At 48.0% G+C, this 133,354-nt stretch overlaps 2 protein-coding genes across 3 annotated transcripts; both read left to right on the top strand.

Annotated features, from left to right (window-relative positions):
- The first annotated feature begins 24,037 nt into the window (after positions 1-24,037).
- On the top strand, positions 24,038-81,488 carry LOC144178810 (glutathione S-transferase 1-like). 2 transcript variants are annotated; one of them, XM_077706933.1, is made up of 6 exons: positions 24,038-24,298; positions 38,565-38,721; positions 47,505-47,597; positions 47,858-47,976; positions 62,762-62,866; positions 77,138-81,488. In XM_077706933.1, exons 2-6 carry the CDS (start codon positions 38,589-38,591, stop codon positions 77,297-77,299), a joined length of 612 nt encoding a protein of 203 aa, XP_077563059.1. In that variant the 5' UTR covers positions 24,038-24,298; positions 38,565-38,588; the 3' UTR covers positions 77,300-81,488. The 2 variants fall into 2 exon arrangements, with proteins under 2 accessions (XP_077563059.1, XP_077563058.1); XM_077706932.1 differs by having other exon boundaries at positions 24,040-24,298; positions 47,858-47,985.
- A 15,675-nt stretch (positions 81,489-97,163) lies between these two features.
- Positions 97,164-110,770, top strand: LOC144180374 (acetylcholinesterase-1-like). The gene is made up of 3 exons (XM_077708737.1): positions 97,164-97,413; positions 98,147-99,682; positions 110,583-110,770. Coding segments are annotated over exons 1-3 (1,704 nt in total). The 5' UTR covers positions 97,164-97,411; the 3' UTR covers positions 110,749-110,770.
- Positions 110,771-133,354: the final 22,584 nt, after the last annotated feature.

The raw sequence follows: 133,354 nt of genomic DNA, 5'->3' as shown, positions 1-133,354 counted from the left end.
ATGTCGCCTTTCTTTCTTATGGATTAGGATGATGTTCGCGTTCTTTCAAGATTCCGGTACGCTTGCGGTAATTAGGCACTGCGTATACAGGTTTGCCAGTTTTTCAAGTACAATTTCTCCTCCATCCTTCAAGAGGTCTGCTGTTGTCTGATCCTCACCAGGCGCTTTGCCCCCTTTCATTTCTTTCAAAGCCTTCCTTACTTCTTCGGTCGTTACTGGTGGGATGTCTATCTCCTCTGAACTACTTTCTCGTTCGTCATTATCCTGTATGTCCTGGCTACTGTACAGATCCCTCTAGAACTCCTCGACCACTGTGACTATGTTATCCCTATTTGTGATGACATTGCCTTGCTTGTCTTTAAGTGCATACATCTGATTTTTCCCCATGCCAAGACTCCTCTTTACTGCTTTCAGGCTACCTCCGTTCTTTACAGCGTATTCGATCCTCTCCATATTATACTTCCGTATGTCAGCTGTCTTACACTTATTGATTAACTTAGAAAGCTCCGTTAGTTCTATTCTGTCAGCTGGGGTGGAGATTGGAGATTGTCATGGTTTGTTGTTTCCTAATTAGATCTTCCGTCTCCTGTGAAAGTTTACCAGTATCCTGTCTAGCCATAGTGCCCCCGACTTCTACTGCACACTCCGTGATAATGCGTGTAAGGTTGTCGCTGGCTTCCTGTGTCGTAAGCTCGGCTTCATCGTTAAGAGCGGAATATCGGTTCTGCAGCGCGATCCTGAATTCTTCTACTTGACGCCTTACTGTTAGCTCATTAATCGGCTTCTTTCGTACTAGCTTGTTACGGTTCCTCCTCAAATCTAGCTTAATTGGAGATCTTACCATACGATGGTCACTACACCTTACCCTTCCGAGCACTTCCACATCCTTCAAAACGCCAGGGTTATCGCATGATATGAAGTCTATTTCATTTTTATGGTCCCCATTCGGGCTCCTCCACGTCCACCTCGGGCTCTCCCGTTTGCGGAAGAAGGTATTCACGATGCGCAGATTATTCCGTTCTGGGAACTCTACTAATAAGTACCGCTGCGGCGCTACAGCGCGTGCGCAGAGGAAAAACTGGTTGTCCGGATGCGCGGGTGTACCGGGTACCGTACCGGGACCGGTTTTCCGCTCTGCTATATCTCTCTAATGTCGTGAAGAAGACGATTCAAACATACAGACGTACTTGGCGAAAATAAGTCCTGAAAAGAAAGCAATTGATCGTACTAGCGAACATTAACACAGGGACAAAGCTTCGACGGTCTCTTTTTCTCTGTGTTAGTATTCACTAGCACTATAATTGCCTAGTTAGCAACCAACTTGCCCGCTTTAGTTGTCCTGGAAACATTTAGTATGATCAGAAGGAATCCCTTCTCTGTGGCGATGATCAATTTTGCGAAGCATCCACAAGTATGCATGTGGAGTTGAACCTCGTTATAACGAACACTGATATAGCAATTACCGGCTATAGCAAACGAAATACGAATTTTGTTTTGTGAATTTTCATTTCAATTACACTTACTCTTTTATAACTAAATTGAAACCATGACAGCGGCGCGCGATATCGGATATAACGAAGAAATATTACCCAGTAGGCTGAGAGGCTACTTCGAAAAACTCCCGGTGTCCCAAATTGCAGAAGTAGAAATGGCCCAAAAGGGTCATGGTTTGGGCCTGTTGGTGATGCATAATGGAAACTGAAAGCGCAAAATAGACACGGACAAAGAAAGGGGACAACAGGACGAGCGCTCGTCCTGTTGTCCCCTTTCTTTGTCCGTGTCTATTTTGCGCTTTCAGTTTCCACTAGAAATGGCCCTTGTGTTCGTGGACACTACGAAAATTTTCATCCTGCTCAGTGCTGGGAATAGTCACCAGACCGAAAGCACGTATCCTCCTCTCAAAAATGAGAAGGCAGGCCTGTTTTGTCAAATGGACTTTTTTTGTTGTAATTTCACGTTTCATGTTCTGGTTCATTGAGCTTGAAATGAGGACTACCTTGTTTGTAGTGGGTTCGGAGCTTAAAATATTTTGTGTCTGTGTCAGCGATTTTTGCGGGAGCCAGATTGCCGATTGGTTTGAGCCGATTTTTAACTCTAGTGTTACAACGAATATCGGATATAACGAACTAAATTACTGTCGCGATACTACTTCGTTATAACGAGGTTATAACCTAACTTTATATAACGTGATAACCTAACCTAACCTAACCTAACCTATACCAGCAGATGACAACCCGGAGGGGGCGAGGCGGCTCTTTATTTCACAAGCTGCTTGCAAACAGCGGGTGCTACATGGTTCTCAACTATTCACCCCCATCAGTGCGTCTACAGCCCATCGCGACATTCTGTATTGCGTGGCCGGCCGAAGAAAAACCACTATAGGCGTTGGCGCCTTTTGGTTCTACCTGCCAAGCGGAGAGACGGAGAAGGCACCCTGTCACTAATACATGCATTCGAAAACGTTCTATGCTGTGTTCCTGCTATCTTTTTTTTTTTTTTTTTGAAAGAGGAATTACCATATTACCACTGCTTTTAGTGCATAGTGCGTGCACACGTGATTCGCGGCTCCAGCGAAAAGCCTGCACATACACAGTTAAACTTCGTTATAACAAAGCAGTATCGGGACAGTAAATTAGTTTATAATGGCCGATGTTTGTTCCAACAGTAGGGCTAAAAATCGGCTATAACAAATCTGCAATATGGCTAGCGCAAAATTATTAGATACACAAATGCATTATTCTAGGCTTCGAACCCATTGTAAACGAGGTGGTCTCACTTGTCTGCTTGTGGCATTTCAAACCAAGCGGAACGGGAGAGGGTGAAATTACAACAGAACAAAGTTCGTTTGATAAAACAGGCCGGCGGTCTTATTTATTCAAAAAAGGAGGGATTTTGATCAGGTGGCTTTTTACACCACTAAGAAGGCTATGCTAGCTTTTGAGTTTGGAACCTAAGGAGTCGTCGTCGTCATCATCCTCGTCGTCGTCATCATCATCATCAACAACAACACCAACAGCAACACCACCACCACCCACAGCAGGGCAAAGGCCTCTCCCATAAATGTCAAATTATCCCGGTCCTGTGCTAACTGCGACCAATTTATCCCCGCAAACTTTTTGATCTGATCTGCCCACCTAACTTTCTGCCGCCCCGTGCCACGTTTGCCTTCTCTAGGGATCCACTCTTGCCTTCGCATTACATGCCCGGCCCACGCACATTTATTGTTCTCAATTTCTACTAATATGTCCTTAACACGTGTTTGTTCCCTGATCCACTCCGCTCTAGTCTTGTCCCTTAATGTTACACCTATCATCTTCCGTTCCATTGCTCGTCCTCAATTTAAGTTGAACCCTTTTAGTGAACCTCCAAGTTTCTGCCTCGTAGGTGAATACCGGTAAGATGCAGCTGTTATACACTTTCCTCTTCAGGGACAATGGTAGACTGCCATTCATTATTTGAGAATGCTTGCCGGAGGAGGAGGAGTCAACTTTTACTGAGCCCAAAAAGAAATCGGTGGTGCACGCTGGCACCAGACGGGATGGTTCCCTAGTTACGGGACCCATATGTTCCCAGCAGCTCCTGGCCCCTGTCTGTCAGTGCGAGCTGAGTCGGCAGGGCGGGGCTGGTCAACAAGGTCTCCCATCGCTCAAGGGGTTGGGGATTGGGGGTGTTGTGGGGAAGGGAAGGAGGGGGGGTCTTGAGGTCTGTACACTCTGCCAAAATGTGCGGCAGGGTGCCCCTCTCTCTTTTGCAAAACGGACAGAGCGTATCGTGTTCTGCAGGGTACATGCGGTTCATCAGTACGGGATGCGCAAGCGATCCCGCCTGCGCTCGACGCAGGATCGTCTGTTGTTGCCGAGTCAGTTTGGGGGTGCGGTTCCGGCAGTCTGCACCTCTCCTCTCGGTACATCCGGGTAATTTCCCGAAAGCTGGTAACCGGGTGCGGTAGCTCTTCCGGCTCGTGCTCGGCCCGGAGTGACATTTCTCGGGCATGGTAGTCGGCGATGGTCACGGTTGCCTGCCACCCGCGAGTGAGCCGGGACCCACATGAGCTCTATGGCTCTTCCCGGTGGCTTGCACTTCAATAGAATGGCTCGGGCCGCGGAGGAGATTACCCCCCTGCGGAAGCTTCCGTACGCTGTCATTGAGTCGGTGACCACGCTGTCCACGTACGGCTGTGCGAGCGCCAGGGCCGCGGCCACTTCCTCGGCAACTGCGGGGTCTGTTGTCTTCAGGGACGCGCTGACGATCAGCCGGTCTCTGGACGTAACTACCGCCGCTGCACGGTCGCTGTGTTTTCGGAGCGAGGCGTCCGCGTAGAGGACCCTGGGGTTCTCTTCCTGCTTCGGGGCCATTGCTTTTGCCCGCGCGGTGCGCCTCTCGTCGTCCTTGCCCGGCGTCATGTTCCGGGGAAGGGGTTTGGTCAGAATGCTCATCTTCCAGTCTTCCGGAAGGGCTGCCTTGATGGGTTCTGGCTCGATCTGCCAACCTATCTTGCGTAGGACGGCTCGTCCGTGCTCCGTGTGACTGAGCCGGATTCTCTGATTCGAAAGGTGAGCTTCGATGAGCTCCTCCACCGTGTTGTGGGCGCCCATGTCTAGCAGTCAGCGTGGGCGAGTATATGGGAATGCCGAGTGCTTGCTTCGTTGCCTTGCGAAGCATCGTGTTTAGGGTGTCCCTATTCGCCTTCGTCAGCTGGAGATACGGGGCGGAGTAGGTAACCCGCGACACGACGAACGCGCGTACCAGGTGCATGGCATCGTCCTCTTTCAGGCCTCGGTTTCTGTTAGATACCCTCCGAATCATACTGAGTATCTGTTCGGATGTAGTCTTGATCTTTTTGACGGCGGCGTGTGCCTTCCCGTCGCTCTGAAGTAGTAGGCCGAAAATTCGAATCTGCTGAGTTGGCTTGATGGCCGTTCCGTCGATGGTGATGGTCACGTTCGGCAGCGGCTCCTTCTTAGGCTTCCCCGGTTGGATCATGAGCAGCTCAGATTTCTGAGGAGCGCAGCTCAGTCCGCACGACTTGGCGTACTCGTGCACGGTCGTTGCCGCCCGCTGCAAGGCTTCCTCCACCCAGGCATCGGACCCGGCTCGGGCCGTCCACACCGTAATGTCGTCGGCGTAGAACGCGTGGTCCACGCCTTCGCTGTGCTTGAGTAGATCGGGCAGGGGCAGGAGGGCCAGATTGGAGAGCAGGGGCGACAAGACCGACCCCTGAGGGGTGCCCCTGTCGCCGAGCTCGACAGGGTCCGACTTCTTGTCCCCTGTCCTGATGGTCGCCGTTCGGTTTGACAGAAAATCTTTTATGTAGCCGAATGTCTTGCGGCCGCACCTGGTCTTGTTCAGATTCTGCAACACGCTTGCGTGGGACACGTCAAACGCTCCTTTCAGGTCGAGGGCGAGCATCCCGCGCGGCGCGTGCCTCCTTGCCTGCTTGACGACCAGCTCGTGGAGTTGGACCATCACGTCTTGGGTGCTGAGATGATGTCTGAAGCCGTACATCGTCTCCGGCATCCGATCTGTTTCTTCGAGGTGCTTCTGCAGACGGCGAAGAACCATGCGCTCCATCACGTTCCCCGCGCAGGACGTGAGGGAGATGGGCCGCATGTTGTCTATCGTGAGGGCTTTGCCGGGCTTTGGAATGAAGTGGACCTCGGCTTCCTTCCATTCCTCCGGCAACCGCGAGCTGTCCCAGGTTTCGTTGATGTGTTCTAGGAGGCCGCGGGCCGCTAGACCGCTCATGTTACCGAGCAGTTTGTAAGTTATGGCGTCCCTGCCGGGGGCACTTCTCTTATTGCTTTCGTCTATCGCTGTCCGAAATTTCGTCATGGTAAACGGCCTGTCCAGCTTGTCGTTGTCGGGTCCTTCGTACGTCTCGGGCACCGAGTACTGGCCCTTCTCTTCGTTTAGGTACATCGCCTTCAGGTCTTCCAGGAGCCTGCAGCCGTCTCCCTTGTACGTGTTAAATACTTTGGTGAGGCTGCGATTGGTCGCAGTTTTGGTACTCAGCGGCTCGATTAAATGCCTCAAGAGACACCATGTCTTCCGCGCCGAGCGCTTACCCTGCAGGCCGTCGCAAGTCTTCAGCCAATTTTCCCTGCATAGCTTGGCCGCGTGCTCGGCGATCTGTTTGTTCAAGAACGCAATGCGTTTGGCCAGCTTTCTGTTATGTCTCTGACACTTCCACCGCCGCGTTAACGAGTGCCGAGCCGCTCACATGTGGGTCAGTATGGCGTCCACGTACGGTACCTGTGCCGTCGTTGCGATTTCCTGGGTGAATTTCTGGAGGACCTTCTTCTGGTCCCTCGCCCATTAGGTTTGTTTTCTTTCGGCTTGTGCCGGCTCTTCCTCGGCCGCCGCGTCTTGTTCTTGGGTATACTTCCTCATCTTGTCCCAATTCGTGATCCGCGCCGTCCCCAGCACAGCCCGATATCGGGAGCCTCGGATCGTGATGCGGATCACGCTGTGGTCAGACCCCAGGTCCGCTTCTTGGCTCCTCCAGGTGACGTCTAGCGTGCCCGATAACCACGACAGTTCGGGCGTAGTGTCCCTCGCGGCACTCTTGCCTCTTCTGGTGGGTACGTCCGGCTCGTTCAGGAGGGCCATCTCGTGATCCTCCATTGCCTTGGCCAACGATTTTCCTCTCTTGGACTGGAACTTATAGCCTCACGTTGTGTGAGGGGCGTTAAAGTCGCCGAGGATCAGGAGTGGCCTCGTCCCCGCCAACCCTTTCGCCTGGCTCACGATGCGGTCAAACTCGTACTGCCGTTGTGACGGTCGGCAGTACGCGCTCATGACGAATAGATTGCCCGAGTTGCCAATTTCTCTTGCATGAATTTCGACCAGCGTGTGCTCGCACCCGCCCTGCGCCGTGACGTGTTGTGTTGACGCCACGTTGCTGCGGACGAGCACCGCCGTTCCGTTCTCCGTGGGGTCTGTGTAAGTGACGTACCCCGGGAGTCGTGGTTTCCCGTTTGTTTCCTGTAGAGCTATTACATCTGGCTTGTTTTCTTGCCCGTCAATGTGTAAACGTAGATCCGCTTCTTTGTTGCGAATTCCGCGGCAGTTCCATTGGTAAAACCCCCGGTCTTCTTCCTGTGCTTCTTACTTGGCCTCTGCGTCATTCTCCTCGGACGTCTCGGGTCGACCACGCCTTTTCGCGATCGCATCTTTGATTCTCTCGGCCCGCTCCTTTTTCAGGGACGCAAAACGGTTTGTGGTTTTTCATGCTTGCCGAATGCACTTCACCTCATTTATATCCTTCTAATTATCTCTGCCTCATGGTTGGAATCCGGGGTCACTACTTGGCCCAAGTAGATATACTCGCTTACCACTTACACTGCTCCGCCACCTATCTCAAATTGCTGTGCTCTCCCGAGGCTGTTGAACATTACTTTAGTTTTCTGCATATTATTTTTCAAGGACACGATTCTACTCTGCTTGTCCATAGCGGTAATCATGCTTTGCAGTTCGTTCCCCGAGTTACTTAGCAAGGCAACGTCATCAGCAAATCTGAGGTTACTGAGATATTCTCCATTAACCCTTCCGCCCGCCTGTTCCCAGTTCAATGTTCTGAATACTTCCCGTAAACATGCTGTGAATGACATTGGGGAGATTGTGTCTTCTTGTCTTACGCCCTTCCTTATATGTATTTTACTGCTCTCCTTATGGAGGACGATGGTAGCTGTAGACCCATTGTAGATATCCTCTAGTATTCTTACATAATGCTCATGTCCCCCCTGGTTCCGTAATGTCTGAATGACTGCAGAGGTTTCGACGGAGTCAAATGCTTTCTCATAATCTATGAAGACTACATATAGGGATTCAGTATACTCAGCGCACTTCTCTATCACCTGGTTGGTCGTGTGAATACGGTCCATTGTTGAATAGCCTTTACAGAAACCTGCTTTTTCTTTAGGTTGACTGAAATCTAAGGTTGCAGAAATTCTGTTAGCGATTACCTTGGTAAGTACCTTGTAGACGACTGACAGTAAGCTGATCGGCCTGTAATTGTTCCGAGTCCTTGATGCCACCTTTCTTATGGATTAGGATGACGTTCGCGTTCTTCCAAGATTCGGGGTACACTCGCGGTCATTTGGCATTGCGTATACAGGTTTGCCAGCTTTTCTAGTACAGTTTGCCCGCCATCCTTCAAGAGGTCTGCTGTTATCTGATCCTCACCAGGTGCTTCGCCCACTTGTATTCCTTTCAAAGCCTTCTTTACCTCTTGTGCTGTTACTGGTGGGATGTCTACCTCCTCTGAACTACCTCCCCGTTCGGTATTATCCTGAATGTTGCGGCTACTGTACAGATCTCTACAGAACTCCTCGGCTACTATAACTATTTTATCCCTATTTGTGCATATGACATTGCCTCGCTTGTCTTGCGTGCATGCATCTGCATGATTTTTCCCCATGCCTAGACGCCTCTACACTGCTTTCAGGCTGCCTCCGTTCTTTACAGCATGCTCAATACTCTCCATATTTTACTTCCGTATGTCAGCTGCCTTACGCTTATTAACTTCGAAAGCTCCGCTATTTCTATTCTGTCAGCTGGGGTGGAGACTGTCATGCTTTGCCGTTTCCTAATTAAATCTTTCGCCTCCTGGGAAAGTTTACCAGTATCCTGTCCAGCGATCTTATACCCGCTTCTATTGCACACTGCGTGATAATGCGCGTAAGATTGTGGCTCGCTTCCTCCTGCTTCCTCGGTTAGAGTTCTATATCGGTTCTGCAGCGCGATCCTGAATTAACTTTAAGTCTTACTGTTAGCTCATTGATCGGCTTCTTTCGTACTAGCATACGGTCCCTCTTAAAAGCTAGCCTAATTCGAGATCTTACCATCCTGGGGTCACTACACCTCACCCTTCCGAGAACTTCCACATCCTTAATCGAACAGATTTAGGGGAAATCCCCAAGGTGGAATAAGTTTCTGTGAAGGAAAGTTTGACATCCACCTAAATGCAGCCATACGGCTACCAAGGAAATCTATACACCTTCATCAGAAACTTCGCAGTTGAAGTAAAATTCGTCCTGGTCCAGTATTCGAGCCCGGGACCACCGCTTAACCGGAGCAGTCGCTCTACCAATTGAGATAACCCGGAGGCTAGTCGTCTGTAGCGCGAGAGCGAATTGATCAACAACTCGAAGTGAAGGACAGGTGTTAATCGAACAGATTTAGGGGAAATCCCCAAGGTGGAGTAAGTTTCTGTGAAGGAAAGTTTGACATCCACCTAAATGCAGTGAATGTCAAACTTTCCTTCACACTTCCACATCCTGCACGACGCCGGGGTCATCGCATAGTATGAAGTCTATTTCATTTTTATGCCTCCCATTTGGGCTCCTCCAGGTCCACTTCCGACTCTCCCGTTTACAGAAGAAAGCATTCATTATGCGTAGGTTATTCCGTTCTGCAAACTCAACTAGTAGGTCCCCCCTGCTATTTCTGCAGCCCAGACCATAGTTCCCAACTGGCTTGACTCCAGCCTGCTTTTCGCCTACTTTAGCATTGAAAACTCCCATAACTACCGTATACTGTGTCTTTACTTTAGCCATTGCCGATTCCACATCTTCATAGAAGCATTCAACTAGCTGGTCGTCGTGGCTGGATGTAGGCGCGTAGCCCTGTACCACCTTGAGTTCGTACCTCTTATTAAGCCTAATTACAAGACCGGATGCCCTTTCGTTAAGGCTATAGTATTCGTCTATGTAGTCAGCTATGCTTTTATTGACTAGAAATCCGACTCCAAGTTCTCTTCTGTCCACTGGACCACGGTAACATATGACATTCCATTTTGCAGCGCTGTAATAGCTTCACCTGTCCTCCTAACCTCACTAAATCCTATTACTTGCCATTTAATACCATCCAACTCCTTGAACAACACCTCTAGATTTGCCTCGCTAGATAAAGTTGTCGTGTTAAACGTTGCCATGTTCAGATTTCAATGGCGGCCTGTCCGGATCCAGGGATTCGTAGCACCCTTTGCTGCGTCACAGGTTTGACCGCCGCCGTGGTCAGTTGCTTCGCAGCCGCTGGGGACTGAGGGCCGAGGGTTAATTGGCGCAGTCATGGGAGGTAGTGGCCATTACTCGCCAGGGTGGCCAAAACCTGCTCTGGTGAGGCGTGCGCATACGCAAATGCCTTTTGTGCTCACACTCGAGTAGGTGGGAAAGCCGGCTTTACTGTTATAATGCCCTATCTGGTGGGGTGCACCCTTTAGAGCGGCGCAGTTTTTTTTCTCTTTGAATTTTTTGCTAACGTCACCGGACCAAGCTCAAGATTAAACAGCTCCGCTGTTAAACGAAAGTGTCACTGAAATGGAGCGTGACCAACCAAAGTTCGTATTTAGCTCTCTATGGCCGATAATTCGCTATATCAGTGTTCGTTATAACGAGGTTCAGCTGTGTATGCACTAGTGTCGATGATAGTATCGATAGTTCTGCATCACTATGCCTTAACATATGATAAGCATGCATCACGTGATCCAAACGAAGTTTTTGTCCGTTTGCTCCTGATCTCAAGGGTATGTACTGTTCCCGTATACGTGGATATGATGCGGTGTTTACGCTTTTAACTATGAATAATGGCAGCAGGGATTTTACAAAGCGCCCATCTTTGGGGTGCTTGCCCGTTTCCTCCGAGGCTTCTGGCCAGTCTGCCTGCTCCTCTCGCATGCGCGTACTAAAACTCTCTCTCTCTCTCTTTCTCTCTATAAATATATATATATATATATATATATATATATATATATATATAATTTACATGTGGGGGCGTGTACGGACGGGCGTGTTGATAACTAACGGAAATGTGGCGTAAAGACAAGCAGAACGAAGAGCTGTTAGTCCATGGGACAAGGGCGTATGCACGAGTTTGGTGCCCTTGTGTGCACGACTGCGCGTTGGTCCTTGCCTGTTTTTGCGAAGCGCGATTAGTTAACCCAGCCACTTCTTTGTTGCTGGCTTTCTCAAAGGTAACGTCCTGATGAAATCCTTTTCAAGGCACCGAATCGGAATTTATTATTGACCTTGGCAAAGTAAGTCCTCGCGACGGTTCAGCTTACTTATAAAATGAGAAATAGAGACGGGGAAGAGTGGAGAGAGAAAGAGAGAACAGGCTTTAATGAAAATTGCGATGTTGCCCTGGCAAAGACGCACCGCGTTCTACGCCAGGTGGCTAAGAACGCAATGGTAATGAAAATATATGATGGCGGTGGTGACATATATGACCCCCATGCTTGCGTAGAGTTTTATATAGATACTGGCCCAGTCCTTTACTTTTCAGGAATGGCGACAGAGCTTTGGTTCCACGGTAGGCTGGCTTAAGAGACGAATATACTGCTCTCTGTGTCCCCGGTGTCTTGCGTTGCTGCTGGCGCGTCGTCGTGAGCATAAACAACTGGTAGTGTAGTAGACGAAAACCACCCCGCGGGGTAAACGCTTTCTTTGAGCACGCCTTAGTCCTCTCTCGTATATATACTCGCAGCCAAAGCCGTCCATAAATCGTCTCTCCACGATATCGCTATTTCTACACCCAGTGGCGCCACCTTTGGACGTGGTGCAGTTTCAGGGGTACATAAAAAAAACGAATAAGAGGGTCGACAGCGCACATTCCAGAGTGCATTCCTTGGGAACTGCTTATCATAGATATTGGACTTCTTGCGTACTTGCGTACGCCTTATAATATCACCACGACTGACATGAACGCTTTCAATGCAGTCAACTTCAGCGGTCCCCCATCCCCTCGCGCACACGCACGCACGCACGCACGCACGCACACACGCACACACACACACACAAATACAGAGAGAGAGAGAGAGAGAGAGAGAGAGAGAGAGAGAGAGAGAGAGAGAGAGAGAGAGAGAGAGAGAGAGAGAGAGAGAGAGAGAGAGAGAGAGAAACTTTATTAGTCATCTCTGCTGAGCGTAATCACCCCCAGAGGGAGGTTCGGGTGGGCGCTTCGTCAGTCGACGGCCAGGAGCCCGTGGTCCTTGGCAGCGTCTTCCGCCAGCTGGACGACTGCAACTTCTACTTCGGGGACAGAGCTGAGCAGCGCGGCCTCCACTGCTCGTAATTACTGATGTGAAATCCGGGGTTGGCGAGCTGGGGTTTGAGATGACCGGCCCGAACCACGTGTGTGAGCGAAGCGACTGATAGTCGGCACCGTTTGCATGTGTCCTGGTATTTTTCTGGGTACGGTCGATGGCATAGGTCGGGGTGGGGGAAAGTGCATGGCTGCAGCCTACGCCACGCTACTGATTGTCCTCTTGTAAGGGATCTGTGAGCTGCCGGAAGCTTCAGACGACTCAGCATAAGCCTATAGTGTTGGGTAACTTCTTCATATGTCCAGGGCCTTTCGAGAAGCTTGTATTCATGAAGGAATTTTCAAATTTCCGTCAGGAAACCTGTCATGTAGGTTCTAATTCTTTCGCAGTCCTCTTTCATTAAATTATAGAGCACTTTTGTGCCAAATAAACCTCGCAGCACCAATAGGTTTACAGTTATAAATGTTTTTTTTTTTCGGTGCGGGGGCGGCCCTGCACGCCGAGTCACACGCAAACAAAATCGTACGTTCGAGTCACAGTTCAAGTCACCGTAAGTTCGAGAAGCTTCCATTCATGGCGAACGCGTTTGTTCGGAGCTGCGCGAATTTTCACATTTTCATCAGGAAATCTGCCGTGTAAGTTCTAATCCTTTGCAATCCTGTTCCATAAAGTTCTAGAGCAACTTTTTGAACATCGTAGCACCAATACGTTTACAGTTATAAACGTTTCAGGGGTGGCCGCGCGCCCTGAGTCACACGCAAGCAACGCAAACATAGCTAACTTCCCTGACAAGGTGACCCCTAAAGGCCACCGCGTTATCGTGTTGCTGTTACAGTAGCTTGAGAAGTTAAACCAACCCGCTAGGCGCATTTTTGTAAAGTTACAGCCAAAAGCCGAAATGTAAACAAACAGTCAACGTACGTTCGAGAAGCTTCCATTTATGGCGGACACGCTTAGACGGAGCTGCGCGAGCTGAGCTTCGCCAGCTGAGCGTCAGATGAGAAGCTCAGCTTCTATTGGCCAGCTTCTCTTTGGCCAGCTGAGCTTCAAACTAGCCATTTTTTCGTAGTTATACACTTGACCATGACAGTGGCTTACCTTTGCAAGGCCAGACGTCAGTGAATCTCACCAGTAAGCCGGCGTGTAGGCTTACTCCTTTAGAACCGCGCGTATAAAAAGCAAAACCGACAAATGCTGGCTCAGTATCATTGCAAGTGTGCGCGACACCGTCGTCGACGGGAAACCTCTCGCTCTCTGGCTATTTTAGATGCAAAGCATCTCTTGCTCTCGGCTCCGTCGTGCATCGTCCGTCGTCCGTCCATCCACCAGCCCAGGAAGGCACCGGCAACACTGCCGCTCCAGGCGCCCTTTAAGGGGAAGCGTGCTCGTCTCGTGCCGGCCCAGGAAGACACCGGCAACACTGTCGCTCCAGCATCTCATGGTCGGGGCTATGTCCCTCCCTTGTTGTGGCGCCGTCCACACCCCCACTGCGCATGCTCGGCTCATCTCGTGCCGGCCCAGGAAGACACCGTTAACACTGTCGCTCCAGGAGCCATTAAAGGGTAAGACACCACCGGGCGTTCAGCCAGTCGAGCATGCGCAGTGGGGGTGTGGACGGCGCAACAACGACAAGGGAGGGACATATCCCCGTCGCATCTAATAAAATTACACCACCTTCCCGTAGGGGAACCCTGAGTAGTATGCGAAACAGCCATGGGCTCAACGCAATTTCCCATTTCGTAGTTCCGGTAAGTGAAAAGTGTGGTAGTTACCATGGAAACCAAACTGTAAATATAACGCTAGCTACGTACCTCAACCTAACGGAAACGACGAACTGAAAACTAATGGGCACTTGAATCGACCCCATGGCTGCTTTGCATACTACTCAGGGTTCCCCTACGGGGAGATGGTGTCATTTTTTTTCGTCTGGCTCTCTATGCCTAACCCATACAGGTATGGAGTGCTGCCTGCTTTGGAAGTAACCATCGTCCCGGATACCTATAAGGGGCTACACTATAGAAGGGTTCAACCGTGCTAGGAATTCTCCGTGGGACATAAACAGCGCTCCCTCACCATAGAAGGATCTGGCCACCCTGGGGTAGTAGTTGGACGCCACCTCCCATTACTAACCAACTCATTCTCGGCCCTCAGCCCCCAGCAGCTAAAAGCACCTGTCCACGGCGGCAGTCAGAACAGCGATACAGAAGAGGGTGCTAAGAATCTCTGGGTCCGGACAGGCCTCCATTGGGACCTGACCCTGGTAACGTTCAATGCATGCACTCTGTTTAGCGAGGGAAGCTAGCTGTACAACTAGAGGAGCTCGCTGACATTAAGTGAGGTATTATAGGGTTAAGCGAAGTTAGGACTGGAGATGGGTTTATGGAGCTCACTAGCGGACACATTCTATGCTATAGTGGACCCCAAGAGAAGAAAGAACACGAATGGGGGGAGGGGAGGGGGAGGATTTTCAATCCATAGAGAAATAGCATGAAACGTGGAGGAATTTTTCAGCATTAGCGAGAGAGTTGCGGCTGTTGTGATCAAGATAAACAAGCGGCAAAGGCTAAAGGTAGAACAGACCTATGCGCCAAAAACCAGCTATGATGATGAAGCCGTAGACAGCTTCTACGAGGACATTGAATCAGCAATACAGTGGTGTGATTTGCAGAGAGAAATAACCTGAGGTTAATGAACATATTCTTCTACAAACGAAAGAATAGGAAATGGACATAGAAATGTACTGATGTTACAACCAAAAACGAAAATTACTTCATTCTAAGTGACAACCCGGGCTTCGTGCAACACGTAGAGGTGCTAAGTAAGATTAGGAGCAGCGATCACAGGATGGTTAGATGCAAGCTAAGGCTGAATGTCAGAAGTGAAAGAACGAAACTCGTGAAAACTAAGAAACCCCGCAAGGAATCAGTCAGAGCCAGATCGCAGGAGTTCAAAATAACTCTTCAAAACAAATTCTCGCTTTTGAACGAGAAGAACGAGGTCAGTGTAGGCAGGCTGAACGACAACGTAATATCGGCACTCAGTGAATAAGCAGCAGCTGTGGGAGAAGCAACATGTAGGGAACAAACTGGAAAACTAATGAATAAAACGAAGGAACTAATGGCCAAACGTAAGAACATAAAGGTTTCAAGTACGGTAACAGAAATAACGGAGATAAACGGTAACAGAAATAAAACAAAAGACATTGGTGCATATAACATGGCAGTGATCGACGAAACGCTGCAAATAGGGGAAAGCTTGAAAGCAACTAAGAGAAAGCTAGGCATTGGCTAAGACAGGATGTATGCACTCAGAGATGAGCGGAAACATTACGCACAACTTGGACGAAATAATTTAGGCAGCAGAACGATTCTACATCAGGCTGTATGTCAGCGACGTTAGACCAGGGGAAACTACTGAGAATACAAGCTCAACTTGCGACGCCTTACTAGTAACTAAAGAGGAGGTAGGAAGGGCTCTCAAAGGCATGAAAAGAAGAAAAGCTGCAGGTGGCGACGGCATAACGATGGACCTTTTGAAGAAGAGGGGGGTTATTGTTCTGCAAAAGCTTGTTGTACTATTTTCGGATTGTTTGAATACTCATAACGTGCCCATAGCCTGGAAAAACGCCAACATTATTCTGATCCATAAGAAGAGAGATCCCAAGGATTTCAAGAATTACCGACCGATCAGCCTACTCTCGGTTGTTTACAAGCTGTTCACCAAAGTTGTAGTTTGCGGCATAGGGGAAAGCCTGGATTTTCATCAACCCAGAGAGCATGCTGGGCTTAGGAAAGGGTACTCAACCATGGATCACATCCATGCCGTCAACCAAGTGATAGAAAAATCCGTAGAGTACACTAAACCCCGTTACATGTAATTTATAGATTACGAGAAAGCGTTTGATTCTGTACTCACCGCAGTCGTTTTAGAAGCACTAAAAGACCAGCGAATAGAGGAAACCCTCATAAGACTTCTAGAAAATATATATAAGAAATGCACGGGCAAGATGACCTTTCACATGCAAAGCGATAAATTTCCGATCCGAAAGGGATTAAGACAGGGACACACCACCTCTCCAAAATTTTTCCCAGCATGCCTGGAGGGGGTATTTAGAAAGACTGACTGGGAAAACATAGGATTAAGGATAAACGGGGAATACTTAAACCATTTGAGGTTTGCGGATGACATAGTGTTGCTGAATGAGACTGCCGAACACGTGCAAATAATGCTTGAGGAACTACAATTAGAAAGCACGGCCGTGTGGCTAGAAATAAATATGAATACATCTAAAGTAATGAGGAATAAGCTTGTCAAGAACGTCTTCTTCAGCTAAGGGAACGAAACGCCAGAAGAAGTAAAATAATACAACTACTTTGGACAGGCGGTTAGTGCTGACCCCAACCACGAGAGAAAAATCCGGAGCGGAACAGTCGTAGGTTGGGAAGCACACGGCAAGCACTCCCAAATAATCAAAAGTAAGCTACCTCTGTCAATCAAAAGAAAAAATCTACGACCAGTGTATACTGCCGGTGATGACATAAAGAGCTGAAACCTGGCGCCTGAGTAAAAAAATAGAAAGCAAACTTAGATCGCCTCAAGGGACCATGGAACGAATGATGTTAGGAATAACACTCAGGGATAAGAAACGAGCTACCTGGATCAGCGAACAAACTAGAGTTGACAATATGGTAGTTCGAATAAAGAAAAAGAAATGGACCTAGGCTGGCCATGTAGTGAGAAGAACCGACAACCGGTGGACAATTAGGGTAGCAGAGTGGATACCAAGAGATGGGTATACAAGAAGGGGAAGACCAATAACACGATGTAGGGATGAAATACGGAACTTCGGGGGTAAACTATAGACTCGAGTAGCGCAGGACAGGAGTGGTTGGAGGTTAATGGGAGAGGCCTTCGTCCTGCAGTGGACCCGAGCAGGCTGGTGATGATGATGATGATGCCCAGAGCCCGTTCCCCCCCTCTCCCCGCCAGGCGGCACCTCTTCGGACTGGAGGTCAGAATCCTCGGGCTGCCTCGTGTGCCGTCTCATTCCCCGGGAGGGACGACTGCGCTGGCGTCAAAATCAGACAGACTTGTCTTGCTGTTGTCTCAGAGCGGTTCCGCAGTATATGCGCCGCTGCCGTAGAAAGTCGCCCTCTTGCGTAGTGGCGCTAGATCATGCTGGCCCGTGTACCCATGATGGCGAGTGCGATGGCCACTTCTCCCGTATCTCGGCGGGATGTGGTGACTGAACACGGGGATATCACATCATATTGATGGTCAACCACCACTGCCGTTACCGCGCTTCGGCCAGGGTAGCTCGCCGTGTCAACGTAGCAGACCCCTGGGTGTTTGAGTGGTATCGCTTGTGTAGCACCATGGCCCTTGCTTGTCTGCGCTCTTGGTGATGTGATGGATGCATGTTGCGGGGATTCGGTGCCACACTGATGTGTTTCCGGATTACCCGATGTAAGGCGACCTTCGGTCCATGTTGATGGACGTAAGGAATGCGGAGGGATTATGGGATGGTTCTCCCGGTGATGGTACCTGCTAACCGATTGTGTTGGGCGTTACGTTGCGCTTCAATGAGCTCGTCCTTATGGATGCCTCGTCCTTATGGATACTCGAGCTTATGGATGCCCATAACAACCGGTCTGTGGCGGTGCTTATAAGAATGTCGGCTGCTGCCTTGGTGGGTTTTCAAATAATTATATTATTTTTTTGTTTGTTTGTTTCTGCTCTCCTGAGCTTGAGACACGGGACGACGTACGTAATTCTGCTGATAAAAAGGTCTGCACAAGACGGAGGACGTTGTGCTCCTTGAGGCCATGCTGTTTGTTTGCGATCCTGGTGATTAATCATCTAATCTGGGCAATCTGGGCAGCCGAATTGTGTAATGCTTGAATTGTTGCTGTTTTGGTGCCTTTCTCGTGGATCCGTAGGCGCAGGATGCGAATGCAGTCACTTTTGGGAATGGGGTTTCCTTGCAGGAACACCTCAATGTCTATTATATATTTGTTTTAAATGACACTGTCGGTTCTGGTGGCTGGTGAGAGTGATTTCAAGTCTTCAAGCATACGTGCTACGTCATAGTGGAGCTATTTGCATCACGGATATGGAAACCTGTATTTCTCTCTGAGCGGAGCTCTATGAGGTAAAAGTTGGATATTTTGATGGTCTTCGTACCGTAGATTCGGGTATTGCATGCCCCTTCGGTCGGTGCAAGCGTGCGTCATGCCCGTTGCAACCTGCAAGAATTTTATTTATTAGATCGGTATTAACGAATTACTGAATCGAATATAAAAAGCGCACACTTTTTTTTTTTCATTTATCTTCTACTCCGTTTGTTCCGCTGTGAAAAATTGCAGCGTGCTAGCGGCGGTCGATGACTGGCCAGATTGTGCGCACGTCAGCGAACAAGTTGCTGTTTCAGCGTTGGCGAGCGGCCTTTATTGATGAACGGGTGAGGTCCGTTGTACGCGCAACGAGTACCTCCCGTAATTACTCGAGCCAGGTGACCGCAGCCTGGCTTCGGCGTCGCTCGAGCAGCGTATCATGATTTGGACATAACTTTTTAACGTGAACAGAAACAGGGGGCGATATGCTGAGCACTTGGTTAAGCTCCAACGTTCCTGTGCTTCGAACCAGGTCCGTCAGAACTGCTGGCAGAAATCTAGACATCGATCAGCTGAGTCCACCAGCTAAGGCGCCCATCAACGTTTCAGGTTTATTAAACGCGTTGCTTGCATACAGAAGGGAAACAAAATTCGGCTAACAGTGGTAGTTAGTGTTATTGCCAATCGGTTTGTGTAAATGAGCCGTTTTGTATATTTCGGGGGGGGGGGGGGCACAATTAGAAACAGGTGTTAATTCTGCTTCACAAGGTTTCAGTTACAAACAATAGTCGATGAAATGTTCGTACCGTTGCAACACAGGAGAAACGGACCCCAGCAGCCGACGCAATATATTCCCACAAGTGTGTGCATGTCTTGCCACAATAAAAGACAGAACGTTTCTCGGGGTACTTAGTTCTGCTTACGTGCATTGGAGGTGAAAGCCTGGCGGTACTTCATTGTCGACGAGCAGGTACGATCTTACTATTGTGACGGGTACGTTTTATATACACGTCTACCCGCCCATAGAGTTTCATACTAATATACGCCAGAGGGGACACTGGCACTGCAATCGTTCAACCACCATGGGGCCGATTTAGTGACGTAAACTCGTGATTTTGGAAATTCGCTTAACGTGAGGCTTGGCGGCTGTTATGTGCACTTGGCTTCTGATTTTCAGCTCCATGAGTTTTCGTTTCGGCGTCGAAAGCGTCGCGGGCTTGCTCCGGGGCAGAATTGCTGTTAGAGCCCGATTCCAGTGGCTGCAATTATCCAATACCGCTAGGCTGGAATGAAGTGGATGCGGAAAGCAGTAGCATCACCGTGTAGCCCCCTACACTAAAACTAGTCATGCTCTACGGCATTTCTGAAAACGGACGCGAACTGGTGATTCCGCACAAGGTAGCCGGTCCGAGCACGCTGTTCCATCCTATAAAGTTCCGTTCATGACGACGCTTGCGAGAACAACACGAGCGCGGTAGCAGCTAAGCCAAATAAAAAAATTGGCCGCGTATCTGCTCCTTTCGTTGCAAATGTCGACAAAAGACGATGCAAACTTTTGGAATAGAGTACACCCGCCCTGCTTCAGCCGCACGCTATCGCCGACTCGCACGAAAAAGTTTAAAGAAACATCCCCCTCGCGAGGGGCACGATCAAATGCAGAGCATTTCCGGGGGCGCACGACGTTAAGTAGTTTGCATTACGTTAATGTTGCACTTGTGGCAACTGCTGACGAGAGAGCGCGGCGATGAGTGCGTTCCAGCCTCGCCGACAGCCGCCTTTATCACGCCACGATCGCGCCACGCGCGCGCGATGCTGACGTCACAATCACGCCACAGATGTTGATCCCGCGACGCGCGCGCACCCACTGTTGGGCGCGAACCGACCGCGGAGAGAGCGCGCGATGCGAGCGGAGAGTAGGCGAGGAGGAGCGGGGCTGACGAGATAGCGCGGCGATGAGCGCGTTCCAGCCTCGCCGACAACCGCCTTTATCACGCCACGATTGCGCCGACAGGGCGCACCTTCGAGCGATGCGGACAACTACGGACGCCAAGAACGGGTGACATCGTGAGTTAAAGAAATGCTCTGCATTTTAAAAAAATTGGCCGCGTATCTGCTCCTTTCGTTGCAAATGTCGTCAAAAGACGATAGCCATTGTAGACATTTGCCAAGGAAATGTCCCCCTTCGCTTTCCCGCTCACCTCTCATGCTGTTCCTGCTCCGTCGCGCTCATCCCAAGGTAAACACACTAAAGGTTTGCTCAAGGCGATTTGAATTTACAGCGTTCCACTGCTACAGGCGGGGTTCCTCGATGCCAGAGCTGCAGTATGGCGGAGACGCGCGTGAATCGAGGCGGCCGACTTCAAGGTTTATAGAACCGCGTTGCCGCGCTCCACGTGCGTTCCAAGCAGAACGTGAAACTTAGCTAGTGGAACCTTTCTTTGCTGTTTCCGCGTGATTTCTCATATGCCGCCCGGAGGTGGCGCGGGCAACAGCAGGCGGTACGCGTTCTTATGCAGTAGATATAGAATATCATTTGCTATCGAAAACCAAGCATCGAGGAATTTTAATAAAGGAACACTGTAAATATCCCTTGTGTACTAATTTCCTGTCTTATATTTGCGTAATGCCATGTTCTTGTTCAACAAAGTTGACAAGTATGAACATATAAACCGGGCTTAGACGTTTACATTTGGCTGTGAGTATATAAGACTATTGCGCAGTAAGCATTTTACTTTGGCCGGGTGGCTGAATCGAGTTAGACACAGACCGACAGACATACAGACAGACCAGAATTTCTGGGTTTAAGTAGCCCAAGAAAGACTATCGTCTGTTAAACACAAACGTTTCGCCGCCTAATCGGCCTAATCATCGGCTCCGCTAAGCTCACCCGTGCATACAATTTACAAATAACTTCACCTCTGCTAGAAAAATTCTTCTAAACATCAATATAAAATTAACAGGAAGAACGATTTGTTTTGACGATTAATAATTTATACACTAACCAACATTAGTTATAGCTTTTGCATTTCAGCAAAGTACTTTGAGTCAAGTCAAGATAACGGCTGGGTCAAGCCAAGTTCGAAAATCACGCATCCTCCAGGCATGGCCGCCTCCTGGGGGGTTGAAGCCGCCATTCGGCGGCTCGCATAGACACTAGCGCCAGTGTCCCCTCTAGCGTTAATTAGTATGAAACTCTATCTACCTGCCGGCACAGCAGCCATGCTTTTTAACGTCTCGTTATTTTACCGCCTCAGTGCTATATCAACTTCCACTCACACCTGCCTAGCTAGTTCCATCCTGATACTATATATTAAACCATCTTAATACACCTTAATCCTTACCTGAATTTATCTTAATTTATTTTAACTCACCTTAGTCCACCTTAATCCCAGTCTGCGAATCATTACTTTGAATTAAAAATAAATCATTTGACAATCATTAATCATTGCTTATACAGGGCTAGCATGCTTTGGTTCACTCCTGGTCCTCCTTTGGTCATGTGGGTTTTGGTAGCGTTCGTGTCGACGCTGGGGTTATTTAAGGTGACCTTCGAATAAGGCGTATGAGGCTTTCGCCCTAAAAAAGAGAGAATCTTGGAAACAGACGATCGGGCGTAAATGCGTTGCAAGCTACACTTGACGTCGACGAGGAACCGACGATGCTAGCACTAAGCCTGCGCCTTACTACAACTGTAAGAAAATCGCGATAGTGATTCAAAGTAAGCGCAGGGAAGGCGTGGTAAACTTTGCTGAGTAATTGTGAGGAAGGCTTGCTGTTCGTGGAAGAGCGATGTTTTGCGTTCTTCAGCAGGTATCCCCACGATTGCGCGAATTTATTAGCAATGTCGAATACTTGTCAAAGAACCCCTTAATACGAAATAGCCAGAACCCAGCACCTCTATTCACGGCAGAACAGAGGCATCCGCCGTGAGAGGCAAGACAATACGCGTGCATCGGGACATATGGCGGAAGTTCAAGCTCTTCTGTACAAGGCTGATATTCTTTCAACGTAGTGGAAAACCGCAACGCATATATTGCTCTAAGCGAATTCGCTCGCAACGGGCGAAGCCTTGACACAAGGCGGAGGAGGATAAATCTTTATTGTCGGGAAAGCTTATCCAATATGGACAGACTGTAGGAGCCTGTGACGACTCGTGTGGAAAAGCTGATATGCACACAGAAATATTTTAATCCTGCAGTGCTTTAAACAGGAAGCTTTAAAAGCTCTAGAAGGACGGAAGATACTCGCTTGGTTTTGTGTGTATACCCGGATAGGATGAAACACAGTGGGAGCTCAAAGATAATAAAAAAGCTGACTCTCACACAAGAAGATCTGTTGAGTGCCTTTCTACGTCAACTTTAAAATAAGGACAGAAGCAGAAGAGCACTTGGAAGAACCGCGTGCCACGCGGAGGAAACTGCCGCTGGGAACTGTAAGGGAGTTTGTGTACCCCGTAAGGCGCCAAGTAGGCGAGTGGCCAGATATCGATTGAAAGGGGAAGCGCCGAAATCCTCTCTCTCTCTCTCTCTCTCTCTCTCTCTCTCGTACGTGCGTCTGACCGTACGCTGGCGTTCCTGTCGAATCCCAGAGTCGCTGGACGTGAAGCAGAGTAGAGACATCCGAACGGGTGTAGCGCGAGTACCGGCTTGAGTCACTATAAAGGCCGGGACAGCCTTACCAGGGGCCCTCTAGGGATCAATTTAAGGCCAATGTTGTTATGAAGGTCACACAGATAGTAACACGTTGCTGTGGCGGTGCCGGCAAATCCAATATACGGAAAACTGGGCATAAATCCACATTCTCCTTCCCCTCTACGGCACCTACGAACACATCCTAATGTTTCACAGGTGTTTTATGTCTCGGGGTGTTTAAAGTTTACGCCTGCCATATTTGCTACCGCAATGTCGTGAAACCTGCAGGATTGATATAGGCGCTGACGAATAAAAAAAATACTTGAACATTTTTTTTCTAAATTATTTTGGATACCTTTGTTGCTTCGTCTTACTTCTTTATTATTCACATTCTTTACTTCCCTCTGCCCCTTTCTGCCGTGTTTACGGCGGGACATGCACCGGCGCTAACAGCTGTGGAGGGCAGAAGACTCGTACGAATGGCAACAGAAACGCATGCCTGGGAGTGAAAGCGCTTATTGTTCGAACAGACGCTATTGACGAGGGCTTCATTACCCGGAATGCAGTTTCCAGCTGAAGGTTATAAAAACAAATTCTGAAAACCAAACAACCCACTTGCCTTAAAAATAATTAAAGCCGTTCTTTTCTTTTTTTTTCTTCTGTTTACAATTGCTATGCTCTTCACACGTGGGACTGCTTTTTCAGGATGATTACAGATAACTCATTTCTGGGAATATTCTAAATTTTGTATACGAATCGAATCGTTATTATGATTTTGATTCTTAATCGATTCGATCATTTGCTGTTCGACACCTTCGGACATTTTACGTAAGCCTTATTTCAAACATTACGGGTTGCGTTCACTGCTAAACGGGTTGTAGCACTAAACAAAAATGAGTGTTTGGGAATAAATCACGTGGGTGTCACGCACCGTTCATCGTGGAAACGCGTTCTACGGTTCTTTTTTTTTTTTTTTCCAGTTCACTTAATTGAGCCTGACAGCACCTACATTTGGGAGGACACAGGGAGGACACAGCGCAAAAAGTCTGTTATGTCTGGATCTCATATTCGAAGCAAGTTATTGCTGTTTCTTCAAATTTCGTACTCGATTTATTTCCGAAGTTTTACTATTTGAACATCCCTTCCTATAATTTCTTCGTTATTTTCCGAACTTCATCTAGCACTTTCTTTTTTCGCTTGCTCTTCGAACCAATGCGCGATGTCTCGTAATTCAGACGCGCAGTGCGAGCAGCATTGGAGACTCGGAGGAGAGGGGTCACCCCGTATGAGGCAGAGTAGGGAGAGCGCTACTCCAAAGCCGAGGAGCGCAGCTCGGTGTATGGATCCGGCGGCGCTGCCCCGTGCAGCTGCCAATACCGCGCCCGCTCTTTGCCCGCGGGCCTCGAGGCGAGCCGGTCGACCGCTCCCCATCCTCCGTCCTGCGAGTTGGGCTCCGCCTCATCGACGACGACTAGGCGCAGCGGCGTCGCCGACAGGTAGCCCGTTTCGAGGTGAGAGCGCGCTCGCGTGCGCGACTTGTCGGCGCCGCCTGCATCCGCGTAACTAATACCCGTCTGTTGTTTTACACAGCGTTTCGTGCTGCGGGTTTGCGCGGTGGAAAAGAAATACCAACGGTTCGAGGACACGTGAACCGGTTAGTGCGCTGGGCCGTGCGGTCGTAGCGCAGGGAGAAATCGATCGTCATTAAAAAAAAGTAATAAGAACGGCGAGTCTGACCGGCTTGTTTGCGTCTTGGCCGGTGTGCACGCGTTTGTCATGCTACGCTTCGCGTCGCGTGCACTGACAGAACGCCTTGGGAGGCTATGACGCTAGCTGAAGGACAGCCAATGACGCTCGCATATTTGTATTGAATGTATCTGACTGAGGTTGCTGGGTAGGTCGTTAACGTATATAAAAATTAAGAGCAACGCTTTTTTTTTCTCCCACCGTCTAAATTGACCTCGGACCAAGAAAGCACGCATTTATTAGCACTTTTATTGAGGGCCACCACTTGTGACTAAGCTAGCTCGGTAGAAATTCATTAAAATACCTCCTCATATGTAGTACTAGAAAGGAGAACACATTCTAACGACAATGATGGACTTTTGGCAGCACAATGAGGAATGTGCTGATAAAAACGGAACTTCTAAGAAAAATTAAGAACGACTGGCTACCAACACCTGCGCATATATCAGTACTCTGCACAGTTATGTGGACAGTGAGAAGAAAGTAGTAATGATAAAAGGCTTGCTCTTCAAAAGCCTGCAAGCTCTTTTTTAAATCAATATAAGCCGTCATAGACAACACTTTTTGCGAGTGAAGTGCGCTCTTATTACGGCTGTTATACGAGTATCTCCGAGACAAGATTTTTGTCATAATTGTTATTTTTTGAGCTTGATAAAAAGTTCAAGGCGGTTTCAGTGTAAGAGACCGACCACCTTGCAGAAAGTAAGGACACGTGCACCGACAGACATGATTTCTGGCGGCTGGCTGTACGTTACGTGCTGCCTGAAGTGATATGAGACACATGGTTCAGGTGTAATTAAACCCACGAACCAAAAGCTTGAGTAGTGAAAGGAAATTTGCTAGGATGAGCGTTTCTGCCACGAATCCGCGGTACATTGATTGATCGATCGATCGATCGATCGATTGATTGATTGATCGATCGATCGATCGATCGATTGATTGATTGATTGATTGATTGATTGATTGATTGATTGATTGATTGATTGATTGATTGATTGATTGATTGATTGATTGATTGATTGATTGTAGGGTTTAACGCGCCGACGCAACACAGGTGGTGAGGCGCGCCGTAGTGGAGGGCTCCGGATTAATTTCGAGTACGTGGGGATCCTTAACGTGCGTTAAAGAGTACATGAAGATATTTTCGCCTCCGTCAGAAAAGCGGCCGCCGCAGCCGGGAGTCGAACCCGCGACCTCGTGCTCAGCAGCACAACTCCTTAGACACTGAGCCACCGAGGCGCCTCCGCGGTAAATTCGAAGCAGTCGTTCGCTTGTCGAAGCATTTGCAGTGCCCTGGTTACCGCAGGTTCTAAGAATACCTTGTATGGGGTACCACATACAAGATCACATTGTGCTTCTAGATTTCGAGATTTTAATAATTAGCATTTTTTTTTCGTACTATGACACGCATTCAGTGCACATCACTGTGTGAAGAAGATTAATGTGAACGCTGCGATTAGCCCTGGCATGTTGCCTGACATCTCGCCTGGCAACTGGCATCTTGCATATCGCAGCGTGTCGGACTTTTGTTTTGGCTCTGTATCACCGGTGGTCAACCTTCGTGGCAATGGAAGCACCCAGGACACACCTCACCCGCCTGCCCGATCATCTCCTCGCGGGAATGCACCTGCAGCGACCCGTGCCCGTGCGTCGGTTGCAGGGGTAGCAGCCGCCCACATTAACAGCATCCCATCTAACTATACGATGAGGCCGCTCCTTCTGCTGTGGAGTATGATGCCGCCCCGAGTGAGCCTAGATATTCCAGGGGTAAAGAAAAAACGCGATCTTCCCATACCGGCCGTGCAGTAGCTAACTTTGACGTGCCTTCACTAGACATACAGTGACCGAACCCATATATACACCGATGGTTCTGTGATATCGTCGGGTTCTGCCGGCGCTGTCATTAAACGGTTAAAACCGCGAATGTCACTGTCCAGAAAATTCAAGACAGCCAATCTCACCACGTGCACCTCCATGGCTACAGAACATACGGCCATCCGTAGCGCTCTTCACACCATCGAGCAAAGTTCATGCTGGAGATGGCTGGTCTTCTGTGATTTAAAGCCTGCACTTCAGTCACTACAGTCAGCCCTATGCCGGGAGCCTCACGAACAGCTACAGACAGAAATAAGAATGGTGTACTACCATGATGCCCAGGTGGGTCATGATGTCATTCTGCAATGGCTTCCAAGTCAAGGCAGTATTGTCAGCAACGAAAGTGCGGACGCTGCCGCCCGTTTAAAGCATCAAACAGCGGCGACTCTACACATTCCATTGACTAGGACGGACGCAGCTCGGGCTCTTCGCATGCTTTCCCGGGAAAGAACACTCTCTCAATGGTCTACAGAAGAATTCACCTGTGCACGTATTGGTGCCATTGACTCGCACCTGCAACGTCCCCATCCACTAAGCCTCCCACGGTGTGACGCAACTCTTCTTTGCCGTCCAGAAATGGCAGCAAGGGAGGAACGTGAAACATGCTGTACGCCGGAGACGGTACGTCACGTTTTATGCTAGTGCCCCGTAACTCGCCTGGAAGAAATTAGCTGTTGTCGGCACTAAGCGACCTAGACTCCCGGTGGCCATTTTCGGAGGAGAAGATTCTATGTCACTGGCCTTCTCTATCATCAGCTCATAAGGCGACTCAGGAACTCTTACGCTTCCCTCGGGCGACGAAGTTAAACACCAGACTATAGACTGAAAGACTCCAGTGACAATCGCTGAACTTGAACATTTAGTACTTCATCGCTGGGCATACCCGTCTGCTCCAACTTTCTTTTTCCCACGTGCAGGGTAGCAAACTAGGCACTAGCCAGGTTAATTTTCCTGCCTTCCTTCTACGTATACCTCCTTCCTTTACGGACTTCTTCCTCATGTCGTACCTGCACTTCCTCGCGAACGCGGACGACCAGCATGACCGTCTACCTAGACCGGCGTCGTTGGGCCGTGTGCTTCCAACAACCCTTGAGTGACTCGCAGAAATTGTGAAATATGCCTTATTTCACTGCCAGGGGAAAATACAACCATTCATTCCGGGCCAGTTTTTGGGTCGTCGCCTAGTTTGGATGCCCCCAATCTCTCTCGAACTCATCTATCGGCGCCCTGGCCATCCTACCTGTTTCACCTGTTCTTCCTACCCATCAATCCTTCTATCTTAATTGGACTGCACCCCGACATCTCTTGCCCCATCCCTCGCCTCCATCCCTTCCTGGGAGCTCTGGTTGTCTCCCCGGTCGACAGTAAACATCCAGGCTGCACAGGAAGCCCTCTATGAACATGTGCACCGGATTAGCACGGGCATCCTGCGGTACTACGTGGACCCGGTGAATTGAACACTCAAATTAGGACCTGGACTTAGGTCCTGCGTTGAATAAAAGTTTGTTCTCTCTGTCTTTAGACAACACATAACCACTGCAAACTGTTTTGGCGCTCTGGGATTGGAGATTTCCGCAGTCGGGTCAGCTGCTATGTGGCTCCGATCTGCCCGCCAGTAGCGCACCACACGCTCCATCTGATTCGACGCATCTCACATAAGTCTTATGGCTCCTGTTGCAAAATTGCCCGCCTGTGGGCGCTGTCGACACTTCAGCTTTGGCTTGTCTACCAGGCTGCCCACGTCCCTGGCGGAGTGGGCCCAGACTTTGAGAATTAACAGGGCTGCAATGCGTGCATCACGTGCCTCTCACGAATTATAACAGTACCATTTGCTCAGGCTTGAGTTCACCTTAAGACTCCGGATGAGCTTGTACACCAACGTCGTTTTTCCCGTACGCACAAACTTAGGAGGTGGCGACAGGGTTAAAGCGGGAAGCATTTATTGCACACGCTATTAGATATACTGAATACCCACTGACTGTAGACGATTACAATAAAATAGGAGCGAGGCGTTAAAAAACACTGTAGAGATCGAGATCGTTCAACTTGCCGAAGGAATATCGGGGCCGCCACGTGCAGGAGCTATTGCGTCTGCGCGACAGCGAGACAGACACGGGCGGTACTCTTTCCCAGAACCACGAGACATCACCAGTCGTGGTGCTCGCGCATTGCGGAAACATATTCATTGACGGGCACCTTCGCCAGGATCAACACCAAATGTTGACGGCATGCATGGATGGGACGCGTTCATCTCGCGAGCGTGCGCGTTACGTAATAGCTTCAACGCGGGGAAGCTAGCTAAAAGGGGTTCGTGTGAATGTGGGGAACCCCACACATCCCACCATTATTCCACGATGACGTCTGTTGCTTACAGCATCAACAACCAAACAAATTTCTCCAACAGACGGGAGATCTTCACCACGCCATGGGCTCTCTCATTCCACAGTGCGGAGCAGACGTCCCCGGTTGACTCATCTTGTAAGAACTGCTCCGAGGACTTCGCGATGATTTGGCCCTCTCCTCTGCTATGACCCGTGTGTGGCCACCACAGTAGCGTACCCCGGTCAACGACAACTCTCCATTCTGTATGATTCCCGCACAACAAGATTACCCCAGCCACCGGATGTGGAAGTGCCTGTAACTTGAAGCATCGAGAATTCGACATCTTCGAGGCACACTCCATCTTTGGAGGCCCCCCGACCTAAAGCGGTGTCTCTGGGAGTGGGGATCTCCCACCACCACTCCGAGAGGCGGGAACACCTTAGTTTACGCTAGAGCTGTAGAGGCTTTTGTAAGAGCTGGGGCACACGACAGTTCTGGGTTAATATCGCATTCAAAAGCGTAGGGCTGAAAAATGTCACCATTATATTCAATGTCTTGACACACTTTTCGGGGGATAACACAGAATGCCGAACAAAAATTATAACCATTCAAAGACAATCTATTCTAACACTACCGTATTTCAACCGATCTACCAATTCATTCTTTCTACCCACGGCAAAGTGCCGGTGAAAATCCTCTTTCCGTGATTGAACCTGAAAGACTCAATCTGAGAGTGATGGTTCATAAGAAAAAAAAAAACGCACAGGACCATTTCTTTAAACCTGCTATCAAGGGAGTCATTCTCCCGGACGTGCTGCCTGAATGTTTAATGCCACGCGTGGCACGGAACAATTTATCCTCCAACACAATAGCGCACTTTCCCTTCCTTCCTAAGTGAGGAACTGGACTTGCAGGGTCAATCGAGTGAGCCTCCAAAATCTGCTTATATTACTTCTCTGGGTTTATTCGTACTTTCGACAAAAAATGTGTTCTGTCTGTCTAGACAAAACATTACAAAAGAAAAAAAAACATTGCGGGCGTTTTATGCTCGGTGCGCAGCGAAATCGGCAGCGAGAGCTCAATCGCGTTCGCGAAATGCGGGCGAAATGATCTTGATTCACTCGTTATAGTGACCCATAAATATGTGGTACTGAACTGCGGTTGTTTCCAAGTTGTGATTCGGCGAAATTCGAAATTGGTGCGCCAGCGTCGATGACGTAACAGAAGAGCCCAGTTGGAGGCACCTACTATAAAATGTGGAAGAGTACCGCACAATGTATAAAAGCAATGTATAAAAGCACAGCAGAGCCACGCCGGATGGGGCCGCACGCTAACCGCATGTCGTGTGCCCTCTTGCGGACTGGCACATCTTAACGCTATCGTTTCCAGACGTTAAGCCTAAATATGGGCTTGACAATAGCAATTGGCCTTGATCTTAGTAACATATAGTAATGGAGAGAAGACGAAAAAAACACAAAGCGAAATGACGATGATACTAAGTCACACAAGCGTGTCCTGTGCTACTGGAATCAAGCTCATCGACAGTGGCATATGCCCGCAGAGGTGAATTGGACAACGCTTTGTAAAACGACTAATCAACTCAATCGGTTCACTCAATCAAGAAGTTCAATAAATAAATAAAGAACTTAAAGAACAGCACTACGAGAGTCAACCACAATACATCTGCGCGCCTACTCTGAAGCCTAGGAATACGCTGCTAGGACGACGCTTTGTGAGCGGAATAGTATGTCGAATACCTCTGACAAGAAAGAAAGAGCGAGGGAGAGGCGTAGCATATATATCTCTTAAAAAAAAAGGTCGTGGCAGTTACTAACAGGGCACTAACCAGTTACTTGCCCCAGTATAAACTAGGTAATTAGTCGATTTCACTAACTGGCCATGTATAACCTAGCAACAAGCTACGCGCGACAATGTGTATCGGCTGAGCGTTCAGAGCGACATAGACGCATTCAACACGCACATATCACACGTGGACAACCAACAAATAAATTGAGCAAGAAAACCAAAGGCATGCACGAGGAGAGCGAGTATAACTTAGTTACCTTAGAAATACATATGCTCTTCTTGCTTCTATAGCCAGCAGCGGAAAGTCATTTGACAGAGTTGGTGGGCTTGTCGCAAAAATCAAATACTTTAGCGATAATCTTAGAATTAAGTATTTTAATGTGAGCATATACAAGTCAGCCTGCTGATTTGAAAAAAAAACAACTTTTTAATCGTGATTTGGTGTGGGAAAAGTGCTGTAGTTATTACGTTTAATAATTCATAGAATTTTATTACTATCAGTGAATCTTAGTATCAAGCAAGCAGGAGGTACTAATTGCATGGTGTACACTAGTAACGGTTCCACACTCAGTGGCAGGACCTACGTACCGTTCTCGGTGGTAGTAAAGTTCGTAAGGAGTTAGTAAATACAGTCGTTACTACCCTTTTACGAGCTTTTTTGTTAAGAAATATGGTTGACATCTGTAGTTATAACCGGGTAAAATCAGTAGATAAATAACTGGGACGATAGTTGCTTCCTCTGCCTGCGAATCGGGCTTTGAGAACACAAAACTGGTGGCCGTATACGCATGAGTCGCCTAAACATAGCCCCCCCCCCCTGCCCCCCCCCCCCCCCCCCAAATGCAGCTTGGGGAACCGCAGGCCTGTCTGTAGCCGTCCTGGCGGTAATATGTTCAAACGCAAGGCGATGTTGGCCGTTTTGTAGGTCAAGATATTTTACAGCGGAACTGTTATATGCTAGTTTCCAGGAGGCCAATTCGTGCATAGACTGAGCGCGCAGGCCAGAAAATTTTGTACATTATAGTGTCCACACAGCAGAATATAGTTACGGTGCACCCTCTCCACTCACTACCTGTGCGTCCTCGGGGCACGTCCCTACTTCACAGTTGCGACGCACTCTCTTCGCTTACCGCAGGGGGGTCGTCCATAGATGGAGCTATAGGCTAGTCTACGTACAAACGAAACAAAAAAAAAATTCAATCCCTGCCTAAAGAAAGTTGAGGGAAGCGCGTAGGCTAAAAGTGCGTTCAACTTTGCTGAAAGTGCGTTCAATTGGTCGTCACACCTTCCAAGACCCAAATCGCAAACGAAGAACGTACCCATGGAGCGATTTTTCAGTACTAAGCAAACACTTATACGAATGGTCCAAGTGCATACCGATACGTGGTTTATGAGATAAGGGTACACTGTTGTACTCCTTCTTCGTGGTTTGTCTCTTTCTTTCTTTCTTTCTCGCGATTTTCAAGTAGCTGTTTTGACACAATGGAAGCCCGCACTCACGCACGCACCGTGTGTCCAGAGATCTTACTAGCGTCTTTCCGTCGACCAACCGGCCTATGGGGAAATGCATTAGTTTTAGATGCGAAGCATTTCATGCTCGGGGCTGTTTCCCTCCCTCCCTCGTTGTCGTTGTCCGCCGTCCGCACTCTACTGCGCATGCGCGTCTCTTCAGCCCCGTCAACGTTTGGGCTGACGTCAGCGCAGTCCACTATAAAAAGAAATATTTAGGCGGCGCCCGGTTTCGATCCCACGACTCTCTGGCCGCAACGGGAGGTACGTGGCGCTCTTCCCAACCTGGGAAACTCACCAGGCCCAGATGGCCTGAGTGCTGCTTTTTATAAGGCCTTTAAACATGACATATCACCTGTGTTAAGTGCTGTGCTCGAAGAAGCTTGTATGTTAGAAACGCTTCCACCATCGTTTTCGACTTCCCACACGATTTTAATTCCCAAAACAGAAGATATGGTCAAATTCCGTCAAGTCACATCGTACCGGCCCATAAGCTTAACAAGCGTTGATTATAAAATACTAATAAAAAAATTCCCTTGCACTTCCCCGAGGGAGAGAGTGTGTAAGTGCGAATGCACGGTTGTTGATTGCGCGATTACGGTGGATATCGTGATCTTGGAGTGGAGAGGAGGCGCCCAACACCCGCAGTCACTGAGCGGAGAGAGGAGGAGGAGAGTAGCGCCCGCCGTTACGGCGAGGGCTACACGAGCGCCCTCACGCGTCGGAATGCGGAGCGCCCGCTACGCGAGCGAGAGCTCTCCCGCCCGAAGTGGAGAGGAGGCGCCCAACACCCGCAGTCACTGAGCGGAGAGAGGAGGAGGAGAGTAGCGCGCGCCCATCTCCCCCCGTTGCTAGGGAAGACGAGGAGGAAGACGAGGAGCGCGCGCACCCGCAGCTGTTGCTATGCGGACGACGGCGGCGGACGATTCAGGCTCGCTTAAAGGAGCCATGAAGAGAAAACAAAAGTTTGTTTTATTCGAAAGATTAGGTGTTTCATAGTACCCCAAGCGCTTTCCCGGAAGCAAATGATGCTTTATTCACTGAGAAATAAGGCAATTTAAGCCAAAATTTTAAATCTCCCGCTAAAATTGCACATTTGGTGACGTGAGCAATGGTGTCACACGGGCCGGTCCATGAAACAGATACTTTGTATGTCGACTCCATATAGCACCCACACGCGGGAGTCGACCGAGACGGCGGCCATTTTAAAAATGCTAGTAAAACCTAGTGCACCCGCAGCCCTAGTCATGGAATCGCCTGATCCGGAGAACAAAACTCTCGCCGAGGAGCTCCGGCTTGCATTTAACAACCTCACACCACTTGAACGCTCAACGCTTCTAAGTGCACGAGCGGCAAGAGTTGTGGGATACGCGGTGGACGGGAAAGCGACCATTCCGCGATAGCCACAACAGACGAACGCCCTGCCGTCGGCACCGCTGCCTCGTCAGCGCCGTCGCCACGGACGAATACAGACTGGTACGTATGTGCCGTACTTTTATTACGGTTAATAATAGTTCAACTTCAGTAGCAGTATCGCTTATGCCAGTTGGCCGGTGTCGTGTATGGAAAGCCGTTCGCGCGAGCTCTCTGCTTCGACCAGAAAGATACGAGCGTCAATGCGCGGTGTTTACGGCATTTTTCCTCCAAGGTCAGAGCGCCTCGAACCCGAAAATTCGTCTGCGCGACGGCGAGATGTCGAGCTCGGCCAGGCGGTTGTTTCGTACGCATTGGCGCACACGCTTGCGTGTTCGTTCGGAACTTCAACCGTTTACACCACCGTTCTTTGTCATAAAAAGAATGTGCAGTATGTTTCACGGGCATTTAGCTCGCTATGCAAACTGTAAGCCCTGCCTAACATGCGTTTGCTTTTGCCGGCCTCCGCCAATCGCAGAGCTTAGCCCATGTGACGGCATAGGTTCTGTTGCGGGAAATGAGCTGGTGGGTCGCATGACCATTCCCGTTTTTCCTAATTATGTAGCTTATTTGAGCGAAGTTTGCGTTATAAGTGGTGTCGTTATGGTTCTAACGAGGCAATCTTTCGAATGAACCAAACTTGTGTTTTCTCTTCATGGCTCCTTTAAGAAGTGCATTCGCACTTAAAATATTGGCTAGAAGGTTGCAGACTGTAATTAGCATCTTAGTAGGGCCGCATCAAACATGTGGTATTAAAGGCAGGTCAATGTTTACGAACATACACAAGGCACGGAGTGTGCTTGAGATTTGCGACGTTACGCATACAGGCGTCGCAATGCTACAGGTAGTCCTAGAAACGGCGTTTTATCGTGTGCCCCACGATGGACTTAGGGCAGTTTTGGAACATAGTAACATCGGGTTAGTCATTCTAGAGGGTGTGCGCATGGCGTATAGCAACTGTACAACTAGACTTATTGTTAACAAAGTGGTTGGAAGGCGTATAGAAGTGCAGAGGTCCGTGAGGCAGGGGTGTCCTCTTTCCCCCCTCCTCTTTTGCATATATATTGAATCATTATGTTTAAGCGTAATAAAAAACGACACTGTCAAGGGATTTCAACTTCATGCAGCTGAAATTAAAGTTTTAGCATGCGCGAACGATATCGCTATCTTCTGCGTAGATCAACAAAGCATTGCTAGGGTCATTAATACAGTTAAATGGTTTTGTTGTGTTTGCGGATGTGCTGTAAACTGGGACAAATGCCTGGGCATCTGGCACGGAGAGTGGAGTTTAGCACCGGTGGTATTTCAAAATTTAAAGTGGATGACGACACCGGTGAAGTACTTTGTTGTTCCCCTAAGTATTATTTCGACAGTGACCCTTACTGGAGGAGACAAGCCGTAGAGCTTAAAGGGACCCTGCAACACTTGCCATCGACTACTAGTACTGTATTTTGGGATAAAGTCTATTGTCCCAGAAATCTCCTCCCGCAAGAATTATGAAAATCCGTTCACAATTAACGAAACTACGCGCGATAAGAAATCGCGCATAATCGTTCCCTCTCAACTCGAGCGCGGACAAGGCGACGAAAGCTGCGCGCTCTCTCCCGGAGAGGGGGGCGGCTCGCGGCGTTCTCTTCGGCGGCCTTCGGCCTTCACATGCCGGGTAGTTTTCTCCTTTTCTCCGCAACGCGGAGGGGCCTATTTCCGGTCTGGTGCCACAAAAAAGCAGGCATGGGTGCCTGCTCGCAAGTGCGCGCTCGGGCTGGTAGGGCGTTTTTGAAGCAATAAACGTTTGTAGTCGAGTGGTCCCGTTGAAAGGGAAGTATTAAGCTCATCACTCAAGCTCCGCGTGCACTCAAAACACAAAATAAACGGCAAAGCTGTGCCTGCAGGTTCAGGCATAGAAGAGGTTCGTACACAGCGATGACGACGACGGCAATGAGAGAATCTTGCCGCGAAGTTGACCAGTGACAGCCGATCGGGCAGCCATGGCCTATGTGACGTCCCTTAGGCCATGCATAATGAGGACAACTGAAGAGAAAGCGGTTTGTTTTTCCGCGTCTTTCACATCGATTTGCGCCCTCACCGCTTCACGTGCATGTGTAATATTTGGCTCGGGTATTCCTGGCAGTGTAATCTAAACGTCGCACAGGTTTACTTGCACTGCTCAAAGAGTGTTGCAGGGTCCCTTTAAGGAAAAGGCAGAGAAGTGGAAAGGCGTGAATTTATCCATCTTCGCTCGCACGACGATTTGCAACCTTTTTATGGCGAGCAAACTCTGGTATGTGTTACAGGTACTCCACTGTTCACGGGCAAACGTCCAAAAGTTACATCGTGTTTTCGCAGTTTTTGTTTGGGGTTCAACCTGGGAGAGGATGAGTCGTACAAATCTCTTTCGACGTGTACGGGAAGGGGGGTTAGGTTTAACGCATTTCTTTTTACGTCAGTTGGCAAACCGCTTTCTGTTTTGGAGGGATGTAAAGGATCCCTTTTTGCGCATCGTTTGCCGAGTGATATTAGGCAGGGTTTTGCCTGAGTTGTCCGTTACGACAATGTGTATGCCAGGTGGTACCCGTGGCTATCTAAAAGAAGTTTTGGACTCGTTACGTTTTCTATGCGCACGGTTTTCGTTAGAGTATTTGAGCGCAGTCACTAGGAAGAAACTGTATAACAATCTCTGCGACACTGTTTTCCCCATTCCTATGTACAGAATTGCTCACTCGGCTGGCACGGGTCGAGATGTGTTTAAGCGGGTTAAAACAATGCCAGTTGCACTGGGATGTAAAACATTTTTCTTTCAACTACACACCGGGACACTCCTTGTGAAAACATGGATGCAAGAAAAGGGCCTTTTTATGCCATGGGGTGAACAGTGTTGGTTATGCAACAAACCGGAAACCATTGAACATGTTTTCATTGACTGTTGGGACGGGGTCTTCTTCTGGGATGTGCTGCAACGTACGCTGAAAAAAGATCTGCCAATCGATGCCCATAGTATTCGGTATTTGTCCGTTGAACATGATGATGATGGCGTTCCTCTTGATCTAATAATGTTACTAGGTCTGCACAGTATATGGAGATGCCGAATGGCAGTCCGTCACTCGGACATTGATGCGGGCCCAGTAATTGAGTATTTCCGAGAGGTCATATTCTCTTTTCTTGAAGTGCAAAAGGCACGTTAATGTGTTCCAGACTGGTTGTCACAAGTGAAATGAAAATATTTTAGCAGTCAGCACTCTATCCTACAGTGGAACAGTGATTTTATGTCTTAGTGTAATGGGTTTGTTTTGTTGTTGTGTATTATGGTTGTAACAGCGGTTTTTGTCTGGAAATAAAAAAAACTGCGCTACAAACCGAGACGGGAGCATGTGCTACGAACGCGCCTCATGTCCTTCACTCATTCAAACTACGTCAAGAAGCTGCTGATACAACCAAGGCACGCGAAGCTGAACGTCAACGGAAACGACGAACTGAAAACTAATGGGAACTTCAGTCGACCCCATGGCTGCTTCGCATACTACTCAGGGTTCCCCTACGGGAAGATGGTGTAATTTTTTTTTTCGACAGAACGTCATCGGTCCCACTAAGAAAGCTTTCCCTTTAATAAACTATGCATATACAACTTAAAATGATCAATGCTTGTCTCTGGCTGGTGACGTCACGAACTGCATAGCTCCGCTGGTCAGCCACCTTCGCAGAATGGAACGGTGCCGAGTTTTTTTTTTTTTTGTTGATTTTTTAAATTTTACGCATATGCATGTGAGGGCATCCACTGTAAAGCCACGATGACTTTTTCGCACTCCTGACGAGACCTATAACTGTGCGAACGTGAGCTAACTTGACGAGCGTGAGAACGAGTGTGGGAACGGGCTGCAGGTCAAGTTGCCTGCCAGCAACTTTTTCCCAAATCGTCCGTCGTATACAGTTTTTGTAACTTTATGAGAAATAAAGTCATTCATTCATTCACGTGACAAATTTTTACCCGAAAAAAAGAGTTGTCATGCTGACTTACTCGGACGCACCAAAATCCAGAAACAGATGTCACCTTGAACGACACCAACTTTTTTTTTCTGGCTGCCGAAACGTACGAGAACCAGCATTGCGCGGTGCGGGTGCTTATTAATGCGGAGCATTCTTTGCCGAGTGCCCCCACAGCCAGGACCGTGTAACACCCTGCATTTCCACGAAAATGCAGATATCACGGACGTTACACCTGTAATCGCTATAATGGCGTAAATGGAGATAATTGGTCGAACGAAATTTTGAAAAACTAAAAAATAAGGAAAATATTTTAAAAAAATATTGAATATGGTAAAACGTATAACGTATGGCATTTCTGCAATAATGCAGATTTCCCGAAAGTTTCACCTGTAATCGTTATATTAGCGTAAATGGAGAAAAGAAGTACGGAAATAGGCAAAACGTATAGCATTTCCACAATAATGCAGATGTTGCGGAAGTTCCACCTATAATCCTTATATTAGCGTAAATGAGATGATCATATGGTAGAAAGAAATTTCGAAACACTAAGAAAATGAGACAAATATAAAAAAAAATTACCGGAAATGGGTAACGCCCTGCATTTCCACAATAATACAGATTTCGCGAAAGTTCCACTTCTAATCGTTATAATAGCTTAATTGGCGGTAACTGGTCGGACAGGATTTAGAAAAGCCAAACCATTTGGCTGGAAAGAACTCACACTCAAGACAAGCGGAATAAGAATGCTACGAATTAGTAGATAATTCTCTGAATTATGCAGATTTTTTTCTCCTTCTTTGGCCTAAAGTTTTTGCTCGCGTATCTGGCCGACAGTCATTCATTTGTTTGCACATATAGATGTCGGTGGGGATTGCTAGCTGTACTGCTCAGCTTTACGTATTGGTTTGTAATTTCTATTCATTCGCAATGAAGAGCGGTCCTCGAAAAGGCTTGAGGTAACCGTTTTATATATATTACATCGTAATCTAGCAAGTAAATTAAAACGCTTCTCCTGGAAGCGTCTAGTAAGCAAAAGTAATATCTACTTTTTATTCATCGTGGAGGTGTGCACCATCGTGGCACAGGGAGAGGTAAGACGCCTTACGCTTTTAATGCGCTTCGCAGGGTGACCAACGACGCCGGCCGGCCATGCCGCAGTACAAGCTGGTCGACTACAAGGTCCCTTCATCCGGACGCCTCGCTGCGCTGCTCTTCGCTTACGCCGGCGTCGACTTCGAGTACGTCACCTACGAGAAGTCGAAGGCAGCCGAGGCGGAAGCCGGTAAACGAACTGACTGCTGCCTCAGCAGAGCGCCGACCTTGCTCAGCCCGCCGTTTCAGCAGAAGCATGCGCGCCCACAAACAGGGGGAAACACAATAACGAAAGCACTGGTGTAGCATGGAAGGGCGGACTGGCGTCGGCGAGATGTCGGTCAAAGGTATAGGTGGCTGGAAGAGAAGGTGTACATTTCTTGGCGGTACACCAGCTTTCGCTTCAAGGGACCCTGCAACACTTTTATCGACTTTTTAACGGGCGAAACCCCTTGGGCTCGGTCTGTCGGCGTCTCCTTCGTCGTCGTCTCATGTAGTAACGGTACTAAAACACCGGGACACTCGTTTTCCAACGTCTCGCGCTAGAACGTAACGCGTAATAAAAGAAAAGAACTCCTCGACCACTGTGACTATGTTATCCCTCTTTGTGATGACATTGCCTTGCTTGTCTTTAAAGGGACACTGAAATGATATGTAAACATTGCGGGATTACTAGCGCAAATTGTAGTCCGGAGTCCCCAGGCCATGTTTCGACCACTCTAGGCGCGTTTACGCGATTTTATTTAGTAGAAAAACTAATTCGAAAATGCTGTCCTCCTCTCTTTACGCTCGCCCATTTTCTGTGGCGTTTTCGTGTGACGTCAGGAGGGGATGAGCTGGCAATTGGCTGCGCCACGGCTGCGCTACTGCACGGCTCCCCGGCCGACAGAGTCAGTCGGCCCAGCGTTTCGTCCGCCGGCCACCGGCAGGTCGTCGCAATCAAGGAGGTTAAAAAAAATTGCTTGGTCGCAATTCGTTCGCTTAGTTGAAACGAAGCCAGGACACGTTTGTGAATGGAAGAATGTGCCTTTCTTTACTTGGTTTGTTTGTACACTGTATCTAGCTCCAAGTCAAGGTCGCTTCACACAGGCGCTGCACAAGCGCACATGCGACGCTTCGCTGACTGGTACGCCAGCAGGAAAATATAAGGCCTCTTGAAGGCGGGAGAAGAGTCAGCGAAGTCAATATAGGTACTAAGGAAATAAAATCAACTGATATTTTTACCGTACAGCGTAAAACTAGGGCGCGGGAAGCACTTTTTTGCGCTGGGCGAACAAGCACAGCAGTCAGCAGCACGACTACGCATCTGCGAACGCTTTTCCGTCTACGAAATGCAATTGCTAGACGTGAGCTACTGTGGAAACGCGGGCGACGCTTACTGCACGATCGCAGAACAACAAATAGTCACCTAAGCTGCTTGAAATGCCAAAACTAAATAAAAGTGTAAACCGGTTGTCCAATATATACCCTATATTAGCATAACCCACGAGTCCCGCTCCGTGGCTCGGTAGTCTGGGGCGCTGGGTATGACACCGCAAATATTTTGCAAGTCACGAGTTCGAATCCCCGCGGGTACGTGCTTTTTTTTTTGTAAGTTAACCTTTTTGTTTTCCGCCGATGTTTTCTATATTGAGTTCACCTTTTTTTGGGCCGCAACGTTCATGGCTACACGAACTAGTTCACAAAACGCGCGCAGGCTGGCACATGCATGGCGCGCTAGCGAGTTCTCGTTGGCGTGCTGTTGCCATAAGCACCGACTGCTTGCAGGCAGTGGGCACAGGCCAGAATGAACAGACCCTTGGCCTGGTGCGAACACGCTTTTTACGATACAGGCATGAGGGAGGCAAGCTCCAATTATGGGGGAAAAACGCATGACATTTGGGCGTCTACGGGTACGCGGAGGGCGTTCATGCACTGCGTAGGTTTCGGCTAGTGAATGCTACGATTCCAAGCCGTCCTAGGAGGCTTATCTTTATGCATTTTTACAGCTGACAACATGGCAGAAGCGCGGTACGATGATTACTGAGTCATTGAGAATGCCCATCCAACAACGCCACCGGTTGTGTTTTACAGAACCGAAACCCAAACCGAAACTTGTTTGGTTGCTCACCTTGGGCATCGTCCAATCACGGTGCCCGCTCCTCCTAACGTCACAGCTTTAGTTGGTGCGGCCGCCGCAAACCGCGCATGGTAGTTTTTCTTCTTTCGCGCTTTGTAAAATAATTACCGATTTGTCAATCGTAAAAACGATGAAAAGTGTGCTAATTTGAGCCAGTCTACACAGTGCACACTTTTAAAGGGACACTTTTAAATTAGCACACTTTTAAAGGGACACTGAAGTGAATTTGTCAAGCTCCCGTTTTTGCTTGCACTGCGTAGACTGGCTCAAATTAGCACACTTTTCATCGTTTATCCGGTTGACAAATCGGTAATTATTTTACAAAGCGCGAAAGAAGAAAAACTACCATGCGCGGTTTGCGGCGGCCGCACCAACTAAGGCTGTGACGTTGAGAGGAGGGGCGCCGTGATTGGACGATGCCCAAGGTTAGCAATCAAACAAGTTTCGGTTTCGGTTTCGGTTCTGTAAAACATAACCAATGGCGTTGTTGGATGGGCATTCTCAATATCTCAGTAATCATCGTACCGCGCTTCTGCCATGTTGGCGGCTGTAAAATGCACAAGATAAGCCTCTCAGGACGGCTTGTAGTCGTAGCATTCACTAGCCGAGACCTACGCAGTGCATGAACGCCCTCCGCGTACCCGCAGACGCCCAAATGTCATGCGCTTTTCCCCCATATTTGGAGCTTGCCTCCCTCATGCCTGTATCGTAAAAAGCGTGTTCGCACCAGGCCAAGGGTCTGTTCATTCTGGCCTGTGCCCACTGCCTGCAAGCAGTCGGTGCTTATGGCAACAGCACGCCAACGAGAAGTCGCTAGCGCGCCAGTGCCAGCCTGCGCGTGTTTTGTGAACTAGTTCGTGTAGACATGAACGTTGCGGCCCAAAAAAAGGTGAACTCAATATAGAAAACATCGGCGGAAAACATAAAAGTTAACTTACAAAAAAAAAAAGCACGTACCCGCGGGGATTCGAACTCGTGACTTGCAAAACATTTGCGGTGAACTACATAACGCCTCAGCCCACTCGGCCACGAAGCCGGATCAGCAGGCCTCCCTAATATAAGGTATATATTGCACAACCGGTTTACACTTTTATTTAGTTTTGGCATTTCAAGCAGCTTAGGTGACTGTTGTACTGCGCTCGTGCAGTAAGCGTCGCCCGAGTTTCCACAGTAGCTCACGTCTAGCAATTGCATTTCGTAGACGGAAAAGCGTTCGCAGATGCGTAGTCGTGCTGCTGACCGCTGTTCTTGTTCGCCCAGCGCAAAAAAGTGCTTCCCGCGCCCTAGTTTTACGCTGTACGGTAAAAATATCAGTTGATTTTATTTATTTAGTACCTATATTAACTTCGCTGACTCTTCTCCAGCCTTCAAGAGGCCTTATATTTTCCTACTGGCGTACCAGTCAGCGAAGCGTCGCATGTGCGCTTGTGCAGCGCCTGTGTGAAGCGACCTTGACTTGGAGCTAGATACAGTGTACAAACAAACCAAGTAAAGAAAGGCACATTCTTCCATTCACAAACGTGTCCTGGCTTCGTTTCAACTAAGCGAACGAATTGCGACCAAGCAATTTTTTTTAACCTCCTTGATTGCGACGACCCGCCGGCGGCCGGCGGACGAAACGCTGGGCCGACTGACTCTGTCTGAAGGCCGGGGAGCCGTGCAGTAGCGCAGCCAGCCAATTGCCACCTCATCCCCTCCTGACGTCACACGAAAACGCCACAGAAAATGGGCGAGCGTAAAGAGAGGAGGACAGCATTTTCGAATTAGTTTTTCTACTAAATAAAATCGCGTAAACGCGCCTAGAGTGGTCGAAACATGGCCTGGGGACTCCGGACTACAATTTGCGCTAGTAATCCCGCAATGTTTACATATCACTTCAGTGTCCCTTTAACGCAGAGATATCGTGCCCGGCTCGAACGGTCTGTTTTGGGATGAGGAATGTCCATTAATGGAAGCATGTCACACCCTTGTCCAAAATGGTAGCAGCGACTCGAAAGTTACGTGAGAAGCCGTTGAAGAAGGGATGCTCCACGTTGTGGCAGCTTTGAAATGGCGCAAGCAGTGGCCTGGCTGGGTAAAAGAAACTGGGGCAAACCATTCCCTAACGTTTTCTTGACGTAAAAACCCATGTGCAAACGTGTATACTGGAGGGAAGAGAACGGTCGGCTATTTCGTCGCTAAAAGTCATCAAGTAACAAATCTATAGTCCACGATTGTGTTTTGCGACCCGTCATTTGAAAATTTCCTGCTAGGTATTTCTTTTCTAAAAGAATGCTGTAATGCAGAAACAGAAATGTCTGCTGCATTTCGTGACACACTCGTAGCATTTTTGTGTAAATTTGGGTCGTATTTAATGACTTCACAGATACAGATAGTTCAACAAAGCGAACCTTAGCACTTAGACTGCGTTTCTAAAGTGTCCATGTGCCAGTTTACTGAGATTGAGGGACACAGTAATAAGTTCAACGTGTTCACTCAACGTTTACACAACGCCGACCGCAGCTCCAGACATAGCGGTCGGCGTTGTGTAAATCTTTTTTTATATCCTAAATACTTTCAGAACGCAGTCTAAAAACACACCCAGTACTTAGAATAGGCCGGCTCACAAAGTACCTCAGCCAAAAATTACTGCTGTATGCTCATTGAATAACTCATAAACTTGCTCAAAATGTTTTCTTTTTTTCCCGGTCTTTGCGTTCTTCGAGCTCTCGAATTACGTCATTACAGCGGTTTAGCGGCTATTGGCCGGAATTCCTTCAGTTGCAGCAATGAACGGATTCGATAGCCACTCAAAAAAATGCCACAAAACCAAAGCAAAAACGGAAGGCGTATCTGGTGCGACGAGCAAATCACGGAGTGCTGCTCCGGGCTGTCAATAGTAGCTTTCGCAGTGCTTCCAGAGGTGAAGGAAAGAGTGAAAGCGTTAATCGGAAGTGTCGCAGAGTCCCTTTCAGTCATTTTTATCCAAAGTTCCCTATCAGGTGCCCGGATAAGGCGAAAAATTGTTCGTGCGAAGCACTTCTACCTCAACGCTTTTCCGCTAAGTGCACCCTCCGCAGTGACTAAGGCCAAGAAGCATAGTATAACTTGCGCAGCTACTGCGCTCTTAGAGTGGCCCACTCAGAAGCAGCGGTGGCGGGCTCTAGCACTTCGCTTCACAAGAGCGCCTTCAGTGTTCTGCTGGACATTCTGGTGAACACAGCACTCTTGGAGTGGCTACGATGCTGTCAGCTCTATTAATACTGCGCCCCACAACTTCCATCATCGTCATCGTTATTACTCCTCTTCACCCTTTCCATCACTCTCTTTATCTACTCAACACCTCCTGGACACTGCCTTGATTGAGGTGCCCTCCTCATCTCTACATGCTGTTATCGCCTAAATCGCTTTCTTGTCTTTCCCTGAAGCAACACGGACAAACACACACCTATCCTGTCCCAAGCCCCTAGGCCTTGCCTAGCAGCGCTCGTTCATGCTCGCACGACATTCTTCCGTTCTGCGTTGCGTAGCATGTTGTTTCTTGATCGCAGCGCTTTTCCCCCCCTTAAATACCTTGATTGGCAGGCCTCACACACCGGCGGAACGGCAAACGCGATTTCACGAGGTGGGGCCCCTAGCGCGTTCCCGCTGGAAGGAAAAAGGAAAACAGGTTAGGTACCGCTAACGGCATCTTACTCCCAAAACGGGATAACTCTAACGGTCGGCCTCTCTCCTTTCTATTTGTTGAAGCTAGGGCACACGCATACAGTGGTTGCGATTTGGTTTTTGTCCGTCTACTGTTTCGTGTATGCGACTGATCGCAGTAGTTTTACATTAGGATAAAACTATAAACAGCCGTAGGTCACGTCACCGGCGGGTGATGTCCGCCCCCCCTCCGGTCCAAATGTCATTCTCATGACGCGTACGACGTCTCAACTGGGTCACGGAACTCCCGCCGCCGGGGATGAAAGGGGCGCACGTCTTCCCGTATTGACCGCGGCGCTGAAATGAGGCGTTCTCGTGAACTTTTTACCTGTACGCGGGCTTCCGTAAGGGCTGCTTTCGGCAGCCGGCCATAGCCGCGGGTGGCGCGCAGGAAATTGATTTTCCCCGCTCTCGGCTCGCGAAGCCGTTTCACGCAAGAGCACCTCTGCATTCCCAAACCGCGCCTACGCCACGCAGGTATAGAAATACCGGAGGCCGCGCTGCAGCGCAGTTACTAGGATTATTAATAAACTCAACAGCAACAAGTTCTTGTCGTGGCGGAGCGGCTCAGCTGTTCTCTTGGTCATGTTGAAGGTTGGACCCTGGCGGTCGGTTTTCATGGGCGCTGCGAGGCTAAACCGTTTGCGTGCGGATATTTCGGTCCATGGTTAAGGAACTGCGAATGCCTAAATTAACCGTCAGCCGCTCCTCCTTTTTGCGAGCGCACACACTGGCACGCAGAAATATTTTGTGGGCGTCGTAGCGCATACTCTGCAGCTCGACAAACAAGCAAAAAAAAAAACCGAATAAAAGCACGTTGTTGACCTTGGTCTTTAGAACTAGTTTTCCTAGCGTCAATAATAACTGTTTATTGCTTTTTTTATCGAAGCTGAAGTGCTTTATTAATGCACCGCTCCGCTGGCATTGTTTTTCGCAAATTAACAATTTAATTAAATGTCGTCCGAGCAATAGATTCTGGTACGAATTATGAAATCTGCGCTAACTGGACATACAGAGGAAGGAAGAAAAACAATGCGCAACTCACAAGTGTGCGCAAACAACAAATGCGCAACTCACCGTTGTGAGTTGCGCATTGTTTGCCTTACTTCCTCTGTATGTCCAGTTAGCGCAAATTTCGTAATTCATAATGCACCAACTAGCCAAACAGCACATTTTACTGAAGATTCTAATACAGCAAACCCTCGTTATAAAAAAGCTTTCGGGAGAGGCAGCTGGCTCTGGCATAAGTGATACTTTGTTAAAGGCGGGTATTGTGTCTCTGTACACTACAGTGGGTACAAAGGAACCCTTCGAAATAGCGATTTCGTTGTAACGAAGGTTTGCGGTGCTATATCGAAAGCTTGACCGCCCGACCGACCAACCGACCGGCTTAAACACCTATTTATTTACTTCATTAAGTGCATGATTGTTGCACTGAATTACACAATGAAATAATTAATTAGTTTTTTCTTTTTTGCCACAGCCGTGAACACTCGGAGTTACCGTTTCTACGAACATGCGCACTTTCATGACGTGCCCACTTAACAGCGTATACCTGCTAAGCCGCGTGCCAGGTTGCTACGGTGCTGGCGGACCGGCGTGCCAGCGTGCGGAGGGCTTGTCTCTAGGTTCGCAAGGGCTTTCCTCAAAATGTCGGTGTTGTTCGAAAATGTTGCCAAGTTGCCGTAATTTTGGCCATATTTTTATCTGTTTAATATATTTTTGGTTTTCGTTTTATATTTCATGCCCGCTTCAATACTAGCCCACTTAAACACCGTTCGCACAATTAAACTGTAGATCGTTCTTCACTTTCCAGTAGCATTACAAGTTGCGTCCGGAGTTATTTACGCCGAATATAGTCCCAGCATTTTTGTACCGTAAAAATGAATGAATAGATTTACAAATTTACTTTAGAGAGGGGGAACGGGAGAGGGGAGAGACGGAGACGTTTACACAACCCATGTTCGGTTCCGCACTCATTGATGTTGAGATCAAACGATCTCCCCGAGTTGATGGAGGATTAAGTCATCTTCCCGGGGTGGGCATCAACCCAGGCTTGTTTGAGGTTGAAGTCGTCTTTATGAACGGATGTAAATTTATTGATTTACCTTTCACGGAGACATTCATTTTCAGAAGTAAGCAGGCTCTGAAGACAGGTTTAATGGGGAATTAGAAGTATTGCGTGCAAAGGCGGCTCGAATTATGGAGGTACGGGCAGCGTCGAAAGGCAGGTGTGACGTCTTGGTGTTGCGTCGCTGGATGGCCTCATACTTACACTCGATTGCTGGAAATCAGACAGTGATATGTAAAACAGTGCTGTTGGTTACTCGTATTGGATATGAGGGCGTACAGGCGTAGGTGTCATCAAAAGAAACCTGTGAACAAGGGCTTATGAATTGAAGCGAATACCTCGAACCTATCTGAGCTGGCCTCCAGGTGAGGGCGCTTTGGGCCGTCTTACGAGATTTTAAGAAGCACTTGCATACTTGTGATAGCTGTCACAAAGCGTCATCGTGAAAAAAAATGTATTTATCTTCGCGAAAATTTGTTGAAATACGTTAGTACATGTACATGCTTCATTTTATTTAGCATACGCCTGGCGTTGAGATACGGAACTTTTGGCGCTTGTTTCTTCGCAAGGAGCAGAGTCAGTTTTTTTTTAAAGTCTAAGCTTACGCGGCTAGGGCTCCGAGCATTTTTAATGTCTGTGAACAAATACTCCTGGTACTATGAAGCGCGAGGTGCTCTTATAGTCCAAAGTGTTGGAAAACGGTCGTCCCGGTGTGTGTTGCTATACTGCATCACACGGACGCTACCAAAGTCGCACGTCGTTTAAAACGTGACTTAGACCCCAAGCTTATACGTCTCATCACTTGGATATATATTTCGAGTGAATGATTATCATCAATCGGCACTTTTTTCTAAAAAGCAGTAGAGTAAAAATAAAAGTGTGTGCGCACACGTATGTGCCTTTCTCAGGATGACCTCTGTCAAAGTTCAAGAGAAACAAAGTTTGCGCATACATTTCTCCTCAATTCAGTCTCACCTCTTTGTCGGATGTAAAAAAGCATCGCTGGTCACCTATCTTCACAGAGTGGAATGGTTCATGATTTTTTCCCTCATTTCCATGCTCCCTGCCGTGCGCGGCGTGACACCACTGCCGGGTGCAGCCGCCCCGTTCGGCTCGCTGCCCGTGCTGTACGCGGACGGAGAGATGCTGGGCTCGGACTACGCCATCTGCGTCTACATTGCGCGCCAGTACGGTGAGTGGTTCACGCGCGCGCTGCATGTGCGTTTCTTGGGTGCCTCAAAAATAGATACCGTGCGTGCGTGTACGTGCGCGCGCGCACGTTCCAGCCTTTGTCTCATCTCGTTAATCGACCCCCCTCATTTAAATATTTTTTTCGGTACTCTTGCTGCTTTCTGTTTGATTCATAATAACTGGTTGAAATGACTCCTAGACGATGCCGAAGACGTTTCCGGATTCCGTGGCGCATCGCATCCTTCTCTTGTTCCTCCGCAGGGCTGGAGGGCAGGGACGCCAGGGAAGCGACCAAGTGCGCCACCATCGTCACCGGCATCGCGTCGCTCTTCGCCAGCGTTCGGCGCGCCAAGCCGCAGAGCCTCGCTCCCGACGAAGACGTGAGCGAGGCACGCACGGCCCTTTTTCTGTCGCCCGGCCCGCCAGCGGCGGTGGTTGATGATCGAGTCGGGGAATTACGGCGCCGCTTGCCGCCCGACGTCCTTACAACGCTTGATCGATGGGGCACATACCGAACGCGACGAACAGGACCTCGCTGAACAATACTGGCGAGGCAGGCGAGAGGGGAGAGCGGGGCCCTCGTACATGTATAACGTTTACAGCGGAAAAAAGAAGTAGCTATTTAACACACACAAAAACTGCTGTCGAGCATCTAAGTGGTAGTTTCCGCGTTGTTCGTGTCCTCTGGTCGCGAGCAGGCATTTATAATGCAGTCGCCTCTGTCTGCTACGCGATGTGTTGTCGATTGTGTTGGTCGAAATTTGCGAGGAAGACACCGAATATTCCATGCTGCATAATGTAGACGAAGAAAATAGAATAATGTACAGTAAACCCCCACCTTACTATCGAAAGGGGCTGACACTCAAAACACAGCTTTTGGACAAGCTTTGAATGCCTCGGCGCTTGCACCCGAGAAATCAGCAAAAAAAAAAAAAAAAATCAGGAAATGTTTGAGCGATTCAGTTACATATTTAAAAAAGTAAGTAAAAAACAAAAACAAAAAATTCGCTGAACGTCCGATTAAAAAATTCCGCCTAACTCCGCAGCCTTTTCTGTCCGACATGTGATTGATTTGGGTGTATGCAGTATAGGAACGGCGTACAGGACGAACAACGGATGAGAGATAAGCCCAACTCTCGGCTTTTTTGTTTTGTCCTGTCCTCCGTTGAGCTACTAGCTCCACCGAAACAATAACAACGAACGAAACTTGATTGATTGATTGTGGGGTTTAACGCGCCGACGCAACGCAGGCGATGAGGCGCGCCGTAGTGGAGGGCTCCGGATTAATTTTGACCACCTGGGGATCTTTATCGTGCGCCGAAATCTCGTACACACGGGCGTTTTTGCTTTTCGCCTCCATCAGAAAAGCGGCCGCCGCGGCCGGGAATCGAACCCGCGACCTCGTGCTCAGCAGCGCAACGCCTTAGCCACTGAGCCACCGCGGCGGGTCGAACGAAACTTGCCCAAGAAAAAGTTCTACTACGTTCTCCATCGTATTGTAACTAGCGCGGTGGTTTCGAAAGCTTCGGCCAAGGTTATACGCTCCCGCCTCTAAGAGCTCTTTCACGCTCGTGAAAGAGCCTCTGCGCACGCGCACTAATTGCGCCCCCTACGTCGTTACAAACGCCGGCAGACACCGAGTGGGCGGAATTAGCGTACCAATGGTTCACAATGGCGTAAGATGATGCGAACGTGGCCTAGATTGCGCGCTGTTTAAGAATACGAGTGCGCAGACATCGCGTGTGAGAACAGAACAAGAACGCATTTGCACATCAACAAGGCTGGGCTGTTTGGTGTGCGTTCATTACGAAACCCTGTGTCGTCGATTTATTCAGGGGTTACAATTTGAGCGCGAGGTTTGTAAGCGCTGAACGAAACCAGAAAAGAAGTCTTTTAACACGAAAGTGTTTTGTTCCGGGATTCACGAAGATTTCACTTACGTCACATCCGTCACGGAAATGACGCCAGTACAACGAAGCAAGCGGCCTGTAAAGGGTGCACCCCTGCACACAGGGTCTTCCTGCGTAGAAGCAAGCTTTACTACTAAAGAGTAATATTACTTCACCTAGAGTGAAGGAATATAAATATTTGGGAGTGTGGATAAACGAAGGGGATAACTACTTAAGAACTCACGAGGAGCAACTTAAGGTTAAGGGAAAGCGAAACGCAGCGATAATGAAGCATACAGGTCTGTGGGGGTATAACAAATATGAAGTAGTAAGAGGAATGTGGAAAGGAGTAATTGTTCCGGGTCTCACGTTTGCGAATGCTGTACTCTGCTTAAAATCAGACGTTCTATCAGGCCTTGAAGTAAACCAGAGAACGGTAGGACGTTTGGCCTTAGGCGCGCATGGAAAAACAACTAACCAAGCAGTTCAGGGAGATATGGGCTGGGCGTCGTTTGAAGTTAGAGAAGCTCAGAGTAAAATATGCTTTGAGATGAGGTTGAGGGCAATGCATCAACGAAGGTGGGCAGCTAAGGTTTTTAGGTACCTATACTTGAAAAGCGTAGACACGCAGTGGTTAAGAAAGACTAGAAGGCTAACGATGAAATACGGAAAGAACAGTGGGGAATCCAAAACAGCCAAGGTAACCAAAAAAGAGGCAAGGCAGATTGAAACGAATAAATGGAAGGAAAAAATGGAAGCTAAAACGTCGTTAGAGATGTACAGTGCTGAGAAATTGAACATCAGAAAGGAAAATTTCTACGATAATTCCCAGGGCAGTGCTTTGCTTTTTGAGGCTAGAGCAGGTTGCCTGCGAACTAAGAGTTTTGTGGGGACGTATTCACAAAATGATGGGTATGCGTGGTCTGCGGAAAAGAAACAGAAACTATGCGGCACATAGTGTTAAAATGTGAGGCCCTCACATTCTAACACTATGTGCCGCATAGTTTCTGTTTCTTTTCCGCAGACCACGCATCTACATGAAGGGAATATTGGGCTTCCAGAAGCCCTAGAATTTAAGGGTATCACAGAAGAAGTTAACTTCGAGGCTGTCGAGGGGACAAAAAGAAGATTAGAATGCTGGTGGACGAAAAGCAGAGAGGGGAATATTGCCTAGGACAGTTACCACCTGTAACAGGCAAAAAAAGTATTTCGGGCCTAATAAGCTTTAGTGCCTGCCCTAAGCAGCGCTAGTATTAAACCAAGAGTGTAAAACATGGTTATATTAGTCCTTTTTGGTAAGATGACATGTCATCACCCCGCTTCAAAGGGGAGACCAATATCAATCATCATCATCAGTACGTTATACTTAGGGTTGTTCGTTTTCGGGTTTTATATTTTAACACGAAAGTGTTCTATGCCGGGATACAGCAAGATTTCACTGACGTCATATCCGTAACGGAATTGACGCCAGTACTCCTTTGCCGAAGCGACCCGCGAGCGAGACGTCGCTCGCCAAGCACACCCACACGACAGCCGCCGACCCGCAAATCATGCTCAGCTGCAGATTTAGCTGTACATTTCACGTTCGTGTTTTACCGATTCCTATGACAGAGGAATCAACCACAGTTTTTTTCTTTAACTCCCTACATACTCAGCTTTGAAGCTGAGCGGAAGACCGTAATTCAAACTATCGGAAGCGCACTTCGGTTTCAGCTCGCAGTCACGTTTGAGGAGTTAACAGTCGTACGTGTCTTTTAAAGGGACACTGAAGTGATTTGTAAACATTGCGGGATTACTAGCGCAAATTGTAGTTCGGAGTCCGTAGGCATTGTTTCGACCACTCTGGCCGCGTTTACGCGAATTTATTTAGTAGAAAAATCAATTCGAAAATGCTGTCCTCTTCTCTTTACGCTCGCCCATTTTCTGTGGCGTTTTCGTGTGTCGTCAGCAGGAGATGAGCTGGAAAATGGCTGCGCTACTGCACGGTTCGCCGACCAGCCGACCTACCGATCGAGTCAGTCGGCCCAGCGTTTCGTCCGCCGGCCGCCGGCGGGTCGTCGCTATTCGCTCGCTCAATTGAAACTAAGCCACAACACCTTTGTGAATGAAAGAATGTGCCTTTCCTTACTTTGTTAGTTTGTACACTGTGTCAAACTCAGAGTCCGGGTCGCTCCACACAAGCGCTGCACAAGTGCACATGCGACGCTTCGCTGACTTTACGCTAGTAGGAAAATCTAAGGCCAATTGAAGGCGGGAGAAGAGTCAGCGAAGTCAATATAGGTACTAAGAAAATAAAATCACCTGAAACTTTTACCGTACAGTGCAAAACTAGGGAGCAGGAAGCACTTTTTGCGCTGGGTAAACAAGCACAGCGGTCAGCAGCACGACCGCACATCTGCGAACGCTTTTCCGTCAAAGAAATGCAATTGCTAGACGTGAGATATTGTGGAAGTTTGGGGGACACTTACTGCAGGAGTGATATACAACGAATAGTCACATAAAATACTTAAAATGCTTAAAATAAATAAAAGTGTAGACTGGTCATACATTATGAACCTTATATGTCCAAACTGGCCAGCGCCGGCTCGTGGCCTAGCGGTCTGAGGCGCTGGAATTTGTTTCGAAAGTCGCAAGTTCGAATCCCGTACATGTTTTTTTTTGTAAGTTGATTTTTTCGTATGCGGCTGATGTTTTCTGAACTGAGTTCACCATTTTTGGGCCGTAACGTTCACTGCTCCACGAGCGAGATCGCAGAACGCGCGCATACTGACAATGACGCGCTAGCGAGTTCTCGTTGGCGGGCTGTTGCCACAAGCACCGACTGCTTGCGGGCAGTGGGCCCAGGCCTGAATCAGCACACCCTTGGCCTGGTGCGAACTAGTCTTTTACGAACAGACATGAGTGAGGCAAGCTCCAAATATGCGGGAAAAGCGCATGGCATTTGAGAGTCTGCGGTGACGCGGAGGGCGTTCATCCACTACGATTCCAAGCCGCCCTGGGAGGTTTATCTTAGACATTTGACAGCCGACAACATGGCAGAAGCGCGGTACGGCGATAATTGAGAAATCGAGAATGCCCATCCAACAACGCCATCAGATGTCAAGCATGTTGTTTTACAGAACCGAAACCGAAACCGAAACTTTTGATTGCTAACCTTGGGCATCGTCCAATCACGGTGCCCCCCCCCCCCCCCCTCCTGACGTCACAGCCTTTAGTTGGTGCGGCCGCCGCAAACCGCGCATAGTAGTTTTTCTTCTTTCGCGCTTTGTAAAATAATTACCGATTTGTCAACCGGATAAACGATGAATAGTGTGTTAATTTGAGCCAGTCTACACAGTGCAAGCAAAAACGGGAGCTTGACAAATTAACTTCAGTGTCCCTTTAATGTGCACGCCGGCTCACTACTACGCAGGCAAGCGAGACCGCGTCCTGCAGTAAGCACTGTTTACGAGCAGGGCTAAGTTTGCACAAGCGTCGTACAACAGGCACCAATGTGGCTTTAAAAGCGGTTACTGTTCGAGGATGGCAGCTATCCAAAATTGCAATGAAATGAAAATTGCCCACATGGAAGAGAAGAAACGGCACGTAATAAGGGCTTAGATCGCGTCGCTTTTTTCTGATTTTTTTTTATTCGGGCGTCAGTGTTTAGCATGCGTTTTTTAGCAACAAGCTCGTCTTGACTGCTCTACTTCGTCTCGCTGCACGTTCTCCTCACCTTACTGGGTGGGCCGAAACAGCGAGAAAGAAAATAATTGTGAAACGCCTTTAGAAATAATTACATCTTAAAGAAGCCATTAAGACCAAATACAGCTTCGTTCAGTTTGAAAGAGCTGGGCTTTGGTAATTCACTCAGCTTCATTGCAGCCACGAAAAACTTTCTAACAAAAAAAACTTAAAAAATAATAACAAAAAGCTTTCAAATTTCCCGCTACTGTTACGGGCAGGAGTGACGCAATGTGGGCCAACACACACACACACACACAAAAAAAAAACAGTTCTCCGTGTGTTAATTGCTCATCAGCGTTCAAGTGATAAGATCAAACAGAACTTGAGGCGTGAGTAGAATCGCCAAGTCATGTTTTTAAAGGTGTGGATTACATCGGCGGCCGCCAATCACACAAACGCGATCCTGTGATGACGTCATAGAGAATTCGCCGCAAAGCGAATAAGGTGTCGCCACTGTTTCATTAGTTTTCCTTAGGGTCTAAATAGCTTTTATTTTAAGTTCGCGAAGAAATTGGTATCATTGCCATTGGGCAACGCGTTGTTTTTTACAAACCAAACTTGTATTTTGTGTTAGTAACCTCTTTAAGCATGTCCGCGTAGGAAAGAAACATCTGTTACATCGGCTAGGTAGGGGATAAGACGTTAATTGATAGCATTGCACGCGAATCTACTCGGGTCAAGAACAACCCTCATTTATTTGGTACTTAGGCCCGGTCACTAAGGCTTGTGCGAATCCCGAACAAGTTTTCGGCCGACGGTCCTCAAGGCTAAAAAAAAAAGGAGAGCAAAGTCTAATGACACGGTGTTATCCACCAGGAGGCACTGCATCCACTAGGCGCGCGAAAAAGAGCGCTCGCAATGCGTGGTTCCAAAAGAGCTCCGAGGTAATGGGCTTACATCTAAGGCCCTATCAAACGGCTCCGGGTCCGCGTGAAGTATAAACAAAACGTTGTAAATGTAGCACGCGTGGACGCCGCATGCGTTTACGGCTACTTGTGAATAAAACAGAGGTTTCTTTTCTCCTGCCTTCATTTTTATCGCCTGATCCCTTTTACCTATCGCCACACAGCGTAATCTCGTCTACATCAGTGATTCCGATATTTCCCTCCCTCTTCTTATAATAACAAATCGATGTAAGTAAGGTGGTTGCAAACGTTCGCCGGGATGTTGTTCTGGTTTTTGGAACACGAATTCTAGCAGGCGCCATGTGATTAGATGAATAAAGTATCAGGCGAGGCGGTAAAGAGGCGTTCCTTTTTACCTTCTGACTCACGCAATAGCAGCGGTAGCCACCCTATCACCGGCTGCTGGTATTCTATGCGAGCACAAAAGCATGTTTTGCTGCGGCACTTTTATGGTCGTTAAATTCTAGGACATCTGTCCGATAAGGTTTTGATGTACAGTCATGGAACAATGAAATGCAAACATGAAAATATGAACCGGAAAACCCAAAATTGAAAAATAATGGCGCGCTTTTGGGAAGCCACCTTTACCAACTTCGTCCTGCATGCCAGTCTATCTCTCATGTAATTACTTAAATGCTGTCGACGCAACAGAGGGCGCCACCACCTCAGCAAGCGCGCTATTGCTCCTCCCACCAGCGCTACTCCGGCGCCCAATCAGCGCGCGTCGTGTGACAAGAGAGAGACTCACAATCTTTGAATACACTTATACACTGCATGCTTCGCTCCTCCCGAGGTTTCACGTTAGTGGAGATAGCCCGGGATTTTTGTATCTAAGCTTTCCCCGAAACAATTACATGAAGAATCGCCGCTAAAATGACTCTATCATTACTTTTAAGTTTCATTACTTGTCATAAATTGTTAGCCTATGGTGAAATTGTAAACGCTACAGAATGGCCGTCTGCTGTCAACAGACGGCATCTACGGGAGGAGTATGGTTACCGAGAACGGCTGTACGTTTTGGCATTATTTCAATTATTATTATTACATTATTGCATCCCACTAGAAGCGTGGGCCTTATGCGCGGTGGAAATTCCTTCCATGTACCTTACAAAGGCAGCTCATGAAAGCAGACGTGCACGTATCACACGTTGTTCTGGCGCCATTTTTGCCTCCCTCCATGGGCTTCTATTATCACGTGGCCGAAGGTTTAATATCTCTGACCTTTTTCGGTAATATTTAGGACGGCATAAATACTTGATTTGTTTTTCTCTCATAGTTTGTCACGAACACATTGTGGCAGACATTTATGCCGGTGTTATTCGCTGTGGCAGTTCTCAGATCGATTTACCGCACTAAATCACGAAAGCCTCATGCAATAGCTTTTGCCTTCAAACCTTTGTGTGCGCATATTAATTGCACGCTCAAATCTCAAGTGTTTCCTCTATAAACAAATGATCACGAGACTAAAACCTGGTGCTTTACTCGCCGAAGAAAAATGCGCCGAATTCGACTTATCAGATCCGAACGATTTGACGGGACAACTATAAAATTCGGGTAAGTTGTACTAAATTAAGTTGAAAAAAAAAATCTAAGTGGATCAAGCTGGTAGAGACTTTAATGCACACGGGAGCTTCAAATTCGAAAGCAGTCGAGGTGCAGACGGCGCGACGTGTGAGTGGAAGCTATTTGCAGCACGTGTGAAGTCTGTTCTCAATGACGGCGGCGTGTTCTCTAGCCTTAACGATGGCCGTCGGCGTTTTATTATTGATCCCTCACGGAAGTTCGAGTCTTGTGCGCCTTTGGCATATTCACTGCACGAAACGCCTTTGCATAACGCTGGCTTGAAGCATTAACGATATGCGACGGTTACAACTGATCGTCTTTTCCGCCTGATCGTCTTAAGGCGAAAGCCTTAAGTGCCCCATTTTGCGGAAAAGCGGTGTTGTTGTCCGGCACAAAACATTTCCGCCGCTGTAAAGAGTAAATAACACTTTGTTACAAAGTGCGCGTGTGATTTAATTCCGATAAAAGATCGATTACACTGAAAAGAAAATTGGGTTCATTGGAGTTCGTATTGGATGCGAACCCAGGTCTTTACAGTAGGAGCACAGCGCGTTGCCACCGCGCTACATCAGCGCATAGCCAGCTTCGGAACCAGAGTTGGCTAAGTGCGTGCAGCGCTGACTTCACATCACGTGACCGGTGAACGTGACGGCACGTGAGTAGAACAGGTTCACCCAAACCGCGGTTAAATCGCATTCTGGGAAGCTGTGGCGTTAAGTGTCACCAGTCTGTCTGTGGATGTAGCGTCATTAAATACAGGCTTTTAGAGTATCGGCACTCTTTTATCTCATTTTTATGTGCCGCCGGGATTTTGATTAGTCGGTCGGCACCACGTGACATTTCTTCACATATGGACGCAGCCATTTTGTTTCTGGGCGCCTCTCCTCTCTCTGCTGCGCGGACTCTGCACGTCACAACCGGCGGCGGTCTCGTTGGGACAGATGGCAACACTGCAAGCCAGAAACAAAATGGCCCCCGCACGCTGCTGGGTGCATGAACTGGCGGTACTCTTAAGCTTACTTAGTGACGCTATGTGTATGTAATTTGCTCCGAAGGACGAAGAAACGAAGAAGGAGACGTAAACACGATGTAGGAGAATAGTAGTATTTGATAAGTATCGCCAGAGAAAGCTTAATGATTTCGCCTCCAAAGAATGTAAGCAGACTTAAAGTGCCGAGAGGAATTCTTTGTGTTCAACGTCAGCGGCGATGAAAAGAAGACCGCGTATCTGCTCACTTCGCTGCAAATGTCGAAACACGACAGTTTTTTTCCTCCACCTGCCACGTGACTGCTTCTCTTCTCTCCCACGCCCACCTCTCACGCTCTTCGCCTTCCGTCTCGCTCCTCCCACAATAAACACGGTGGAGGTCTGCTCAAGTCAATTCAAATTTCTCGCATTCCACTGATCGCGCGCCATCTATTGGAACATTTCGTCACTGTAACTTAGAACGCCGCCACGTGCCCCTATTGCATTTTTGGGTGAAAATACTGTTTTCAACGCGCGTTTCTTCATTTGCTGTCGCAAAAATCAACCAGACACCTATTCTCAATTATAAGAACATTGCAAGTCATCATCATCATCATCATCATCATCATCACCAGCCTATCTACGCCCACTGCAGGGCAAAGGCCTCTCCCATTAGTCTTCAATTACCCCGGTTCTGTGTGTGCCAACTGTGACCAATTTGTCCCTGCAAACTTCTTGATCTCATCCGCCCATCTAACTTTCTGCCGCCCCCTGCTACGCTTGCCTTCTCTAGGGATCCACTCTGTTACCCTTAATGACCAACGGTTATCCTGCCTTCGCATTACATGCCCTGCCCACGTCCATTCCCTCTTGTTACACCTATCATCTTACGTTCCATTGCTCTCTGAGTCGTCCTCAATTTAGTTTGAACCGTCTTATGGCGAATTCCATTGGGCGAACAGGAGCAAGTGCAGCGAGCAGCCAGAGCAGCACGCGGGAGTAACGGGGACGTGTGCTTTCGTTCCGCTAATGAAACATTCGCGCTGCTCCGGGAGCAGAGAAAAGAGAGGGAGGGCGTGATGTCAAGGGTCATGTGACCAAACTTTTCCCGCGCTTGCTTCCCGAAGCATTTCGCGCGCTCGTGTTATCCGCACGCAGTTATTCCGCGCCAGTTTTGCCGGATACCTGCCGGTGGTTTTGTGTCTGCCTTCCTCACGGCGACGAATGATAAAGTAGGTGACGAGTGTTAAAGTAGCAGCAGCAATTCCTCGTCCAGACGGCGGCGCTTAGCTGCTGCCGTACGCACTCAACGACTATCGTGGCTGCTGGATTCCGCCATTTTTCCTCCGCCACTCCGGGGATAAAACCAGAAGTGACGTAAAAGAGGTCATGTGACTTCCTCGGCGTTCCCTGTTACTCCGCCGCTGGTGACGGAGTACCGAGAACTGCTCTCGGCTGTTCTTGGCGCCAAAAAAGTGCTCCTGCTCGACCAATGAAACACAACGCCCCTGCTCCTGCCCGACCACTGGAAGACGCCAGACCTAGCGAGAGCACTTTGAGTGCAGTTAGAAGTGCTCCTGTTCGCCCAATGGAAAGCGCTATTAGTGAGCCTCCAAGTTTCTGCCCCGTAGGTCAGTACCGGTAAGATGCAGCTGTCATACACTTTCTTCTTCAGCGACAATGGTAAGCTGCCATTCATTATCTGAGAATGTCTGCCGTATGCACTCCATCCCATTCTGATCCTTCTAATTATCTCTGCCTCAAGAACATTGCAAGTACCACTTGTGTATTGATGTTTTGACTCCAATATGCGTGTTGTTTTCGTTTTGCTGCAAAATGTTGACAAGTATGAAGTGTGTTTCCGGAATTCGTGCTTCGGAAAAGCTTTCCCCATATAAACTTCTCGTTTCAGAATTATTTATGTTTTGGCCGCGTGGCTGATTCGAAGGACGGACGGACAGACAGACAGACAGACAGACAGACAGACAGACAGACAGACAGACAGACAGACAGACAGACAGACAGACAGATCAAAATTTTGGGTTTAAGTAGCCCACGAAAGACTATCGTCCTTCAAATAAAAAAATGGCGCAGCTTGCACGAGTGGTGCAAGGATGGAGGAATAGCAGAGCTGGTGGCCCCTCTGCCTTCGTCGGAGACGCGACTGTTGCATCTCACATGGATTTCCGAACTTGCCGCTGAAAGTTCTCCATGACTGGCAGGCCGGGATCGTATTGTCCGCAGGCTTTCACATCTCTCCCAAAGTGGACCGCGTTTGCGCGCGCTAAAACTCGCGGCAACCGGCTTCGCGAACTCGGGGTCTGTAGTGCGAGCACGGCGTCTGTGCTCCCCACTTCATGCGTGAGCACAGGTGAACCGGCGAGGAGAACAGCGAGCGAGAGATCAGGCCACGAACGCATTCGCATAGAAGCCGGTTTCATAACACGAAGGACCCAGGTTAGATTCCGACCACGGGAAGCGTTTTAGGGACGAAGCACTTTAGGGACTCGGGCTGTCGGCGTCGCATGTAGTCACAGTACTAAAACACCGGGACACTCGATTTCCAACGCCTCGCGCTCGAACGCTTCGTGCTTCAAAGACACGAGACTTTTGCAGCAAAGCAGTACACCTCTACCCTCCAACGGTTTCATCTCCGTGGGCAAAAACACTAAGGCGCCAAGGTCGAAGACGCCGAGTGCTCAGCATCGAATCCGCATTATACACTTCATCATAACTTCGAATAATAACATAACGTAACATGAGATCATAATATATATCTACTCAGGACAAGTAGTGACACCGGATACCAACCAAGTGGCTGAGATAATTAAAAAGATATCAAAGGGGTGCATTCGGCAGGCATTCTCAGATAATGAATGGCAACCTACCATTATCCCTGAAGAGGAAAGTGTAAAACAGCTGCATCTTACCGGTACTTGCCTACGGGGAGGAATTTGGAGGATCACTAAAAGGGTTCAACTTAAATTGAGGACGAGAGAGAAATAGAACAGAAGATGATAGGTGTAATGTTAAGGGACAAGAAGAGAGCGGTGTAGGTCAGGGAACAAACGCGTGTTAACGACATATAGAAATTAAGAAGAATAAATGGGCGTGGGCAGGACATGTAATGCGAAGGCAAGGTAACCGTTGGTCATTAAGGGTAACATAGTGGATCCCTAGAGAAGGCAAGCGTGGCAGGGAACGACAGAAAGGTAGGTGGGCAGATGAGATCAAGAAGTTTGCGGGGATAAAATGGTCGCAGCTGGCACAGAGCTGGTATAATTGGAGATTATCAGGGAGGCATTTACCCTGCAGTGGGCCTAGACGGGCTGATGATAATGATTATTATAATGATGACGATGATGACTACGAAACCACATCATCGAAACCGCATCGTACACTTATACACTGCGTGCTTCGCCCCTCCCCAGGTTTCATGTTAGTGGAGATGGCCCTTTTTGTTTTAGGGGAGAAGTTGATTTGATTTGATTGCGGGGTTTAACGCGCCGACGCAACGCAGGCGATGAGGCGCGCCGTAGTGGAGGGCTCCGGTTTAATTTTGACCACCTGGGGATCTTTATCGTGCGCCGAAATCTCGTACACACGGGCGTTTTTGCTTTTCGCCTCCATCAGAAAAGCGGCCGCCGCGGCCGGGAATCGAACCCGCGACCTCGTGCTCAGCAGCGCAACGCCTTAGCCACTGAGCCACCGCGGCGGGTTAGGGGAGAAGTCCTTTAGGGGCTTGGGCTGTCGGCATTCCCTGTCGTCGCCGTCGTTTCATGTAGTCACGGTACTAAAACGCGGGGCACTTGTTTTTCCAACACCTCGCGCTAGAACGTAACGCGTACTAAGCGAGAACACTGGGGTACTCGTTTTCCTACGCCTCGTACTAGAACGTTTAATCTCCGTGGGCAAAAACGCGCACTAAAAGAACCCACCGAAACACTACATAGTTTTCCAACGCCTCGCGCTAGAACGCTTCGTGCTTCAAAGACACGGGATTTTTACAGCAAAGCTGTGTACCTTTACCCCCAACTCTTTCATCTCCGTTGGCAAAAACGCCAAGGCGCGAAGAATACACTTATAGACTGCATGCTTCGTGCCTCGCCATGTTTCAAGTTAGTGGAGATGACCCTGTTTTTGTTTGTTTCATGCGCCGGTGGTCTATTATTGTTTTCTGTTGTGCTTAATTTGTGTGTGTGTGTGAGGGGGGTGTTTGGTTATCGCTTTTTTGGTTTTTTTTATTTATTTACAACCTCCCCAGCCATTCGTGCATTTGCCTTCCCGTCTCGTAATTAGACGCCCTGGGAAGGCGATATGGAAGGGTTTTTTTCACGCTACGGGCGCATAAATTTGTTGTTAGGTTCATTAGTTCTTTTGCTTCAAAATTAATCCATTTGGCTCTAATATCTGGGGAAATTCCTACCTGGCCTTTTTTCCTTGTATACGTGTAGCGCACCGCGTGCTAACACAACCTTTCTTTTCTTTCAAATTGGCTGTTCCCCGCCGCCGCTAACCCTCTTCCCCTCAGGCCTTTGGAGTGACGCGATTGTTAAGTTGCCAGTTTCACGGTGTGAGGTCCCGGTTAGATTTCCGGTACCTCCCTAACCAATTTTTTTTTCTTGAGGCTCGCACTCCCAACACTTGCTCGTGGGCTTCTTGTCTACTCACTACCTTCGCTTACACTTCATTGTTACGCAAGCATTTCCACCCTCTCCACTTCGCCGATTATGATAGTTTTCTGGTAACGCCCCACAGTGGAACTAAAAGCTTAAGCAGTTACGGTGTTATAAGTTGTCACGACAACAATGAATGCAACCATCTGGCTTCCTTGCACAACACATAGTCTTGAGTTGGCTTTTGTGCATAACGTTAAGGTTGTGCGAAGAAACCATTGTACAACAAATGTAGGCAACATACCGAGAGAAGAAATTTTGTGTGCGAGAAAATTGGGTATGTCACACGTAATGTCACATGGTATATTACACGACCCCCGTTTCTCTCTCGTTGTGCCCCCCCCCCCCCCCCCCCCCCGCTTCTCGCTTTGGGGGGGCCCGCGAAACATACATGTTGAAGAATTGGGACTGGGCTACGCAATTCTGTCAGGCCGAGATTTCTTTGTCGCTCGTGTTGCTCATCTTTGAGTCACAAGTAGTGGCTGTCTCTCTCAGTAATACTTTCAAGCCTCGGGTCCTACCGAATGGCATCACTGGCCGCATTGTTATCGTTGGACGCCTTTCTGTTCCCGTACGGCGTACGGTATACCTCCTTTTGCTTTTGTTTTTCCTTTCTTCCTTTCTTTCTTTCTTTCTTTCTTTCTTTCCTACTTTCTTTCTCTTGTATCATCTAGTGTAGCAAGCCAGCGCAACGGCTCAGCTAACCTCGCTGGTATTCATTAAAGTCTCTCTCTCTCTCTCTCTCTCTCTCTCTCTCTCTCTCTCTCTCTCTCTCTCTCTCTCTCTCTCTCTCTCTCTCTCTCTCTCTCTCTCTCTCTCTCTCTCTCTCTCTCTCTCTCTCTCTCTCTCTCTCTCTCTCTCTCTCTCTCTCTCTCTCTCTCTCTCTCTCTCTTCTATGAGACGCTACCACAGGAAGCCCTGCTCAACTCACCGGAAGAAGATTATCGAAACCCTTATCTGGCCAATGATTTGTCGCACGTGGGAAACATAGTGCAGCACCAGAAAGAAAAAAAAAGCGTATCGAGTTACCGATTAGAGAACCACACCTCATGGACGATAAAACGGCGTAGCCTACAAGCTGCATCGCCATTACACACTGAATGCTCGCTCACTTGCCGCTCTATATAGTGCTGGTGCTGATAAGTTAAAGCCATGTAATCTCACATTTAGTAAGATCTTATGGTACTGGAGGGAACTCGAGCAGTAGCAGCTTACTTATAATAAAGTAAGCTGCTTTATAGCAACTACTTATAGTAACTCATAGCAGCTACTTATAGTAATCTGCTTACAGCAGCTTATAGCAAAGTAGCAGCTAACTGCTACTTTGCTATAATGGCAACAGCCACTGGATTGTTAGATGCCTTTTCCCGAACGCATGTGTCGGAAGTAGTTCTCTCTGTAATTCCGAGCGCACTAACGTTCTTCTTTATCTTTTGCAGAGGCTTTCGGAAACCAGAGACCTGAGGGAGAAAGTGCCCAGGTACCTCCGGTACTTCGAGAAGCTGCTCAAAGAGAATGGCCCCGAATATTTTGTCGGAAAACAGGTACGAGTTAGTGGATTTAGCGAACATATAGTACGTATACTTCATTGAATTGGGGAAGCCAGACTTCAAAAATTATACCCAGTTTCACTCAGTACGAAAGCTTCTGAAACAGAGTAGCTGTGGTTATGTCGTGGCGGCTCGGACTTAAACGGGCGCTCGCCCGAGAAAGGTAGCGTCGTCGCCGCGCAAATTCTACGGTCAGCAGCTAAATGTTCAGCGCGGGAGGCTTTCTCCCCTCGCTTTCTTCTCTAGCGCGAGGTAGAGGAACCTGCCTCTGCGAGAGCACTGCGCCCTCGATCGGGTGGTTCTTGGCAGCTGCTCCTATGCCTGCGTGACGCACGACCTACAGCAGATGGACAAAAAGTCTCGATCTACAACAGCACCGTTGTTAAAACAAGTGGTTGAGAAAATCGCGCATTGCACGAAATATGGACGTCAACCTGCCGACTGAACAAGCCGGGGGGCGAGCAAACAAGCCGGCATTCCTGGTTCGTGGCGCGTCCGTTCAATCAATTCTTGGCCGATTCCCTGCTTGGGGGATTTGCCTTGTAGGGGTAAACGGGTATGGGTAGCGTCACTAAATAAGCTACGCTTAAGAGTACCGCCACTTCGTGCACCCGGAAGCGTCTGGGGGACATTTTGTTTCTGGCTTGCAGTGTTGCCATCTCTCCCAACGAAACCGCCGCCGGTTGTGACGGGCAGAGTGTGCGGTCATTGGCGGCGCTCGTCAACTGTGGGGCTGTGACACCGCGCAGCAGAGAGAGAGAGAGAGAGAGAGAGAGAGAGAGAGAGAGAGAGAGAGAGAGAGAGAGAGAGAGAGAGAGAGAGAGAGAGAGAGAGAGAGAGAGAGAGAGAGAGAGAGAGAGAGAGAGAGAGAGAGAGAGAGAGAGAGATGCCCAGAAACAAAATGGCTGCGGCCATATGTAAACAAATATCACGTGGTGCCGACCGACCAATGAAAATCCTGGTGGCACATAACAATGAGAGAAAAGAGTGCCGATACTCTAAAAGCCTCTGTTTAGTGACGCTAGGTATGGGGCTTGAGGCGGTTTTATTTTCTTTGCACCAATGACACTCCAGGTCAATGTATTAGAGGGGTGGCTTCTCCATTCTCAGGGCCAATCTTCTGTTTGGACAGCGGCATGTGTTTTCTTTCTCTGCAACCAGGTGATCCTGTGGAAACAACAGCTTCCTACGTTTTTTTTTTTATGTCGGGATGGGGTGGGGGTCGTCCTAGTAAAAGCTGCAAATCACGATGAATGATTCGCCCGTGCTTCCTGGACACAGAAACAGCTAATAAAAGTTGGTAAAACACCACAGCCGCACCTTCACAGCAGGAGCAGTCGTGGTCGTGATTCATGCTTGGAAATACGCATGGCGGTGTGGGTTGGATACTATACTGGAGCATGTCATGCTTCAACATACTGGCTTGGTATCCTGGACCAGGAGGAATTTTTCTTCGACTGCTAAGTTTCTGAGAAAGCTGTATAGCTTTCGTTGTAGCCGTTTGGCTGCATTCAGGTGGATGTCAAACTTTCCTTCATACTGGCTTGCTCCTACAGACAGTTATGATAAAAAATGTCATGAAGGCTGCATCCCAATACGCATGCGTAGACTCGAACATGTTGAACAACAGCGCAATCGACAAGGTGACAGGACGACCGCAAGAGGACACACGAAGCGCTGACTTACAACTGGATTTTATTTTCTCCGGAAACGCCAAACATAAACGAAACTGAAGAAAACAAAACATGAAAACAGATGGAAAAGTGACGAAAAAACAAAGGCAACCCCACAACTAACCATTATCGGCACGTGCCCTGTTACAGATAGCTCCTTCTTCGTGAGTGCAATTGAGGCTACACTGATGCAATTCTCTCCCAAGCGTTCAATCTTGGCCGCCTTAATAATTTTTCTAGTAAGCGTGTTCAAGTTTCTGCCGATAACACGGCAATTTTCAAACAGCGGCTCGCAGCCGTATCTGCCGCAGGGGGTGGTAAGATGACCATCGGCTTTATTTTTAACTTTATTGTAGTGCTCCCGCAGGCGGTCATTGAGGCATTTTCCGGTTTGATCGATATATCTCTTTCCGCAATCTAAAAGCAGGTCGTATACTATGCCTTCCATGCAATCTACTAAGGGATTTTTGTTATTTACCTGACACGAGAATTTTGCCCTTTCCGAATCGCGCTTCATGCTGCAGAAGGTCGACGGTTTCTTTGGGACAGAAAAGCACAATGGTGTGCCCGCTCTGCCGGTTATCTTTTTTTTAAGACGCCATGAAGGTACAGGATAAAAACCACAATTTTCTTAAGCTTTTGTTGTTGGTCTTGCGGCTGAGAGCCCCACAGCTGTTTCTTGACCTTAAAAATACCTTCCGCAACCAAGGCCAGAACGTGCCCAGGGTATAACCCTGAGCCTGAGAGGTGCGTCGCCTGCTCTCTGAAGCTGCAGCTTCGGCAGCTTCTTGTGGCTACAAGATTTAACAAGAGCATCTGTAAAACACAATTGCACAATTGCACAGTTGCACAGTTGCACAATTGTGAGTGGTGAGCACACTCAACAATTTTGAGGGTGCTGACGAGAGAGGTAACAGCGCTTTTGAACCTCTTGGCTCGTAGGATCAACAGGCACGACCATCGAAAAAAAAAGCATCCTGAGATCGAGAAACCTGATGGACTTGCAAACCGGTGTTTTATGCGTGAGCGTCAAAGGTTTCATACAAGTTTGGAAAATCGACACTACTCTCGAGATCTGCTGATCGGGACATTTGAGGGTGCCTTTAAATATGACTAGGAAATCATCCACATATCGGAAAATGTTTAGCACATTGCACTTTGAAAGGCAACTACAGGCACGGCTCTGCACTAAAGTACTAAGACCGAATCGCTCAGCACGGGACCAATACATGAACCTACGGTCACGCCTGCTTTTTTCATGTCCGATCGTCATGTCTGAAAATAAAATCCAGTTGTAAGTCAGTGCTTCATGTGTCCTCTTGCTGTCGTCCTGTCGTCTTGTCGCTTGCACTGCGGTTCAATGTGCATCACCAACTCGCCCAAGTTTTCACATTGCCCGAACATGACTTCACGTTTACCTAAGCGTCTGTATGGGTAAAACGAGAAGAAATTTTTGGTTGCTCGCGTTGACATTGTCGAAGACAGGCATGGCCCAGCGACATGTTCGACATGATACTTGTCTCTTGAACGCGGACACAAGGGACAGTTAAAGTAGCATCTGGACAGTCACTTTGCTCAGTTTCGCGCTCCGTTAGCTCGTTTTTTTTTTGTTTTTTTTTTTGAGATTCCATGACCGCAGAGTACCTCAGTCCACTACTTTTCTGCTCTACAGTAAGAGAGAACTGCTCTTCAACGTGGCCTCATGGCGCATGCTTCCAACTCGTCCGCCGTTTTATGCTGACACTCGGAGCATTACTTGAGTGGTTAATTGTCGACAATTTCTCGCTTGCAGTTCACGGGGGCCTCGTTTGATGTAATAACCGTTCCACACAGGAACAGTGATTGCTCTCCGCGTTCACCCATCTATCGGAATTTTGATGCTTCTATAGAGATACGTCGGCTGTGCTGTGTAGTGGGACACCGCGGGATCCTTCCGCCTCTAAATTCTACTGCTCTTTTGAGTTCTAAACGGCGTTGCAGAATTTTCTAGGGCCGGAGATATTAAACATTTAGTTTGGAGTAAAAAAAGCAGCACAAACAATAAAGGGACGTATGAAAGGAACTAATAGGCACGACAGAACGCCTGGCTTTGCGTGCGTGCGTGCGTGCGTGCGTGTGCGTGTGTGCATGTGCATGTGCATGTGCATGTGCATGTGCATGTGCGTGTGCGTGTGCGTGTGCGTGTGCGTGTGCGTGTGCGTGTTTCTACATCCCGTCCTATTTTACGGCTATTTGTTCCTACAAACTAGCGTATGCGCCAGGTAGTCTAACACTGGGTTCTTCTGAGCCACAAAACCGTTATTGCCTGACACCACGTTCTTCTTAGTGCACATAACAGTTATTGTCGGTATTGTTAAGAACAATCGGTCTAAATTTGTTTTTTTTATTCAATGAATGAAGAAATTTATTCAAGAGAGGCGCGGCCACTGGGCAGTGGTGATAGGAGAAGAGGGAGGGGTTTGCAAGTAGTTATATTTTACAATGTTTGTAAAAATGTCTGGAAAAACTGTTCAAGGCTAAGCCTGACACCTTTTTCATCAGTTTCTCGTGCTCACTATGCAGGGTCGTCGACGTTGATGGCAATTGGGGAATTCGCTATACAAATACGAATATCAAAAGTACACGAAACAATCGGTGTATCTGTACAGAATTAGGTACAGACTTCGCACGACACCTTACAAATTATATTATTCAGCGTAGATTACGTTAGTTGCTACAAGATTGTCAAGACAGAGCCTTTTACGGGTCTATTGGTCTACTTCTGCATCTCTATCCATGTTTACCCCACTTACAGCTCTACTGAAAGTAGCCAATCCAATATGGCGTCACTACAGTTTATCTGAATTGTCCGGTTTTTGCCGCTGCTTTTTAAATGATGCAGTGTACTTCTCTGAATAACTTCCAGATGGGCACTAATGTAAAGGAAATAAATCAATTAATTCTTATTCGCGGAGTCACCGGTCGCTAAAACAAATCGAGTAATGCAATACTGCCTGCATTCTTCGCCAAGGTCCCCCTAGGCGTAATGGTGGCCCGCGAGCAGCCTGTCAAACGGCCGCGATAGCCGTTAGCACTTGCCTCAGTGAAGCCTAAGTGACGCGCTCTTCTCCCTATAAGCAGCCGCGAAGAACTGCCGTCCGTCTGATAGCCTGTCAGGTTATAATCACGGCGATTTCGGGTTAGCGCCCGCAGCGCGTGGGGCGCATTATTACTCGATCACGCCGAGGAAAGGTGCGCGCGATCAATTTGCGCGTGCGAACCCAGTGAAAGGGAAAAGGGCGGACACGCGTACCGTGACGAGCGCTCTCAAGTTCCGCGACCCGGCAGGAATTTGCCAGAGAGGTGCGCGAACTTGGCCCCCTACGGCATATCCCTGCGTTCACGCGTGAGGGACGCCCAGAGGCTGCGTGGGACACGGGCCCCTTCTCTACATTTAGCAGCCATCGACGTTACAGCGCTCCTTTGACCCGGCCCCGTTTTCTCCCGTGGTCCTCCGCAAGGACGCCGCAGCGACCCTCCGCCTTCTTTCTCGCCACGTTAGCGGGAGGCCAGAATGGAAATTGCGAGCGATGCGCTCTCGCCGCGCATCGCTGCCGAGCGTGCATGAAATTGATGCTCGACGTGTACGGCTGCCGGTTCGCTGCGCCGTCCGCGCTTGAAGGAATCTGGACTTTGATCGGTAGCAGCAAAAACGCCGTTTCTTTGTTGTTCTTCTTCTTGTTGTTGTTGTTCGAGGATTTCATCCTACTGCCCGCCTTCCTTCCTCTAGTACCCTCTCGGCTGTATGCAGTGCTCGATTTATTGCATCACGGTATTGATGCAAAGTACCGCCGTATACAATCCCGTTAACATGTTGGGCGCGCAGGCGGGTAAGAATAACATTTCCTAGTACAGAATTCAGACGACGCTCCGAATCTGCCAGTTCGTGAAAAGGCACTTCTGGTCTTTTAGATTTGACGGAAGGTTATATGCTCACCTTGAGGAAATGTCGCCACGACAGAGGCGCGTTTTTTGTTCTGAATACGTCATGGTCCTGCAGGTTTCGGACATTGCATTTATACTCTTCCTGCTGTAGCCACGTATCGTGTGGGACGGTGTGTATGTTTTTTCGTGCTTTGATTGATTGGCTTGAAGCTGATATGCTCGCTTGTCTTGCAGATCGGCCATCGTGTTCGGGTCTGACTCGTGAGGCGTTCAAAAATACCCCGTGTCTTTGATTTCTCCAGAGACTTTTTGACACGACATCGCCGCGTGATTCCAATTGCCTTTATTTGGTCGTTCCGGGTTTGGCGCAACAGTACTGTCTTTGCCCCGACCGGGTTAGATCCATCTAGTCAAATTTTGGCGGCGGTGCACCCAATCGCAACGACTAGATTCTCGTCGACAGCCTTTTGAGGGAGGGTATATTGAAGGAACGTTCAAGTCGGATGAAATCAAGGCTGCTGTTGTGCGTGAGTTCGTGCGTGCGCGTGTATGAAGATGATTATGGCGACGACGACGATGATGGGCGTGGGGGTGGTGGTGATGATGACGACGATGTCGTTGTTGTTGTTGATGATGAGGAAGATGATGATGAGGAGGGGAGTGGATGAGGAGGAGGAGGAATACATTTTTAATCAACGAACTTATGAAAATTGACAAGTCGTGTATTCCTACGAGGTGACCACGCAAAGTCACTTGATAGGGCAGCACACGATGTCTTGTTTGCTGCAAACTGGGGCAGGCAAACTTCGTGAGGTCTTAGCCGAGAGAACTAAGCTGCGAAACAAAGACCGTTGAAAGGGGTATTCGCACTTTTCAGCAACTGTGGCGCCGCCGCGCGCCTTTTTTCCGAAGCTGTTTGTAGATGATCGGCGTCCCGGGCGAAGGCAGCCCGGGACGCCAATCGCGGGGATTGAGAGCGGGGATTGAGAAAGCGGGGATTGAGAAACGCGGAATTTGAGAGCGGGGATTGAGAAACGCGGGGATTGAGAGCGCAAAACCAAAAAGCAATCGAATGTGCTGTGTAACGCAGTACAGAAATCGCTCAGTACCGGGAAAAGCCAGCGTTCATACCTTTCCTAGAGATAAAAAAGCCCGAAAGGTTTGGATAATTATGCTCCGCATTGGAAAAGGTGTCAGCAACACAATGGGGTTTGCAGTAGTCACTTCAGGAGAGCTGACTTCTTCTGGAGCAATATCCGTCAGTTTAGTTCGCTCTCTCGTTATTGATGGTGTGCTTTTCGTGCAAGTTGAGTGTGTCGTTTATTAATAGATGGTCTGCAGCGACTGACTGAAACCGCGGTTGAAGAAAGGCGCCGTGCCGCCACAGAACATTCCTATGCGCACGCATGAGAAGAAAGTGAAGGCAAGAACCAACAGGAGAACGTCATTGTTCTTTTATTAACGTACTGGTTTCTTTTAATAAATGCTGCATTCAAGTTGCATTTTGTGCTTTGGTGGGTTGTTTGTGCTTCGTTCTCTTTTTAACATTATGTGTGATTACTGTTTTGAACTTGCTGCTTTTTTTCTTTCTCAAACCCCCTGAGGAATGGGCGATGGAGGTATTTGTAATAAATAAATAAACTTGTTACTGCCATCGTTGCTTCCGACAGCACGCTGAAAGCACAGCATAGCTGATGTAACAGACCCTGCCGTAGAGGCGTCAGCGTTGGATGTTTAGTTTCGGTATTTTTATTATTACCTGTAACCTGCATAAACGCCGTTGGATCTTTCCTCGTAAAAACAGCTCACAAAATTATAATTTATTCGCATTATTAGCACTTAACCCGACACAATTGCGCAAGTGGCAATAACAAAACGCTGTGCTCGGCTGCGTCTACCGAGCTCTGCTTGGCGCCAAATAAATATTCTTAAAGTGTGCTTGAACACTTTTACGAGCATGGATGTACGTGTAGCATCCTTTATAGAACATATAGTGCCAACAAACGTTCACGCAGTGCGGTTGGCTGGTGACGCAATTCGGTTGCAGGCACAATCCCTCGATGCTCAGCATGTCATCTGTGGCCTACTCCCTGATGCCGCAAAATACTATGTGACTGGCGTTATAAACTGCTTCGCCTTCGACAAAGCACCTTCGTGTCTCATCGGCAAGGAAAAAAGATGGTCTGAAGAGACACTAATTGGCCCGGATCGGCTTTTCTCTCCAGACGCGCGCGCTTACGCGACGTCCGATCATCGTCCCGTCCTCCATTTTGGATACCCTGTCGCGCCACCTATATTCGCTGGAAAGTGCGAATAGGCTGTGGTTTAGGCAGCTATTCGCATTCAATGTGTTCAGTGAGGTTGCCCGCTATCCCTCTGCTATTTCGGCTGAACCTTGAACAAGTACGAGCGTTGAGCACAATGCAGGTGCCCGGGGCTTTTCGTTATAGACTTGGTAATAACAAAAGGCTTATACGTGTCTTCTTTTAGATGCGACGGCATCTCATTCACTCGCCTTGTCCCTCCATACGGCGTTGTTGTCCGTCCACACCCCTCCCCCATTCTCCTCGCCGCGCCAGCTGCGCTCTTCGCCGCTCACCCTCTCTCCTCTCCGATAGCGAACACTCTCTCGCGAGGGGCATTGGATTGGATTCGATTGGATTGGCTTGGCTTGGCTTGACTTGACTTGGCTTGGCTTGGCTTGGATTGGATTGGATTAAAGTGGATTGTGTTGGATTGTGTTGCGTCATAGCCGCGCAACGTTGCGTCGTAGCCGCGGCAGGGGGGTTCACGGCACGTTTCACGCGATGGGAGAATCAACCTAACGGAAACAACAACGGAACCCCCTATGCGTCGCATCTACACAGGGGTTCCCGCGAGGGGAGGTGGAAGTAATTTTTCGTTAAGGATAATGTTTTGGAGTTCCTCAAGTTGAGCTGAAAATTCTGCGAAAACTTCGGTGGTGGCGTAAGTTCCAGAAATTAAAAATAAGCTTTGTTTTGGTTTTTGCAAGTACTCAGACTAGATATTTTGGGTGAGGTTTCCAGTATCTTGCTGTCCCCGTCCATGAAATTGAAATTTGTATCCCTGAGAGGTGTTCAATTTCGGTCCCTCTCATAACGTTCAGCGCAGCGCACACGCTTCGATCAGGAGGGGGGGGGGGGGGGGGGATTTTCATGTTCAAACGAGCAAATCTTTTTGTATGGAAAGACATATACGGCCCACGATAATGGGTCCTGCGTCCTACGTCCTACGATAAATACTTCCTGCGATAAATCAATAAAGTACCAGCGTACATACAGCGCTTGCCGCGTTCGTGTAGCCGCCAGTTAGGAAGCTGTCGGGTTTCGGTCTGTATCCCCCCCCCCTTCTTTAAATTAAAGTGCCTGGACCTTGTCCATTTAAATAAAACCGCAGTTTGTTTTCCTACGACGGCAGGGGCTCAGGAAAGAGTGAAATCCATTGGACGGAGCCTGAGCCGATTTTGCAGACAAGGAAGGGAATTACAGTGCATCAATTTGCCTCTCGTTCAATTTTACGCTTGACAGAAAGCGGAGAATCCCTCGGCACATTTGCTACTGCTGATTCAGCGTGGTCAAAGAGCAGACTTGCGTTTTTTTTTTGTTCTTGTCGTTGAGACATCCTTGAGTTTTCCTGGAAGAGGCAGTAGATGCATTCTATTTGCTATCTGGCTCGTTTCTGTCTTCGTGCAATGTTTGGTCTTTCCGGTTAACAGTTGACTTTGTTTCAGCTGTTTTTTTTTAGTGTCTGATTCCTATTTCTCTTGACCAGCAGTTCTTCCCCCAGAGAACAGACCGAAGCGTCGTAAAAAAGAGTGTACGTTCAGCCTACAACGAAAGCCTTTTTAAAGCATACCACGCGTCTTACACGCGGTGAAAGCATTGCACTGTTCGAGGAGCTTCTTTTTGGGGCCGTCTGCAGGTTGTCGGCTCTCAAATCAACCTAGATCTGTTGACCATTGTTTCGATCTTTGCCTGGACGGTTTCTTTTTCCAAGACGATCTGCGGCGTACACCAAAGAGAAATATAACCCCCCACAGTATCCTGCTTATCTCTGCGCAAAAAAAGAGAGGCTAAGACTGCTTCGTATCCCGTGTCCCTTTTGTTCTGATGGGACTGTCCGGTTCATGATGGATGCGCCACTTGATTGATCGGAATCTTGGCCCACCCTGGCCAAGAAGGTCCCGTTTCGAGAGCTGAACTCCTCAGTGCATAGTGCGCATATTTACGCTTGGTACGGGCACAACGGCATACGGTGTGCATCACCAAAGTGGCTGTGTGCCTCACGTGTATATGAGCGTCTCCAAGAAGCCTGGGATGCTTGAAGGGGCTGTGAAGACGAAATGCAAGTTTGCCCTGTGGACGTAACTGACCCATTACACTTACACCAATTCTAGCGTAAACATCAAACAACTGAAAATTCAGATAGGCGACTTGCGTGGTTCTTTTGACGTCATAGGGACTTGTCTGTGCAACTGGCGGAGGCGGACGCCGACCAAAACCACGGCCAAGAAACAAGACTGCGCAATTGTATTCGTACCTCTAGTTTCATTTGACTGCACCACTTGAATGTTAAAGGGCAGATAACTGGCTGATAACTCCGTTTATAGTAGTCCCCCTATTACGCCCCTGCTGACGTCATGTAGCGCGGAATTTGAAAGTTTACTGGTTTCATTTGATTGTATCGCGTGAATGCTAAAGGGCAGATAACTCGCTGATAACTCTGTTTATAGTAGTCCCCCTACTAAGCCCCTGCTGACGTCATGTAGCGTGGAATTTGAAAGTTTATTAATATTTACAATACTTTTTTAGGTTAAAGAAACGTCTTTGGGCGCTGAAAGTAAGTTTAGCAAGCTACCAAGGGCTGGTTGTTTCAAAATAAACAAGGTTGTAGTTTGTCCTCATGACCCTTTTAAATTAACACTACAGAATCTGCATATATTTAGCTGTGGTGCTTTGTTTAATTTGTTGTGGCTGACTAGTCCCGGCATTTGATAGCAACCGTGCAATAGAAAATGGCAGCCATTTGCATAATGGTATAATTAATGTGAGTTAGAAATATCTGACCCATTGCACAAGGTACCTTACGTGTAAGTAGGCGCGTTACAGAAGGCGCATCACACAAGTTATTTTAGTATGCGTGCTCATGTGTTGCACTTGCAACCTTCACGGTACATAAGTGTGAGATGTCTCTATTCTTGTTAAAAAGTGCGTATATGAAAAGTAATGAACAAGAATACCTACAACACTTCACTTCGTAAATATAATTTTCATAAGCAGCAGGTACAATTGGAATGGTAGCATATTTCAGCCCATGTGGTGGCACGTGGGCTTTGCGAGTTTGTGTCGCTATGAGACTGCAAGATTCACGTTAGTCCGGCAAAACTATCTGAGCACGCCATGATGCGCAAATATCAAGGCACTTCTTCTAAGGAAATACTAAATTAGTCAGCCATAGCGCTATTGCTCATTTTGAGCCTAATTTATACAGCACGTGCCCAGATATAGGCAGTATCTAAAAATGACTACCTTTCTAATTACACATCTGCAAACTCGAGTACTGCCATTTTAAATTCGATGCAGGTTAATCACCCATACGAACTTTTGAAAGGCCATGCGATAATTGCAAATTACAACAACAGTGCATCGCTGCAGGCGTCACTAAAATTTTGTGCGTGTGTTTTTCCCTCCTCCGCTGGTTGAGATCAATAATGAAGAACAGTCGTCTTCTTGCGAAAATAAAGGTGACATTTTCGAAGATTATCGCCGCTCGTCTGATCCTGCTTCGTTAAAAGCGCGTTCATATGCGAAAGTGATGGGGCTGTCCAGCAATCGCGCGAATTCTCGGCTCCAGCGCGCGCATGCACAGAGGACGATTATCAAGGCGGCGGTAGTATTGGTGATCTTGACTCTCGGTGTTCTCTGGGCGGAGTTGGAGTCTTGTCTCCTCAAATTTCGGCATGAACATGCAGTAGAGAGAGTGCAGCCTTGGCAGGAGTGGTGCTACCGAACTGCGAGTTATGCGACGGCTAACTTGAAGGCCCTCGATCAAGTTAGCAAAGAAGTGATGGTAGTCTATCAACGCGAATTTTTTATTGTGCAACTAGAGTTGGTATACTGTATGCAAAATTAAAAAAATGGGCTTAAGAGAAAAATGAATTTACAGGGATAACCCTTACGAATTCCCCTTCCGACTCAAGCCCATTCCTTTAGTGCAGCTCGTGACCAGAGGCGGCAGACGAGGATTACGTGGCTTAAGGACAGCTAGTATCATCCTTCGCGCCCTCCTATACAGTGCAGCTGTAACTACCCAACCACGTACAAAGTGTACCTTATTCAAACATATAACACACCTTCAGACATACATTTTAGTACATACACCTCAATTACAACGAAGTCCTTGAGATGGAACACTGACTTCGATATAAGCGGTATCTCGTTGAAAGCGGTAATAATTTGATGTGCCTGCACTGCTGCTTGGACCGCAAGAAACATTCGAATAAGCCGGCAGTGTGTTCAAACATTGGTTAGAACAATTCGGGCTTTGAATAGAGGCGCTTCGTAAGAACGAGAGTTTACTGCGCTTTGCGCTTTGAAGTATACGCGGATTCCGGTTGCCTTTTACGCCAAAAGCTTCCCATCGGTAATGGGGAAGTGTTTAGGGCTGCAAAACGCGCTGCGTCGCCACCGTCCGTCGGGGAGAAGCGCGCAATATGACACGGTACCCCGATGTGAAGAACGTTTACACTTGTGAATGTGGCACAAAGCAAAACACAAGCGTACTTCATTAAAAACACTGCTTTCTACCGACAACAATGATGTCCATTTTATCGCTATCTTGAACAAATAATGGAGATATGAAGGAAAACATGAAGCAGTGGCGACTCCCCAGTCGCTTTCCGGAAACGCCTGTGTGACGTCACAGAATCTTGTTTGTGCTATTGGTGGCCGCCAACCAAAATTACCAAGAAACATGACTGGGGGCCCTATTCTTGACTGCACAAATTCCCGGGAAATCTGTGAATTTGCCCGGTCTTTTCTGATTGGCTTTCAATTTTGGTCACGTGCTTCCGGTTGACAAAGCGGTTGTGTGTGTGCTGTCGTCATTTTGACGTTTCATGACGTTTACGGGCACCAGTTCTGAAGTTTGTCTTATTTCTCTTTACTGAAAGCGCATAATTCTTGGCCAGCATTGAAAAATTAGACTAAATGGACCGGGCGTGACAACGTAAGCCTGTCTGCTATTCAACAATACTGCTTGTAATACACACCCTCTCTGTGATTGGCTGAGAAGGCATGACGTAATTTAAACAGTTGGTGGGAATGATCACGTCGTGCATTGGCAACTTCAGCTTGCATAAAAGTGACGTAATGTTACGTAACAGCTTGAAAATGGCGCAAAATAGGGCAAACGATTCCCTCGGCTTTCGGTGCCGCGAAATGTCCGCGAATTTGCAGCAGGCGCAGTTTCGCATGCATGCGGGTTAAAGCATGTTTTCTACCGAAACAAATTATAGTTTCAACTTTTTCCAAGTCATCGATCACAGAGCATACAAATAACGTGCAGTATTTTGCTTTTAGGTTTGACAATAAAATAACAATTATTTGTTTGGGGTAACCGCAACATAACAAGGCAGTACAAGCCTCTCCATGACAAAGAGAACCCAATGCGTGGCATTTGTCCACGCTCGTCCTGGTAAGCTGCTGGGTCACATGATCGAACTCAAGAGAAAAATAACAAAGAAAAGTGACTCTTTTGTTCATTACAGCGCTCATTGAAGTCGTGCTTGACGAATGAGTGAACCGTATACGCTCCGCGGTTATCACGCTAAGCGCTTCGCTGCTCTTACGTGTCATACAAGCGATGGTCGCGGCTGTCTTTTTCTCTGAATCACGCCGTAAACGTGTAACATAGCAACAGACGACGGCGTGGCGGGGGTGGTGGCCGGGAAGGTGATAACGAAACAAAGCTTGCATTAAAAAAAGCGATTGGAAGAAGTAAATAGATGCGGTAAAAATTGTGTGGTGCTCTTTAGCTCGACATCCACCTTTCGCTCGCTCTTAAATCAACGTTACTCGATCGCCTTGTGGTGTTAACGCCAATTATGACCTGAAGAAATGTGTTTCTTTTGCCAGCCTCAGCTACCGTCTTAATTTTTATAGTACATGCCAAGTGTTTTTATATCTTTCTGGCACAATATTTGATACCTTGGTTGCGATCTTTATTATTGAATCGTCAAATTACACTGCATGTCGTCAGAGCTATACGTGCATCGCGTCACTGATTGCTTACGCTGTGCTTACGCACAACGTGAATTTGGGCAGTCGAGAATAGGGCCGTGGATTTTCCGTGAATTTGGGAAGTCGAGAATAGGGCTCTGGGTGTTAACCTCTGCTTGCGTTTAGTCGTGCATGCAACGAACACATTGATAACTATAATTTTAGTGCTGGCATTTATTGCGTCACTCCTTTCTATCACACGTCAATTTAGCGCGAAATTTGAAAGTTTGTTATATTTCGCGCGTTTTTCTCGGTTAAGAAAACGTCTTTCGTGGCTATAGAATGGAGCTCAGTGAGTTACCGACGGTTACTCCTTTCAAATTGAACAAAGTTGTGTTTTGTCTTTTCGCGCGCCTTCTCGTTCGCAGCTGACCTGGGCCGACCTGGCGGTGGCGTTCTCGATTCAGCAGCTTCTGCAGCGCTTCCAGGGTGCCCTGGACAGCCAGGCGCTGCTCAAGGCGCACTACGAGCGCGTCAGTGCCCTGCCCGCTGTCAAGGCTTTCCTCGAGCAACAGAAGGCGGCTGTCTAGGGAGAATCCCTGTCTGGGGAGAATCACGGCCCCGGCGGTGGAGGAAAATTGACGTATACGCGAGAGCATATGCAAAGAAAAGGATGGGTGACAGTTATGTGTATTGGTACAGAAGCCGCTACGGGACACCTCTGGCGGCCCGGTGGTGTCTGAGAAAGGGAATACAGTTGCCCTGCGACGCCGTATTGGCTGTGACTCCATCTCCTATAATCTGTAATGGCAGAATAAGTCCGCACGCCCGCTTTTATACCGTCGCGATGGGCAAAGCTGAGGGGCGAAGAAAGTACCGCGCATGAGCAAATAATTATACACTAGCTGCCCACCGCCGCTTGAGATTATGCGTCACACATGGAGCTTGTGCGATCAGATGGTACTCTTCTCGAACGCATTGAAATCTATTCACTCACCAGTGGTCTTTGCAATGCAGTAAGAGCGGTCGTACAGCCTTAGTAGGGCCTGCCAACTTAACCGAGACTTTCGTATCCTCTTTCTTCGCCTCCCAAAAACACCGGAGGACGACAGGAATATTCGTAAATAAAGTCGTTCATTCACTAATTGAACTAGAAAACATGAATATGAGTACAAAATACAGACAGGTAGCAGGATTCAAAGTATAAAAACAAAGCAGCATAACGGGTGAGTAATAAGGGTGGTTACTGACTTTGTTTTGTTTCTTTTTTTTTCCTGAGAGGGGATACAAAGATGCGAATGACAGATTTGCTACTTTTATGAAACGAGTCGGTAACTTTATTTTATTAATGTATTTTTTTACAGGATTCTCGCAAGGTCCTGGGTCGAAATATTTCGCAAAGGATCGGGGCGAGGGGTGGGGGTTTTGAAAAGCAACTCGTGAAAATGGGTATAAGAACCCATAAATGTACATCATTGAAAATGGTTAAAATCAGGTAAGTGAGGTATCACAACAGCAGACGAGATGGTGTACATTATCAGTTACTACTGCAAAACGTTTGACAATGGGAGGATATAGAAAACAATAATGCTGTCTAACACCCAGTAGCTCTACGATAAAAATACAATATACCAACTAAACGCACCTATAGAGCACATGGCTGCGTCGTTCGCGTGGGAAACGTTCGGAGTTACGGGTGTTATCAACGTATCAGGAATATCACAAACCCATATTTTGCTGTTCAGTTGGTTATGGTTAATACGATTACACTATCCGTGACATACCCCACGTCTCTACGACACTCTGCCAACTGCGAGCTGTTTCTTGCTCGGCCGAATTTGAGTCCCATTTCTGAGTTGCCTATCTCACCTTATCATTGGCCCATCAAATTATCTTGATTCTACGCTGTAACACGGGCTACGCGTGACTTATTTCCGCTTTTTATATATAGGTAAGTTGTTTCATGAAACTTTCATTGACAGGAAGCGCTGGTCAGCCGGGTTCTTCCTCGCGCCTAGGTCTTGTCTGTCGTGCGGTGTTAAAAATGAACGTTGACCAACTTGTCCAACTTGATGCATTCCTTGTGCATGTTCCTATACATGTTCGTTCGTGTTCGTTTATTTGGAAGGAAGAAAACGTACATTTCTCGCTTGAAAGTTATTTGCCTGGCCAGTTGGCGGGCGCCCGGAGTGCATCTCTAGATAAAAGCGGGGGAAAGGGATGGGGGGAAATACGCAGGCAACCTTCCTTAGGTGCTTGCCAAATACTTTCTCCCAACCAAAAGTTACAGCGCCACGCTTAGCCCGGTGTCGGATGTTTCATCGCTGACATTACGCTGCAGCCGCAGAAAAGTCACTAAAAGGCAAGCAGGGTTCTAAGCACGCAAAAAGCACAGCAAACCGTCGCTATAACGAAGTTCTCGGGACGGACAAAAACTGGCTTCGTTATAAGCAATACCTCGTTAACCGGGAGTACGATTTACTCTTTATGCAGTGCAAGGGGAAGCGTGCACTGCGAACGAAACGAGATTTGGAATAGAGCGATTTTGGTGCGACGAAGGTTTACATAATGCGCAGATTAGTTTTGTTTTGTGACGGCCACACTGATCAAACGGGTCGGGCGGAATTATTAATCGCACAAACTGCTCTGCAAGTGGTATGTGAACTATTTGTATAGCGGCTGCGCTGTGTGCCCCGGAGTTTAATAATAGTTTGTTTCAGCGATTTTCCCATTGGAGAACTGGTGGTAAAAGACGCGAAATTGTCTTTCTTTTTTCAGTTAGTGATATATTCAGAAGCAGTGTAAATTGTGTTCGTTTTTTTTTTCGTGTAAAAACAACTGCAGCGTTAGTTGGATGCTTCCGCGTGCCGTGGTACATAGCATAGTTTTAAGCATGGATCTAGACATCACTTAGTGTCGGGAGTGCGCGTGAGTGATATAGTGTCGCAGCTGTATCCGCAGTCACACCGGTAGAGTTTCTTAGGTAAACCCCTCGCTGTAGATGACCGGGTACCAAAATGAGATGACGCAGCGTTCTGTTTGGACAAACACCAGTCCGGAACCATGGTGGTGTCAGTTTATAAGCAGAACCCGCCGTGCGTATCCTTTGTGTCTGCAGTTTTGTGTGGCGACTTTTGGAGCGCCATTGAACATCACGGTGACGTCGCGTGCGTCGAACAGTTGGTCCACCCGTACAAACAAAGCGATGACCTTTAGAGGGACCAATCACTAACAAAGTGATCGCGAAGGAGATGCTAGCTCTGGATTTGTACTTTGTACGTGCGCATCCCTTCGCTGCTTCCAAATAACGCACAGTATTCCTGTATGACTGGGCACATAATTCCCAGACGAGGTCGTACTGCATTACCAAACTGACGCTAATAAGCCTTAGAAGACAAGGCAGTAATAATTATTCACGCTGCGTGCCCGGCCACTTACGAAACCAATACAATTAACAGGAGAGAGACAGAAAACTTCATTATATTTGGGGGGCTGGTTCAAAGCAAGCCGACAAGACCACTGGAACAGCATACTGCACGGTTTTTTGTGCGATATCTATACTGGATGTCTGTAAACGTAGCTAAAATAATGACAGCTGGAATCAGACTAAGGAACGTGAGTTTAGACTGACGGTAACTACTAGTTGTCCAGGTAGACGCATGTAGTTTGTTCAAAGGGGCAAGTCGAACATACTCACCAATTTGTTAATAAGTGCAAAATGGTAACAAAAATGTACATAGAAATGTGTGCGAAATAGAAAGACTTTTGTTTGGTGAAAGAAACTAGGACGATAGAGGTATCAAGACGCACCAGTCCTGTGCTCTCTTTTCCTTCGTATCAAGTGCGGGACTTTATAGACGTTTCTTTTTTTTGCTGGTAAAGCACGTGACCATTCTTAGTGTGCAAAGTATTGTTGAAGTATGAGCTAGATTCGTTAAGTAAAAACGCTGTCCCACTAGCAAGATAAGGTGAAATAGTGGCATATCACCGTGAATTTTATCCGTGAGCAGTACCACGGATGCAAGGACTTTAGCGAATGTACGCCGGCGTGAGAGGCTCTCTCTTCCGTGCTTCCCAACGTAACACTTTTTATTCACCTACATGGGAATTATAACTTGCGTTTAAAGCCTGCAGAACGCAATGCTATAGGGGAGTGGCATCCCAAGGAAAAAAATTGTAGAAGAAAGCCGCGAAAGAACGCGCTGCATGCATGTCTAACATGCGGAAGAAACGGGGGCCTATGAAAACAAAATCCGCTGTTTTGGTACATATATAATCATCTGGAAAAACACGCAGTTCCTTCGACCTTAAATGTTTGTGTGTTTGTATGTATCCCAATAAAATGTTGGTATTGATACTGGGAAATCAGTTACACCCGCATTTAACGCAAGCTTGGTGGAAAGTTTGAGGCAGTATTAGCGTTGGAAAATGTAAATAACTGTAAATGTTACCCGAGTTTCTTGAGACTGCTGGACGAAAAGAGTTTAAAAATGCTGTGCTTCAAACCTTTCGCGAGCGTTAAAAACTGCAAAGATGCGTCGCCCCAGCGGGAAATAAAGTTAGTGCATGACGAGAACACAAGTTATGTTCTAAATAAGTTATGTTCTCTGAAATTCCGTTAGATTTGTGGATGGATACCGCAAAGAAAAATTTGTGGCATTATTTGCTTCTCCGTGCGGCAGCAACTATTTGCGTTTCCTATACGGTGAACTGGAGTGAGCTGGTATTGACTGCGTCGTCAATTCCAGATTCGTTCGTCATGTGCTGTTTCCGGAACAAAATAAAGTCTTTTTGTGTTGTTAAAACCTGCCTCTTCATTTAAAAATTAGACCATCTTCCCGAGGGGAACCCTGAGGTGCTGCGAAGCATCGCAGAGTTCCAATACAATCCAATCCAAGCCAAGCCAATCCAATCCAATCCAATCCAATCCAATCCAATCCAATGCCACTCGCGAGAGAGTGTTCGCTATCGGAGAGGAGAGGTGGTGAGCGGCGGAGAGCGCAGCTGGCGCGGCGAGGAGAATGGGAGAAGGGTGGACGCCGACAACGCCGACAACAACGCCGGATGGATGCAGGGACAAGGCGAGTGAATGAGATGCGTTCGCATCTAAAAACACACACTACGTGTTCGTTACCACCTTGACCGCAAATTAAATAATAGCCGTCTCATGCCACCCCTAGTGAAGACAGGTGTTTCGGGTTGTTGCTGACATAAGCATGAGCGGTCTGTGGCAGGATATGCTTCGTAGATTGACAGAATGCTTTTGTGACATAGACATGGTTGAGTTAGTGGTCTTTTAAAATTTTTTGATCAGGTATCGAAAAAAAAAGACGCATATGCAGCTAACCATAGCCCCTCTCCAGCTCCTGTACTTCCATCTCGAGTGTGCGACCAGTGTTTTTGTATTTTAGCAAAAGCGCTTAAAGCTTGCGTTTACCACAGCCAATCGCCGTGGAACATTGTGTAAGACGCCATGCTACTGAGTTCGAACTTGTGCCTTTGATTTTGAATCACAGCATACGCTTCTGGGGAAACCAAAGTACACGAAAGAACACCACATGGATATATTGATCCACTTCCAGCCATTCCAGCTGTCTAAATATTTATTGTTGCCCTCGTCCCTAAACCGTCCTCGTTTGTTGCCCATTGCTTTATACCTCTATATGTACAATACGCGACAAATGGAACGCGAACACGAAGGTATGAATCAGAACACGCAAATAGCGTGATTTCTTTTTATACAAGTCAAGATGACGCGTGGCTTGGTTACAAAAACAAACTCCGGAAATGTGGCTTTCCGAATATACCAATAGCGCGCCATTATAGACTTCAATAAACAGTTTTTTTTTTAATTTTGCGTGTTCTGATTCACATTTTCATGTTCGCGTTTCATTCGGCGCGTATCGTACCTTGAAAATGCAACGGATAAACGTCCTCAAAGATACCATCGAAAATGCAGCACATAAATGTCCTCAGAGATGCCATCTATGCGCGCGTGCGTCTGCGAAGCTTTGGGCAGACAATTGCATCGAAATTGCCGTGGCCTGACCCCCGCAATACGGAAGTCATACTTCTTCGCTCATGGTGGCATGGTATTGTTTACTTCCGCCCGGCCGAGCGTATACGCAGCCCGCCCAGGCGGGCTTATATCTGCGCGGCCATTGTCCGCGGAGTCGGAAAGTGAATGACTGTCTCCTGTTTACGGGCATGGCCAGATGGTGAGCCTTTTAAGTTTCCTTTTCGTTTACTTACCCTGGTCAGCGTGGCCTGAAGACGAAAATATTCCGTCGTGTTTGCTGTTCCTCGCTGGTCTCTGGACGTCGCCATTCGAACTGTTCGGAATCTACTCTACGGGGATGCAAAGTAAGCCTCCTGCACACTCTTTCCTAGCAGCGCACACCAGGCAGCACCAATTCCAATCAAGCAGGCTGGAAGCACTGCTGGCATTAGAAGAAGAAACGCGGCCCTCGCGTGCTCTAAAAACGAGCGCTAGCCTAGCTTATTTTAAGTGCGAATGCACTTTATAAGCGACCCCGAACCTTCCGCCGTCCGCATAGCAACAGCTGCGGGTGCGCGCGCTTTTCGTCTTCCTTAGCAACGGGGGGAGATGGGCGCGCGCTGCCTGGCCGCTGACATGGCACATACCCACGTGGGAGATTGGCCAGGAATAAGTGCGAATACACTTCTTAAGCGAGCCTGAATCGTCGCGCTCGCATAGCGCCTCCTCTCCCCCCTCGCCTACTCTCCTAAAGCCCCTTTACTACTCTCCAGCTCGCAACACCCTCTCTCGGCGCGCCAGCCAGGCCACTACACTATATAAAAAAAAACAGCATCCGGCGCCAGGTTTCGATCTGCGGACTTTGCGGCCGCAGCGCGACGCTCTACCGACTAAGCCACGGACGCGACTTTTTTTTTTTTTTTTTTGTGAAACAATAACTTTATTTACACATAAATATACACGTTATGCCGAGTGTTACACATGGTTCAGGAGCAGCTCTGACAGCGGATGTGTCCGTTACATGTTTGAGTGGTAAGATGACAACAAACGTAAATCCAGAAGAAGAAAAAAAAACACAAAGGCGAAGAGAAACCAAGCAAAAAAGAAGGACAAAGAGAACAGCAACACAGACTATACAAAAAACAAGGGCTGAAGGAATTGTGAGTGCCCTATTAGCTGGCGCTAATCTCTCTTTTACCTCTAAAGAGGGGCTGGCCAACGTAGATGCGCTGGCTCGTTAAACGGTCCAATCACATTTTTTTTATTTTATTAATGCCTTAGACGAGTCCCTTCCAGCGTCTTTCCTCATTTGTTTTGTAGCGCTTCAGCGCATGGCTGCCTCGGGCGAGCTTCCTTCGCAGTTCCAGGTCACAGTCAGATGTGCCCAATGCACTAACCGTCCATTGGACCTCCCGCAGAAAGTGTCGCCATGCGGGTTGTGGGTGGAGGGCGCACTCCACTGCATCTACCCTCGCTTTCCAGAGGGAGTGGAGTCCAATGGCTAGGACACAATCACGGAAAGCGGGGTGCTCTGTGTCCACGCACAGGAACTTGAGGCCCGTCCAAGTGACGTTCCACGATGTTCTGAAGCACGATTGTATTTCGTGCCAGAAATACATCGCTGTGTTGCAGTCAAGGAAAGCGTGTTCTGCGGTTTCAGGTTTGCCACACAGGAGGCACCCGGCGCCCCAGGGAAGGAAGAAGCCCCGCTCCTGCTGACGCGCCATGACTGGCGACGTTGACATCAGTGTTAGTAACGCGCCTTATATCTTTAACGCATTCAAACTACGTCGTCAGCGGCGTGCGTTGGCGACTCAGCGGCGTTATAGCGGCTTGATAACTGCGTGGTGTAGACGTGATACTACAAACCCGCTAGTTCTGCATTCTCTCACGTGACTGCGCCTCCTCTCCCTTCACTCCGGTCGGCGCTTCGCAGCTGCGGTGCGCTGCGGTGCGGTGCGCTCCTCCTCTCGAACATACACGTTAATTCACCAAGATTTCTGCAGAGGGACAAACGAGGCGTGTTAAGCCGAACGTGATCACGAGGGGGTGTTAATGTAACTAACGGGCAAAATGCCACCAAACTTCAACAAACTCCCCCTCATAGCATCACCCCGTGCTTCGCACTTCCTCATACTCCCCTTCGGGGAAATGCGGTGGAATTTTTTTGGTATGCTCTAGGTTGCGACAAAATTGATCAAACTGCGAAACAATGTCTGAGCAGTCTTTTTTTCTTTTCTTTTCCATGGACGATAGTCATGTGCTGAAAAGTGAACTGTAATCATCTGATTCAGCGCCCTGTTGTATGTGAGACATTTATTGGTTTTGCTGCTTGTACATAGTTCATTTGTCGCTTTCATTGTCATTTCCCATACCTTCCATATTCATTCCTTTCTCTTTCTGTCCCCAGTACCCTCCCCCCAGAGGGAAGTAGCAGGCCCAAGATCAATTTCTCAGACTGACCTCTTCTCCTTTTCAATGAACATTTACTCTCTCACTCCGTACTTGCCAAAACTTCCTAGCAGAAAAAAAAAGAAAAAAAAAACATCAAGCATATTTGAGACATAACATCATTACATAACTAGTACTCGTAGTGTTATTTTAATTAAAAATAGTTGTGTGCTCGATGTTCGCACAAAAAAAAAAAAAGAAACAGCCTGGAAAATAATATTTTTGACCAAAGAAAAATACAAAGAGTGTTTGCGATACAGCCTAGACCTTGTGGCAGCATTCCAAGTCCGACAGTAACAAAAAGTTCCTATAGATGGCGTCCAAAGAGTGCAACGCGGGAAAATTAAATTGAGCTAACCTCCGCCGTGTTTACGGTGAGAGGAGGGAGACGGATGGGGACGAACGTGAGAGGTGGGCGTGGGAGAGAAGAGAGGCGTTTGCGTGGTAGGGGCAGCATAAGACTATCGTCTTTCGACGACATTTACATATACGCGGCCAAATTTTATTGCAGAAATTAAGGCAGCCACCCAATGCCCGAAAAATGTACAGGTATCACTTCTCAGTGCTCCGGGTGTTCTCCGCTAAATTGGCAATATAACAGATCTGCAACATGCTTTATAAACACAAAACATACATAAAGGCCGACAAACGGGACCAACCTACCAAAAATAAATTACCACCGTAGCAAGACGATAAGTGAAAATTCTCTTGAATGAATTTGACGCTCTTTGCCCCAGTTGGACTTGCGCCATTGACATCCAACCATCATCAATTACGTAGTTAAGCTTTTCGCAATAAAAACGGGTCTTTTTAGAGAAGCTTTGTCTGCTAGCGAGCACTCGTTGTACCATCACGTTACGGAAAGAGTCCCACGTGAAAAGAGGAAATCTCTCGGCGCGGACATTCCGTTGCCCTCTCCGCTGCTGCGGCTCGGGCCACGGCCTCCGCGATTGGGCTGGGGGAGCGGGCGCGCATCGAGGCACCCTAGCTCGGGCATGGCAACCACGCCACTATGCGCCTGGTCGTGGGAAAAAATGGTCCCGGAACAAATGGCCCCGGAACAAATGACCCCAACTTCAAAGTACGAAGAAATGGTCCCACCACTACTGCACCTATGCATGAGCGTCTGTATGAGGGAAGGAAGGGGGTGAATTTATTTATGTGTATATGTTTGTATTTCTGCACAATGTATTTGGCATCTGTTCATATATAATATATTTGCTAAGGCTGAATTTAATTGAGTTAAATGCAGTATACAAATTTTTTGTCGCACGTGTACATCCTCGCGTGCTTCCTTTGCTCGCCTTTTTTGTTATTCAGGATATCAGGCAAACCAGTGGCAGACATTTCAATCAAAATCTGCGTGTACTGGGCAGCCCTCGGCCGGTGTTTAAAGCGAATACAATAACGGGCTGCTATACTTTTCCTCATGAATGCAGTTTTCTTATGATGCGGAGCAACGCAACTGTTGTTAAAATTAAGCTGGCTGACGTGCAATACTCGCAAAGATTCAAAATTTTGTTAACGCTTGAGAAGAGAGTCCCACTTGAGCCAGTGCGCTGAGCCTATTTACAGTGATGGTATTATTTAGGTTATGTACTGCTGACCGTCAGTCAACATACAGCTGTACTGGTGCATTACGCTCGCCGATCTGTCGCTATTTCAAAAAAGAACTTTAGTCGATGAATGGTTTATTGCGTTAGCTGAGCTGCGTTACTGTGCTTACCACCTGAAATGCTTCGATATCTGCAGTTTGAACCAAGCGAAGCGACACTAAACAAGATTTTGGACCTCGATAATTTTGCAGCTTGCAGCTTAGAAACTTTTGTTTTTCTCCGAAAAAAGGCAATACGTAGCTATCATCAAGGCTTTTCTTATGCTGCAAGGTTTAGAAGACTGCTGGCTAACACGCTTTGTTCATTTTGCCGCCGTGTTCCGGGAGCGTGAAGTCGTGCTTAGGGCAGCAGGTGAGCTCATACTCGAAGTTTGTCACCCACCATCGACAACAAACTTTATTGCTCGCAACTGCTATTGAGCACAAATATATGCAGTTTATTCGCGCAAACACATAAACACGTTTCTGCTCGTCCTGCTGGCGGCTTTACGCTGCGAAAAATTACGAGAACCAAAGACAGTCACACGTCATGGTTCAATGAAAAAGCAGACGATGGCTGCAGGCCGATGCACTACCGCCGGCAGACTATACTCGGGAACAAGTTAAGAACGAGCTCATGTACGATATCACTCCGCCAAAGCGACGGACGCGGATGTCAACGGGCGCGCGCGTTTTGAAAAGATTTATTTGAATGCCTCATATGGTCTGCCTTTTCTCACGTAGCTTGTTTCTCGTCGCTGCACTAGTTTATGAGCATATTAAGTACACAAAATCAGGGAAACGGCTCGAGCCATGTTCAAAATGTTCCCATTAACGCGCTACTTGCGCATCGCGGAGTAACATCCGGCTGCGGTGATGAGGCACAGCGGCAACTTCCGTTGCCGTTCTTTAGTTGTAACCGAGTATAGCCCCTTCGCGACGCCCCATAAAAAGCAAAGGTCAGAACAAGAAGGAGGTGGGGTAGGGGGAGGGGTAGCGCACTCGCTTCGGTAGCATATTTCTTTGCTTGAGATGGCCGCATTGCCCTCTTCAGAAGAAATTGGCCATGGTGCTGAATGTCGCGACAGCCTGGCTTGACCAGCGGCTCAGCCTATGCTCGCGATCAGACGTCCGCATGTCTCGAGACTGCCTGTCACCAACCTCGCTTACCAGCGGCGTCTCGCGACCGGTGCGGCGTCCTGGAACACGGCCGGAGTGAAACTATCTTCTTAAACGGGAAGGGAGCGTTAAGTCTGGTCGTGCGTGGAAATAGTTGCGGTGACTTAGAAAACTTCCGAGGGGGAGGGAGGGGGCGACAACTCACCACGCATGCACCCGTGAAGTGCTTGCTCACAAGAAACTGATGTCGCTTCCTTCTGAGGCATGCGTCTACGTATTCTGTAAATCATGGAGCCGCGTGTTTCTCACACGCCTTCTTTTTTTCGTCCTGTGTTCCTTTCTGTTTCCGGGTTTTCCTCTTTGTGTGACGTGACGAACGGTTAAATAAAATAATCCGGAAGCAAGGTGGATGAAGGGAAGGAGAGAGTGGCCGAGCCGAAATGCCTCGAAAATATCTTTTAATGGGGAAAACATTAGAAGGCAAACTACTCGAGATTCGTGGCTCACGCCTGCGTTGCCGTCTGCAAACCCAGTAAGCAGAATCCCTCTCTTCCCCCCGGTTGGGAGGAAAAAATTCCCCGCATTTCCCCGAGGGGAAGAATGTGAAAGTGCGAATGCACGAGTTGAATTTGCGCGGTTCGGTAATGTTCGCGAAAGAGAGATCACACACACACACACAACTACAAAGAAAGGAAGATTCATTTATTCACAGACACCTATTTGTGTTGTCGTTGTACTTGATTGCTAGAGCGGATCTCAGCTTTGAAATTTCGTGTCAGTACTCCTTTAAGCGGGTGCATTAGCCCTTCTCACGCCCGATTCCTGGCCAATCCCCCACGTGGGTATGTGCCATGTCAGCAGGAACAACAACAAGAATGAGCCATGGGGACGCGGCCAGGCAGAGCGCGCCCATCTCCCCCCGTTGCTAGGGAAGACGAGGAGCGCGCGCACCCGCAGCTGTTGCTATGCGGACTACGGCGGCGGATGATTCAGGCTCGCTTAAGAAGTGCATTCGCACTTAAAAATTTTCATTGTTTTAATGCGAGCTTCTTTACCCAGTACCGCCGTAACCGAGACCTTGTAACGCACTGCATTTGCAGAAAATAAATAATTAGCGGATGTAACGATTTAATAAGAGATAATTTGTCGAGCGGGATTTTGATAAATCAAAACTACAAAAGAAATAAAAAAAGAATACAAAAAAACAACTAAACAAATAAATATGCTTCTTAAAACATCTACAGCAAACGTAGAATAAAATAAAAACACGGAAAAGAAGGGCGGAAACACATAAGAAATACTGGAAACGGGCCAACCATGTTACGCCATGCATTTGCTAGTAGCACATTCATTCGTTATGTACTGACAAGGCAGATTGTTGGAATTACAATATTTTATTAAACCAAAAAGTAGAAAACAGAAAAAATGGAAATATTACAAAAATCAAATAACGAAAGAGGGAGAAAAAGAATGAATAAGAATATTCGTCTTCAACGCATAAGAAACGCGAAGGCTGAAATAAAAAAAAAAGGCCGGAAAAGAAAGGCAGAAATACGAATAAAAAAATTCCCAAAACGGGCCAATCGTGTAACGCCCTGCAATTGCACAAAATGCATGGTTGGCAGAAATAACGGGTTTACTCGTTATAGTAGCGTAAATTGAGAACCGGTTTAACGGAATCTGAAAAAAAAAGAAAACAAAAATAAAGAAACTAATGAAATTATAAACTGCACTCAAGCAACATCCAAAAATATTGAACAGAGAACCCACATGAAATTTTATAAAATCATTTTGCCCGAATTTTGCCTGGGACCATTTGTTCCGGGACCATTTGAACTTTCGGAACCAAAAGTTCCGAGACCATTTGTTCCGGAACCATAAGTTCCGGAACCATAAGTTCCAGGACCATTCGTTCCGGGACCATTTGTTCCTACACCCCCATGCGCCTTACCCCGACACGCCTGTCCCTGGGTATAAGTGTTAATAAAGCAGGGAGTAGATCCAGCCTTCGCTCATTCCTTTATTTCACGTCTTTATTTCTTCCCTTTCATTTGAGCCTCTTGATTACATTTTTCACCCCTCTTTCCCTCTTTTCTTTCTTAAAATTTTCTCTTACTCTCTTCATTTCTGCCTTCTAATTCGTCTTGGTTTCTCTATCTATCGCTCCCCTTTCTCCCTTTTATTTTATTTTCCTATTCTTCTCGCTGGATATCTCGGTTCTCGTTACTCACTTCTCTCCTATCGTCCTTCCAACAAATTTTTATATCTTAACCCTTTTTATCTCGCTGATTTAGTGAATAATTCGCTTGCCTTTAGTATACATGCATGTTCATTCAAGAGGTGAGGGCTAAGAAAACAATTGTGATGTAGCAAACTTTCCTAGAGAAAGCCTATAACAATAGAAAACAATATTACTGGCCGGACAAACTCGACGCACACAATATTACTTCGTTTTTTTTTTCCTCGGTTTTTGTTATTATCTTTTTCTCTTTCTGCTATTTTTGTCATTCTTCCTTCAGCAATAGCCTTTCTTTTTTTTCATCCCCGTGCTCGAGACGGAAGAATAGAATGCCGTACGCAAATTACTTGCCCCTTCAATAACACCTCGAGTACGTCCGCAAACCACATTGAACACGTCCAGCCGTACGCCTGTTTGATTCTTTTCCTTGTCCTCGCGTCTTCACGCCTACAATATGCACTTGCCCCTACTTCGGACTTCTTTCCGGGGTACGGACGTCCACTCGGAATAATTGGCCGCAACAGCAGAGAGGGAGTGCGGGAGAGAGGGAGGTGGAGAACAAAGCTACGCGCTCCAGACGAAACAATTCTGCCGCGACCACTCGGCTGCCCTAGATGCATACGCGTCTCTATATACGTCACCCAGCTGGGCGACACTGTCCGCTTTGCATGCAAATTGCTTCCAAACACGAGGGAGGGGCCATTTAGGCTTGTTCACGACGGCGCGTTTCCTCACCTGCACGGAGCAGAAACAAAGGAACCTCGTGCGTATGTCTGTGTGTGTAAGAGAGAGAGAGAGAGAGCGAGATGAAAGATAAAAGTGCACTGGTGGTGCGGGGGCAGCACGCGTGGATATGCGATCCTTCATAAAAAGGTGCACACCACGTCTCATTGTCCCCCCCACCCGCTTTTTAGTCCTGCAGGCTTCAGTTTGCGGGGACTGCGTTTCGTTCTCTTCATAGCTCAGTACTCCGTCCCAAAGTTTCCTCCCGTTTTTCTTTTTGCGCTGCATCCTCGGGAACTCGGTGGTACATATAATCGGCCCCGCATCCGTATCATAGCGAGCTTGTGTATAAGCGCGCTGTGTACGACCCTATAAACTAGGCTGTGCTCGACGGTGTCGAGGGTATTTTTGGGTCCCTTTGTTGTCCGCTGCGGGTGGCGAGTTCCTCTCGGGTCAAGGCTCTAATTGGCACCATTAACAACTGTGCCTGGGCTTTCTGCCATTCGCCTGCTGCCTCACAATCTGCCGTTGCCGTTTCTTTTTTACTAGTCTTTTTTTTTTTCCTGAGGCCTGCCTAGCGACGCGTGCGTGCACGCGGTCGTCGTGAATAGGACTGTCGTGATTGTTTAGGGCTGAACTGCGACTGTATAGAGATTGCCGACCCGCTTGCTGCTGCCTCTGCATTAGATTGGTTCAACCTGAAATGGCAACGGGGAACTTTGACGGCAGATTCGCATGTAACAGGTGTCCCACACACTGGGATTCCTCCTGCGTTGTTTCGTTTTTTGTTTAGTGCAGTGTATGGGGTGACATTGTGAGGTTGTATGCAAAGAAAGCTACCGACTCGCCCAGACGTTGGCCTTTTTGGTCTAGACGCCATCTTTCCGCCTGAATTAAAACGTGCACCGCCTCATCGCAGTGTACTTGACACAAATCTCTTGAACCACGAGAGGTTCAGTCCTGAAACCAGTGCTGAAGAGCGGGGGTCGTGCGCTCTTCTCCCAGCGTGCTGCGGAGGGAGTCTCACGTAATGAGAGGAATTTTTTCTGCGCGTACTTTGCGGTGCCCTCTCCCCTGCTGTGACTCGGGCATGACCACCACGCCACCACCGGCCTTTCTCTGACACCTGTCCCTTTAGAACTGCCGCTCGCCTAAAAAGCCGCTAGGAACCACCTCTCGCGAACGTGCCAGTCTGCCGACATCTCGAACCCTCCAACTTCGACTGACCTTCCGAGAGGAATCCATATATTTGTCTCTGAGGGCCCCACGAATATCAATGTTACTTTCCTCGCCATCTAAATTGATGTCACGAAGACACATTACACAGGTGCACACACCGCCCCTTCTCTGCGATCTCTTTCTCCACTGCATACAGAAGTCTCCCGGCCGTGCGTAATGTCAGGTACGCGGTGGCTATCCCGGCAATGCACCCACATATTGGCGCTGTGTACGGGCCACCTCATCTCCCTCATTTCTTTCCACATACCCTTTACCCCCTGATTTTCCCCACCCGTGGTCAAGCGGGGCCGGTTCCCCCGAGAATCTACGGTCCACCCTGTGGTCCCTGTTGGCTGCCCACATTAAAACTCTTTGTGCCCCCCACCAAGCCCGCCACCGTCGGAGGACCATGGGACATCCCCTTCCTCCGAGGACCCATAACTCCGCGGCTCGGACTTGAGTTGCTAAATAACGTTTGCCCTTCCTCTCTCTCTCCCGCCTCTCTCCCTCCTTCACCACCACTCCTGATCCTGGGTAAGACAGGGAACACTTGCACATCTTGATGTTTGCACTGAACTTCATCATGCCTGAAAGCGTGCTCAGTAAAGCAACATCATCCTTTGCATTTTTTAAAAATATCCAATGTCTACGTTACACGCGCAAGTTTCTTGCATGTGAAGCTTTGAGGTCAGTCGCGGGACCCGAAAGAAGCTGCCCTAAGCGGGGTGGACAAGCGGGCGTGCTGACGGAATCTTCTGCTCGGTACGCATATTAGCGCAGCGGCGCGAGGCAAAGGAGTTCACGCAAGAGTGCGGACGAGCGATCGTAAAACAAAGCGAAGACGCGACGTGGACGACGCGAAGAAAGCGACGAACGACCGCTTGTTCGCTGCTGAGACAATCGCTCGAGCGGACCGTTTGCTTTCGTAACAGCCGCCCGTAAATTGCGCCGCGTCTTCGGGAACGGCAGAACGGGTCGGCAAACATCGCCTTTCACCCCTTCAGCCTCCTCCTGGTATGAGAAGTGTGAGAACGTGCCGTGCATTGCGCTGTCCACCTGGCGAAAACGTGTTGGTTCACTGCAGAAGAAAGTGGTGACAGTGGGCTTGCTTGCGACCGTGGGAAAACTAAACTGAGTGAGTGAGTAAGTGAGTGAGTGAGTAAGTGAGTGAGTGAGTGAGTGAGTGAGTGAGTGAGTGAGTGAGAGAGAGAGAGAGAGAGAGAGAGTGAGTGAGTGAGTGAGTGAGTGAGTGAGTGAGAGAGAGAGAGAGAGAGAGAGAGAGAGAGAGAGAGAGAGAGAGAGAGAGTGAGTGAGTGAGTGAGTGAGTGAGCGAGTGAGTGAGTGAGTGAGTGAGTGAGTGAGTGAGTGAGTGAGTGAGTGAGTGAGTGAGTGAGTGAGTGAGTGAGTGAGTGAGTGAGTGAGCGAGCGAGTGAGTGAGTTGGTAGGCATGACATATGTTGATCGTACCGTGTATAAAAATATCGCACATAAATGAGCTCTAGTGATGTTCTTGAGTCGATTTTCTCAGGCAGATCACACATTTTGGTCTAATTAGTTTAAATGATTCCAATTGGTCTTATTAGTTCCTCAATACTGAAGTAAAACGACGCTCAAGGTTGTGGTGCCAGAGTATGGCATAATAAACTGGGCTCCAGGGAGCGACATTCCGTTCATTGTGGAATCGGGGGTTCTGGAGCAAACTGCGTAGGCTCGAGCTTCATAAATGATATTTTTTCCTTTTAGATCCCCGATTTATTTTTACTAAAAATTTTCTCTTAGTTCAATTCTATGGATTATTTTCGTAAATAAGGGTGATTTATTATCTTTTAGGTCGGAGCCATGGGTGGGACGCGGCACACCAACGCATTTATTTAAATTTCTCCATTGCACCGGTACCGATCTGGAAACTAAATATCGCCTCTCGGTGCTCATCGGTTTTTGTCATGGAATAAATGCATGCCTCGCTCTAAACAAACATTTTGCCGTTATTCACGTTCTTAAATCCGTACGTCATGGTGTCCCCATCGTAATGGTAAGTATCGTCATCATATACAAAAATTTTGCCCTTTCTCAAAAGTGAGCTTCAGAGAGGGAAGAGCCCCCGGGCTCTTCATTTTAGTACGATGCTGACGATGGTGACACTGCGTCACACGTAAGTACGAACGAACGCACGTATACGTGCAAATTTAGTTCTTTGAAATAATTGTGCGTGATATAAATAATACGATAAGAAAAGAAAATAGGGTTAGAGAAGGTAAGTGCAATAGAAACGCCCTTGCTTAATTCGAGAATTCTCTTATTTGCGCTTGTTTCGCTCTGCTCACTTAATTAAAGGGACCTTGAAACACTTTCGATAAACCCTTTCACTCTTTCCTTCGCGTCTGGAAGCACTGCGAAAGCTATAGTTATCGCCAGCAGGGAGCGGCACTGCGTGATTTGCTCGTCGCACGAGATACGCCTACCGTTTCTGCTTTGTTTTTGCGGCTTTATTTTTAAAGTTCCTATCGAAAAGCGTTCATTGCTGCAACTGAAGAAAAACCGGCCAACAGCCGCTAGATGGCCTCAGTGACGTAATTCTGGCCGTCGAAGAAGGTCAAGACGAGGAAAGAAAGAAAAATCATTTGAGTGAGTTTAAAGTTATCTGATGTGCATAGAGCAGTAATTTTTGGCTCAGGTACTTTGCGACCCCATAATCTAAGTACTGGGTGTGTTGGGTGACTACGTTATGCAAGCGTTTAAGATTTCAAAAAAAAAAAGTTGAAAAAAGTGTTGCAGGGCCCCCTTAAATCCGGAAGCAACAAGCCGTATAACCTGTTCTTTGCTCTCAGACGATTTGGGTGCCACTGCAAATAGTAAGGGTCGAATCAAGCGTTGGAGCGATAGCGGTCAGCGCCACAAATACGTCAATGCCAATTTGGCCCCCTCCCCCCTCCTCCCCCCCTTCCTCCCACCCCTATCTCGGACGTCAAACCCCTCGTTGGACACAACATCGTAAGGTCGCTCCTTCTTTTTGGGCCACTCACTAAATACAGCGCCATGAGGAGAAGGGTTGTCGATGACGGCCCAGGCCTTGTGCAGTCCTGGCGAGAGCAGACAGCAGACATTGTGGTCCGCGGCGGCATTGGGTGCGCGCACAGACCTGCCGGCGCAAACAAAGACTGGAAGCATCCGCCGCGGCATAATGGACTTGGCGAATGTAAACGCAGAATGCGTGACGCTCTGACCCGCACTGGGTCAGCAGGATCGTGACGGCTATATTTGTTTCTTGCAACGGCTCCTGGCGCTGGGGCCCGGTAATGCGAGTGTCTGCGCACAATGGCCGTCTCTGGGGAGCGCCGAGTGAAAGGCCTCGCTTAGTTCGATCAGCTGCTGGGGTCATCTTAGATGGCAGGGGATAAAAGGGAGGGTTTGCGACGTACCGTGCCGAATCCGTATTTAGTTATCGGAAAACCCTCGAATCAACTAGTGTTCGGGGACAGCTTCGGCCACCGCGGGTGAACTCTGTCCTACCCTTTGACTGGGCGCTCAATAGAACGCTAGCGAGCCAGCACCATGCTTTGATATGCCAATATACTCTAGCCCTGAAACTGGCCGAACGCTTAATGTGTACATATACACGCTGCCAGCGTGCATGAGAGCAGGCCTTTGGGCAGCTGTTTGCATGAACAAACAAAGCGGGCCTAAAATGGTTTAGGCATTAAACTCATTCCAAGATCCTTACGACTCTGCCCCGAATAAGACTTGGTTTAAAAATAGTGGATTAAGAGAGACTTATAATAGTGGATTGGCGAATGACCACATGTCACTCTTGATTGATTGTAGGGTTTAACGCGCCGACGCAACGCAGGCGATGAGGCGCGCCGTAGTGGAGGCCTCTGGGTTAATTTTCACCACCTGGGGATCTCTAACGGGCGCAGAAATCTCGTACACACGGGCATTTTTGCTTTTCGCCTCCATAAGACACATGTCACTGTTATACATGGTTGAAATTAGACTAGCTAAAAACCCAAACGCTGAGGTGGCTCATTGGCAAAGTTTTCGGCTGCTGCCGGGATCGAGGTCGCGGGCTCAGTTACAAACTGCTTTCGCTGTACTTAGTCCACTTTTCGCGAGGGTAAGACGAGAACCCACATTTACGCGGTTTCTTGTAGACGCGTGACAACGCTGGTGGCACGGTCTACTTTAACCTGTAGGCACTCCCCCCGGCAGCAAGCTCAGGTTCTGGTGCGATGCATTCGACCATTAAGTTTCTCGTTATCAGCAATATCTGCGTCCAGCCACAGTGCCCCATTTGCGTGGAAAATAAGAACACGTCGTCATTTGAGCTCCGCCAGTTCTCAGTGCACGCGACAGCTCTCGAATCACGCTTTTCCGTTTCTTAGGGCCCTTATTACCGCACCTATGTCGCCGCGCGTTACGCCCTTGCCGTGATTCCTGTCGCGTAGCATTAACCTGACAGCGAGGCGAGCCGGAAATAGGTCGAACACTGCCCGTGATCGAACAATGCCAACCGGCGGCCCAGGTTCTCAGTGCTTGGACAAACAAACACACCCTACGCGTCTCGTGGAATTCACTTTGTGCCGGGCCACTTTCACGCATACGTCCCGCCGGTCGGTGCGCATTTCTTTGTGAAGCTCGCGTCATACGCACGATTCGAACCGTACACAGTAGCAGTTCGGCCGGCTGAAAAGCGCCGAACCCAACAATTCGCTCTCCCGCGGCGTGCCTCGCCGAGCGCGCGTATACGCGCGTACATGTGCGTGCCCGTTGGCTTTTGTTTTTCGGCGTTGTAGCGGTGAAAACTAGGGCCCCGATTCTAATGGCTGGGCACCGAGGCACGTCGGTCGTCTCGTCGCGCCGGCATCTCGGGTGCCGACGTCCCTTGGACCGCTTCTTTCATCTCGCTTTCCTCGTTAAGAACAGAGCGGGGAGGGGGAGGGGAAGCGAGTACTTTGTGGGCCTCCGTCGGTTGGTCCAGGAAGACCCCGCCAGCGAGGAGGCTAGCGGGGGTCACCCGGCGGCCGCGGCGGCGGTGGCGATTCGGGACTGGCCGATCAAAACACACACGCGCTCGCCTGTCCGTGCGAAGAAGGAGGCCGGCGTAGTCCGGTGGTGTAGTAGTGGATCCGCACGCCGGTGCCGCAGAAAAGGGCCAGGAAAAGTGATCGTCTTTGTCTTGCCCCGCGGGGAGCGTTGGCGAGAGCGGTAGCGTAGCGTCGGCTCGAGCGGCGCGAATTTTGGCGTGCGTGCCCGGCGTTCCTTTCGCCTCGCGCACGGTCGGCGGCGGAGGCGGCTTCGCGCGGTCGTCTGCAAGCTCGGTCCTGTCTGTCATCTGCTGAGGAGAGAGCCCGCATCGAAATATGTAAGTCAAGATCACGGCGCTTTCTCCTACTGCGCGTTGTGTGGCTTACTCCCGCTGTCTGTAATTCCCCCGCGAGTAGTCGATACAATTTTTCTGAGAGGTTGAAGATGAGTGTCTCGATGTGATGTCCGCAGCTAACAACGTCGAGGTTTGTGCATCAAGTATTGACCATGCGCAAAGGTGAGCATGCGCCTGGAGCGAGGTTGTCGCATGATCGCCTTTTGTTCCCTTGGTAGGATTTGGAAAGAATTAACAGAAACTTTGAACAAGTTGTATAGGTCGCAAGAACCTTGCATAACCAGTAATCCTGCGCAATATTTAGCGAACAGGAAGCTCGAACCTTCAGCGTTTAACCTAGCTGCATTACGTGTTACGTGACTGACGTGCGTTCCTGTCTTTAGTGGCTAAGTGTCGACCCCAGTAAGGCTTCACCTCTGTACAGTACCGTCGGGGGCCCTTCGCAGAGGGCTTGTCATGCTTGCGCTTATAGGGCGCTATTGATTTCGGCACAGCTGATTCTAATAGTCGTATCATTTATCCAGAAGGCAGTATAAAAACTAACACCATTAAGATTGATTAGCGATTGTATGCAGCTGCTTGTTGGTTACACAGCCACTAGCTGTGTAAGAGGCAGCCTAATTTTTGTTACAAAAGGCCAGCATATGATGTAGCTACAATTTTACGCGTGCTAGCATGTATAAGATCAAACGCTCACGACACTTTGCGTTTTCAGGCGGGTGCATCGGCTCGTCGCGGCGACCGCGCTACTACTTTCACCAGCTATAGTGGTCCCTTCGGACGCCAGGATACGGGACGACCCAAACCAACCGTTCGCTCACACAAGGTCCGGGATAGTTCGCGGTGTGCGGCTAAACGTCGGCAACAGGCCCGTGGACGCCTTCTACGGAATCCCCTATGCGGAGCCGCCCTTGGCTCAACTCCGGTTCCGGAAACCTCGGCCTCCGCTGCCTTGGAAAGGCATCTACTATGCCACACACAAGCGGCCACCTTGCGCTCAAAAGTCGTGGGAGCTAACGCAGGGATTCACCATTGACGCCTCCAACAGTACCGAAGACTGCCTTCACCTCAACATATGGACGGCTGCCCGTTACTGCTTCCATCCCAACCTCGGGCTCTGCAGCACCAAGGCCGTGATGGTCTTCTTCCACGGAGGCGGCTTCCAGTTCGGCGGAAACAGCTACTCCATCTACGACGCCCGCCACCTGGCCCTCTTCGGAGACGTCGTTGTGGTGGTGCCCAACTACAGGCTCAACGTCTTCGGCTTCCTGAACGCTAACGTAAGCGACGCACCGGGAAACATGGGAATGTACGACCAGATCCTCGCGCTGCAGTGGGTGCAGAAAAACATCGGCATGTTCGGAGGTGACCCGAACCGCGTGACCCTGTTCGGACAAAGCGCAGGCTCGGTTTCCGCCGGCTACCACCTGCTGTCTCCTCTCAGCAGGGGCCTGTTCCGTAGGGTCATCATGCAGAGTGGTACGCCCTACTGGAAGGTCCCCGACAATACGTTCACGGGCAAGCTCAAAGTCCAGCAACTGGCCGTCGGCCTCGGCTGCCCCGTCGGCGAGAGGGGCAACGTGCTCGCCGAACCAGGAAAGGTCATCGACTGCATTCGCTCCAGGAGCCGCGGGAGGATATTCAGGGCCATGAAGGAGGTCTTCGGGGTCGAAGAGCACTACATGATCCCGGCGTACTACAGCGAGTTCCTGCCCTTCGAACCCGTCATGGCCACCGAGCGGGGCCAGTTCCAAGATGTTGACCTCATGATCGGCAACGTCCGCAACGAGGGAACCGGTATAGTGGACCACTTCTTCTGGAAGATATTCAACTTCAGGGACTACACCAGGATAACGTTGGACGAGATATGGTTCTACAGCCTGCTGGTGTTTCGCGTCATCCTGGGAAAGAATCCCGGGCCCATTAGAGAGCTGTACCTGAGCGACCTGAACGACACGGACTCTTCCCTCGCTCTGAATCGTCTCTCGGACGCAGTGGGTGACTTCAGCCTCATCTGCCCGTCGCAGCTCTTCGCCGAGGCGTACGCGAGGCGCAAGAACAACGTGTACTTCTACATATTCAATCACAGGCCGTCGTTCAGCGTGTACCAGAAGTGGACGGGCGTTGCACATGGCGATGAACTGGGGTTCGTGTTCGGCTTCCCGCTGCTCTATCCGCACCAGTCATCTGACGACGAGAAGATTCTCTCAAGGCGGATGATCCGTATCTGGTCGACGTTCGCCCGAACAGGGTAAGTTCGCAACGCTGTGACAGCATTCAGAGTTAACCACAGTTTGGGATTCAAGTTACGTGTTTTATAAATATGGCTAATTACTGTGCACTTCTGTTGTGAAGTGAAACTAACGCCTACGTTCACAGTGCTACTGCTACGCGATTTTACGGGAGAGCTCTGCCAACCGCTCCTCGCTTCGCTCAAACCGTACGAGCGCTTGCGCAGCCAATTATACCTGGAGAGCGGTTAGCCAATCTGCGTCGAGGATCTAGAGCCCGCTGCCTTTAGGGCTTCAGTTTCACGAAATGCTGCACGAGCCCGTTTCACTTTAAAATGCCTTAAACAAATTTCCGTAATGTTCGTACCAGTACGGTAATGTGAGATTTCGTGACATTCCTACGCAAAATGACAGTTCGTACAAGGTAACGCATCAAGTCTGTTTATTTTGCGTCAACCAGATTAGCGTACTTAATTGGGGATAGTTTTGCGGGCAGAAAGTAGATGCGTTGCACAATGAATAATGGAGAATGTTTTGTCAGCTCTTTTAAGCAACGGAAAATTTTTAGCTTTAATTAGAAAACCAGAGAAAAGTCCCAAGAAGGGACTTCTAAGACCTTTTTTTTTACTTTGATGATGCTTAGCTATTTTTTCCAGCTAGCATTGAAATATACGAGACATTCATACCACTTTACCATGTGTGTCCGATCCCGCCCTCTCAGTACTTCGGGTGGTGTGACCAATTTCAGCTTGCGTAGTTTATACGAGATATTTTTATCTGCGTCAAACCCCGTCCTCTCGGTAGTTCCGGTGGCGTGACCAACTTAGGCTTCCATAAATTATACGAGGATTTAAATGACTCTTTAGCCTAGCTATGCATCAAATCACGTCCTCTCTGTAGCTCCGGTGGTGAGACCAAGGCCCCGTGTGTCAGCAGATGGTTTCAGAGCAAGATCCGCCTGGTATGAACAGAACGTGCAGTGTGCGTATGTCAGTGTGCTAAAACATTTTAATTACAGCTTCTTCGTAAGTTCGTGTGGATATAATTGAGCACGGTTGAGCGAGACGCCCCTTGGTTGAATTGTTAAGTTATTGACCAGGTACAAAATGCAAATCTTTTTCATTCAAACTTCAAGGTGACGGGTACTTTGCCCAGGGCCGAGTCTGAATTAAAAAAAAATGATGTTGCTGAGGATGTACAGCAGAGCGGCGAAGCTATGGTCGTTGTTGCGGTATCCCACAGGCGTGCACACTGTTTTTATTTATTGTCGAGGGGAGGGATCCGAATTTTTGTATCTTCCCTTTTATCTTCTTTAAATTGGACCCCTTCATGGGTTCAATTTAGGCAAGATAACTATCTCATGGGACATAATATGGTTTTAATTATCCGAATTGTACGGCGTGTCAAAGGAAGAAAAAACGCCCAAGCGACCCATCTTAGGCAAGAAACGGGAATTAAAAGTGCATGAAATCAAAATTATTGTGTCAGTGCAACGGAATACCGTATTGCCGTAGGCAGGGCTAGTGATATACCATATTTTTTTAAATACACGACTTTAGTTTTAAATGAAGGCTGTGACATCCGCACATATATCGCTTTTACCGGTACGTTTTTGGTCCAGGAGGACATTACTTGAAACCGAATGCGGAAACTGGATAATTATATTGCTAGTTTTGTCGTACAAGATTATCTAGAATAGAGAAATAATTTTTAATTAGTGGTTTAAGGGAACGTGTATGTATTAGGAAAACGAAGGTAGTAATAAAAAATTACGAGGACGCCTAAATACTTCTGATGATGTAGTGATTGAGAAAGAATTGCGTGTTTTTGTTTTCCTCTTGCTTGCGGCGACCAAGTGCATACCTGCGTTCACATTTCCATGAGCAAAAAAGACATTTAGCGGGAACGTAGTTTGCTGCTCCCTTAATTGCTACTTCTGTGATTAGCACTACTGAATTAACTCATTTAAGCCTCAGTACATCTGTTTAACATACTTTCCTAACTCGAATGCACAGCGCATTCACTAGGTCCGCCGTCAGTCGCCTAGAGTCGCCGGAGTATGGTGTGTGCCTGCTTGTCTATAGCGTTCCGGAGGTCCCTGGTTCGAATCCAACCCACACTCAATTTTACCCAACTTTCTTTTCAACTCACTAACCCATTTTTTTTATTCTTTAAGTCGTCGACAATTTTGTCTGCCTTCTATGCGCCAGAGAGGCCAGATAATCGGCCTTCCGATCTAACTAACGCTCTTATTGAAGCTACGTCATTCTGAACAAGGTTTCCGCGCTTTCCTGCGTCCCGAAAATTGGACCTCAGTCACATTCATGGTACTCTGAAACGTGTTAACACGGCGGAAAAAGTGTTGCAGGCAGCTTGGCTATTAATTACGAGGGCTCCGACAAAGATTGCACTTTCCCTCAGCTTGTATATCCGTAACGTGAAGGCAACATCAAAGCAAACTGCCACGCTGATGTGTATGGGTGAAGGCCCTAAATATCCAGAAAATACAAATAGAGGAACGAAATCAATGTCGTTTAAAGTTGAACAGGAAACGTTCGCCAATGCGGCACTGATGAAGCCCTTACAACGAAGAAGAAGCAAAAGTTATGAATTTGGAACGTGTGCTCACAGCTGTAAATTTTGTCGCCAGCATTTGACCTGCAAGCGTGGAAGCGTTTTCAATATTACCAAAGGCATATGCCGAAATAACGTGGGCCTTCCATGTCCGCGCAGCTTCCCTCGCTGAGCCGTGCGGATGCTGAGATTTTGCGAGGCGCTTCCGTGCGCTAGGCGACTAACATTCTCAGTGAATTTAGACCAAAACAAGAAATTTCGAAATTTTTTACAATTACCAGCACCATTTCGCGAAAGACAACGCCATAAGCGGAAACTTCATATCTACAGCTAACGCTCTAAAAGTCTTTACCGTGTCAACAAATACCACAATCGAGACAATGTAGGTTTACCTTCCGAGCCGGTCCTGTGTAAGCAAAGGCGAGCGACGATAATGGTTATTTTGGTCCTCGCAACTTTTGCTGTTTGCTAGAGTTACCGCATCGTTGGCAATATAAATGGTTGAAAGAGGAGGAGGAGCTTCTTTTTAACCCCCGGGCCATGACTCGAGTGTCTACATAACGGAGGCAAGGCTAAGCTTCTATCGATACCCACTCGCTGAGTTTCTGCATTTTTGACGTGTTGGTAATGCGCCATAACCCCGCCTTGCCCAAACAAACGAATGGAAGCGGTTGGTTCCGAATAAATCCATTATTAAACGACAGACGTTAAGCAAAACGTTGAAGATGCTCGGAATGATCTGGCACCCAGGGGAGAAACTGGAACAAAACAGGGCGCGAAATGAATAATACAGCGTACGAAGTGTCCCTCGTTGCAACATTTATGGTAGAGCATGTGTGCAGTCATTTAAATTTTAAGTTGGTTTGGCTGTCATCTGTGCGTTGAGGCCATTCAAAGAGAGCTCCTTGCGTTCATTTATAATTCGTTATGCCCTATGCACCGATTTTATTCAGTGGTTTAACACTACGCGACGTCTACAAGTTTCACTACCACTATACCAGACTACGCGAAGGTTACCGACGTATTATGAACACGGAGCATTGCTTCAAAAAGTTTCAATGCTTCACACGCACACGCACGCACGCATGCATGCACGCACGCATGCACGCACACACGCACACGAACGCGCACACACTTAAAGGAGCCATGAAGAGAAAATACAACTTCGTTTAATTTGAAAGAACTAGGATTCAGTATCTCACTCAGCTCCATTACAGCCCCAAAAGATGTTTTTAACGAAAAAAAAAAGCAAAAAGTATTTAAAGATTTTCAAATTTTGCGCCACAGTGACGTGTTATGAACAAGAATGACGTCATACGGGCAACAATAAAACAATTTTCAGTGCGTTAACTGCACGTTAGCATTCAAGTGATGCGGTCAGATGGAACTAGAGGCCCCATTACAGACGTCCAGTCATGTGTCGTCGCGACAGGTAAGTTAGGCGGCCGCCAAGCGCACAAACAAGGTTCTGTGATGGCATGACGTCATAGAAAAGTTGCGCGAAAATGGCTAGAGGGTCGCGACTGCTTCACCCGTTTTCTTTAATATCTCCGTTCTTTGTTCGAAGATTGCGATGATATTGGTATCATTGTTATCGGGACTAAGCAGTCTTTCTAATAAACCCAACTTGTATTTTGTCTTCAGGGCTCCTTTAACGTGCATGACGAGCACTGAGGGAGTGACTGAGTGGGTGATGCAGTGGCAATTAAGTGCCAAAAACCATCCCTGAATAGAAGGATTGCTTATATTTCCACCTTTCCGCCCAGTTCCCGGAGCAGTAGCATTCAATGCGGTCGACGACGACCAAGCTCGAAGTCGCAGGTTTAATCTTCAGGCGCACTTTGTAGTAGCCAAAACGTCGAAACACACGGTACCGATATTTGGGTACTGGCTGAACAGCGGTGGAAGTTGTAAACCATTCCGAAGCTTTCATATACAGCTGCGTGACCCTCATAGCTTGCACGCGTATTTCTTTGTTGTTAGACCACGCATTGTGGGTTATAAAAGTCTAAGCATTTTAGCCTGGCTAACATCGCCAGACTTCATCAAAGGCGGCTCGCTCTCTCCCGCTCTAAAATGGCGCTTTCTGCGCGTGTGAATACATCATGTAGAACTTTACGGCGAAGGGTTTTGTGTTCAGTGAACGAAAATGCAAGGGTGAAATGAAAAGTGGTGGGGAGGCCTGAAGTGACCGACCGCTCAGGTCTTATTAGGAGGCCTTCAAACCGACATACATTTAAGCGTGTAATCGAAGCTAACGAAATGCCTTCTGCTATGGTCGCTACTTGAACGGGATAAATGATGTTGATTAACGGGATAAATGATTCCATGCCATGCATAGAATAATTAATAGCGATGAATTGCGAAAAAAAAAAGATCTCTGGTTGATTCCTCTGTCATAGGAATCGGTGAAACACGAAAGTGGAATGTGCTGCGAAATCTGCAGTTGAGCATGATTTGCGTGTCGGCGGCTGTCTTGTGGGTGTGCGTGGCGAGCGACGTCCGGCTGGCGGGTCGCTTCGGCAAAGGTTAACTGGCATCATTTCCGTGATGGATATGACGTGAGTGAAATCTTGGTGTATCCCGGCATAAAACACTTTCGTATTAAAATATAAAACCCGAAAACGAACAACCCTAAGTATAGCGTACTCTTCAGTACTAAAGGTTACTTTCCCGCAAGATGAACCTATGTGCAGGAGTGCACCTTTACAGGTCGCTTGCTTCGCTGTACTGGCGTCATTTCCGTGACGGATATGACGTCACTGAAATCTTGGTGTATCCAGGCATAAAACACGTTCGTGTTAAAATAAAAAAAAAAACGCTCGTAGGATCAGTGGATGAGACCTCCGAACCTCAAAAAAGGGCGACAAGGGGACTGTCAAGGTCAACGTTTAAAGGGGCCATGAAGACAAAATGCAAGTTGGGTTCATTAGAAAGACCGCTTTGTACCGATGATAACGATACCAATTTTGTCGCAAATTTCAAACAAATAACCGAGATATTAAAGCATAAATATTAAGCAGTGGTGACTCTCCAGCCACTTCCCGGCAAATTTTCTGTGAGGTCGTGGTATCTTGTTTGCGCGAATGGAGGCCGCCTGCTTAAGCCACCGCAGAAATACATGACCTGGCGATTGAAGTGGGGCCTCCAGTTCCGTTATATCGCATTACTTGGACGCGAACGTGCACATAAAACACAAATATAAATGTTTTTAGCGCTGGCCTATACTACGTCAGTTCTGCCCATATTGCGTCACTGTGGTGCAAAATTTAAAAGTTTTCTGATATTTCTTGCGTTTTTTGTGTTTAAAAAGTTTCTTTGTGTGTGTGTGTCTGGAATGGAGCTGAGTGAGTTTTCAAAGGGCAGCTTTTTCAAACTGAACCAAACTGTATATTCTCTTCATGGCCCCTTTAATTAACGAGGTATCTATTGACAGAGCAGCTTAAGCGTGTGTCCGAATTCTTTGCTTGCAAGCAAAAAATACGATGGTTGTACTAATTACCATAGGATCAGGCACATACTTCCACATTCTGATCGCATGTACGGAACGGAAAAGGTAGTATCACCTGGGTAGCTTCCTCGACACTCGTGGATATCGTTTCGAGAATCATGGTTCCCCTCGAAAAATCAAAGAAAGAACAAGAAAATACATGAACGCTGAAGTCCGAACGCCAACGAGGGAGGAATCAAACTGGGCAAACAGCTTTTATTTCCGCCACTGTCCTTTCTTTCCGGGAAGACGGAGGCCGAGAAAGGAGATACAGACGTGCTCCGCTTTAGTTCCGTTCCAGACCGCGCGCTTTTCTCCCGGTGAACGAAATAAAATTGCCCTCTAAGCACCCCGAAAACGTGCAAGCAGCCGCAAGAACCGGAAAATGTAATTTGGAATCTCGAGGCGGTAAGTAGACCTCCGCCATGGTTCACGCGTTTTTCACCACGCGTGAGAACAAGGCCATGGAACGCAAAGGCTTTGATCGTAGGAAACAACACATATTTTATAGGCAGGGGAAAATGTGTGTGCCTAGACGTGGCACGGGAATTATGCTTGCATCCAGAGGCGGCCTCGTTAGCACCACCATTTTATCCCTGCTTGCCTTATGCAACACGCACATGTGCTTCCGTTGGAGATTGGCTAATAAGAAAAAAAAAAAAAAAACGATTCACAGGTTTTGTGAAGCCTTCACCGAAAAAAAAAAAAAACAAAGCTTGGAGGCATATCAGGGTCCCTGGTGTGTTTGGACGTGCATCGCTTTCACTGCAGCCAACACAACAAAAGTATATATACTGGCGAACAGGTAGAGACAAGGCCACGTTTAAAGAAACGAAACCTACTCCCAGTTATCTAAAGCAGACGGACGAAGGCTATACGCAAAGCGTGGCCGCCCTAGTAGATCATATACACTCCATAACGCTTGAATCCGGCACTTAAGAAGTAGGAATTAATAGGATGCCGCACACGGGGCGTTGTTACCCATTCCACACGTTTTGTCATGTTTGAACAGTGTATAAATTCTGATTATGTGACATCGCAAACACTTCCTGGTTGGTAACCAACAAGGAAACAGTCTTACCCTAAATATTACGTGTTTGATACCTCATAGCGGCATTCTTCGTTATCACTTGAAGCCCCATCCTGGTGACGAATTTTGACCTGACCTATCTTCTCTCGACACACTGACACCAAATTGCAGCTCATCTGTGTTCCCGGCTTTTATTTAGACACCGCGTGGGAAGGTTGATTGATTTGATTGATTGCGGGGTTTAACGCGCCGACGCAACGCAGGCGATGAGGCGCGCCGTAGTGGAGGGCTCCGGATTAATTTTGACCACCTGGGGATCTTTATCGTGCGCCGAAATCTCGTACACACGGGCGTTTTTGCTTTTCGCCTCCATCAGAAAAGCGGCCGCCGCGGCCGGGAATTGAACCCGCGACCTCGTGCTCAGCAGCGCAACGCCTTAGCCATTGAGCCACCGCGGCGGGTCGTGGGAAGGTTCATGTATACTTGCCGCGGTGGCTCAGTGGCTGAGGCGTTGCGCTGCCAAGCCCAAAGACGCGGTGCGACCCAGGCCGCGGTGGCTGCTTTTCTTATGGAGGCGAAAAGCAAAAAACGCCCATGTATTCGCGATTTCGGCGCGCGTAAAAGATCCCCAGGTAGTCAAAGTTTATCGGGAGCCCTCCACTACGGGAGGCGATGAGGCGCCGACGCTACACAGGCGATGAGGCATGCCATAGTGGAGGGCTCCGGATTAATGTTGTTTATCGTGCGCCGAAATCGCGAACATACCAGCGTTTTCGGTTTTCGCCCCACCAGAAAAGTGGCCGCCACGACCGGGAATCGAACCCGCGTCCTAGCTCAACAGCAATAACGCCTTAGCCACAAAGCCACGTCGGCGGGGGTATTTACACCCCCACCGAAGATGCTTATAATATAGTTTGCGAGAACCTAGGCGATGCGGATAAGCGCTGCCAATCAGTTGAATGCTTTCTAGATAGCGGTGAGACGACGCGAGAATGTTCGTTTGATTGAGAACAAGTCTGCGGGCAGCGAACCTCTATCGATTGATTTCTTGGAAATCTCTGTACCCGTTACATATAACGCGAATGTCAAGGAATTTTATTTGGATGCGTGGCGTGCAGTATAAAAGCTGTTATAGAAGCCATCCGGAGAATGCACCGTTCTGCGCCCAATGCGCACTTTCTATTGATGATGTCGTCGAAGATAGTGATGATCACGGAGAGATGGTGATGAGTTGTTTCGGCTGACCGCTGTTGACGTTTCCATTGCGGGGTGCTTTTGAACCAAATTAATCACGTTGGCGTATACGAATGCGAAGTTCCAATACAGTGCACGAGACTGTGAGAGTCGCGCCCCTTTCAGCGGTGGCCACATTCATATTAAAGGGACCCTGCAACACTCTTTGAGCAGTGCAAGTAAACCTGCGCGACGTTTAGATTACACTGCCAGGAATACCTGAGCCAAATATTACACGTGCACGTGAAGCGGTGAGCGCGCAAATCGATGTGAAAGACGCGGAAAAACCAACCGCTCTCTCTTCAGTTGTCCTCATTATGCAACCCCTGGCATGGCCTAAGGGATGTCACATAGGCCATGGCTGCCCGATCGGCTGTCACTGGTCAACGTCGCGGCTAGATTCGCCCATTTCCGTCGTCGTCATCGCTGTGTACGAACCTCTCCTATGCCTGAACCTGTAGGCACAGTTTTGCCGTTTCTTTTGTGTTTTGAGTGCGCGCGGAGTTTGAGTGATGAGCTCAATACTTCCCTTTCAACGGGACCACTCGACTACAAACGTTTATTGCTTCAAAAACGCCCTACCAGCCCGAGCGCGCACTTGCGAGCAGGCACCCATGCCTGCTTTTTTGGGGCACCAGACCGGAAATAGGCCCCTCCGCGTTGCTGAGAAAACTAGAAAACTACCCGGCATGTGATACATCGAAGGCCACGGAAGAGAACGCTGCGAGCTGCCCCCCTCTCCGGGAGAGAGCGCGTAGCTTTCGTCGCGTTGTCCGCGGTCGAGTTGAGAGCGAACGATTATGCGCGATTTCTCATCGCGCGTAGTTTCGTTAATTGTGAACGGATTTTCATAATTCTTGTGGAAGGAGATTTCTGGGACAATAGACTTTATCCCAAAATACATTACTAGTCGTCGATGGCAAGTGTTGCAGGGTCCCTTTAAATGAAACTACAAAAAGAGAGTCGGCATGGTTTTAACTCAGACGCGAACTACAGACATGAATATGATAGTTTTTAGTTCACGTTTTTCTTCCAGTCGCCCATTACCACCAATTAGCTCGACTCTCCACTCTAGCTTTACATAAGCCTGCTAAGATACTACACACACTTAGCTATCCTTGATTGGTTAAATTATTCTGAAGCCCTCAGGTATTGCCGTTGCTCATAGCAAGAGCAATAGAACCACCTTGTACATGTAAGGTCGTTCGTTTTCTTAAGGAGGTGTCTCAGGGTTTACGAGGTGCTCCTCCCCTACTAGCCGGCTCGCACTAAATGTGACCTCGTCCTGCAAAACGCCCCGTTCGATCTTTCTCTGTCCAGACGGTCGCACGCGATTCACTAATCTCTGACCACACGCGACAGGTGGAAAGTAATAGCGTGGCGGAGTCTACTGCAAGTGCCTGTGGGTTAAAAGTCAAGGTAATGTAACTTGAGCAGCAAATTTTTGCTGCTCTCAAAACGTGCGTACTATACGGGTAGTAATACCCGAGTGCGTGCTCTAATTTGGCTGCCTGACGGTGTAAGAATGCCGAGTTGTAAGTCTCGGGCGGATCTAGCGTAGATGGAAAGGGAAAAAGGTGCAGAGCTAGGAGAGAGTGGGGGAGGGGACTCAATGAGATTCACCTTTCCACCTGCAGAGTTGCTGACCCTCCAAGTGTGAAGTTATTCAGACGGCGATGCTGCCATGAGACGTCACAGTTGTTGCTTACTTCGAATTCCTCTTCTCCTTACTTACAAGTGTTTGTTCGTTTCAAACATTAACTTATAGATGGTTCTCGGCTTACGCCGTGCGGCGGTTAGGGTTTGGGGTGGGAGGAGGCCTAGAGGACGGGTAGGGGAAGGGCGCGGTCCAGGAACGATGTGGTGCGCTCCGCGAGGAAGGAGGACGGAGGCGACGAATTGTCTCCCCGGCCTCGCGTCGCCTGCAAAACAATTCGCTGTACTTCCTATTGCTTCAGATTTCAACCACTCAAGTCGATCAGAGGGAGTCACTCGGGGTGGAACTTCATATTGAACAATAACATCTCATAAAGCATTTGAACGAGATGAAAAATTAGTATCGAATGAAAGTGACAGCCGGACAGGGCTGAAGAATCTGAAGTTTTTTTATTTTTTCACAATAGGTTATCCGCGGGTTAGGCACAGGTCGGTCACAGTTATAGCTGTGTATATTCGTAAGTAAGCGGCGTGCAATGGGCGGCATAAGTGTGCAACATGAGCGAAACACTTGGGCTTGCGTACTTGTTAGCTTTCCTTTTTCCTGCTTTCATCCTGATGTAAGCTCACTTGCGCATCATCATCGTCACCACCACCACCACCACCACCACCACCATCATCATCATCATCATCATCTTCTTCTTCTTCTTCTTCTTCTTCTTCTTCTTCGTCATCGTCGTCGTCGTCGTCGTCATCGTCGTCGTCGTAATAATCATATTCATCATCATCATCCCCATAATCACTAATAAATGCACTTTAGGATACCAATTAAGGTTACAATGATTCCAATCAATATGCGAAATACCGCCGTGAAGCACGGCTAAAAAGATTACTGCTTTCTAAAGTTACTCATTCTGTTTTTTTCTCCCCTTCGCAGGAAGCCGCCGACGGTAGGAGGCCAGCAGTGGCCCAAGTTCACGCGCGACCACGCCTTCCACCTCAACATCAACCTCAGGAATTACTCACACGGCATCGACTTCCGGAAGAAGCTGTGCTCCTTCTGGAAGAAGTACCTCGTGCCTACGGGCTCTTGGCGACGGTGATAGTCACCGTGGGATCACACGCACACGCACGCATTCGATGTACAGTACTTCACCCATGTTATGATAAACATGCCTACTTATCGTTTAGGAAAATGAAGAGGGGCCTTAGTATATTTACGTTGATATACATGCAGCGAATAGAATTAGGCGCTGTTCAATTGAATAGCGGAAAAAAGAAAATTGAGCTAAACAGCATATCATGCGCAGCATTGGGGGACTTTTAATGGGTATTTTATTCTGTGCAATTGTGTTTTTATCGTCTCATTTCGAAAATGCCTGGGGATTTTACGTGATGAATGATAATATGAAGTGCACCATCGTGGGAGGCTATACGCATAAGGCATCATTTTTACCACCTGGTACGTTTTTAAAGCATTTTCTTTAAGAGCATTAGTGCTGCTACGTCAGTGTTCGCAGTTACATACCACTAGTAAAGGATTTCGTTTTCCGTAGTCAGGGCAGTTTTAACAGGCACTTGTTGCTTGAAACTTTTAATACAAAACTTTCAATACGAAGTGGGGTTTAATTGGTGCACCCATTGAGACATTCTGATAAATGTGCGGTGAAGAGCTACACTACATCAATAGCTGTGGTGCAGCCCTCCACCACACGTATGAAGGGCTTCACCGCACCGGTGTGGTGCGTTCGGCTAATTATATTAGCAGGTTGTTTTTAACATCCATTGAACTATAGTACAAACTAGCGAATCCATAGCTCTCCACGGTCAGTATGAACTCTTTGGATGCAAGTACACGCCGTATAACTTCATAGCTTGCATCCATCATGAAAGTCCTGCTTTACTCAGTATTCCTATGGGCATAAGAACGCTCCTCGACAAACTCAATACAAAAAGAATTAATGTCACTCTGCGAACGCAGCCAGACAAACTATTTGCAGCCCCTATCTTGAAGAAAGAATGTTGAACGCGAAGCTTTGTCGTGCGCAAACTGAATCAAAGCCAAAGTCCAATGTCAATGATCACGCAATAAACCCAAAACATGCTGAACGACCCGATGCGGTGTTTTTGTTCTATTAGGTGATTTAATTAGGCTCGCTGAGCATTGCTTGGGGAAATTGCACGGTCGTTGGCTTTGGATTTTGGCATTGATTCAGTTTGCACAGGACAAAGCTTCGCGTTCAAACATCTTTCATTGATAAAGGGGCTTTGATTTTTTTTTAGGGTTTAAAGGAAAGCTGAGGGGACGCGAATCATGTTCTCCAAAAACATTTTGAATTTTCGTAATCATCAAGGAGAGCTGGCTTTCCTGCAGTGCGGTTTTGGTGCGGCGCTCGACATCAGTGAGGCTAAAAGTTTCAGCCCGTGTCCTGAAGGCGCAGTCGGATAGGCATCGGCTTCATAATGTGGGAGATCCATGTTCAATCACGACCATGGGAAGCGTTTTCTTGAGGCCTTAAAAGAAAGCTGAGTGGACACTAATCATGGTCTCCAAACGTTCATCATCAATGCATTGTCTTTCCTGCAGTGCACTTTTGGCGCTCACGGACGAATCAGCGAGTCATAGAAAGCTTCGCTTAAAAAGCAAAGGGAAAGAACAGGATAACGAAGCGGCTTGTTTTACATATATTACAGTGTTTTTTAACAGATTACCGCAGTCCATGCTTCGCCATAAACAAAGAAAAAGTGTTAATGCGTCTTCTTCTGATATAGCTTCATGGCTTTTTTGCAGAGGTGGAGACGGGGGGGGGGGGGGGGGGGGGGGGCAGGCGGGCGAAGGTGCGGGAAATGACCCATCCTGTTGCATATGCCAGTTTCGAGCGCCAACTTCAAGAGAGAACCCGCAAAGGGTGGCACGGCGTTGTTCGATCGTGTGGTACCGTAATGGCAGTCGCAGGCGGCGACAAGCCGGTCTTAGTGAGTTGGTGGGCGCTATTTTTGGCGTGACCAGGAAATAAGATAACCGGGATGTTATCACCGGAAGTTTCTCCGACTGCCTATCTGATTTGCTACCTCGTAAAATGAGAGCAACAAGAGCACGTGAGAAACATCTAAGCCCATCATAAAAAAACGTCTTGCCACAGTTTCCCGTTCTCCGCGATAGCCCGATTAAATTGAAGAGAGCCCTCGAGGAAAGTTAAAATGCGCAACCGAGCGACAAGAGATCACGTGACACAGTCTCTAGACGCTGCGATATGTCAACAGCGTTCCGACTGCCATCGCACAGCGGGAGGGCAGGTTCGTGTGGCGTTTAACCTACGGCCCAAATACTGGCAGATGCCCCCCAGTCCACAACGCCAGACGCAAAGAAACAACGCGATAAACATTCTGGTACACTGACGCCGCCTCAAATCCCGAGACAAAATAATGAGCGTCGCTGGAGATGACGGATACCCACCGCACACCGCAGACAGACCCCACGCACTGCGAGAGTGACCCAGCGGTTGCAGAGCTGAAAATACCTGCCGACCTCCTTGGAGTCACGTGGGACGCGGGCTCTAAAACGGCAACGGCGGGATCGCCATCTCTGTGGGCTCAATAAAAACTCCAAAGGCTCTGTCCGGGAGTAACAGATGCCTGAGACGTCAAGGCGCACTGCGGGAGGTGGTATCGATCACAGGCAACGAGCTCTGTACGCCTTGCCGCTGGAAAGATCGTTACCAATCGTTTGCAGGACATCACCGGGCAGCCACACCGGACCAGGTATTTACGCCGAAAGACCTCGGCGACAACAACCACGCGGATGAAAGCCAGTGGCGGATACCGAGAGGCGTCCGGAAATGACATCGAAAATGTCGTTAGGAATGTACGGGGCATACAAGTGTGACGTCAGAAAAGAAAATGTGTACGGTAAGTCTTAGGGCAGTGCTTTGCATTCTGAAGCCGGAGAAAGTTGCTTGAGAACGAAGAGCTTTGTAGGAAGTACACCCAAAATGGCGGGACCTGTGTTGTCTGCAGAATGGAAACAGAAACAATTCGACAGATTTTGCCGGAATGCGATTGTATCCAGCCAAACATATGTGGGGGAGAATGCCCCCTTCACCGAAGCCCAGGATTTAAAGGTAAGGCACAGAAAGTAAACTACGATGTCATGGACGTGACTACAAGAAGATTGCAATGCTGGTGGGAAAAGAGCAGAGCGGATAATATAACGTTGAACAGCTACCACCTCTTACAGGAAAATTTTACTTGAGCCTGCCACTTCAGCAGCACTAAATTAGAAAGTAAGTATAACACAGATGGGTTAGCTTTCACGGTGAGATGACGCATGCCATCACCCAGATACAAGGAGATAGCAAAAGCAATTGTCAATCAATCAGAGTATACAAGGCGGGAGGGGGGGTGAAAGCGCTCGAGAAATGGATCCGAGAAATCGCCTCACCCCTCCTAAGCGCCCCAAAAGGTATCACTACTAACAAGCAGTGCATACTAACATGCAGTGCATGTAATCCTCATCTGCTCTGCCTGCCATGGTAGTTACCGCACCATACTGCTCTCCTTCCTCTTTTTGTCTGACTCTGCGTCTTCCTTTCCTAACAGTCCCAGGCGCAAGAAGGGACTCCCTCGATGCCCACAAGTCTTGGTGCACTATTAAGCTAAATGGGCGTGTTTTTAACGAGCGGAAGAGCCAGCATCGGTCACGTGAAATTATGCCCCCGCCCTCACACACACACACACAGAGATAGATAGATAGATAGATAGATAGATAGATAGATAGATAGATAGATAGATAGATAGATAGATAGATAGATAGATAGATAGATAGATAGAGAGAGAGAGAGAGAGAGAGAGAGAGAGAGAGAGAGAGAGAGAGAGAGAGAGAGAGAGAGAGAGAGAGAGAGAGAGAGAGAGAGAGAGAGAGAGAGAGAGAGAGAGAGCAGGCGCTAATTCAGGTCCACTTTCCAGTATACCGTTACACATGTGACCACTGTGTAAATTTGCCTACTCAGTATATAGTAAAGCGTAATTTCTTGATATGTGCGCAATCCTCTCCACGGATGTCTTTAGAGGGTTGAAAGGTTCCGGAGGACGACCTTTAAGTGAGACCTGGGGCGACCGTTTGAGCCTCCTCATTTCCTCTGAGTCCTTGATGGGCCCTGGCACATACAAACGTAACCAGCTCCTTGGGTCATCGTGCCCTATTCAATATTTTGGCGCCAGCCTCTGTTACCCTTCCCGATTCGTAACAAAAAAATGTGGTTGATTCCTATGCCATGGGAATCGGTAAAACACGAAAGTGAAATGTGCAGCGAAATCTGCTCTGCCGCTGAGCATGAATTGTGTGTCGGCGGCTGTCATGTGGGTGTGGTTGGCGAGCGACGTCCTGCTGGCGGGTCGCTTCGACAAAGGTGTACTGGCGTCATTTTTGTGATAGATATGACGTCAGTGAAATCTTGGTGTATGCCGGGATAAAACATTTTCGTGTTAAAATATAAAACCAGAAAACGAACAACCCGAAGTATAACGTACACTTTAGTACTAAAAGTTGCTTCCCCGCAAGAAGAACCTGAGTGCACGGGTGCACCCTTTACAGGCCGCTTGCTTCGTTGTACTGGCGTCACTTCCGTGACAGATATGACGTAAGTGAAATCTTGGTGTATCTCGGGATAAAACACTTTCGTGTTAAAATAAAAAGGGCGCAGAATGGAAACGCCGGAAGGTGTCAAAACCTGCAAAGGCCAGAAACAGGCTTACACTCAAGGCAAGTTCTCTGAACGGGTTATAACGCAGCGACATCGCAACGCTAGACAGCGCTACCGTCAATAACCAACTACTTTACTAATGAGCAATTTTCCGAATCTAGGGCCGCAGCCTGATGAAGTTTAGTGCCCTATGATTGCCTTCCGCACACAGCCGCTAGTAGCGGCTGCATCAGCGCCAAGTACCACGCTATGATTCATGTGGACGAGGATTCAAACGGCTACAATTACAAATAGAGCACTAACTCTTACGCTTCACCGCGAGAAGTGTGTAAATCAGCTCACCTCGGAAGAACGTAAGTATGGTCCATGATGAGAACAAGGACATAAATCAAGCATGATTGCCCCCAATCTTTTAAAGACGATAGTTTTTCTTGGGCTACTTAAACCCAGAAATTTTGGTCTGTCTGTCTGTCTGTCTGTCTGTCTGTCTGTCTGTCTGTGACTCGATTCAGCCATCTGGCCAAAGTAAAATCGATATTGCGCAATAGTATTATATACTCACAGCCAAATGTAAACGTCTAAGCCCGGTTTATATGTTCATACTTGTCAACTTTGTTGAACAAGAGCAAGACATCACGCAAATATAAGACAGGAAATTAGCACTTAAGGGATATTTGCAGTGTTGATTTATTAAAAATTCATGGATGCTTGGTTTTTCGATAGCAAATGGTATTCTACATATACTGCATAAAACCGCCGCCTGCTGTTGCCCGCGCCACCTCCTGGCGGCATATGAAAAATCACGCGGCAACAGCAACGAAAGGTTCCACTGGCTAGGTTGCACGTTCTGCTTGGAACGCACGTGGAGCACGGCCGCGCGGTTCTATAAACCTTCATGTCGGCCGCCTCGATTCACGCGCGTCTCCGCCGTACTGCAGCGCTGGCATAGAGGAACCCGGTCGCGTATTTCCAAACGCTTCGCTGCACAGAGCACCCACGTGACAAGTCTGTTTTATGCGATGCAGAACACTAATTAAACGTCGTCATTAGCTGTGCCCCAAACCTAACGCGACCTAAAACATACCAAATCCTTTTTTAAACAAAAACAACCCGTACATTTGAGTTTAGAAAAAAAGTTAAATTTAGAGAAAAAAGGGAGTCAATGAAAAAAAAAACTAGGAGATAACCCCGCTGGGGCTCGAACCAAAGCCCTCAGCGCCAGTACTCAGTACTCTACATCGAGGCCACAGAGCCCGAACGGAGGGCTTGTTTTAGCAGGCGCTCTAAAGAATAGCGCGCGCAGTGACATTACACATGTCACGTGGGTGTTCTGTGCAGCGAAGCGTTTGGAATCACGCAACCCGGTCTGTAGCAACAGAACGCGGTAAATTCAGGAACAGCATGAGATGTGAGCAGCAGCAGGAACAGCATGAGATGTGAGCGGGAAAGCAAAGAGGGGCATTTCCTTGGCAAATGTCTACAAAGACTACTGTCTTTTGACGACATTTGCAACGAAAGGAGCATATACTACGCGACCAATTTTTTTCGCATAGCCTTTTTAAACATCTTGTGAAACAAAAATGTTCATTTGTTCTTGTGTCTTTCATTCATTTTGAGAAGCAAGTTCCCCTGACTTGCTTACTTATATGCTAGACATTACTAGCAACCACTGAAGAAAGCAAGAAAGTAGGAAAGAGCCTATGTTGATTGAGTTTTGTTATTGTGTTCTGCGGGCCCTATGCGACCCCAGCCGTAGGAAGTTATCGGCAGATTATATTGAACTCCCGTAGGTTTCATGGTCTACATTTTAGAATGTAGAGGACAGGAAGCTCACCAAAAGTGTTGGTCTGCCTTCCTGTCCAGATCACCCCAAGAACAGAGAACAAATTGTGAATTTATAAACTATAATTTTTATGAATCAAAATTTATAAACTGGGAGCCTGCAGCGGTAACGCTACCGCCTACAGCGCCACGCGCCGATCATCCCGGGTGTTGCTTGGCAACTTGTTTTTTTATGCTCGAACTGGCATTCTTTCCCCCCTGTGGCCTTGACCGAGAAGCTTAACATTCATACGAAACGACGCTGCCTAGCGACGCTCTTTCTTGGCTGTAACGAACGCACGTCAATGGTATGGAACACCGGCATATTCATTTTTTTGCCGATGGTAGGCCCCTATGACTTACAGGCTTGAAACACCCGCCACGCGAATCTTCAAAGTGGGGGCATTTAAGCCCGCACGTAAAAATATTCCGCATGTGGAAGTCTTTTACGACAAGCCTTATTCTTGCCCCTCCACGCCTTGTGGTGGCGTAATGATAAAGGCCAAAAATTAACTGCAGGAAAGCTAATAACTTCCTCACTGGCACACGGCGGGAACAAGGCAAAACTCGTGGGATGGTCAGATGAAGAAGGAAAGACCGGAACTTCTTGCTCCCCGTGTTTTCGCGCTAATCCCGCCATGCAGGCGAACCATCATTGAAAATTGTTAAGAACTGTTAAACAGTTAAGAAGCTGTTTCTCAAAAATCTCGGAGGAGGATTTTATCCCTGAATGTGGTATGTACCTGGAACCCAGGAAGACATTGTCCGCACTACATACGTACGCGTCATCATCGTCGTAGTCGTTATCGTCATGTCCTTCTCCTTCTCCCCCTCCTTCTTTTCACAAACAGAGGGATGGCCCGTACAGCCCTAAGAATAAGGTAGGGTAGGGTACAGGCCCGCTTATCACCGGCGGGTTATTCCGTTACTTACTAACGTGCGAAAGGAACGAAAAGCGGAAGCTCGATCCCAGATTCACACAAGGGAGATTGATGAATAGGGAGAGAGGGAGAGTTAACATAACATCCATTTCCTTGGGAGGGAACGTGCCATGACGTCACTCGCTCCTCACGCAGCCTAGCTTTCTACACCACACTGACGGTGACCATCCCGTCACGAAAACGCACTGCAGGAAAGCCAACTTCACACAGTGGGTTTCACAAAACGACGATGATGGTAAGCGAAGGCGCATCAAGCGCCTCAAGAAAAAAACGCTTCCTGTGGTCGTAATCGAACTTGGGTCCCTCGCGTTAAGAAGCCCATGTCTATTCGATTACACCGTTCTTTTTTTCTTTATATATTGCGTCATTCCGACGCGGTCGAAGCAGTTTGGATTTCGGACTTTGATTCAGTTTGCATGGGAGAAAGCTTCGCGTTTTAAGCACCTTTCTCTGAAGAAGGGGATTTCGAATTTTTAAGAATGTTTCCGTCATTCTTTTCTCTCTACCAATAATTCTTTCAACGAAAGAATAAGTGCCTTTTTTTTCGCCAGTGGGCACACACCATATCACATGATAAAAAATAAAACTCGAAACATACAGTACGATTACAAATTTTTTTGACGATTTCTATTTTCTTTCTCCTTCCGTAGCAACGTTCTAACTTCTAGCCATTTCTTTGTGCATTGAATGCTTCGTAGAACCAATACAACGTGTCCACAAGGTTTGTTGACGACCCCTGGCTTCTGCTTTCTTTATTTCGACCTATTATTAAATTAATATCGAACATATTTAGGCGTACAGAGCTTTTCAATATTCGATATTAAAGGTAACGTTGAAGTACCGCACTTTCAGCAGTTTAGGGGAATACGAGGTTCACTACAAAAGCTTTGAGACCGACTAATTTCCGAGTCATTGTTACATTCGCAAGCAACACATTCGGTGGTCGGCGCCCTGCCGATTATCCCGGGAAAGCGCAGCGCCACCGTTGGTGTCTGCACGACGCTCAGTCACCATTATGCAATGGAGCTGGAGAAGGAGCCCTGTGGCTCTGTGAATCATGGCGCTTTTAAAGGCACACTGACGTAAATTTGTCAAGCTCCTGTTTTTGCTTGCACTGCGTACACTGGCTCAAATAAATACACTTTTCAACGTTTATACGGTCGATAAGGCGGTATTTATTTTTAAAGCCTGAAAGAACAAAACTACCTTGCGCGGTCTGCGGCGGCCGCACCAACTAAAGCAGTGACGTCCATACAAGGTGCTACGTGATTGGAAGATGTCGAAGATTAGAAATCAAAGCAATTTCGGTTTCGGTTCTGTGAAACAACATGCTTGGTAGCCGGCGTTATCATTGGCTGGGCATTCTCGATATCAGTAATCGGCATACCGCGCTTCTGCCATGTTGTCGGCTGTAAAATGCGTCAGATAAGCCTGCCAGCACGACTTGGAATCGTAACAGTCACTATGAGCCGAGGCGCACGCAGTGGATGAACGCCCTCCGCGTCACCGGAGACGCTCAAATGCGATGCGCTTTTCCCCTACCTTTGGAGTATAGCTCGTGCCTGTATCGTAAGAGGTGTGCTCGCACCAGGCAAAGGGTCGGCTGATTCGGGACTGGGCCAGCAAGCAGTCGGTGCTTATGGCAACGCCACGCCAACAAGAACTCGCCAGCGCGTCGGTGTCAGTCTGCACGCGTTCTGCGAACTCGCTCGTAGATCAATGAACGTTGCAGTGCAAAAATGGTGAATTAATTATAGAAAACATTGTCCAAACAAAAATAAATCAACTTGAAAAAAATTAGTGCCCTTCCACTCTGTGGAGAAGGATGACCTGCAAAGCTGGACGCAGTCCACGGAGTGCACGAAACAAAACACGTTTATCGTAATTTGCGATGGAGCATATTTCCTAGCCAGTTAGCTGAATGAACCACCGACTGATCCAAGCTCTGTTCTTGCAGATAAACATGGAACTGCCCTGCCGCGTCGTAAGCATCTTAGTGTTTGTGTAAGGCCGGGTTCAGACTGTTGCCGCAACTGTCGTATTAACTTTAAAGGACGTCATTTCACGTCTCAACCAACCAAACTGCGGGGCATGGCATTTTTCTACCGGAAAACCGTGCACGCATAAACCGGCAACCGGTGATGGCGCGTACTTGGGCGTGAAAACACCGGCGAAAATGTCGAAAGGCCTTCCAAGCTGAATAAGAAATATGGGCTCAAGCCGGCGTTCCAACTGAGGAAGTTGCTCTTCTACAGGGAGGGATTCGCAGCTACTTGGCGAAGTGAATTTGAGTGGAAACGGCGACGGCGGGTTTCGGTCGTTTTAGGGGGCATCCCTTTGGCAGCCGTTAACTGAGCTTCGTGGGAGCGGCGTCTGATTATTTTCGCGTAATCGAAGTAAAAACATGCGCTGTCGGGGATTCGAACTTACGAATTGCACAACAATGCACCTGGTGCTCCAGACCACTTAGCCTATAAGCCAATGCTACCGAGGGCAGAAATGCACAGTATATAATGTATAGCCAGTTTACATTTTAATTTAGTTTTAGCATTCAAAGCAGCTTAGATGCTTATTTCTTGAATAGCGCTCGTTCAGTAAGCGTCCCCAAATTTCCACAAATATCCTGTCTCTATCTAGCAAGTGCATTTATTAGGTGGAAAAGCGTTCGCAGATGTGCGTCGTGCTGCTGACCCCTGTGCTAGTTCATCCAGCGCAAAAAGTGCTTCCCGCACCTTGGTTTTACGCTGTACAATAAAATTTTCGGTTGATTTTAACACCTTAGTACTTATATTAACTTCGCTGCCTCTACTTCCGCCTTCAATTGGTCTTACATTTGTTCTACTGGCGTACCAGTAGCTACTTGGACTTGGAGCTTGATAAAGTCTACCTAACAGACTAAAGGCACATTCTTCCAGGCACAAACGTGTCGTGGCTTGGTTTCGACTGAGCGAACGAATTCCGACAACCCGCCGGCGGCCGGCTGACTAAACGGATGGCCGGCTGATTCTGTCGGAGGGTCGGGAAGCCGTGCAGGAGCGCAGTCAAGCCAATCCATCTTGTTCTGACATCATAAGAAACGTCATAGGAAGTCGGCAAGGATGATGCAGAGAGGAGGGCAGAATTTTCGAATTGATTTTTATACTGAATAAAGTCATGTAAACGCAGCGAGAGTGGACGAAACATGGCCTAGAGGCTTCAGACGCGCTAGTAATCCCGCAGTGCTTACAAATCTTTTTTGAGTGTCCCCTTAAAAGTGATTGAGTCGTTCAGAGTTTGTCGCGGCAGACCTTGCCCGTTCCCGCGCAATAATTTTCCTCTGGGCCATGCAGACAAAATACAAGTCTGTTGAAGTCAAAAGATGTGGCGTTTTATGGTGCCCCTAAAGCTTGTCCGGCAGCAAGCAATGCTTTATTCACAGAAAAATTAAACATTTTAAGCCAAAATTTGAATTCTCCCTCTAAACCAAGTGTTTCAGCGAGGACGTAACGCGCGCGCGCGCCGCCGTTCCAGTACAGCCGTGGTTCAAAGAATGTACCTGAGACAATTCGACTATAGCTACTGAGTACCGCGAAATGTGTCTTTGTTGTCTTTTGTTTGCTGTACGCCTTCATAGGTGGCACCACAATACCGCACAGAGTAGGGTGCCTTGATGCCAGCGCCGAGGCACACATCGGGGCACCCTAGCTGGGAGACCACCGTCCTCACTTCCTTCGTTTTTGACGGGATTGGTACCTGGCCTACTTTTGTTACGGTTGATAGTAGTTTCGTGAAACGCACGGAAACTACAGCGAGTGAAGAGAATGTCACTGCTGTAATGTTTTAGTGGGAAGCACTTAAGCGTCCGCTACAGTGGTTTGCCGGCGTCGCCGGATTTGTAACGAAGCTAACGAAGGGAACACTGAAGACAGAAGGAAAACGGAGGAGACGCTGCCCGGTGGCGACGCGCTACGAGATAACAGAAAGAACGAGGACGCCAGCGAATAAGGGTCCACAAGAAAGGGGAGGATGAAAGTATGGCGAAAGTATGAGGAGGAGGGCAGTATGCCAAGGCCACGCCCCATAATCCCAGCACGCGCTGCGTGATGCACGTATATCGGTCCTTCTGTGTCCTCCTTGTTGCGTGGCTCATCCGAACCATGCGACATTTGCGCGGGAGGTTCAAACACGATTTACAACAACATGCTCGGCGGTGGCGACGCGCTGCGAGATAACGGCAGAGTAGCGCGCGCAGCCGGGCGTTCGCCGATCACGCGATCACTTCCTGGGACGCAGCAGCTATGCGCCGTGACCGAAGAGACTGCAGTTCGCGCTGCGACAAACTTTGCATAAGCTACCCGAGAAGAATTTATCGTTGACAAGCTTCCGAAGAGCTGCATCACGCAAATGTCCGCCAAGCGACCTGTCATCCGTCGCGGCGACTGTCATCACGCAGAAGTTGGCGGACCACTATTTCATTATGCTGTATCTCGCAAAAGTCACTCCGCCAGCAGAATTAAAAACTCATAAACATGCCATATCAATTTTTGACAGGAAGTAATTTGACAGAACGGTCACCTAACGGTCGCCTAGCGAACAATAATGTTCGCTCTGAGCTTCGCACAGATAGAAACGGAGTTACCACGCTCATACGTAGGTAAAAGAGGTAGTTCTATATGCTAAGCAATTCCGAGATTCCCGCCATAATGATGCTTAAACTTGGTCTGCAGCTAATGAGCTACGTGGAAATCACAACAGATCTATTCTAGATACGATGGGTAAGAAAAGTGCAGGATTAGATAATATTTACACTGGCGACAACTCTAGGAACCTTGTCGCGCTGAAACATGTACTGTTATTTATGATGAATGGCATCATTGATGCTGGTGTACTGGGTGTACTGCCGCGTTCGTTAAAACGGGAGCGCGTCGTTCCACTCTATATAGGAGGAACTAAAAAGTACGCTTCCAACTACCGCCCTATTTCTATAATTTCCTGCATACCACAGATGTTGAAAACACATCTACATGCGGCGACGAATTCTTTCTTACTGAAACATGAATAAATAAATAGGCATCCGTGTGGTTTTGTTTTGTGATCGGGTACTCAAGCACTTCTAGAAAAACTGTATGATATATTGCCCGATATATTTGAGAAAAAAAAAAGTAAGTAGCCTCTGATTTCCTCCTTGATTTTGAAAAGTTTTCAATACTGTGAATCATGAGCTTTTGTGCGATACGTTATATAGTTACGACGGTTTTTCGGGTACCATTTTCATCTCTCCTAAGAGACTACATGTCTACACGTTCTCAAATTGTAAGTCTTGGGCGTAAGCAGAGTGCAGAGCTTTATTTGCGGAAAGGACCCCCAGGGCTCTATTTCGTCGCCACTTTTATTTGGCATTTATCTTAATGATATTGTGGACGCAATCGCATCCTCTTAAATATTTCAGTACGCAGACGATGCTTTGCTTGTGTCTATACCCAGTGATAACTTAAGAACGGCACCGGAAGTTGCCGCTGTTCCTTATCAGCGTAGCCGGATGTTTCTCCGCGCGGCGCAAGTAGGGCGTTGCTGGGAATATTTTGAACATGGCGTGAGCCGTTCCCGTGATTTTTTGGACTTATTATGCTTATAAATGACTCCAGCGACGACAAAAAAACTGCGTGAGACAAGTCAGACGATATCACGCATGCATATAGCAAACCCCTTTCAAAACGCGCGCGCACCGACGTCACGGGTCCGGCGCTTTGGCGGAGTGATACACTACATGAGGTGGTGCCGTTCTTGAGTTGTAACCGCGTATAGCAGCACCAATTACTACACTGTGCTTTCAGACCTTAAGAAAGATGCTGTTACGCTGAATGATTGGTTCAAAGCAATTTAATTAAAGTTAACTCTAAAAAAATTAAACTGATATGTTTACGCAACCCCCATAGGGTAGTACCAAACAAGGATTCTGTCTATCTGCACACGCCCAAATGCACAACTTGCTCTTGCCGCCCTGTAACACGGGTATACCTTTGGTAAAACATCTCGGTGTGTTCATTGACGGTGACCTGCCCTGGAACACACACGTGGCATATATCTGTAATAAATTACGAATCGCTGCGTGTTTACTGTAGCATACGAAGGTATTTCTGAGATTATCAATTAGGAGGTTATTGGCCCAAGGTCTACGTTACAGTATTCTCCATTATGGCATGTGCTGGTTTCTTTTTTATAAATTGTTCTTCAATATTTGAGAACTAATTCTGAAAAAAAATCTAATTCTGAAAAAATATTGCAGAAAGTGTTTTTTTACAATGTTACTCGAGACGAAGCAATCAGTGCCTATAAATAAGCAGTATGGCTTAGTGTTGACAACGTATTTAAACAATGCGTCATATTAACATATTTTCGGGAAAGTGATTACAAGATTTGCAACACTAAATATTTACCTCTACGACATGTATCTTGTTGTGTGATATTTAGAATTCAAACATGCTACAGGAGAACCATACGGTCATGGTGTGACGCAGCAGCACATTTTAATGAGATTCCAGATTATCTGTTTTCGATAACTTCGCGAGGTAAGCTGACAGCCTACCTCGCGAAGTTTGAGGACGGCTGAGCTCAAGTGCTCAGCAATGTTTCATTTTGTTGCACCTGTGTTTTTTTTTTTGTATTTTGTATTTGTAATTTCTGTAAGCTTTCCTCGGGTGTTCTTGTTTTGTATGTTCTCTGGCGACCCTCAGCGGGGACTCAGTGGCTAAGGCGTTGTCCTGCTGATCCCAAGGACGCGGGTTTGATTCCCAACCGAACCCGCATTGCATAAGGAGGCGGCCGCACTACTAATGGAGGCGAAACGAGAAAACTCCCGTGCGTTCGAGATTTTGGAGCGCGTTAAAGATCCCCGGGTGGCCAAAATTAATCCGGAGCCCTCCACTACGGCGCCCCTCATCGCCTGCGAAGAGTCGGCGCGTTAGACGCCATAATCAATCAATATTTTCTCCGACGATTTATAACTGCACGTTGTACGCAATAAGTCTGTGAAATTATTGCTGCTGTAGGGCGTTGCCACAAGGGCCTGAAGGCTTATGCTTGACCGCGACTATATTGCTGCACATTAATGAGGTAAATAAATCTTATCTTCTTCGAAAACAGTGATCATATCCGAACTGTTCCTATTAAGGAACAGTTACCGCTGTTACCGTTACCTGTTACTGTTACCGCTAAATTGTCGCAAAAGTACACGTCGATTAGCTTTCGGCAAACTTCAACAACAGCGCGGCTAAAAGCGGACTGATGGGGATCACTCTGCACCTTAACAATGCGTCCGCGCACTCAGCGAACTTCGCCCTTCAGTTTCTGCAGCCCCCCGAGGTTAAATTATGACTTATGTCCCAATAAAGTCCTGACTTGATCTTGAGTGATTATCCCCTATTCACCAGAGCGAAAAAAAAAATCGTGCGCGGCAAAACATTTTAAAGCACCGCAGAAGCCATCCACGATTATGAGGGTTAGCTTGTACTAATCCGGGAAAATTAGGGAAGGAGTTATTAACAATGGTCCACATGAATGCAGATCTGCATAAAATGTTATGGTGATTATTTGGGAAGAAATACAACGGTCGATAAGACTATGAGCTCCTTCATATTTCGTAGTTGGCTCTTATGTTTTGACCTGTTTGGATGCTGAGACACGTGAGATTAATAGCTTTGAAGTGTGTTAGTTGGTTCTTATCTGCAAACATTATTGACGCTAAGCTAATACGGACGAAGTTAAACACTAGACGACTCCAGCGTGCGATTGAAAGGTGCGCCTCAGTTGTCTTGTATTGAACTTTCAAATTAGCTAAGCGCCAGCAATATTTGCATGTACAATTAATTTCGACGTCAGTTAACTTCTCCGCAAGTGACTCGCAAGGAATTCCCACTGAAGTATCGACAAAGTTAAGGAAGAACCCGTACTCATTGTTCATACCTTAGTCTGCCGCGAAATTACACATAACAAACCTATATAAACGGGATGCACTGGGAATGCTCCATAAAACCAATATGACTTTCAAAAGGAAGGTTGCGCAGGGACGCACTAACTCTGTGACATATGGCATGCATGGTACATGCATGCATCTATAAGGGTCTATAAAATGTAAATACTGAGTAACTGAACTGCGGCCTCTGGTTCGAGGTGCCGCGTCCATCCATGACTTTCCGAATTACGGAGAAATCATAGGGTCATTTTAACAGCTAAGCTGCTTAGCAAATCGTAATTTTTCGTGTCCGCATTAAAAAACAGAAACAAATTGCTGAGCGTGCGCACGTGAGCGCGGGCCTCGCGGCGACCGCCCAGCATCCCCGGCACGCGTTTGCAAGCCATGCATACCCACTTAGGGAGATTGGCCGAGATTGGCAAAAAATAGGAACTCCCGCGTTGTCAACACTTGCTCGGAACGAGAAAGACTCCAGCGCTCACCGTAATCCTGGCAACACTTGCTCGGAGCGAAAAAGAGACGTCATAGCGTACGCCCCTCCAAGGTGATATCCAATGATTATCACATTTAAAAAAATAAAAGAAGCTCACACTTTTGGCGACAATGACGCAATAAAGGTCGATGCGGCAGACAAGAAGAAACAAATCGGCTGCAGTAGGGGACTTAAACATTCGTGATGGTCCCCAAGGTTGCGTACAGGCGACGATCGATGATCGAGAGAGAGAGAGAGAGAGAGAGAGAGAGAGAGAGAGCGTACCTGCGTGCAAAATAATTTCAAATCTAGTGAAAAATCGTGAGCCATTTTACACAGTGAACGTGGATGACCAGCGATGTTGAGGTGACACAGAATTTCGAACAAAGGTACCGATTCTTGACGGAAAGTCGTGCATCTGTTAGCCGTTCCTCGACGTTATTCAATCTCAGTAGATGGTCTACTGAGAGTCAATTCACACTATTCAATTTCAGCAGCAGATGACGGCAGAAGAGAAGTGAAATTCAGAATGTATCGCAACTTGCCGAGTTAACGCAAGTGCGGTGCCAAATAAAACAAACAATAAAACGAACGCACACGGCTGCCTCGCTCTTCTGCATTGTATGTTGACGAACTTATATCCACCGAATCATAGCCATCGTAGCTTCGCTGTAAAAGCCTTCGGTGCACCGCAACTCCCATTTCTGCAGGCGAATCCATTGCTCGTTTGATAAAACCTTATTGAATAAATGCGTATCCACATATTTAAACCAAAGCGAAAGCGCGCCACTGTCATAGGTTTCCCGGTTCAGTCCCGTCAGGGCGCCACATGCCCTGGCTGCTGCCAGGCGAACCGCCCTCGCCCGGTAAGTTTCGTTTTACTTGTCCTCTCTCTCTCTCTCTCTGCAGAGCGTAGCCTGACACAGAAGGGCAAATGCAGAGTGGAGAGGGGTAAGCAGGCAGACGGTGTGTCAGTTGGCGCGAACTTTTGATCCGGTTTGACGGTAACCCGACTGAGGTACGCAGGCAGGAAACGGGTGACCGGGTGACCGGGATGCGCTCATCATCCTACGACATTGGCACGCAAGCCTCGGCAGATGCAGGCTCCAGCGTTGCGCGTCCGGCAAATTTGACCCAGCTTTCGGCGGAGCATGTTCTTCCGACAAAGCTGCCCGGGCTTCCTTTTTAGAGTGAACCTTTGCGTGCGTCCGTACGCACACTCCGAGGGAACGCGAGTCTTCGTTTGTGCTCCGCCGCCGCTCCCAGCTCCAGGAATAGAAAATCTCGGTCGGAACAGCAGAGCCGGTAGGCCGCTTATAGGAAAGCGCCGGCAGTGCGGAGGCGAGGCGCAGGAGTGTCAGTCAATACCTCGGGCGGCGCGGCCCGGACGACTTTGACCGAGTTATGCTAGTGCTATCCATAGGCGAAAAACAAAAATGTCTAGCGACACATTTCCATTCCTTTCGTGTTTCTTAGAGAATTTACATGCTGGACAAGCGCCCTAACGTTAACATTGCCTGACCTCGTCTTCCCGGAAGGCAATAACAGAGGAATAAGCTCATTTCCGATAACTTTGGCCGCAGGCATCGCCATATCTGGAAGGTGACAGCTACATGCGCCCCAACTCAGCCCTTCCGAGGGCAAGGGGGGGATGTTTGGAAAGGTGCTGCTCGGGACAAGCCCTCTGGGCCTCCGTATACGCTCGAAAGTGGGACGCGAGCGGAGTTGCCCGAAGGCCAACACGTACATCTTTGCCGCGGAATTGTCTCTCAGGAAGGGATGCTCCTTGCGCTCTCTTCGTTGTTTTCCCCTTCCCCCACTTGACGTAGAGTCTTCCTGCCACAATAAAGACTACCTCCTCCTCCTGTTTTCACGGGACCCTCCTCCTCTTCGGTTATGCGTCTCTTTTCGCGCAGCCTCAAAACTATAGTGACAAACGTGACGAACCAAATCGACATTTCCGGGTGCTATTTCGCGCGCACCAAGCGCGAATGCGATGTCTGTCTGACCCCTTGGCCACTGTTCTACGGCCACCGCACTCATAAGCCCGCCCCCGACTCGGGGATGCGCTTCCGCGGTCATCGAATACCGGAAAACCTTTAAATGAGGAATAACAGAGACTTGGGAACGACGGAAATACGTCTCGGCCGATAAGGGCTGAAACACTATATTCTGAACCAATAACATCAATGAAATCTCATATGTATCTTGCAGGAGAAAATTAGGTAAAGAAAGAAGTGTCTGTCACAAGTTGTAATACTCCGCTGAGGAGCGCAACCTTCGCTGATTACCAGGAACTAAGACGAGGTCGTTAGATGGCCAGCTTCGCGCAGTAGCGGCTGGAAGGGTAAGGTGAGACCTTCATGTGAATCACAAAACGATCCCTATAAACATGTGCACGCACAAGGAGAGCCGCAAGAAAACAGGAACGCAGGCCAGAGGACTAATAACTAAGTGTACACGTTTGATATTTCTTAAATGCACAGTTAGTGCCGAAAGAGTACAACACATGCATGAACCTACGAAATAGGTAGCAAAAGCACGTTCACCAGCCATTTTGCCGTTCACCAAGAACGGCTGATCGGACGTGGCGTCGAGGCGTTGAAGGGCCCCAAAGAGTTCTACGGCAGAGGAGGCGATGCTGTCGAAGAGATTCCGAAACTTTGATTATAGCGCACTTTTGGGAGTCATCGGTGATGTCGTGATGACACGGGCAGAAATGGGCGACACTTTCCCAAGAAGTGCCCCACGGCATTGATGTATACCCTCGCGTCTAGACAAACGCTATAGGCCAAATCATGCGCGCACCACGATGACCTGTGTCCTTGAAAATCATAAGACGAGGGAGGATATTGCGTACCTTTTCAAGGATCACGAATGGGAATCACGCCTTTTCGAAGCGGCAACAGCAGACGCGTGAGAAGGTAAGTACCGGGGGTGGTCGCAGGTATACGTTTATTTCTGCTCTTCCAGGAGTGCGGGAAAGGTTTGCGTGCTATTTCTTTTCGTGGTTTTGTTCCTTTAGCCCACCCTTGGAGAGACTCCCGTGACTTAAGGGAACGCTGCAGTCATGTGCATGACTTTATGATATCCCCGCCGTCATTATTTTGCATTTTAATGCTTCGCGGCGTCTCCGTAAGAAGTGACGCGTACTAGTATAAGTACCGGACACCAGGGCTCAGCGTTGCTCAAGTACAACCCATTCAGGTATGGAGTGCTGCCTGCTATGGAAGTAACCATCATCCCGGATACCTAAGGGGCTACACTACAAAGATTCAACCGCGATAGGAAGGCTCTTAGGAACACAAACAGCACTGCCTCACCACAGAAGGATCTGGTGACCCTAGTCCAGTAGTTGGCTCCCACCTCCCATGACTGACCAACTCAACTCTCGGCCCTCAGTCCCCAGAAGCTGTAGAGCACCTGACGACGGCGGCGGTCAGTCAGAACAGCGATACAGCAGAGGGTGCTAAGAATCTCTGGATACCGACAGGCCACCTTCGGAACCTGACCCCATGGCAACGAGGGATGCTAAGCTGTGCTATTAGAGGAGCAGGCGGATATTAAGTGGGATATTATAGGCTTAAGCGAAGTTAAAAGAACAGGAAAAGGTGACCAGCCGACATATTAAGTGCTGACATATAGAATATATTTTTCCTGAAGCCCTCACACGCGATCACCCTCACCGCTCGCCCGCACCACTCGCGCTCTCTCTCAACACTCCACCTCACCAGTAGCACTCAGTCGTGCTCACGCTCACAACTCGACCTCACCACTCGCACTCACTCGCACAGACAGACAGACAGACAGACAGACAGACAGACAGACAGACAGACAGACAGACAGACAGACACCATGGTCTGAAGCGCAACGAAAAACACGGACAACAGAGTTGACAAGACAGGCGCTTCGGCACATCAGCGACGAAGCGTCTGCGCGCCGCTCAGTAAGCACTTCCTGTGGCGCAATGACGTTGCACTCAAAGGCCAACCCATGTCCAGGCGTCACCGGCATTATCTCTACCTGTTCACGAGGTATTTATGTTCCATAAATCTGTATATGAAGAAGTTTCGGAGGGAGTTTGTGAGATTAAATTTCGACCGTAGCAAATGATTCTCGAATCGCAAAAAAAAAAAAAAAGAAATAGAGGGCTCTACAGCCACTACAAAAAGTTGCGAAGTGCTGACACTGCTATTTACTGATATATGTCAGTGTAATTGAAAAACGCAGTCACGAAACACGAAGCGCAACAAGGTGCACAAAGTGCAGCAAGAACAATCTTGCTATTTCCGTAACCCGTTTGTCGCAGCTATTGCGGCCATTATCAATTTCCTATGAGCGGATTATAGTTTCCAATGAGAGGGGGAAATGATGGTTGAAATAGTAAGCTCACCGGCAATCTTGTTTCCATGCTGATCCATCCTTTGAGCCAACCAGCGGTGCACAAGTTCCGAAACAAACTTCGTGTATCACCATTATCATCATCATCATTAGTCAACGCACCAGCCCCAGAACATGTACTCAAAGTTGTTCTTCGCCTTCGGTCTCCTCCATCACCACTGTGACTGACACAAGAACAGACCTTACGCGCACTGCTGCACCCGACGTGTGAAATTTTTCTTGTGACCAACTTTTCCACCACCAACATGTGGTTTGGAAATGGTAAACCTAACCAGTTGTCACGTTTTGAAGGATCCCAACAGCAGGAAAGTGTTCTTTTCCCTGCTGTTCAGCGGGCAGAGAATACCAACAGAAACGGTGCAGCGCCACCGACGGGTATCAATCATCTAGTCCACAAATAACGGCCTGAACAACGTCTCCGTCACTGCTACACATATCCGCACAACCCCGCACGCATCGAGAAAGGTATGCCTGGCGATCCACACGACGTTTCCACACAGGCAACTGCGTACAACGGCCCGAAATCGAAACACGGAAACGAGGGTGTTCCGCGCGTCCCGAGGCGCTGAAGCTGAAGCATCGTCTGCGAGCGATGCCTCATCACTTTTGTCTAGACTGACGTGACGAGGCATCTTTGCGTGGCGGGCGGTGCATTATCACAGGCGTTGGATAGAAAACGCAACTTTACCGCGTCATGCTATCGCTGGCGTTGTCACAGGCAGCTCGTGAGCACTTGAATCTTAAAAGCATTGCAAATCATTAAAATTACCGCCCAAGGCAACCATCTTCTCGCCGGGACGAAGAATAAATGGACGCACGGCTTTTGTCCCGGCTTTAGGAGAACCCCGAATGCCGTCTAGGAACTAACAAAAAACGCGACATCCCTGCATGGCGATGAAAGCCGTCGTGCACGATGGTTATCGATAGAGAAGCAGCGCTAAGCAGCTTCTGTGGCTGACGAATATGTTTAGAGGTTAACTTGCAGCAATAAATCAGTGGCTAAGGCGTGATCCCAGCCGCTGCGGCCGTTTACTGAAGACAAAAAAAAAAAAGAAAACTAGAACGACAATGGGGCCACATTCGGCGAAATTTCGCTTTTCCACAAAGCGTGATCTGCTGAAAAATCCTCCTGACGGAAGGAATGCATACAAACGAGCGGTATACGGTTTCATTGTAAAAAATAAATTTACTACCACAAATTTCTCAAAGAAAAATTGTGATAATGAATCGCTAAATAAAGCAAAACAATAAATTATAAAACAATATAAAATCTATGGGACGTGAGGAATTAAATTACACGTTTTTATTTAGTTATTTTTAAACGGACTTTCGGTACAGATACGCGGACATTTCACTGGAGGGCGATTTCGGTACAGAGATAGATTCTGGCGTGTCGATGATTGACTGAAAAAAACATAGTGAACAGTTTAAATCAATTACACGTTCGTCGATGTTCTTAATATTTTATTTATTACACATATAATGAACTCGATTTCTTGGAAATGATTTCTTCTGTAATTACGCGTTAAAGATGGTTCGTCAATCCCGTTTTACGGATTTATTTTTCTCAAGCTCCCTTTAAACTTTTCTGAAGAGTGTGTCTCTGTTCTTATTACGGTAATTTATGAACGAATATTTTTGCGCATATTTTAAAACGATTTTTCCTGGGAAGTATTTGTAAATGATCGTTAATTCCTCGGTCCACTCTATTATACTTAGTTTTCTCGCAGATTTCACTAAACATTCTTTTAAATATTTGGCTGAGTAGTAACGTTCTGTTTTGCGGAAATGGAGAACATGAGCTTCAGGGTTGAGTAGTGGTCAGTGTCAGCCAGTACCACTAACGAGTGCCACTCACCACTGACGAATAGTGACTATAGCGCTTATACTCGTGAGGGGTGAGACCGACAGAGTTTCATACTAATGTATACAAGAGAGAAATGTGGCGCCAGCGTCTAGGCGAGCCGGGCTTCAGCGAGCGTGCCGTCGTGTACCGGGCAGACACTGTCCTCTTGTCCTTGGCATGGCTCACGAACAGGCTGTAAAGTTGCCTTGGTTGAAAAAAAGCAGCATAATTACAGAATAAGATTATTTAGAGTTGTTGAACTGTTATAAAAATGGACTCTTCATAAATATTTATTTGTGAGAGATTAATTGCAACCCTCATGGAAGACAAACACAAAAAAATGTTTTTTTGTTTCTGTGTGGACACCGGGGCACGAGTCCCTAGAAGGTAACGCAGCGGCCGACGCCATAGCCCGAGGCATCTCACTCCGGGCAGTTGCGTTGACGGGAACACACGTCTTTCCCGGGAGGCCACACAGCCATCCCATTGCCAAACGAAGCAAAGACATCTTGGAACACCTCAGGCTTACAAGAAGGAAATACCCACCTCCACATCCAAAGCTCAGCAGAGAAGAA

Source organism: Haemaphysalis longicornis, unplaced genomic scaffold (genome assembly GCF_048455015.1).
Source record: "Haemaphysalis longicornis isolate Haplotype H1 unplaced genomic scaffold, Haemaphysalis longicornis Haplotype H1 scaffold_4, whole genome shotgun sequence".
NCBI lineage: Eukaryota > Metazoa > Arthropoda > Arachnida > Ixodida > Ixodidae > Haemaphysalis > Haemaphysalis longicornis.
Note: the sequence above shows the minus strand (reverse complement) of the source record. Positions and strands in the feature narration are given on the sequence as shown.

Coding starts and splice junctions, on each gene's coding strand:
- LOC144178810 (XM_077706932.1), top strand. CDS start 38,589: ATGCCGCAGTACAAGCTGGTCGACTACAAGGTCCCTTCATCCGGACGC. Junction 47,598..47,857: donor CTACATTGCGCGCCAGTACG/GTGAGTGGTTCA, acceptor GTTCCTCCGCAG/GGCTGGAGGGCAGGGACGCC. Junction 47,986..62,761: donor CCGACGAAGACGTGAGCGAG/GCACGCACGGCC, acceptor TATCTTTTGCAG/AGGCTTTCGGAAACCAGAGA.
- LOC144180374 (XM_077708737.1), top strand. Junction 99,683..110,582: donor TCGACGTTCGCCCGAACAGG/GTAAGTTCGCAA, acceptor TCCCCTTCGCAG/GAAGCCGCCGACGGTAGGAG.